The 131461-nt window shown below is 44.7% G+C and overlaps 1 protein-coding gene across 3 annotated transcripts; it reads left to right on the top strand.

Moving 5' to 3' along the window:
- The first annotated feature begins 24382 nt into the window (after positions 1 to 24382).
- On the top strand, positions 24383 to 103316 carry LOC105494402 (zinc finger and BTB domain containing 40). Of its 3 annotated transcripts, none has more exons than XM_071098873.1 (19): positions 24383 to 24541; positions 51234 to 51330; positions 63392 to 64156; positions 64914 to 65047; positions 75316 to 75508; positions 76123 to 76265; positions 80198 to 80390; positions 82140 to 82276; positions 82675 to 82876; positions 83243 to 83376; positions 85319 to 85487; positions 85806 to 86264; positions 87024 to 87230; positions 91392 to 91556; positions 94143 to 94357; positions 95569 to 95731; positions 96465 to 96551; positions 97961 to 98187; positions 99943 to 103316. In XM_071098873.1, the coding sequence occupies exons 3-19, from the start codon at positions 63460 to 63462 to the stop codon at positions 100135 to 100137; spliced, it is 3720 nt and encodes a 1239-aa protein (XP_070954974.1). In that variant the 5' UTR covers positions 24383 to 24541; positions 51234 to 51330; positions 63392 to 63459; the 3' UTR covers positions 100138 to 103316. The 3 variants fall into 3 exon arrangements, with proteins under 3 accessions (XP_070954974.1, XP_011761078.2, XP_070954979.1); XM_071098878.1 differs by lacking the exon at positions 24383 to 24541 and adding an exon at positions 42163 to 42303; XM_011762776.2 differs by lacking the exon at positions 51234 to 51330.
- The last annotated feature ends 28145 nt before the right edge of the window (positions 103317 to 131461 follow it).

The following is a 131461-nucleotide window of genomic DNA, read 5'->3' as shown; positions in this document are numbered from 1 at the left end:
CCTCTGCCTCCCAGGTTCAAGCAATTCTTCTGCCTCAGCCTCCCAAGTAGCTGGGACTACAGGCGTGTGCCACCATGCCTGGCTAATTTCTGTATTTTTAGTAGAGATGGGTTTCATCATACTGGCCAGGAGGCTTTCGAACTCCTGAGCTCGTGATCGCCCAGCCTCGGCCTCCCAAAGTGCTGGGATTACAAGTGTGAGCCACTGCGCCTGGCCTATTTTATTTTTAAATTTAATCTTTTTTCTTTTTATCTTCTATATCCAGTCCCATTCTCCTTGCCTCATAGACACTGTCCCAAGGTTCTCTGTCCATTTTATTTACATTTATAAATGTATTTGCATTTTAAATGCATACATGTGCATTTATATAAACAACGTATGGCATTGTTATATGTGTATGTTTAATGTATATAGTGATACATGGCTAATGGCTCATTCTGCTTCTTTGACATCTATTGATCTTGATTAATATAGATGTAGAATTTTTTTACTGTTGTATTATATTCCATCATTTATACATATTATATTTAATAATTATTTATTGAAGAACATCTAAATTACTTCCAATTGTGTCATTATTTACTGTACCATGCTACAGTAAACATCCCTGAATATATCTCTTTGTGTACTTAAGCAAGAATTTCTCTGGGGTTTATATACAGGACAGGATTTACATTATAAAGTGATATGCACTTTGTCCGTATCACTAAATACCTCCAAGTTGCTCTCCAAAGTGGCTGCATCAATTTTTACTCCCAAGAAGGGAGGGAGGGAGGGTCACAAAGGTTGAAAAATGACCTATAGGATACTGTGTTCACAATCTGGGTGATGGGTTCACTAGAAGCCCAAACCCCAGCATTACCCAATATACCCATATAGCTAACCTGCACATGTACCGAAAAAAATTTTTTTGCTCACCTCCGCAGTGCGTAAGGGTTGCATTTTCCCCAGATCCCCACATCTGTGGCTGTTTGATATTATCCTACATTTTATCATTGGATGTAAAGTAGCATCCATTTCTCACTTTATTTTGCATTTCTCTGATTATTAATAAGATGAAACATCTCTTCTGTTTATTAGCCATTCTGGTCTCCTCGTCTATGAATTGCTTGCTCATATCCTTTCCACATTTTTACATAGAGTTATCTCCCTCGATTTTTGGTTGTTTCTGATTTGCTGTTCATTTCAGATATTACTGTCAGTCATGTATATTGAAAATACATGCTCTCAGTCGAATTGGCATGGACTCCGTCTATGGCATTTCTTTGTTGTGTAGCTACTAGCGAGTTCCAACAACTTCCCTCCCTTTATTTCCTAGTTAAAACAAATACAAACTCTGATTTGTAACTGGATGCAAGGCTTCCTGGCATAAAGACTACATTTCCCAGCACACCTTGCAGATGTTGCCATGTGACTAGGTTCTGGCCAATAGGATATAAGAGAAGATAGGTGGGAAATTTGTAGGCAATATTCTTGAAAAGAAAGAGCTCCCTTCTTTCTTCTTTCCAGTTTCCTCCTTCTTGTAGGTTGGAATATTGGATTGAGAGGTCAGAGCCATGTGCTGAGGTTGGGGAAACATCCCGGATGCCAGCCCTGGACTGCTGGTAAGCCTAAATCTAACTGATACAGGCAAAAGTCTTTCATTTTGAAATAGTCAAATCCAGCTATTTTCCTCTTTAAGGAATTCTTACTGATCGCAAAGTCACAAAGGCATTTGCCTACATTTGTTTCTTCTAATCGTTTTATAACTTTGCTTTTTCACATTAGGTCCTTAATCCAGCTGGAAGTAGGTTGACTTTCTTCCCCACCTTATCATCCAATTCTCCCATCAGCATTATTCAGTAATTCATTTTTCCTCCCTGAATTGTGATGCCACTCTTTATTATATCCCGGGTTCCCAGTACCACATTAAACAGTAGTGGTATTGGAAAGTATACTGGGCTGGTTTCCATATTCATGGGAAATCTATATTTTTTTCCCATTAAATATCATGTTTGCTGGCCAGACGCGGTTGCTCACGTCTATAATCCCAGCACTTTGGGAGGCCCAGGTGGGTGGATCTCCTGAGATTGGGAGTTCGAGACCAGTCTGACCAACATGGTGAAACCCCATCCCTATTAAAAATGCAAAAAATTAGCCAGGTGTGATGGTTCATGCCTGTAATCCCAGCTACTCGGAAAGCTGAGGCAGCAGAATCGCTTGAACCCTAGGAGGTGGAGGTTGCGGTGAGCTGAGATTGTGCCATTGCGCTCCAGCCTGGGCAACAAGAGTGAAACTCCGTCTCAAAAAAAAAAGTATGATGTCTGCTGTAAGTTTTTGATAAAGTACTTTTATCTAAGTATCTTTTGTTTGAGAAAGCTACTATAATCACTAATAAGTGTTTTCTTGTATCTATTAAAATATTGTAATTTTTTTTTAACCTGAAACACCTCAATAGATTTATCTGACTCTAAATCATCTGTACATTCCTAAAATAAATGCTACTTTGGTTTTTTGAGTTGGGAATTTTGCATCTGTAATTATAAGTAAAACTGGCCTATAATAATTTTGTCTCATACTGTCCATATCTGGTTACAATGTCAAGGTTTAGGCCAGGTGTGGTAGCTCACACCTGTAATACCAGCACTTTGGGAGGCTGAGGGGGCAGGTCACTTGGGTTCAGGAGTTGGAGACCAGCTAAGGCAACATAGCAAGACCCTGTCTTTACAAAAAAATTTTAAAACTTAGCTGGGTGTGGTGGCACACACCTGTAGTTACAGCTACACAAGAGGCTGAGGTAGGAGGATTGCTTGAGCCTGGGAGGCCAAGGCTGCAGCAATCACAGCTCATTGCAGCCTCAACCTCCCTGGCTTAGTCAATCCTCACACCTCGGCCTCCCATGTGGCTGGAGCTACAGGTGCATGCCACCACACCCGACTAATTTTTTTTGTATTTTTTGTATAAACGGTGTCTCACTATGTTACCCAGGCTGGTCTTGAACTCTTAGGCTGAAGCAATTCTCCCATCCCAGCCTCCGTGGGTGGCTCACCTGGGCTATGAGCTACCATGCCCAGCCAGTTTTTCTTATTATATATAAATAAGAATATATATATAAATATATATATTTATATATATTTATATATTAAATATTTATATATATATAAATTACCCCATGGGTTATTTAGAGATATAGTTTTTAGTTTTCAGATATATGAGCTTTTTTGTTATTAGTTCCCACTTTTATTGCATTTGATTTAGATAACTAGCCAATATGTTGCCAATTCTTAGTAATTTATTAATAATTCTTTTGTAGCTTAGCATATAATTCATTTGTACATGTTACATATGATTTTGAGAATAATTTGTATTCCGGGTTTGTGGATGAAGTTATATAAATATTAGCTTAAGCTCATTAATTGTTCAAATGTTCTATATCCTTGCTTTTGTTCTCTCTTCTTTATCAGTTTCTGAGAGGGTTATGTTTATATGTCCAACTGCCCTTGTAAATTCACCTGCTTTGCCTTGTAAAGACTTACAGTAAAGTCTTTCAGTAGATTGTAAAGTCTATCAGTAGATTAACATATGTATTTCTAAGTTATTAGAAGCATTTACATATAGTATACATATAGAATATATACTATATATTGACTGTACAGTATATAGTATATATATTGTATATATACTATATATTGTATATATAGTGTGTGTATATATAATAATTGTTATATGTCCTCAGTGTAAATATCTTTTACCGGGTGTGGTGGCCCATATCTGTAATCCCTGCACTTTGGGAGGCCAAGGCGGGTGGATCACCTAAGGTCAGGAGTTCGAAACCAGCCTCACCAATATGGTGAAACCCCTCTACTAAAAGTACAAACACTAGCTGGGCATGGTGGCAGGCACCTGTAAGCCCAGCTACTCGGGAGGCTGAGTAAGGAGAATCGCTTCAACCTGGGAGGCAGAGGTTGCAGTGAGCCGAGATCGTGCCACTACATTCCAGCCTGGGCAACAAGAGCAAAACTCCATCTCAAAAAAAAAAAACACAGATATTTTACTGATAAATGTGGCCCTTTTTCTTTGTATGGATGCTTTGTTGTCTTAGGTTTTTTTAAATTTATATTTGATGGTGTATATTTTTATCTTCTTATTTTTAATTTTTGGGTAAGTATTATATTTACATGATTCAAACTCAAAATAATATGAAATGGTATACAATGAAAAGTTTTGCTCCCACCTGGTTGCCATCTGCTCTGTGCCAGTTTTCAATTTCTTGCTTTTCAGCTCAAAAAAAAAAATATTAACAGACATTTACGATTGCATAGTTCTGGAGTAAATTCACTCTTCTTTATGCTGCTTTGTGACTCTGGGGCTAGACTCTAAACACTTCTCCCATTTTGCAGATGGCAAAATGCTAGACTTTATGTAGAGGGTACTGAGGGAAACTGCAAGAGGAAGGGCTTCTCTTCAAGGTTCTGGGTGCTTTTCTTCTGGCTTGTATAGTGCAGCTACCAATGGATGGCTTCTCTGCAAAACGAGTGTAGGAAATATAGTGATATACACCCTCCAGCATCCTGTGGGCTATAGCCACACACTCCCCAATGAGGTCTGCATCTCAACCTTGGGGTGGGTTGGGGAAGGGACTCTCCTAACCTTGTCCCTTCCTCGGGTACACTCAGCCTTAGAGACAGCAGCTACTCCCAACATCTGCTCTGTCTGCGTTCTTTAGAGCTGCTCTATCTAACCTGGCGACCACTTGCCAAATGTGTCACTTCTATTTAAATATAAGTTAACGTTCAGTAAAATTAAAAATTCAGTTTCTTAGTTGCACTAGCTCCATTTCAAGTGTTTCATAACCATATAGGTACATTGGTTAGTAAAGTTATAGAACATGTCCTTCATTGCAGAAAGTCCTGTTGGAAAGTGTTGCTTTCGAGGTCTCTATTCAGATTCCCTTGTTCAGATTTCCCTGGTTTCTGTCTCCTGACTGATACATACTCCATTTTTCTTATATATTGTTCCAATGTTTTTAAACAAATACAAATGTATATTCTCATATCTGCCCCCCCCATCACCACCATTAGCACAAAAATAGCAACTGTAATTTAAGTGCAGCAGTTTGACAAACTACTTCCAGCAAGACAATCCAGAGCCATTTCTGACCACATTCATTTGTTGAATGTATTGTCTAAGTGCTTTCATGCTACGATGGAAAAGCAAGTCACGTAGTTGCAACAGAGATTATATAGCAGGCAAAGTTGAAAATAGGTACTATCTAGCCCTTTACAGAAAAGGTTTGTTGATCCCTGTTCTATATCTTTGTAAAGTTAACCATGCAGTCAGCCTTCTGTATCCTTGGGTTCCACATCTATGGATTCAACCAACCTCAGATCGAAAATATTTGGGGAAAAAATACAAAAGAACAATACAATCGTAGAAAATGAGACAGCTAAAAATACAGTATAACAACCATTCACCCAGCATTTACATTGTATGAGGTAGTATAAGTAATCTAGAGATGACTTAAAATATACAGGAGGATGTGTGTAGGTTATATGCAAATATTAAGCCATTATAGATATCAGGGACTTGAGCATCCATGGATTTTGATATGCGGGGGTGAGGGGGGTAGTCCTAGAACCAACCCCCCACAGATATGGAGTGATTCTATGTATTGAAGTTATTTCCTATAAAGATGTTTAGAGCTTCTTCACTTATTTAAAACTACATAATACAGCCTGGGTGACAGAGTGAGACTCTGTCTCAAAAAAAAAATAAATTAATTAATTAAACTGCGTAATATACCATTATATGGATGCATCACAATGTATTTAAGCTAGTTTTTTTTTGTTTGAATTTTACTTTTCTCCTATTTCAGGAATCATTTCAGTGAATAACTTTGTATATACATTATTTTGTACACACACAGGCATGTATAAAATCCCAGAAGTGCAATTATTGGGTCACTGGGAAAATGCATTTTAAAATGTTGGTATTATTAATCTGCATAGGGATTGTAGATTGGAGTTCCATTTCAACCAGCAATGGATGGGAATGCCTGTTTACCATCACATTGCCAAACTTCCAGAATTTTTCCCAATGCATAGATGAAGAAAAGATATTTCAGGATAGTTTTCATTTGCATTAATAATACTATGAATTAATCGGGCAACTTTTTGAGTATTTATAAGTCATTTTTGTGCCTTTCGTGTGTATGAACTACTTCTTCGTGTCTCTGCTCATTTTTCTAAGATTTTGAAGATTTTTGGTCTTGTTCTTGTGAATTTCTAGAAGCTCTTCATATATTAGGAAAATGAATCCTTTGTCTGTAAGATGAGTTTCAAATGTATTTTCCCAGGTTGTTATTTGTGTTTAGACTTTATTTATGGATTTTATAAAATGTGATTGAATTTATCAGTCTTTTCTTCTATGGTTTTGGGAATTTCAGTCAATTAGGTCTTTGCCCCCTCAGGGTTATAAAGAAATTGCCCATTTTTTCATAGTACTTTAATGTCTACACTTTCTTATCTTTAAGTCTTTGATCTTTTTATAGTTTATCCTAGCATAAGATGTGATCTATAGATAAAACTTCTTTTTCAAATTATTACCCAGTTATCCCCAACGTTTAATTATAAAGTTTATCTTTACTTCACATCTTTAGCATGAACTAAATTTCTGTATATATTTTGATGTATTTCTGGGCTTTCTTTTTGTTCTATTTGTTTGTCTGTTTATGTGCTAATTATTCACTATTCTAACTGTTGAAGCTTTAAGATATAGTTTAATATCTGGCAGAGCTGGCTCTCCATATTCTTTGTTGCTTATTTTTCCATTTGAACTTGATAATCAGTTTCTCCAGTTTCAGAAAAAAAAAAAAAGTGTTGGTATGTTTGCTGGGAGTTAACATTTTTATGATGTTTACCTTTCTTGCTTCAAGAAATGGTATGTGTTTCCATTTGCTCGAGTTTTTTGTTTTATCCTTCATTAATTTTTTTTTTTTTTTTTTTTTAGACAGTGTCTTACTCTGTCACCCAGGCTGGAGTACAGTGGTGTGATCTCTGCTTACTGCAACCTCTACCTCCCTGATCCTCCCACCTCGGCCTCCTGAATAACTGGGACTACAGGCACCCACCACCATGCCCAGCTAATTTTTGTATTTTTTATAGAGATTGGGTCTCACTACGTTGTCCAGGCTGATTTTGAACTCCTGAGCTCAAGTGATCCTCCCGCCTTGGCCTCCCAAAGTACTGGGATTACAGGCATGAGCCACTGTGCCCAGCTTATCCTTCACTAATATTTTGAAGTATATACATTGGTATTTTATCTTTCCTTGCTATTGTAAATGCAGTCTTTTATTCCATTTTTCTCTTCTAACTGGTTTCTGTATATTTGTTTAATATTCCATCTCCACCTTATCTTAGCACCTTTTACTCCTTTTTCCTTCCCCCACATCTCTCTCTCTCTCTCTCATTCTATTAGGTTCTTCAGCCGATTCTTTAGGCCTTTCTAGTTATATAATCCTGTTATCTCTCATTTTTCTTGGAGTGTACAGAATAATACCTTCAATTTGATGTTAAAGAACAGTAGTGAGAGTGGGCATCCATGTGTTTCTCCTAATTTTAGGAGAAATGCACCAGAGTTTCCAAATGAAGCAGAAATACTGTGACAATAATTTTCTTCCTAAAAGAAAAAAATTGATAAGTTAAATTTCATCACAGTTAAAAACTTCTGCTTTTGAATGATACCTTACAAAGACGAAAATATTTGTAATACAGACTGAAATATTCATAATACATACATATGACAAAGGACTTGAATCCAAAATATATTTTGGATATCACCTGAGGTCAGGAGTTAGAGATCAGCCTGGCCAGTATAGTGAAACCCCATCTTTACTAAAAAAAAAAAAAAAAAAAAAAAAAAAAAAAACTACAAAATTAGCCGGGCGTGGTGGTGGGTGCCTGTAATCCCAGCTACTTGGGAGGCTGAGGCAGAAGAATCATAACTGACAACACCAACTGTTGATGAGGATGTAGAGTAACTGGAACTCTTGCATGTTGATGATGGAAGTATAAATGATACAACCACTTTGGAGAACTGTTTGGTAATTTCTTATAAAAGTGCATAAACACCTCTGCCTCCTGGATTCATATGACCTAGGCTTCACATTCCTAAGTGTTTACACAAGAGAAATGAAAACATATGTTCACACAAAGACTTACACATAAATAAATACTCATGAACTTTATTCATAAACTTTATTCATAATACCTGAAGCTGGAAACACACAAATTCATACATTCACACAGGTGAATGAATACACAAATTGTGGTATATCCATATCAGTGGACCCAATAATTAAAAGAAACAAAACTGATAAATGTAACGATATGAAAACATCTCAACTACATTATGCTGAGTGAAAGAAGCCAGGCACAAAACACTACATATTATATAATTTTGCTGATATGAAATTCAGTAATTTTGCTGATATGAAATTCTAGGATATGTTAGAATTCCATATATATTACATATATAATATGTAGTGTTATATAACATGTAACATATGTTAACATATTCTAAAATTTCATCTCTAGAAATTCTGAATATGGAAATTCTAGCAAGTCATCTCTAGGGACAGAAAGCAAATCAGTGGTTGTTGGGAGATGAGGATTGGAGAGATGGGAAGATGGGCAAGTCCAGAGCGGGAGGGAGTGTGTTGAACTGGGAAAGAGTACAAGGGAACTTTTGCAGGTGATGAAAATGTTCTAGGGTGTCTAGTTTCCAAGCTGTCATGTAAGAAACTTGAAAGTTGCCACTCCATCCTAACAATAAGTAAAAGCCAAACAAACTAAACGTCAAGAACTCCTAGATTTGTAGAGAAGTGAGGTCATAGGGCAAATTACTGCCCCAGAATTGGAGAAACAGACAGGTGGATACAGAAATCATAATTTACCAGAGTGTAATAAACCTCCATGGAAACTAATGCTGGATAAGGAAGCCTGAACTGTGACTGATGAATTGCTGGAGGCTCAATGTACACAAGTTTGAGAGAGAAAAACTCCAGGGACCCAGTCATGTTGGAGGAGTGCACATACCTTTTTTTGTTGTTGTTTCAATTTTTTTATTGTGGCAAAATAAAATACCATAAAACTTATCATCTTTTTTTTTTTTTTTTTTTTTTGAGATGGAGTCTCACTCTGTTGCCCAGGCTGGAGGCTGGAGTGCAGTGGCAAAATCTTAGCTCACTGCAACCTCTGCCTTCCAGGTTCAAGCAATTCTCTAGTCTCAGCCTCCCAAGTAGCTGAACTACAGGCACGTGCCACCACACCTGGCTGATTTTTGTATTTTTAGTAGAAACGGGGTTTCACCCTATTGGTCAGGCTGGTCTCGAACTTCTGACCTCAGGTGATTCGCCCACCTTAGCCTCCCAAAGTGCTGGGATTACAGGTGTGAGCCACTGTGCGTGGCCAAAATTTACCGTCTTAACTACTTTCAAGTGCACAGTTAGTGTTATGAAATACAATCAAAATTTTGTGCAACCATCACCACCATCCATCTCCGTAACTCTTTTCGTCTTGTAAAACCAAAACTCTGGCTGGGTGTGGTGGCTCATGCCTGTAATCCCAGCTACTTGGGAGGCTGAGGCAGGAGAATCGCTTGAACTCAGGAGGCAGAGGTTGTGGTAAGCCGAGATCACAAAGTCTCAAAAAAAAAAAAAAAAAAAAACTCTATCCCCATTAAACAATAACTCCCATATCCCTCTCCCTCCAGCCACTGGCAACCACTATTCTACCTTCTGTCTCTGTAAGTTTGACTATTCTAGGTATTTTATATTAGTAGAATCATATTTGTTTCTTTGTGATTGGCTTATTTCACTTAGCTTAATGTCTTCAAAGTTCATCCCCATTGTAGCATATTGCAGAATTTATTTCCTTTTTAATATTGAATAATATAGTCCATTGTATCTATATATGACATTTTGCTATCTATTCATCAGTCAATGAACACTTAGAGTTGCTTTAATGCTTTATGTATTGTGAATAATGTTGTTATGAACATGGGTGTACAAATATCTCTTTGAGACCCTGCTTTCAATTTTGGAGTATGCACCCAGAAGTGGAATTGCTGGATTGTATGGTAATCCTATTTTTAACTTTTTGAGGAACCACCATACTGTTTTCCACAGCAAGTGTACTGTTTTACACTACCAACAACAGTGCACAAGGATTCCAGTTTCTCCACATCCTTGCCAACACTTACTAGTTTCTGGTTTTTTGTTTTATAGCAGCTGTCCTAATGACTGTTGACAGGGTATCTCATTGAAGTTTTGATTTGCATTTTCCTAATGATTATTAATGTTGAGCATCTTTTCATGTGCTTATTGGCCATTTGTATATCTTCTTTAGAGAAATATTCAAGTCTTTTGCCCATTTTTATTTTATTTTATTTTATTTATTTTTTGAGATGGAGTCTTGCTCTGTCACCCAAGCTGGAGTGCAGTGGCATGATCTCAGCTCACTGCAACCTCCACCTCCCAGGTTCAAGTGCTTCACCTGTCTCAGCCTCCCTAGTAGCTGGGACCACAGGTGTTCACCACCATGTCTGGCTAATTTTTGTATTTTTAGTAGAGACAGACAGGGTTTCACCATATTGGCCAGGCTGGTCTCGAACTCCTGATCTTTTGATCCACCCACCTTGGCCTCCCAAAGTGCTGGGATTACAGGCATGAGCCACCACATCTGGCCTGCATCATTTGCCCATTTTTAAATTGGGACTTCTTTTTGTTGTTGAGTTTTAAGAGTTCTCTATATATTCTAGATATTAATCCTTTATCTGATATATGATTTATAAATGTGTTCTTTCATTCCATGGGTTTCCCTATTACTATTTTTTTCAGGCACAACATTTTTAATTTTTTGTGAAGTCCAATTTGTCTATTTTTTCTTTTATTGTCTGTGCCTTTGCCATCATATTCAAGAAACCAAATCAATGTTGCAAAGCTTTTGCTTCATGTTTTCTTCTAAGAGTTTTATAGTTTAGGTCTTACATTTATGTCTTCAATTCATTTTGAATTAATTTTTGTATATGGTGTTAAACCAGGGTCCAACTTTATTCTTTCGTATGTAGTTTTCCCAGCACCACTTGCTGAAAAGAAACTATTATTTCCTCACTGAATGGCCTTGGTGCCTTGTCAAAAATTATTGGACCATATATGGGGAACATTTATTTCTAAGCTCTTTATTCTACTCCATTAGTCTTTGTGTCTTTCTTTATGCCAGTACCACACTGTTTTGATTACTGTAGCTCTGTAGTAAGTTTTGAAATGAGGAAGCATGAATCCTCCAGCACTGTTCTTTTTTAAGATTGTTTTGGCTATTTGGAGATCATTAATATTCCATATAAATTTTAGAATGTGTTTTTTTTTCTATTTTTGCAAAAAATGTCATTGGTATTTTGATAGGGATTGTATTGAATCCATAGATAGCTTTTGGTAACATTAACATCTTAGCAATACTGTCTTCCAATCCATGAACATGGGATGTGTTTTCATTTATTTACGTCTTCTTTAATTTCTTTCAGTAATGTTTTATAGTATCCATTGTAAAGTCTTTCATCTCCTTGGTTAATTCCAAATTATTTTATTCTTTTTGACACTATCATAAATGGAACTGTTTTTGTAATTTCCTTTTCAGATGTTCATTGTTAACATATAGAAATACAACTGATTTTTGTGTGTTGACTTTGGATCATTCCACTTTGTTAAATTCATTTATTAGCTCTAACAAGTTTTTTTGGTGGAATCTTTACAGTTTTCTACATGTAAGATCATATCACCTGCAAATAGAGATAATTTTACTTCTTCCTTTCCAATTTGAATGCCTTTTATTTTTTCTTCTTGCCTAATTGCTCTGGCTAAAACTTCTAACACTAAGCTGGATGAGGTGGCATGCCTGTAGTCCCAGCTACGTGGGAGGCTGAGGCAAGAGAATTGCTTGAGCCCAGAAGTTTGAGTCCAGCCTGGGAAAAATAGCAAGATCCCAGTCTCCAAAGCAAAAACAAAACAAGTACAACTTCTAATACTATGTTGAACAGAAGTGGTAAAAGTGGAGATCCTTGTCTTGTTCCTGATCCTAAGGAAAAGCTTTCAGTCTTTCACTGCTGAGTATGAGGTTTGCTGTGCATTTTTTATATATGACTTTTATTGTGTTGAGGTAGTTCCTTTCTATTCCTAGCTTGTTGAGTGTTTTTTTAATTCATGAAAGGGTGTTGTGTTTTGTCAAATGCTTTTTTAGATGATCAACTGAGATGATCATGTGGTTTTCTTTCCTTCATTCTGTTAATGTGGTATATTACATGGATCAAGCTTTGTATGTTGAGCTATCCTTGCATTCCAGGAGTAAATCTCACTTGGTCATTGTGTATAATCCTTTTACTATGCTGCTGAATTTGGTTTGCTAGTATTTTAAGAAATATTTTTATATTAATGTTCATAATAGATATTGGTCTATAGTTTTCTTTTTCTTGTAGTGCCCTTGTCTGGCTTTGGTATCAGGGTCATGCTGGTTTCAATGAATGAGTCGGGAAGTGTTTCCTACTCCTCAATTTTCTGGAAAATTTTGAAAAGAATTGGTATTAGTTGTTCTTTTAATGTTTGGTAAATTCACCTGTAAAACCATTTGGTCCAGGGCTTTTCTTTGTCAGGATATTTTTGATTACTGATTCAATATCCTTACTGATTATAGGTGTGTTCAGATTTTCAATTTCTTTGTGATTTCATCTTGGTAGGCTTGGTGTTTCTGGGAATTTACACATGTCATCTAGGTTATCCAATCTGTTGGTATACAATTGTTTGTAGTACTCTCTTATACTCCATTTTATTTCTCTAGAATTAGTAGTAATGTCCCTATCTTCATTTCTGATTTTAGTAATTTGAGTCTCCTCTTTTATTCTTAGTCTGTCTAGCTAAAGATTTGTCACTTTTGTTCTTCTCAAAGAACTAAGTTTTGGGTTTTTTTTCCTATTGTTTTTCTGTTCTCTCTTGTTTATCTCGGCTTTAGTCTTTATTATTTGCTTTCTTTCTTTCTTTTTCTTTCTTTTTTTTTTTGAGACAGAGTCATACTCTTGTTACCCAGGCTGGAGTGCAGTGGTGTGATCTCAGCTCACTGCAACCTCCGCCTCCTGGGTTCAAGTGATTCTCCTGCCTCAGCCTCCCAAGTTGCTAGGATTACAGGCCTAAACCACCACACCCAGCTGATTTTTGTATTTTTGGTAGAGACAGGGTTTCACCATGTTGGTCAGGCTGGTCTCAAACTGCTGACCTCAGATGATCTGCCCACCTCAGCCTCCCAGAATGCTGGGATTACAGACATGAGCCACTGTGCCTGGCCATTATTATTTGCTTTCTTTGCTAGCTTTGAGTTTAGTTTGTTCTTCTTTTTCTAGTTCCTTAAGTTGTGAAGGTAAGTTGTTGATTTTAGATCTTTATTGTTTTTTAATGTAAGCATTTATACCCATAAATTTACCTCTTACAACTGCTTTTGCTATATTACACAAGTTTGGGTATATTGTGTTTTCATTTTTATTCCTTTCTAAGTGTTTTCTAATTTCTCTTCTGATTTTTTCTTTGATTCATTAGTTGTTTAAGAATGTGTTGTTTAATCTCCACAAATTTGTGCATTTTCCACTTTTACTTCTGTTAGTAACTTCTGACTTCATTCCATTATGGTAGGAGAAGATACTTTGTATGATCTCTATCTTTTTAAGTCTATTGAGATTTACTTTTTGGCCTAACATATAATCTATCCTGGAAAATGTCTCATGTGCACATGAGAAGAATGTGTGTGCAGTTGTTGTGTAGACTATTCTATATATTTCTGTTAGATCTGTAAGGTTAGCCAAGAGAAAGGACGAGAGAAAGAGAGAGACCCAAAGTCAGGCAAGAAAGTTTATTAACGTGCTGGGCTGCTCCACCACAGTCAGAGGAGGCAGCCGTGAGCTTACAAAATGAGGGGTTCCTATGGGAGAGAGAGACCCTGGGGTTGTTTGTTGGTTAACTTTACCACATATCATCTTGTGACCTGCTTACAATATAGGAATTTACAAGAGGGTGTAACTTAGGTTTATCCATGTTTCTTGTGACCTCCCCCATGCCACCTGGAGGGCTGTAAGCAAGTCTGGTGACCTTGTTGTAGCACCTAGATAAAGGTCCAGGAATGCAGCTGCAGAGTATTCAGAGTATTCAGGTAAGGGTCAGCTGCATTGGATGGAGGTGGAGGGTCCTGGGGCAGCTTGTCCCTAACAAGATCTAGTTGGTTTATTGTGTTCTTATCTCCTATATGGTTGTTCTACCCATTGTTGAGAGTGGGGTAGTAAAGTCTCCTACTGTATTGAAGAACTATGTCGTTCTCCCTTCAATTCTGTCCATTTTTGCTTTATTATATATTTTGATGGTGTGTAATTGGGTGCATAAATATTTATAATTACTACATCTTCCGGTTTTATTTAATCTGGAGGTTCACACACTTTTGTGAGTTTTTTTTTTTTTTTTGAGACGGAGTCTCGCTGTGTCTCCCAGGCTGGAGTGCAGTGGCGTGATCTCGGCTCACTGCAAGCTCCGCCTCCCGGGTTCACGCCATTCTCCCGCCTCAGCCTCCCAAGTAGCTGAGACTACAGGCGCCCGCCACCACGCCCGGCTAGTTTTTTGTATTTTTAGTAGAGACGGGGTTTCACCATGTTAGCCAGGATAGTCTCGATCTCCTGACCTCGTGATCCACCCGCCTCGGCCTCCCAAAGTGCTGGGATTACAGGCTTGAGCCACCGCGCCCGGCCTTTTGTGAGTTTTATCTCCTGGAGCTCTAGTCAGGTTCTCAGAGCGAATATCTGAGAAAAATCTCCTCATGCTTCCAAAAGGGGAAGGAGAAAAAAGAATCATTTCAAAATACTCCAGAACGTTATGTTCTCTTTCTAACAAAGTCTCAACGAAAATTATTTAAACCGAATCTAACCTGCTGGGGTTTGTTGATGATAAAAGCCAAATACTATAAAATATATAAAGAGATTTATTCTGAGCCAAATATGAGTGACCATGGCCCAGGGTAGTCTCAAAAGGTCCTAAGAACATGTGCCCAAGGTGATTGGATTACAGCTTGGTTTATTCATTTTAGGGAGACAGAAGCCACAGGCAAAGACATAAATCGACATATGTAAGATATACATTCTTTCGGTCCAGAAAGGCGGAACATCTCGAAGCAGGGGCAGGGGCCTTACAGGTGATAGGTGGATTCAAAGAGTTTCTGGTTAGCAATTGGTTGAAAGAGTTAAGCTTTATCTAAAGAGTTGAAGTCAGCAGAAAAAAATGCTTGAGTTAAGATAAGGGTAGTTGTTCTTGTTATGCAGATGAACCCCCTAAGTAGCAGGCTTCAGAGAGAATAGATGGTAAATGTCTCTTTTCGGATCTTAAAAGGTGTCAGACTCTTACTTAAATCTCTCCTGGATCCGGAAAAGACCTAGAAAGAGAAGAAGATTCTCTATAGAATGCAAATTTCCCCCGCAAGAGACAGCTTTGCAAGGCCACTTCAAAATATGTCAAAGAAATATATTTTGGGGTAAAATACTTTGATTTCCTTCAGGGCCTGCTATCTGTCATGTGATGTCAGGTTGGAATTTGGTATTTTATTGCTACAGTCTGTTTTGTCAGTCTTATGATCTCTATTTTAATGTTAATGCTGATCAGTAGTGTATAAACTCCAAAGGTAGGGTGTATAACGAGGCATGTCCAACCTCCCTTCCCGTCATGACTTGAACTAGTTTTTTAGGTTTCTTTGGGATTCCCTTGACCAAGAATGGGAGTCCATTTGTTCCAGTAGGTAGTCAGACATAAGCAGGGCAGGAGAGGGACTCCTCCACCAGGAATGTTAGGTGACCATCAGGTAATGGTCAGGTTGTTGTTACACTGTCTCTCTAAAATAATAATTGGTCGCTGGATATGGTGGCTCATGCCTGTAATCCCAGCACTCTGGGAGGCCATGGCAAGTGGATCACTTGAGGTCAGGAGTTTGAGACCAGCCTGGCAAACATGCGAAAACTCATCTCTACTAAAAAAAATACAAAAAATTAGCCGGGTGTGGTGGTGGGCACCTGTAGTCCCAGCTACTTGGGAGGCTGAGCCAGGAGAATCACTTGATCCCAGGAGTCGGAGGTTACAGTGAGCTGAGATCTTGCCACTCCAGCCTGGGTGACAGAGAGAGATTCTGTCTCAAAATAAAATAAAATAATAATTGGTCAAAGTGTTACCAAGGAAAGGCAGTCTCCCTATAGAAAAAACCTGAAACTGGTGATCAGCAGCTTCCCAATAAGATCTCAGGAGTCTGGTGAGTGGGTTCAAGCATGTGTACTAAGAGGTAAAATTGTGGAGTTTAACTGGTGTTAATAGACGATCTTCTAGGAACACTTGACTGGTAAGGGAAGAATGCCTCAAGTGAGCATGCGTACGACTTCAGTAAACTCACTGTGCATGCTCCCCTCCCAAGTGCTGGCAGGCCACTGCTCATGCAGACAGCCCACCCCAAAGGAAGAATTAGAGGAGAAGAAACACAACTCCCCAGGAGTATGCTGCTCTATAAAAATCCCAAGTCAAAGGTCAAACTACGTATTTGAATCTCTCAAATCACCTGCTTGGTCCACTTCCAATTATACTTTACTTCCTTTCCTTCCTGCTCTAAAACTCTTTGGTAAACTTCCACTCCTGCTCTAAAACTTGCCTTGGTCTCTCACTCTGCCTTATGCCCTTTGGTCAAATTCTTTCTTCTGAGGAGGCAAGAATTGAGGTTGCTGCAGACCCAAACTCACCGCTGCTAACGTCCTTTGGTGCCATGTGATTTAGATACATTCCTTAGTGCTAACATATTTTGGTGCTGTCTGACTTGGATACATTTCCTAGGGCTAACATAGTTGCCCAACATTTCTGGTTGGGGAGACCATCGCCTGCCCTGCTCATGTCTGACTAACTACCTACTATAACACATTCAGCCAATTTTGGGGGTTAGAATTTTATTTTTGATGTACAGGTTTTTCCAAAGACCAGCCTATCTGGGAAGAGGGACGAATCCAACTCTAACCCCCTCTGGCTTTCCATGTGGAAGCCCACTGAGGCCATCCTGCCCTACCTAAGTCAGGGTAAACACTGAGAAGCACTTGTAAAGTTCACAGTCCGGGGGCACAGGCTCACCAAAAGACTGGGCCCTAATCATAGGACTGGAGAACACTTCCCATATCCTCTCACCTTACCACCACATCACTAAAGGCCTATTTACAGAAGATCTTATTTACCCAGTACACTATGTCTGGCTGTCAAGAAAAAAATACAAGGCATACCAAAAGGCAATATACAAAAAACCAGCTGGGCGCGATGGCTCACGCCTGTAATCCCAGCACTTTGGGAGGCCGAGGCGGGCGGGATCATGAGGTCAGGAGTTCAAGACCAGCCTGGCCAACCTGGTGAAACCCCATCCCTACTAAAAATACAAAATTAGCTGGGCATGGTGGTACACACCGGTCGTCCCAGCTACTCGGGAGGCTGAGGCAGGAGAATTGCTTGAACCTGGGAGGTGGAGATTGCGGTGAGCTGAGATCACACCACTGCACTCCAGCCTGGGCAACAGCGCAAGACTCCATCTCAAAAAAAGGGGGAAAAAAATGGAAAACAAAAAACCAAAACAACTACAACACAACAACATATGATTTAAAGAGACAAAGCAAGCATCAGAACCAGCCCCATTGGGTAGGGATGTTGGAATTATCAGACCAGGGATTTTAAGCAACTTTGAATTAACACGCTAAGAGATCTAATAGATAAAGGAGACAGCATGCAAGAACAGGTGGAAATGTAAATAAAGAGATGGAAACTCTAAGAAAGACTCAGTAAGAAACGCTAGAGATAAAAACACTGTGACAGAAATGGAGAATGCCTTTGATACGCTTATTATAATACACTGAACATGGCTGGGGAAAGAATCTCTGAGCTTAAGGATATGTCAGTAGAAGCCTCCAAAACTGAAAAAAAAAAAAAAATGAGAAAAAAAGACTGAGAAAAACAAAACAGAATGTCCTGGAACTGTGAGACAACTGCAAAAGGTGTAACATATGTAATGGGAATGTCAGAAGAAGAAAGAAAGGAACAGAATAAATATTTGAAACAAGAATAACTGATAATTTCCCAAATTAATGTCAGTCATTGAACCACAGATCATTTCCCAAGTGAATTTCAGACGTCGAACCACAGATCACAGAAGCTCAGAGAACACCAGGTATGATAAATGCAAAAGAACAAAAACTCAGGCCGGGCGCGGTGGCTCATGCCTGTAATCCCAGCACTTCGGGAGGCCGAGGTGGGTGGATTACGAGGTCAGGAGATCGAGACCATCCTGGCGAACAAGGTGAAATTCCGTCTCTACTAAAAATACAAAAAATTAGCTGGGCACGGTGGCAGGTGCCTGTAGTCCTAACTACTTGGGAGGCTGAGGCAGGAGAATGGCATGAACCCGGGAGGTGGAGCTTGCAGTAAGCTGAGATAGGACCACTGCACTCCAGCCTGGGTGAAAGAGCGAGACTCCGTCTCAAAAAAAAAAAAAAAAAAAAAAAAAAAAATCTACCTAACCATATCATTTTCAAAGTTTAGAAAAACGAAAGATGAAGAAATCTTGTAAGAAGCCACAGAAAAATAAAACCTTACCTACAGAGGAGCAAAGACAAGAATTACATCTAACTTCTCCATGAAGGTTCTCCAGCAACCATGCAAGCGAGAAGAAAACGAAGAGAAATACTGAAAGCGTTGAGGGAAAACTCCACCAAACTAGGATTGTGTACCCTGTGGAATTACTCTTCAAAAGTAAAGAAAAAATAAAGACTTTTTCAGGCGAACAAAAATTGAGGGTATTTGTTGCCAGGAGACCTGACTTGCAAGAAAGGTGAAAAGAAATTCTTTAGAGAGAAGGAAAATCATATAGGTTAGAGGCTGGTCACGGTGGCTCACGCCTGTAACCCCAGTACTTTGGGAGGCCGAGGCAGGCAGACCCCTTGAGTTCAGGAGTTTGAGACCAGCCTGGGCAACATGGCAAAATCCCATCTCTACCAAAAATACAAAAATTAGCTGGGCATGGTGACATGCACCTGTAGTCCCAGCTACTCAGGGGTATGAGGCAGGAGGATAACTTGTACCCAGGAAGTCGAGGCTGCAGTGAGCCATGATAGTGTCACTGCACTCCAGCCTGGGTGACAGAGCAAGACCTTAATCTCAAAAAAAAAAAAAAACAGTTCTATTTCTTCATCTGGTCGGTAATGGTTACACAGGTGCATATATTTCCCAAAATTCCATTTTTAATGAGTACATTTTTATATGTAAATTATACCATGGTAAAGTTGATTCTAAAGGAAATGAAAGATCATGTTGCCTTGCTTACACGCAGAACATTGTAAAGGATATGAAAAGTGGTTGCAGGGGGAGGGTAGTAGAGCAGTTAAGAGGTAAAGGTCATTTGGACTTTGGCTGTGGACATGGACAGAGTATATCAGAGGTGAAATCAAGACTTGGTGAGTGGTAGGCCGGGTGCGGTGGCTCATGCCTGTAATCCCAACACTTTGGGAGGCCAAGGCAGGTGGATCACAAGGTCAGGAGATCGAGACCATCCTGGCTAACACGGTGAAACCCCGTCTCTACTAAAAAATACACACACAAAAAAATTAGCCCGGCGTGGTGGCGGGCGCCTGTAGTCCCAGCTACTTGGGAGCCTGAGGCAGGAGAATGGCGTGAACACAGGAGGCAGAACTTGCAGTGAGCTGAGATTGCGCCACTGCACTCCAGCCTGGGCAACAGAGCAAGACTCTGTCTCAAAAAAAAAAAAAAAAAAAAGACTTGGTGAGTGGTTGAGGGTTAGAGAGAGAAATGTCTGTGACAATTTCCAGGTGTCCGACCTGAGCAAGTGGGCAGAGAATGGCAGGTGGGCTATCTTCTCGGAGCTAGAAAGCCTGAGGGGAGAAACAGGCTTGGCTGGGAAATCATCACTCCAGTTTTGGATCAGGTAAATACGACGGGCCTGTGAGCCATCTCAGTGGAAATGATTCCATCCTTCTAAATGTGAGTGCCTTTTGCCTTAGGGACAACCAAGGCAAGGGATTCATAGGGTCAGGCCCGCAGAAGTGCTACTGTTGTCTGGGCAGCCCCACTGGAGCAAGGCAGTCTCCCTCCTCCTCAGCATTTGTCATCTGGGATGGATGAGCAGGCAGGCAGTTGACCTTTCTGAGTCATTTGGCAAATTCCAACAGCAGCCTCATCTGAGACTGTCTGGTATCCACTGGGGAAGAGCTGAAGACTGAGCTTCATTTGGACTGGAGAAAAGGTAGTGAAATTCTAACACTTAGAAAGCCAGGAAAGAGAATGCCAAGGCCCAGACACCTACTCGAACAAATAAAAAGCATATGTCGAGCCTCCAGCAAACTTCACTTCCACAAATAACACCACTGCCTTGGGGAACAGCAGAGACATTTGACCGGACAGCAGCTGTGCAGAGGGTGCTATTTAAAGACTTAGCTTTTGCAGCCCAAGGACTCTGGGCATAGGATTTGATTGGAATGTGGAGAGAAGACAGCAAAACTGAGGAAAGAACCAGCTTTGGGGAAAAACATCACCAGGTGGTTGGCTGCTGATGTGAACCCTGAATATGTCAAATGAGTTCATTTTAATAAAATTATGTCGATCTATCTCTCTTGGAATAAATTAAATGTGTTAATTCATGGAAAGCACTTAGAACAATGTCCAGCACACAGTGCTTATTGCATGAAGCTGTCATTATTATCGTGATTATCTCCCTATCAACCCATGTAAATATGCCCAGAGTTGGGAGAAATTCTCATCTATAATGATATGTTGCTGCTCAGTGGTAGGATTTACAGCGATTCTGTTTTACTCTTTCTTTTGTGTTTTTCTGTAATCCTTGAATTCTTTATAATAAACACATTTATTTTGTAAAACCCAAAAGTTATTACCAGAGGTTGAAAAAAAGTGCAGACTCCGGAGTCAGACCTCCTAGGTTTAAACCCTAACTCTACTATTTAGTAGCTGTGTTTCTTTGAGCAAATTATTTACCCCCTGAGTCTGTTTCCTCCTGTATAACATGGGGTAAAAATGTTACCTACTTCATTAGGTGGTTATAAGAATTAAGTGAGATAATTTAATTAAAGGGCTTGGCATGGTACTTGGCAGAAAGAGTGAGATAAATGATTGCTATTATTAGCAGGAGAAGTCGTGGTGGTTGTGTTATTTCTTTTTTTCTTTAAAAAAAATTTTTTTTTTTGAGACAGAGTCTTGCCCCGTCGTCCAGACTGAAGTGCAGTGGCATGATTTCGGCTCACTGCAACCCCCGCCTCTTGAGTTCAAGCAATTCTCTTGCCTCAGCCTCCTGAGTAGCTGGGGTTACAAGCCCGCACCACCATGCCCAACTAATTTTTTTTTGTATTTTTAGTAGAGATGGGGTTTCACCATGTTGGCCAGGCTGGTCTTGAACTCCTGACCTCAAGATCCACCCACCTTGGCCTCCCAAAGTGCTGGGATTACAGGTGTGAGCCACCACGCCCGGCCGGTTGTTATTTCTTACTACAGCCAGGAACATGTTTTGTTGACTTCAGTGTTCTTGGCATATAGTAGTCACTCTGGAAATAACTGGCAGTTTAGTAGAGGCACCTTGGGCATCTTACACAGGGTGGTGGCATGGGAACACTCTTTTCCAAAGTAGAAAAGAGTTGAAAAGTTCTCAACCCTCCCTGTCAAAGTCAAGGTTTGGGTCCTTCCGGTGATTGGGAAGCAGAAGTTATTTCTCCGCAGCTGTCGAAGCTCTGTGAGGAGAGGAGGCCCTTAGAAGGTCTAGAAGGTCTAGCCATTGTCTTCTTATTCTTCCACACCATGACCAGCCAGAAGCCAGAGCCATTGCTCTCCATGACCCTATGTCATTCTTCACGAACTGTAGGCAAGTCAGCCCCATGAGAATTTCTGTTAAAGCAAAACCTTAAGTAAATGGTGATGGGGAAACTGCAGTCATTGATCCATTGACTGTGAGTATGTGTGTGGGGTGTGTTGGGAGATGTCTAAAACAATCCCCCGAGGGAAAGATTCCTTTCCATATTTTCTAAATATTTTATAATAAACATATATTCATTTTTTAAAATTAAAAAAAATTATAGAAAGCCTCTTTTTTGTCACTGCTGTCCCAATAATTGAGTACACTTGGTGACCACTTTTCCTTTGCTCTCTCTGTTTAGTCCCTATAGTATTTGAAGTCTTGTTAAGTGGAACAGGAGGGACAGATGGTGCCTGAAAACTTATTCCTATTGAGACTCCTGAGCTTCAGGGCATCTGCATTCACATACAGCACACTGGCAATGATACTGTTTTTTAAAATCCATTAATTTGATAAATACTTCTCTTTTTTTTTGAGACGAAGTCTTGCTCTTGTTGCCCAGGCTGGAGTACAGTGGCGTGATCTCAGCTCACTCCAACCTCTGCCTCCCGGGTTCAAGCGATTCTTCTGCCTCAGTATCCTGAGTAACTGGGATTACAGGCACCTGCCACCATGCCCAGGTAATTTTTCTATTTTCAGTAGAAACGGGGTTTTGCCATGTTGACCAGGCTGGTCTTGAACTCCTGACCTCAGGTGATCCGCCCAACTCGGCCTCCCAAAATGTTGGGATTACGGGCATGAGCCACTGGGCCCACGACTCACGCCTGTAATCCCATTAACTCGATAAATATTTCTGGAGTACCTACTATATGCCAAGCACCCTTCTAGGTGTTTGTTTGCTAAATCTAGCAATCCTATGTTCCCACTAAAAGAGAATGTGAGGCTGGTGGAAATGAGGGCTTAGGAGACACAACAGCCATAGGCATGGTTGCAGTGACTACAAAAGTGACTGAATATCAGCCACAGTAAATCTGACCCTGAATGTAACAGTGACATGAGTATAATAGTGAAAGTGACTAATTGGGCACAAGGGTATGAGGACAACTGTGTACCCTGAAGGGGCCTGTTAAATACTGGCTTGACTGTGTGGCAGAGAAAGTGGCTGCATGACAATGACAGTGAAAACAACAGAAAGGGCAATAGCTGGGCAAACAGAGTGCTATTTTGAACAGAACCGTTTGAAGTTTATGGTCATTGACAGTAGCTGCATGTCAGACAGTGACAGTAAATATGATCGACCGGGAGACAGCAACTATGCAAGTGACAGTTCTGCCCAGTAGATTGAATTTGTGATGTAAAACGGTGATGGGGTGAGTCAGTCTGCCAGAGACAGCTCTCGGAACGACTGAATATTGACATTGCGAATGGAACAGCTATAACCACAGAGGAAGCTAGACATTGCACTAAGACGGCTGGATTTGGGTGCGTAACTGGCAGGGATAGAAAAAGTGGCTGCATGTCAGTGACAGGGTGACTGTATTCAGTGGGCCAGCGCGGAGGTGACTCAGTATGATACTGCTGGATCTGATTTAAATGTTTGTGTAAGGAAGGTGGCAAGGGGACGCTTCAACGAGGAACGCATAGTGTGTGAGAAGGAAAATGAGCAAAAGAAAAGCTAGGGCTAAATCCCCTAAGCCCCTAAATCCCAAAATTGGGAGGTGCGAGAGGCAGGATCAAGATGCCTCCAGGACACCTTCAGCCCACCGCACCCCACCGGCGCCAAGCCTCTCCCACAAAGAGTGGGACACTGGGGACGCGGCTCAGGTTGCCTCTCCATCTCGCACGTGAATGTGTTGTTTTGGAAAAACGAAGCCTTTTGTGTTCACTTCCTTGCCATCCTTTGAAACAAAATCCTAACCCTAGAGCTGCCCAAGCGAGAGACTGCGGAGCTCCATTACAACTTTCCCTAGGGCCCGGCATGGTGGCTCAAGCCTGTAATCCCAGCACTTTGGGAGGCCGAGGCAGTCGGATCATCTGAGCTCAGGAGTTCGAGACCAGCCTGGCCAACATGGTGACATCCGATCTCTACTAAAATAGCAGAGAAAAAAAATTAGCCGGGCGTGGTGGCGCGCGCCTGTAATCCCAGCTACTGGGGAGGCTAAGGCAGGAGAATCGCTTGAACCTGGGAGGCGGAGGATGCAGTGAGGCGAGATCGCGCCACTACACTGGCCTGGGAAACAAGAAAGAAACTCCCGTCTCAAAAAAAAAAGAAGAAAAAAACTTTCCTTAGGAAGTGTGGGGAGGGAAAGAGGGCGTGGCCAAGATTAGAGGTCAGAGAAGAGCCTAGCAACCGGCCGGCCCCGCGGTCCTAGCATTGGTGGAGAGCGAGCGCGTGACGCATACCCCGCCCCCAGCACGTGACCGCGGCGCGCGGGGCAGGTCGGGCTGCCCCCTCCCCTCTGATACCCATTGCGCGCCGGCCTCAAGATGGCCGCCTTCTGGCGTCTCCGGCGCTGTTGAATGGCGAAAGCTTTATTGTTCCCTTCGGGCAGGAGTGTTCGTGTCCTCTATGGCGCTGTCAATAAAGAACGGCAGTTTGAATCGGTGCTGAACAGGTAACCATAGAAACGGGGCTGGGACTCCGCGTGGAGACCCTTTTTGCAGCGGAGGCCCGGTTGCGCCCTAAGTGAGGGGTGTACACAGACCCTTCCGCGTGGCGAACCCGCGGGACTCTGCCGAGTCACAGCCGCCTCACCTACACCCCGGACGTGCCCCCGCCAGGGGCGGCCTGCATCCCTAGCGCAGGGTCTGCTGTAGAATGCAGAGGAGAGAGACCGCGAGGACCCACTCAGGGCGCCAGGCCGCGCCTGACACCGCCTGGGGCCTGTTGTCGCCCCGCACCTCCCTCTCGGCACGTCCGGAGGCCTCTTGTCGCTGTCTCACTCCCCCTCCCTTCAGGTCCCTTCGCCGGGCGTCAGCAGACTACGGCCTTGGGCCTAATCCATCCCCCTCTTCTCTCTTCCCCTCTCGGTCTTTGTTTACATTTTCAAATGGTTGGGGGGAAGAATATTTCATGTAATTTGAGAAAGTTCTGTGAAATCAAGTCCATAAATGAAGTTTTATTGGAACACGGCCATGTTCATCGTTGATGTATTGTCTATGGCTGCTTTCCTGCCAAGAGGGCAGAGTTGAGTAGTTGCGCAGCCGTTGCTTGGCTTTAATCGGCTGGCTCACAAAGCCAAAACTCTTTCTGGTCCCTTACAGCAAACGTCTGCTGACGCCTGCCCTAAACACAAGTAGATTGGATCAGTGTTGTCATCCAGCTATTCCTCTCGTCCCTTCTCCTGGAGGGGGAAACGAGTTAAAACTTCGAGATGCACCGAGAGCGCTTTAGTTGACAAACACTCTGGCTTCCCTTCTGGTCTTACTATTCAGAGTTTCTCCTGCTTTGAATAGCAGTGATACCATGCAGCTAGTGCTACAATGAACCAGGTGCTTTATTTATATTCATACAAGTGTTGTTGTACTTTATGACCACGCTTTATAAGTAAGTATGGTATTTCCATTTTACAAAAGAGGAAGAAGTTGATTCTGAGTGGTTAAGATATTTATAGGTGTACTAGGTTATAGGGCTGCGAAACTGAGCCCGTCCCTGGGAGCCCCCTGCCTGATGGCGTTGGTCAAACTGTTTGGATTTTATTCTTTCATGTCTTTTCTACCTGGAATTGTTGGCTCTTCCCTGGAATTGTACCCAGATCTTTGTATGGTTAATGGAGATTTAATTACAATCTCAAAGTGCAATTTTTTTTTTTTACTTAGCTAAAGCATCAAACTTCTGCCCCTCCTTTCTAATATAAACACTTTTCTTCTATGTCAGTAGTCCCCAAACTTGGCTATTCATCAGCGATTTAACAAACAGTTTCAGAACACCGCGTGCATGTACGCATGCATTCATTAATCAGTGTTTGTTGAAGACTTACTGTGTACCAGAGACGTTTCAAATTCCTGGAAATACAGTGGTGAACAAGACAAACACGATTTCTGCGCTTCCATGGAATTTAAATTCTGTATGGGGCTTGGACAAGTGGTATACAAGTAGACAAATATAATTTCGAATACAGCTGTAATAGCATCATCATAGTAAAATTAGTAGTTGCTATTTATTGAGTGATTATTTTGTGCCAGGTACCGTGCTAAGTGCTTTATTTATATGGACTATCATTTAATCCTCACACCAATACTATGACATAAGTAGTATTAGTATTACCATTTTACACATAGAGGAAACAAACTCACGGAGAAGAAATGTTCGAGGTTACATAGCTAATGCATTCAGCTGGGAGCTGAAGCTAATTTGATCACACTCGCCACCCTGTATTGTTTCATCTGTTTTTTGTCTTTCCTACTAGTTTAGGAGGTCCTTAAGGGCGGGGACCACACCTTACCTGTTGTATCCTCAGCTGCTAGCCAGTACCTATAACCTGGTGTTTGCAGGTAAATACTAAGTAAACAAATCCAAGTCATTCATTGAACAAGTTTTTCTTTTCTTTTCTTTTCTTTGTTTTTTTGAGATGGAGTCTCACTCTGTTGCCCAGGCTGGAGTGCAGTGGTGCAATCTCGGCTCACTGCAACCTCTGCCTCCCAGGTTCAAGTGATTCTCCTGCCTCAACATCCTGAATAGCTGGGACTACAGGCATATGCCACCATGCCCAGCTAATTTTTTTGTATTTTTAGTAGAGATGGGGTTTCACCATGTTGGTCAGGCTGGTCTTGAACTCTTGACCTCAAATGATCTGCCCGCCTTGGCCTCCCAAAGTGCTGGGATTATAGGCGTGAGCCACCGCGCCCAACCTCAAACAAATATTTTAGTGTCTCCGTGTACCAAGCACCACTGTCTAGGTCCTATGATTACCAGAGTGAGCAAGATGGACCTGGGGCTCTGTTCCCTGGGAGACTCACTTTTTATCTGGGTGATCAGGGAAAACCTGTCTTAAGAAAGGTAGTTTAAGCTGAAACTTGTTGAGTGACAAGGAACTAGGCTAGCAATAAGGGGAAAGGGAGAGACGAAGCTGGGAGGAAGAACTTTTCAGCAGGTTAGGAGACTAAGGTGGGTAACAACTTGAGATGTTGGAGAACTCAAAGGGAGTCACTGTGCTGTGGTTCACTCCTGTGCTCAGTCCCTGGCCCTGAACCAGCTACTACTGAGAGAACTGCATGCCCAAGGGCAAGTTACAGATTAGTTATCTCATCTGGAAAATGTGCATGATGGTGCCTCCTCAAAGGGTTGTGCAGATTAAATAAGAGAAACTGTATTCATAGCTATGGTATTTTCTTTTTATTGTTGTTACACATATTGCTGAATAACCAAATTTAGCTCCAAATGGAAACTTTATAAAGTACTAACTAATAACAAAAGTCCAGAAATACATTACAGACAAAATTAAGAATGGGGGATCCAATTAAAAATAGAAGCCCACTACTTTTTATCTCCGGAAAGAGGGGAGCAGATCTTGTTTTTCTTAGTGTTTCTGCTTGGAGAAGAACTTCTCCAAATGGCATCTAATTTTTTTAAAGCCAAATTGTACAGCTGTCTATGCAGAACACTTTTCAGCATTTTAGTGTTTTAAGTTGGAAACTACTTGTGTTCCTCCATCAAAGGTGTATTTATTCTCTTAAGGCATTCTAAACAAATGTTAGACTTCTTTTAGTTGGTGGCAATTTAAAAATTTGTTTGCAAATGCTTTCAAGTTTCCTCCAAAAGTTTTCAAAATAATGTCACGTACCCTAAAACAGTATGGAATGCTTTGAAGCAAATGGTAGGCTTTTTGAGTAAGTAAAAAATAGGATAATGTTTGGGTTCATAAACATAAGAAATTAGAAGCAATAATAAATCAAGGGAACTGTGTAAGAAGAACAGCATGGCAAGTGTCACTCTAAACTCTCCCCGGTAACCATATTGCACATGTCATCGGAAGACACAGTCCAACCCTGCAAACGTAGCAAAGAACTGGACAGAGAGTGGCATGTTAGTGCAATGTTAAACAACACGCCTGAATTAAATTGCTGTTTTAGGTTTGGGTGGGACCTTTGCATCTAAAGTATTACAGTTTTACTCTGTGATTTGCATCTGTTGGGTTCCAATAAAGAGCAGGTGCTAACGCTAGCTTTGAAGGATAATATGAAACTGCAAGAAGAGCCAGGGCATACCAATTTGTTTTTCAATCTATTTTATTTCAGTTCAAAGCATCATTGCAGACAGGCAGTCTAGGAAAACAAGCCACACTTTGGCAATACTCACCTGCTTTTGGAGATTGAGGAAGACTGAGTGTAACGCAAGTGTGGCTTGTTTTCTTGGACTATCTGTCCGCAATGATGCTTTGAACTGAAATAAAATAGATTGAAAAACAAATTGGTATGCCCTGTTGCCTCATACTGAGTATTTACATTACCCTTCTTGAGTACTGGCTGAACCACCACCCTGGGGGAAGTCAGTGACCCCTCAGCCTCTTTCAACTCTTCAGCAGAGTGAGCTCTTTGATTTTCACAAGGAAATTAAATTGGGATATGTGGTTTTCTGGATCTCCAATAGTCTGCCTTCCAAAGCCATCATCTGGATAATGTGGAGAAAACAAGCTACTAACCGCATAGAGGAAATAATTAAATACTAAGGGCATTGAAATTCAGAGATGAGATTGTCATTTTCTGTAAGTCTTGCAGAGAGTGCAGTATTTCATTTGCAGAGAGCATACAGTTTTGAGACTCTGGCAGCCCTCGAGAGAGGAGGATAAGGAAAGAAAGCCAGCTTTCCTTACATTTCCCTAATGTTGTTATTTAACTCCAAATCCTCAAAATTATGATGCCACGTATTTCATTTCCTCACATAAATGTATTATACTGATCCATGTAAGTCAGAGATTGTTAATTTCAGGGTAAATGGTTGAATTTCAAGAGACCCATGAATCCTTTGAAGTTGCCTGCAAATTTGTGTGAATGTCATTTTTTTCTGGGGAGAGAGCCAGTTACTTTAATCTGATCTCAGAAAGGCCCTTGACCCTTTAAAAGGTACAGAGCCGTTTAAATCACATGTTAACACCATCTAACTGAAGGCATGATGAGAATCTCCCCTGAAACCAGGTGCTGTTTCACTGCTCTGTAACCTCAACCTCAGAGTTTAAGTCTTATCAGTCTTTGTTTTCTGTCTAAAGTGGTCAAGCATAGTTGAATGTTTGTGTAATATAAGTATCTACCCAATGAACTGCTTCATAAATGCCTTAGAGATGGTTGTTAATTTACATGAGACTGGTGAGATGTGGACCTATTGTCTAGGCAACCTCGTTAGCAGATATCATAACATTTCTACTGAGAGAGGAAAGGAAGAGGTAGTGGAATTCCACTATTTTGTTTATAGGCATCGGCTTGTTACAGATGGAGTCAGTTCCTCAGACTCAGGAAAGTTGGGTTAAAAGGGAAAGAAGGCTGGGCACAGTGGCTCACACCTGTAATCCCAGCACTTTGGGAGGCTGAGGCAGGAGGATCACTTATGCGAGCCCAGGAGTTGAGGCTGCAGTGAGCTATGAACAGACCCCTGCATTCCAGTTGAGACCTCTTTTTTTTTTTTTTTTTTTAAAGGAAAGAAGAAGAGAGGAGGGGATAGACTTGAAGAAGCAGAGGAGTAAAGAAAGATAGGCTGTTTCCCTGCATTTGTCCAGAAGAGTCGCCTCCCTTTATATCTGTGAAAAGGAAGAGCTTCTATATTGAGACAAAACCTATCTGAGAACTTAAATAATACTCGGACCTTTGAAAAAGTCAATTCATAAATGTAATTTCTGGTTGTATTAGTACCCAAAGGGAAACAAAAACAAGGAAATATCTTTACCTTAGGTTATTCTGTAAAACTGGTACCTCAATAGAAAACTCTTATAGGCCAGAGTTTGGCTCATATAGTGTTTAAAAAGTAGTTGCTTCCATTTAAACATTAGAGATTGTCTGTCTAACTGACCCCTGGAGGCGTTTGCGTGAGTGACCTCTGCTGCAGGCACTAGCGTGGCTCTGGAGCAGGACCAAACAGTAGAGGATGCTTTATGAAAGAAAGGGGCCAGGAAGGATGAGGAAATTAGAAACAAAGGATTATAACTGTAAATAATAGCTTTTGAGGCTCCAAATATTGATATCTGTTGGTTAATATTCATTAGCTAGTGTTAGCTATAGTGGGGTTATTTTTAGTGTTAAAACAAAGGTGAACAATAGGTGATTCTATGTCTTATTTTGAGAAAATACTGTAAGAGGTAATCTAACCTGCTAATTTCATCCTATTTCTCAGCTTTCTAGGACTGGGGCCTGACCACTGAGTCTTCCTGAGTTTTCCTTCTTGACTCCTTTTGCTCCTTGTCCCCATTAGCTCCAGAAGATGGTTTCCAGGGCATTGGCAGCAGTGAGTTTGCCATCTTTCTTCCACCTGGTACTTCTCCCTGGTTCTTAAGCTCAGTGGATGGCACCACAGAGTTGCCAAAGGCAGAAACCTGGGAATGGTGCCATGATCTTCTCTTTCAGCACATATTTAGTTAGGCTACAAGACTGTTGATTTCTTCTATCCTTTCTCTTCCTTTGGTTAAAGCTGCTGTAATCTCTTGTCCTGGATTATGAAACAGCCTTCTAGTTGGTCAGCGGCTTTCAGCTTCGCTCCTCTCCAATCTATTTGGTACGCTGTTACCAGTGGTCTTTATAAAGCACAGATCAGAATATGTGATTCCCTTGCTTTAAAACTCTTGGATGGCCTGCCTGCCCTTAGGATGGTCCAGCAAGTGCTACCCTCCAACTCTGGCTGTGCCTGTATCTCAAGCCTCATCTCTGAGCAGCCCCTCCTCCCACAACTCACCTTGTATTGAGCACAAGTTGAAATCTCTCAGCGGCCACAGGACTTTATCCTTTCTGGGGCCAGTGGGTCACATTCCAAGGCTTCAAGGCTGCTTCTTCTCCCTGGATTTCCCCGGTGGTGGCATCAACCGGGCCAGTAGCAGTGCCATTATCTACACTGACCTTTATATTACTGAATGCTGTTTGGGTTTTCTGTTACTCCTTTTGTCCTTAGAATATATGCTATTTGAGGTGTGCAGTCAGATACTGTCTTAAAGTCACTTGATGTAATTATCTTCTGTGTAGTTGTATCACCAACTTCATAAACAGGCTCTTTTTCTTGAATACTTTTTAAAAAATTAATTTATTTTGAGACTGGGTTAGGAAAATGGCTAATTTTTATATTTTTTGGTAGAGATGGGGTTTCATCATGTTGCCCAGGCTGGTCTTGAACTCCTGGCCTTAAGCAATCCACCTGCCTCGGCCCCCCACAGTGCTGGGATTACAAGTGTGAGCCACTGCGCCAGGCCGTCATTTTGTTTTAAACTTTAAGGATTGCTATTAAAAATTAAGTTCCTTTTTACCAAGAAGTTTTTATTTCATACCTAAGCCCTTCTTCTCTGTTTCTCCTGTCTTGCTAACAAAGTAGGCTGTTAAAGTTTTGGGGTTTTGCCAATCTGCCAGGTAAGAAATAATATTTCAGTGTAGCTTAAATTTGTTTTTTCTTTTTATGAGATAAAGGATATATCATGTCTGTGATACAAATTGCAAATATATTTTTCCAGTTGTCAAATGCTTGACTTTGTATATATTGTTTTATTGCTATCCAAGTTTTACATCTTTATATAGTCGTATTTATCAGTCTTACCATGTATTGCTTTGGATTTGCAGTCATAGTTAGGAAATTTGCCCCACTCTCAATTTGTGGAGAATCCAGTTGTATTTTCTTCTGGTACATGTATAGCTTATGGTTTCACTTTTCGAAAAACATTTAAGACTCTCTTTTCTTCTAGTACATGTATGGCTTATGGTTCCACTTTTTAAAACACATTTAAGAGTCTGATCCATTTGAAATTTATCTGAGTATTTGGTTTGAGGAAGGATCTGATTTTATCTTTATCTCAATGGCCAGTGAGTTGTCTCAACAGTACTTATTAAAAACTTTTTTCTTCACTGATTTGAGATGCTGTCTTTATTGAATACTAAACCTTTGTATGCATTTAGATTTCTTACTGGATTTTCAGTTTTGTTCCATTGGTTTGATTGCCAATTCATATGCTGTTACAAAATCATCTTAATGTTAAAGGCTTTGTCATTTAACATCTGGAAGGGCCAGTTTTTTTCATATTGCTCTTTTTCAGGGTTTTCCTGGTTGTTTTTGCTTGTTTATTCTGGCATATGAACTTAATAATCAATTTGGTTTCAAGAGGAGATGACTTGATGGTATTTTTATTAGGATTGTGTTACATTTTATAAATGAGCTTAGGGATAACTAACATCTTTACAATATTGACTCTTCAATCCAAGATCATGGTCTGTCTTTTCATTTGCTCAAAGCTACTTTGGTGAGTTTTCAGGAGTGTTACATGTTTTTCCTTACAAAAAATCTGTATGCTTCTTTCAGTTTATTAGACCTTAACATTAAAAAATAATAATTCTGTTTAGAATCCCTCCAGAAGATCCCAGAGAAGTTTTACACACCCACATATTCTAAACATTTTGCATGTGACTTCAGATGGTTCCTAGATACCTCCCCCCTTAAAGCTCATCCTATTATATTGTTCCCTAAATCCCCTTCTTTTGTCCGCCTTCATCTCTTTCTCACTCTCACCTCTTGGCACTGTGTCCTGCCTACAGTTCAGTCAGAACATATTTGCTGAATGGACAAATAAAGTAGTGAGGGGAGAATGAAGGTGGGTGAAAGAGTGAGAGCCTGTCAGACTCTATTTGGAAAGGTCGTCCTTGTTGTATTTCTAAGTCTGCAGTCTGATTCACTGGGTCATAGTACTTGATTTTCCTCTTTCCTCCATTCTAAAAAATTTTTTAAAGTTCTTGTGAACTTTTTAAATTTTCATAATATTAAAATATAGTAACTCATATCTTAACATTATATAACATTTCACATCATGTTGATAATAGTTACCATTTATTGAACACATTCAAAATGCCTGGCAGTGTACTAGGTATTTTACAGTATTGTTTCATGTAACCCTCACAACAACTAAGCAATAGGTATTATTACTGCCTTTTCTAAAAATTATTAAGAAAATTTGCAAATATAAAAGTGAGAGTAGCATTATGAGCTCCCATATACATGTTAACTTCATTTTACACTTGAGAAAACAGGTTTTGAATGGTTAAGTAACTCAAGTTTACAAAGCTAAAGTCAGATTCAGACCCCAACTCTTTATAGCTCCTTATTAAAAATTGTTTTTCAAATTTTAGGCTCTAACTGACCAGGGAAGAGCAGAAGCAAAGGAGAGAGTCAAGAGCCACTCTTCAAACTAGTTTAGTATTGTAGACGACTCTAATAGTAGTCTTCACATCTATAAATTCACACTCAGATACTTCCCTCTCTACTGACTGCAGACAGTAAGCCCTCCCATCTTTCCCCCTTTACTGCTTCTCATGTGCTCTGCTCACTCTGTCTTCTATTTCTCTAGTTGTATTACTACACTCTGATATTGGTGGGTTTTTCAAAGGCTTGCCACTGTTTTGAATACTTACCTCCTAGTATGATGTCATGAACATAGTGGGAACCAATACATTTAAATTAAATAACAGTGAAACTTGCTCTTATTCATTTCGCCTATAAGTTTGGCATGGTACTGTTACTTTTGAATGTTGCTCTGAAGGCCTGGCAGTCATTAAATTTGACCACCCTAGACACAAGCTGGTCATTCAGTTGGTACTCTGCTGTCACCTCTCCTCAGTTGTAGTCAGGTTAAAACCAGAGGGAGACTTGCTAAGGTCAAAGTCCAAGACAGCAGAATAATTGGCCCCTAGAGTTCTGGGGTTTGTTTTTTTTTTTTTTTTTTTTTTTCCTGGGCAGTAAAATGTTGAGGATGAAATTTTCATATATTCCTTTGAACATTTTTGAGCAAATACTATGGAATCCCATAGGCTCTTTCCCAACATTAACAGCAATAGAGAAGTTATCCTCTTTTGCATTTTTTGTTAGCTCCTTAAGTTAACCCTCTTGTCATACTCCCTGGCGATGGAGGGAAATAGAGAGATGAAAATACTTCCCACTTCTTCAAAGACAAAAGAAAAAGCTTATAACACTAGGAGGAGACGAGAAAGGAGTTGATCTGTGAAATGTACACAGAGGGGTACTGAAGGCTGAGTGATCTGAGTAGTGGGATAGGACAGTGTTGCTGGAAGTTGGGGGTCTGTAGTCTCTTCAGTGCTCTGGTGCTTAACTACAAAAGTGTGAGAAAAGAAGGATTTAAGATGAAAGTGGTCTGTTCTTCCTAGCTGTGCCATAAGCTCCTTGAGAGCAGGGATTATGCTGAATTTCTTCTCTGTGTAGTGCCAAGCCTCAGTTAAGGGCATTTGGCTGAGCTCAGTGACAATCTACTGGATTGACAAGCACATTTTGTTCGCTGATAGGGCTAGGACACAGCCTTGGGGCCACACTGGGGCCACATGGACTCCCACATCCTTCGCTGCCCTGTTACCAAGGTGCACGGCCTTGAACAGAGAAATGAGACTCTTCCTGTTACCTGTGGCTTAGATATGTATTCTAATTGGAATGCAAAGAAGATGACATTTTGGAAAAGGGAAGAAGAATGAGTTTGGGAGGTTAACAATAATAGCTAACTTGAACAAGTAGGAAGTGGCAGTGTCTCACATACACACAATAAGTAGGCTCTACATCCCCATTATCTGTTCTTATTTAAAAACCACTACATTTACAGGGTATCCTTGTAATGCCTCTGAACAGAGAAGTTATCAAAAAAGTAGGAGAAAGAGTCTAAGGTTAAGAACGTCACCACTTTTTACATGTTAAAGTTTGGGCAATATCACTCAGTGGTCAAAGTTTCGGCTCTAGAGTCGGACAGCGTGAGTTCACTGACTGACTCTACCACTCATGGGCTTTGTGATTTGGAGCAGGTCATTTAATCTCTCTAGGCCTCCACTTCCTTAGTCAAAAGTGGGGTTAATAATAGTAACTCTCTCACTGGCTTTGCAAAAATTATTTAAGGCCGCCAATATAAAGTGCTTGACACAATACCTGAGATATAATAAATGCTTGATAAATGTTAGCTATTATTGTTAACCTCCCAAACTCATTCTTCTTCCCTTTTCCAAAATGTCGTCTTCTTTGCATTCCACTTAGAATATATATCTAAGCCATGGGTAACAGGAAGAGTCTCATTTCTGTCATTAATGAACTGGAGGATCTTAAAACACTTTACATTTCAAGGCTGTGGTTTCCTCATCTATGAAATGTGGGAATTGGGCCAGGTGATTTCAAAGTCCTTTGCATCTTCTAATTTTTAATGAGTTTAAGGTTTTGTATGAAATCTCTGATTATAGCCCAGCACTCTTGTTATGAGAAGTCGGACTCTCCCCACTTTCTGTCTTTCCTAGCTGAGTCACATTCCAGACCAGCTGTATGAAATGAGCAATGTAGTTGTCTGTAAATTCTTTTCTTTTTAAAAAAATTATGTGACATTTGACATATATAGAAGATACATATGTAACTTGAAAGTGATGAAGCAGAATGATAAAAAGCAAATACTTGGATAGGTGTATTTTTATGCTTCCTTTTCCAAAGGTAATAACACCTAACATTTAGTAACTGTTAACAACGTTACAGGAACTGTCCTTTATGTGTATTGACTCATTTACATATAGTAGCTTATTCATACAACTACCTCGTGAAATAAGCACTAATATTATTCCCATTTTACATAAGAGAAAACTGAGGCCAAGAGAGTTAAGCAACTTGACTAAAATTCAGCTGGTAAGAGGGGCAGAGCTGGGATTCATGCCCCTGGCTGTCTCTAGAGCCTGCGCTCCAAACCTTTACTGTGGAGCACATAGCCGCTGGCATCACAGTGCCTGGTGTGTTATTCTTTAGTTGCCAGGGCCCCTTAATTTTTGCATTAGACGGGTATCTGTGAGCTCTGGAATTTGGTACTGTATTAATGTGTGGCCCAGATTTATTCCCTGATGAAGAAAAGTGTATTATAATCAAGTTGACGAAAACGTAGATATCATCCATGTTTTCAGGGCAGAGCAAAATGCCTATCAGTGCCAGTGACAAAACCAAGGATCTTTTTGATACCTAAAGAGGTTGGATTTGAAAGCATTGGAGTGGTAATTGCTTGTTGAGACTCTTGACTGCAGGATGGAAAAGTTGGCCTTAAATATAATGCAGTCACAATCTCTAGTCACTCATTAGATGCATGTGTCACTCAGGAGATTTTGCAGTTTGGTCTGTAAAGAGTTATCTTGGATGAACTACTGGATCAGAGCAGCATGGCCTGGAAAGACACTTAAATCTCTCAAAGCCTCCTTCTGTTATAACAGCCTTGAAAATCGCTTGTTTCTATGAATTAGTCAGAAGATAAGAGGACATAAGCAGTTTGTTATGTTGAACATTTTGATGTTTTGCCTCATTGTGTTTTGTAGAACACCTCAAAAGAAGTTTCATTAGAAATTGAGAGAATCTAGAAAAATAAATTAATTGAAAAGAATGGTTATTATAGGCACATCAGGAATCAGATGCTACCTACCGGTTTTGAGATTTGGAAAACAACCTTTCCAGTGGTCCTTAATCTTCTCCATGTCTATCGCCTTGAGCATCTGTGAGATGGTAGCGGTGGGGCAATGATCATGATCATGGCAGCTAGCAGCTAATTATTGAGTACTTACTACGACCCTTTCCTATAGTGCCAGTGCTTTAGGTGTAACTCATTTAATCTTCCAGCAGCCCAATGAGAAAGGTACTATTACTATCCCCATTTTGTAGATGAGGAAACTGAGCTCCTAATAGGTTAGGTAATTTGCCCAGGATTACACACTTTGTAATTGAACATTGAAGATTCACACCCAGGTAGTCTGGCTCCAGCTCTGGCCTTTAACCACTAAGCTACATTGCTCATGAAAGTCGGGGCCCTTACCCCCAGAAAGTGTGTAGTTGGACAACATCACATGTGCAGTAATTTGAAGAGCTTCTGGACCCTTTTTCCCCTATCCAGTCCATTGATTTGGGTTCAAACTCCGCCCTAGACTTACGTAAATTCCTTTCAGGCAGAGATTATGTCTTATATCTGTGTTTGGTACATAGTAGGAGCTAAATAAATGTTTAATGAATGAATGGTATGTTGGAAATGACACTCGCTTTAAAGCCAGCCCCACCTGTCTGGGTTTTTATTCTTAAATTTCCTGTTATAAAATTTATACAGGTTTACTATAGAAAATTTTGTAACATAGATGAAGAAGAAAATAAGTCTCCCATAATGACAGTACCTAGGATAACCACTTTTAGCATTTTTCTCTATTTTCTATATTTTCAAATGCAAATGTGTATATGCATGCACACATATTTTTAAACCAAATTGGAATTATACATGTATTCAGTTGCATGCTGGTTGTTTTCTTTTTAGTATATTGAGAGCATTTTCCTGTGCCATTAAAAACCTTCAAGTGCCTTTTTTTCTCCCCCCAAAAATATTTATATGTAATTTACATACCATACAATTTACCATTTTAAAGTGTACAATTCAAATGTCTGTGTAACTGTCATGGGATCTTTAGGGTGTTGATTTTCTTCCTGGAAACCTCTGTTGGCTGTTGGCACCTTCGCCCAACCTCTTGTCCTGCATCCAGGTATGCAGACAAGTGAAGGATGAAGAAAACAAAGAGGAGCTTTATTTAGTGTTAGAACAGCTCAGAGGAGACCTGCGATGGGTAGTTCCCCTCTGTAGGCAGGCAGGTTGTCTGTTGAGTGTTCAGCTCTCAGTAGAGAGGAGGCCCTGGAGAGAGTAACTCCTCTCTGCGGGCTGGTCATTTGGTGGTCTCTGCAGGTCTCTGAAGTTCTCAGCAGAGAGAGTAGCTCCTCTCTGCAGCTGGTCATCCCATGTCTGCTCAGCTCTGGCTGAGTCTGGGGCTTTTATGGGCCTCAGAGGGGAGGAAGTGTGGTATGTGCCAATTGGCCCATGGGTGGCCATGGGCAGACCTGGGAAAAGCACCAGTTCCCACTCTGGTCAGTGGAATTGGCAACCAGGTCCCCAGCCTTCCGGCCCCTCCCTGGCCTGAAGAAGGGACGTTACTGGGACCTGCCCTCTTCTACCTGGGACTCTGTCTGTCTACTGCTGTTCCTGGTGCTCGGGCTCTGCCTAACTTTGCTCCCAGATTGAGATTGGAGTGGGTGCTGATAGCAGGGAGAAACCAAACAGTGGGGAGAGGTGCTTCTGAGCCTGTGAGGGTGGGGCCTTCCCAGACCCCCAGGAATGTGGGGATGCCTGAGTCTGCAGCCATGGTTTGGGGGGTTGCAGCTGCCCCATGTGGGGCGGGGCTCCTGCCTGCTCCTGGTCCCCCGAGAGCACAAGGAGGCTCAGATCTGCAGCCACAACTTGGATGGCACTCTTGCCTGCTCCGTGGAGCATGTAGCCCTAGCCAGGCCCTCTTTGCTTCAGCTGGGATGATGGCAGGCCGACTGGATTGGCTGCCACCATCATAACCATCACCACTTTCCAATTCCAGGATGTTTTTTATCATTCTGAAACCCCCTCTGTACCTGTTAGTAGTCACTCCCCATTTACTCTTCCCCAAAGGGTCTGGTAACCACTAATCCATTTTCTGTCTCTATGGATTTGCTTATTCTGGACATTTCATATGAATGGAATCATATACAGCAATATGTGGTCTTTTATGTCTGGCTAAACTGGCTTTTACTTAGCATAACGTTTTCAAGATTCATCCATGTTGTAGCATGTATCAGTACCTCCTTTTTATGGATGAATAATGTTCCATTGTTTACATATACAATATTTTGTCCATTCATAAGTTGATTGACATTTAGGTTGTTTGCATTTTTTGGCCGTTAGGCTTAATGCTCCAATGAACGTTAATGTACAAGTTTTTGAGTGGATCCATGTTTTGATTTCTCCCAGATGTATACTAGGAGTGGAACTGCTGGGTCATATGGTGTCTCTGTGCTTAGCTCTTTGAGAAACTGCCAGATTGTTTTCCACAGGGTCGGTACCATCTTACGTTCCCACCAGCAATTCCGTGAGGGTTCCAGTTTCTCCATATCCTCAGCAACACTTGTATTTTCTATTTTCTGTTTTATTTTATTATACCCATCCTAGTGTTGTTACCTGAAGTGGTATCTCACTACAGCTTTGATCTGCATTTACTAATGACGGATGATGAACATCTGTTCATGTACTTATTGGCCATTTTGCCTGTCTTTGGAGAGATGTCTATTCAAATCCTTTGCCCATTTTAAAATTGGCTTATTTGTCCTTTTATTGTTGAGTTGTAAGAGTTCTGGATACTAGATTCTGATATGCCATATGTATTCTGAATACTAGACCTTTATCAGATATGTGATTTGGAAGTACTTGTTCCCATTCTGTGCATTGTCCCTTTACTTTCTTTTTTTTTTTTTTTTTTTTTTTGAGACAGAGTCTCGCTGTGTCACCCAGGCTGGAGTGCAGTGGCCGGATCTCAGCTCACTACAAGCTCTGCCTCCCAGGTTTACGCCATTCTCCTGCCTCAGCCTCCCAAATAGCTGGGACTACAGGCGCCCACCACCTCGCCCGGCTAGTTTTTTGTATTTTTAGTAGAGACGGGGTTTCACCGTGTTAGCCAGGCTGGTCTCGATCTCCTGACCTCGTGATCCGCCCGTCTCGGCCTCCCAAAGTGCTGGGATTACAGGCTTGAGCCACCGTGCCCGGCCCATTGTCCCTTTACTTTCATGATCATGTCCTTTGATAAACAGACATTTAAAAATGTGATGAAATTTGATTTATTTATTTATTGGGAGGATTACATGTTCTTTTAGTGTCATATAGAGAGCCCCTTTTATGGCTGCATAATATTCCATACTATGGCTGTATGCCATATTTACTTTAAAACCTCATATATTTAAGTTTGTCTCCAGGTTTTTTTTTTTTTAAACCATTAATACTATTGCTGTGAATATAGTGTACATAAATATTTCATTGGATCTCTAATTAATTATTTCTGATAGATTCCTAGAAGTGATTCTAAAAGGCATAAACATTAACATTTTTTTCCTGCTACTATCATAGATTTCTCATTCCTTTTTTATCTGGAATTATACAACTGGTATATAAAGTAACTCTGGTAAAACATTCAAACAGTGCAAGTAAAGTATACCTTTCCCACCCTGCAAATTCTCATGTCTCTAAGGACATTTTTATAGCTTTAGGTGAGCAGATTACTCCCAGATTATTTACCAGCCTTGTTTCCTAAAAAGTTTTACCAGTTTATACTTCCATCAGCATTGTGTGGGTACCTAGCTCACTGCTCCCTCTCCTGTGTTATTAGTGTAAGTAGTTTTGTTTTTGTTTTTTTGAGACAGAGTCTTGCTCTGTTACCAGGCTGGAGTGCAGTGGCGTGATCTCTGCTCACTGCAATCTCTGCCTCCCTGGTTCAAGCAATTCTCCCACCTCAGTCTCCCGAGTAGCTGGGATCACAGGTGGGCACCACTACGCCTGGCTAATTTTTGTATTTTTAGTAGAGACGGGGTTTCACCATGTTGGCCAAGCTGGTCTTGAACTCTTGACCTCAAGTGATCCTCCCACCTCCGCCTCCCAAAGTGCTAGGATTACATATGTGAGCCACTGTGTCAGGCCTGTTTCCCTCCCCCACCCCCCGCCAATAATAGCAGACTGGGCACAGTAGCTTATGCCTGTAATCCCAGCACCTTGGGAGGTTCAAGCACACTTGAACCCAGGAGTTCGAGAGCAGCCTAGGCAACATAGGGAGACCCTGTCTACAAATCAAAAACTTAGTCAGGTGTAGTGGCCCATGCCTGTAGTCCTAGCTACCTAGGAGGCTGATGTGGGACGATTGCTTCAGCCCAGGTGGTCAAGGCTACAGTGAGCCAAGATCTCACCACTGTACTTCAGCCTGAGTGACAGGGCAAGACCCCACCTCAAAAAAAAAAAAAAAAAGAAAGAAAAGAAGCTAATACTTATTGAGCATTTACTGTTGATAGTCACTTTGCTAAAGCAATTCAAGTGCATTCTCTCATTTCATCTTCACACCAAAACTATTAAAGATGTTAAGGCTCACAATGATTAAAGTGATATGCCCAAGGTCACCGAGTAAGTGTTCAAGTTAGTCTGCCAAATCCGAGTCCATGGTCTAAAACGCTATTTCGCAGTTAAATACTATCACTGAAAAACTTTTCTGATTCCATGTTTTAATATGTGTTTCTTTAATTATTCACCAGGCTGAATTTTTTAATCAGTTTATTGACTTTTTAAGTCAGTTTATTGACTTTTAATTTTTTGTGAATTATGTGTATTTTTCTTTTTAAAATTTAAATGTTAAAGTTTTCTTTTCTTTTTTTTTTTTTTGGAGACACGGTGTCACTCTGTTGCCTATGCTGGAGTGCAGTGACACAATCATGGCTCACTGCAGCTTCGAACTCCTGGGCTCAAGTGATCCTCCTCCCTCAGCCTCCCAACTAGCCTATAGGCATGTGCCACCATGCCTGGCTATTTATTTTTTATTTTTTTATTTTTTGTAGAAATGGGGTCTCGCTCTGTTGCCTAAGCTGATCTTGAACTCCAGGGCTTAAGTAATCCTCCTGCCTTGGCCTCCCAAAATGTTGGGATTATAAGCATGGGCTGCCATGCTTGGCGTTTCCTGATTGATTTGTATAATCTTTCTTTTTTGGTTTGTGTGATAGGGACAGGGTCTTGCTCTGTCACTCAGGCTGGAATACGATGGCATGGTCATAGCTCACTATAGCCTTGACTGCCTAGGCTCAAGCAATCTTCCCACCTCAGCCACCTGAATAGCGAGGACTACAGGTGTGCTCCACCACACTTGGTTAATTTTTTTTTTTTTTTTTTAGAGATGGAGTGTCACTGTGTTGCCCAGGCTCGTCTTGGATTCGTTGCCTCAAGGGATCCTCCTGCCTTGGCCTCCCAAAGTGCTGGGATTACAGGTGTTGGACTACTGTGCCTGGTTGTCACTTACATGCCATGAAGTGTTCACTGGTTTATTATTTATCTTTTAATTTTTTTGATGGTGTTTTGTTTTAAAGCTTACATTTTTATGTAGTCAAATCCTTTGGTCATTTGTGAATTTCTTGTTTCCTTTATGTATAGAAAAGCCTGCTCCAGTTATGTTTTCATTAATGTATTCCTACTTTTTTTTTTTTTTTAAGAGACACAGTCTCACTGTGTTGCCCAGGCTAGGGTGTGGTGTCTGTTCGCAGGTGTGATCAAAGAGCACTACAGCCTTGGCCTCCTGGCCTCAAGCCATTCTCTTGCACCAGCCTCCTAAGGAACTGGGACTACAGGTACATGCCATTGCACCCAGCTATATTATGTTAATAGTCACCTAAATGTTTTTGAGGTCAAGTCACAAATTCACCTGATAGTTCTGTGTGTGTGTGTGTGTGTGTGTGTGTGTGTGTGTGTGAGAGAGAGTGTGTGAGACGGAGTCTTACTCTGTCACCCAGGCTGGAGTGCAGTGGCGCCATCTTGGGTCACTGAAACCTCTGCCTCCTGGCTTCAGGCAATTCTCCTGCTTCAGCCTCCTGAGTAGTAGTGGGGATTACAGGCATCTGCCACCACGCCTGGCTAATTTTTATATTTTTAGTAGAGACAAGGTTTCACCATGTTGGCCAGGCTGGCTTTGAAATCCTGACCTTAAGTGATCCGCCCACTTTGGCCTCCCAAAGTGCTGTTATTACAGGTGTGAGCCACTGAGCCTGTCCCCACCTTACAGTTCTAATGGCAGTGGATTGGGAAATTTGCAATCATATGTTTGCATATATTTTGGGCAGTTTTATGGCTTAAAGATAGTTATTTTCTTGCTGAAAGAGCTATCAGTGGTTGAATTTTAATCAACATTCAAAGAAAAAAATGATAAACAGGCTGTGTAACCAGCCTAGTGCTGGTATGTGAGATGCATGGAAGCCCTCCCCACTGAAGCCCTGTTGTGTGTATTTAGGAGTTTGGTATCTTGGTTCAAATACTGGCTGAAAAGCTCATAAAACCTAGATCCTGGTTCTGGCTCCGCTGTTGCCTATTATAGATTTATGACTTGAGCAGGTCACTTGATTTCTATCAATTCTTTCATCTGTAAAATAGTAGGGCTGAATTACATAATCTCTAAGGATAATTCTAGTTGCATAATTCTGACTGTTATCCTTCTGATAAGGAATCATTTCATGTACGTTTGGTATTGATAAGTTTTTTTATAAAGTTTTAAGTGGATTGAAGGAAGGCAGAGTAGTAACAAGTGAATGAAGTGTGTGGGAGAAAGGAGCGGGTGAGGGAACAGGGAAAGGGAACAAGGAATGAGTCTGCCACAGCCAGTGTATGGCAGATGGCCCAGAAGGAAGCTAGAAGGGGGATACATCTGAAGTGAGTTGGGAGCTTCATTGGGCTTAGGTTTCTTAAAGGAAGAGTAGTTCTGATCTGGTATAGATAGATGTCCTGAGTGTCAAAAGAAAAGCCTATAGTCAGGACCAGTAGAAGGTACTCTGAGAGAAAGAGACTGAAAAATTAGCACATGGTCATCACTATTACATGCCTGCCAAAGGTTATCTCAAAGACAAAGCAATGCGACTATATTAACAGAAACAGGAGCCACAGAAGAGTCTAGGAACCCCATGATGGACGAGACATCACAGAAGGTCAGTTGGCAGTGCCCGTGCGGTGTAGCTGGCCCTCAGGCTCCACCTGCCGGGTTGTGGGGCCAGGCATTTACTTTAATGGTAAAGACAGAGGCACCAGGCTTCCACTAAATGTTGGTTGCATACAACTAACTTCCTTTGCTGTCTTCTGTGATTCTGAAGAGGCTTTCTGATGATATTTGACCTTGCCATTTGAATTTTTTCACAGATAACTGCAAAGAATAGGTATATTTCTCCTTGTGAATTAAATAATTGCCTTTCTGATTTGAGCTTCTTCTGTGTCTAGATAGTGTTATCCAACCTCCTCAAGTTCAGTTAACTTTAAGACTTTGACAGGATAAGGTTTCTGTATCGGCATGGTTGACAACCAAACTAGACTTTTTGGTAAATTAAGTTGAAGCCACCTTGGAAAGTCTTTTGGCTGCCAGCCAGCTGGCCTATTCCAATAGCACTCTTTCCCAGATAACATATCACCATCCATCCTTTAGCAGAGACCAGCAGAAAAAAACAAGGAGCCTCAAATGCAGGCACTCCTGCCAGGCCACCCAGCAGTCCATCTCTGCCTGTGAGAGGGGTTGGGGAATGATGGCAGCGAGCCCAGAAATCCTGTCAGCCAGAGAGATGAAGGTAGTAGTTAAGAACACGGAGCCAGACGCATCTGCATTTGGGCTCTGCTCAAACTTATTAACTGTGTGGTCTTGTGGGTTATATAACCTTGCTGGACATTAGTTTCCTCATCTATAGAATAGGGATATAATGGTATCTGCCTCATTGGGATGTTAGGGGAATTAAATGAGAAAGTGTGTGGAAAGTGCTTAGCACAATGCCAGATATTATTACCATGATAGAGCAGTTGATGACCTTGCCAAAGGCATTCGAGAGCCTCAAGGATATGAAAAAGGACAGAGACCAGTGGATTGGGCAAAAAAGATGTTTTAATCACCTCCTATTCACCCTATCCGAAGAGAGGGGGATTCTCACCGTAGGGTTATGGGGATGCTGAACTCATGACATCTGACAGTGGACAGATGAGCTTGACAGCTGTAGTCACATATACTCGCAGCCTGGAAGCTGGGATACCACACGTCATGTAAGCTCACATGGGAGTTGCACTCGGGAGCAGAGTAAGCCACCGACGAGGGGCTGTGGGAAGCAGCCTTTCTAGTGTCAAGAGCGGATGGTGCCCCCTGCTTCTGGCCAGAGGATATGATTGGCTTGTTTGAATAATTCAAGGGGCTGGCTGGGAACTGTAACCCACTCACTTCTCAAGAATAAGCAAGAGCTATAACTGGTCCCTTTAGTAAGGAGGATTGTTCAGCCAGGGGACCTTATCCATGGAGCACAATGGGGAGGGGTACTTGTGGTAGGCCATTTGAGGCCCTCGAGATTGTACTATATGTCAAGTAAGCATGTAACTGAGCTTTTTTTTTTTTTTTTTTTTTTTAAAGACAGGGTCTTGCTCTGTTGTTGCCGAGTCTAGAGTCTGGAGTACACGGTACAAACATGGCTCACTGAAGCCTTGACCTCCTGGGCTCAAGTGATCCTTCCACCTGAGCCTCCCAAGTAGCTGGGACTGTAGGTGCACGCCACCACACCTGGCTAATTTTTTGTGTTTCTTGTAGAGACGGGGGTCTTGTCATGTTGCCCAGGCTGGTCTTGAACTCCTGGACTCAAGTGATCCTCCTGCTTTGGCCTCCTAAAGTGTTGGGATTACAGGTGTGAGCCACTGTGCCTAGCCTCATATTGAACTTTAATTTTAGACTTTACACCACAAGAGAGAATACTAGCCTTGAAATGCTGTTGAATACAGCTTTCGGGAAATCTGGGTAGGAGGCTATGGAAGAGAAGTTGAGTTGTTTGATTCTGTGGGAGACGACAGATGGCATAGTGGCTAGAAAGGAAATGTCACAGTAGGTCACATATCGTGTCATGAGCCAAGATTTCTTCACTGTGTTCAGTTCAGCATATATTTATTGGCTGACTGTACCACTGTAGGTCCTTTGAGGCTTAACTAGGTCTAGTTGACCACTTCCTAGATCAGGAGCAGTGTGTCCTGGCACAGGATCCTGTAAGGTCTAGTTACTTGGGCAGCAACTGGCCAAAGCCTGGGGCCCTAGAAGATAGGCTGCTGGAATGCATTCCAAAAGAGTTCGGGTTGGTACCAGGAGGTCACAGCGCTATTTGCCTAAGGCCTGGTTGTTTGAATCCTCCATGTCGTATAGATTTATTCCCAGAGCTACTTTGGACATTGTTTTTCTGTCTGGAGCCAAGCGCAGGTGCATAAGAGGAATTTGAGTGTGACTTGTGACTTTCTAGAGGTGGAGTGTTGCTTAAAACATAGTTGATAATAATTAAATGTGATTTGAGACTAGGCATTGTTATATAGCACTTTGCTACTCAGAGATGGTTCCTTGGACCAACAACAGCTGGGTCTCCTGGAGCGTGTTAAAAACAAAGAGTCTGAGGCCCCACTCAGAACTTCTGAATCAGAATCTTTTCATTAGCAAGATCTGCAGGTGATTCTTATGCACATTAAAGTGTGAGAAACTGTTCTAGTGGATAAAGGGCATGAGCTTTCGGGTCAGTCTGACTGGATGAAAATTTCTGTTCCTCTACTGATTTGCTATATGTCCTTGGGTCTGTTACTTAACTTCACTATCAGGGGCTTATTTGTAAATTGGGTTTAACTGTCTTGCTGGCTTGTTAGTATTAAAGGAGGTGATAAGGAGAAAGAGCTTAGAAACGTAGTAAGGCACTTAAATATCAGTAGCTATTAGTGGTTATTTGAGAAATAATATCCTAGTATTATTTAGTAGAATATGAAAAGAGAGTGCAGGATATCATTAGGGCTGACCCAGCCATGAGGTGTGAATTGGAGATTGAGAAAAACATGGTCTCCTGAGTGGATGGGGCAGTGGATGTGTTTGGCTCACTGACCAGTTGCCTCAGGATGAGACTGTAACTGCTCGTTTTAAGTAACCAAGTGTTGACAGCTATACTCTTAATGGCTTGTAAGCTCTTAGGAGGGAGAAATTATCTGCAGAAGTGGTAGCTAAGTCTTAGCATTCAGTGAGGCCTTTGCATTATAGAGGAAAGAACCATGTCTTAGGAATTGAAACCTGAGTTCAAGTATGGATTTTGCCATTTATTAGCTCTGTGGCCCTTAACAAGGCAGTTAACATCTCTGAGCCTTAGTCCTCATCTGTAAAATGAGGATAAGTGGGATTATGAGCTGTAAATCCCAGTATATAAGCAAGTGTTATTAGCATCATCCCTACTTGATATCTATAACAGAGCTCAGCCTCCCAAATCCACAAAGGTGAACTTTATGCCTGATTCACACCCTTTAGAATCTTCAGTGCTGGCATTCTTCAGAGCTGTTCTGGCTGCCTGGATTTCCCAATGACCAGAATAGCACGTACCTTAGGAAGGCGTACAGGCCATTTGAGTATCGCTCCAAATCTTGGGGAGTGGAACCGAAGCACACTAGCATTTGGGAAGGAGTCACGATGACAGTGAAAGCATTTGAAACAATGATAATACATGTGAGAGATACTGTCATGAACCCAGGAGTGTAAAATACAGAAATCTGCATCTCTTACACCCCACATTGTTGCCTTTCAGGCCCTCAGTACAAGAGAACAGACCAAATGACAGCTGCTTTTGAACTTGAGAAATCTGGGCCTACTAAAAGCTACAGTCACCCTTTCCTAACCTTGCCAATCCTCCTTGTATTCTCAGAAATAATTGCTAGGGGTTCTCTTTTAACTTAACTGATTCCTTAGATACCTTACATTTTAAGTCATCTTTTTGTGTGTAGCAAACCCCCCATTCTTGTTTCTGAATGTGTGATCTTTGCTCTAATTATGTTGAGAGTGCCTGTTATTTCACCTGGCTCTGGTTGTTTGTGAGCTACTAAGTAGCCATGAGGTTAAAACAGACTAGGATCAGAGAGCATCTCAGCCTCTCAGGACCTTAGTTTCTTCCTTTAAAAAGGAAGGAGATTGGACTGAGGTCATTTGGTCATGCGACAAGAGTACGTGATAGATAAAGTAATGAACTTCTGTTCGGTGAAAGCAATGAATAGGGCTCTCCAAGGTCCCTTTCAGCTTTCTGGTTCCAGCAGAGCCCAGGCCTCAAAATAGAAGTCAAGATTTTATTCAGAAGATAGGGATTACCAGTACCAACAATAAGAAAAAAAAATACAGGTAAGCTTGCATCAAGCTGGAACACCCAAAAAGATGTCTCAGACCATGGGGTAGGTCTGCCCATAGGAGGGTACAGAACTGTTAGGGGAGACAGAATCGAAGACCTTGATCAAGAGTTAGAATGACTTTTCTCTCTTGGATATTGAAATACGGAAATCCAGGCAGAGATGGGTCTAGCTTTTGCTTCATGAACTTCCAATTGTTTATTGGGAGACAATATATGTAGGAAGCCTGTTACTCCTTCCTAGTGCAATGTCTTTCCCTTGTTAGTCCATTCTGCCAGTCACTGGCAAAGCTCTGCTTTAATTGTGCTGTTCCTAGTTCAGTGTGCCTTTCTCAGAAAGCAGGCGTTTAAAGTTCCTCTGCCATTGTCTGGACTCATGCTCCATACTTCCTCTTACATGGGTGTTTTTGGAGACCTACTTCTGGCCAGCCCAGTGTCCATAACAGCGATAGTAGTTACTTATCAGGTGCCTTTCCAAAGCCAGGTGCAGTGCCAGTTGCCTGCAAGCATATGTTATTTCCAGCATATGTGCCAAGTATGTCTCTTTAGGTCTGGGTTCGTGTTCCTTCCTTTGTCTGCAATTCTTTTTCTTTTCACCTTGTCTGTTGAAATTGAACCTTGAAATTACCAGCCCTAGTCCTTCCCTTGCCACTCACTGGGATCAATCTGTTTTTTCTTCTCTCCTTTTCTTCCTTTCCCTCTTCTTGTCTCTTGCCGTTTGAGTTAAGAGTTCTCTTTTCAGTCATTCCAGTGTTGGATTCAGTATTGGATTACCATCTCCCTGTGGACAAGGATCTTGTTTTACTTACCGTTCCTTTTGCTCCCACACAGCACCTAGCAAGGTACTGAGTAAATGGTGGGCAGTTGACCCACACAGAGTTAATTATTTATGTATGTTACCACTGACTGGTATGAGGACATGTGTGTATTGCTGGCTGAAGACTTACGGGAAAATTAGTACAATAAATTGGAGAATATCAGGTCCATTCCCTGAGGCACAGAAGAGAGCCCCTTACCCTCTAGTAGTGGCAGCAAAGGCTTTTGTCTTGTTAGGAAATTTGCCAGCAATTGTTCAATTGATTACAGAACATCTACTTTATTGATTTAAGCAATGTATATTGAGACTGTAAATATTTAGTATTATTTTCCTCCCTATTCATTAAAGGGATTCCATGTTTTGTACAAACTATGACTTAGTTCTCACTTGTACTTTTTCTGGTTTTTCTCCTGTGTGTGACTGTTGTTTTCTTATAACTTAGAGGATCCTCAAACTTTCTTTTGAGACAGAGTCTTACTCTGTCAGTCTGGAGTGCAATGGCATGATCTCAGCTCACTACAACCTCTGCCTCCCAGGTTCAAGTGATCCTCCCACCTCAGCCTCCCGAGGAGCTGGGACTATAGTAGTCACATGCCACCACACCTGGCTAGTTTTTTTGTGTTCTTTAGAGATGGGGTTTTGCTGTGTTGCCCAAGATCGTCTTAAACTCCTGGGCTCAAGTGATCTGCCCACCACAGCCTCCCAAAGTGCTGGGATTACAGGTGTGAGCCACCACGCCTAGCCCTCAAACTTTCAAATCCTTTTTGGAAGTAGACAGAATAAAAATTTAAATGAATAAATATTCTTTGTGCTCCTTTTAGAATGCTGGCCTAATTTCTACTTTGTGTTGAATTCCCCTTTGTGTTTTGGGTCATTATGCGACACTTGGTTCAGCCAATTAAGTTTCGTCTTTCTAAGTATCTTTATTCTATATCAGTATAGTCTTTTCTTGAGGCTTTAATATTGTTCCTTTGAGGAACATTCATCTTTCTGGTACTCTTCTGTTGCTTAAACGTTCTTCCCATGGGACCTTTGACAATTTTCTCGAGCCTAGCAATTGAGTAAGTACTTAATAACATAATTTAGGCTCCCTCTATATGTGAGTCTACAGGACTTCGAGATTCCAACTTGCAGTGTTCCACTACTGCTTTCTTACCTCTGGAAAGCCTCCTTTCACCACATGACATCTAGTGCTATATTCTGTCTCTTCCATTTACTTCCTTGCGAAGAAAGTTAGGCAGAAACAGTAAAATATGTATTAGAGACTTTTACATTTCAGTTGTGAGATGAGCAAAATATATTTAGCCTCTATAGTGTATTTCCATAGCCCCCAAATCACTAGTGTATCCCTTATAATTACATATATTTATTTAATAACAGAATTGTGTTCCTGAAAGTGGTATGTACAGATTTCTATTTTAATTGTTTATTTACAGATAAATACTTAAGCTATCAAGTCAGATGGCTAGTTTCAAAACTGTTGAATGAGGATGATTTCACAGCCTTTCTCAGTACCCAACAATAAGAGCTAACACATATAGTGCTTACTATATGCTAGGCACTATTTTAAGTGTAAATACACCCACACACTAATAAACAACATAGAGCTGGCTTTTAAGAAATATGGTCTTGGGAGGCCAAGGTGGGCGGATCATGAGGTCAAGAGATTGAGACCACCCTGGCCAACATGGTAAAACCCCGTCTCTACTAAAGATACAAAAAATTACCTGGACATTGTGGCATGCGCTGTAGTCTCAAATACTTGGGAGACTGAGGCAGGAGAATCGCTTGAACCTGGGAAGCGGAGGTTGCAGTGAGCCGAGATTGTGCCACTGCGCTCCAGCCTGACAACAAAGCGAGATTCCGTCTAAAAAAAAAAAAAAAGAAAAAGAATTATAATCAGAGGATCTCTGCCTTTTAACAAGAAACTTTAATATTTATTTATTGTAATGACTAATGTATTTGGACTTATTTATACCATCTTAATTAGCTTGCTTTCTTTTCTTTTCTTTTTTTTTTGAAATGGAGTCTTGCTCTGTTGCCCAGGCTGGAGTGCAGTGGCATGATCTTGGCTCACTGCAACCTCCACCTCCCAGGTTCAAGCGATTCTCCTGCCTCAGCCTCCCAAGTAGCTGGGACTACAGGTGCCTGCCACCACGCCCAACTAATTTTTATATTTTTAGTAGAGATGGGGTTTCACCATGTTGGCCAGGCTAGTCTCAAACTCCTGATCTCAAGTGATCCTCCCGCCTCGGCCTCCCAAAGTGCTGGGATTACAGGCATGAGCCACCACGCCCAGCCATCTTAATTTGTTTTCTGTTTACCGTACTTTTCTTGCCTTCTTTCTTCCCCTTTCCCACCTACTACTGGATTAATCACATTTTCTTTATTCTCTGTTATACCTCTTGTTTGTAAATATTCAGCTTCTATTCCCTTATATCCTTGTACATGAATGTACATACTTTACTTAACAGAGGCTGAAGGTATTATTTTGTCGTCCTTGACTCTTAGAACACCCTAACTCTCACTTTTTGTGTTGTTGATTTTTTAATTTCAGAGAGACAGTGGATTACAGTGTTTAACAGTACAGAACTCTGTGCCAGACTGCCCAGTTTTGAACCCCACTCTGCCACATACTAGCTGTGTGGCCCTGGGTAAGTTATGTGACCTCTCTGTGCCATAATTTTCTTACCTATAAAATGGAGATGATGAGTACCCACTTCATAGGGTTTTTGAAAGGATTAAATGAGCGAATACACACAAAGCATTTAGAACAGTGCCTGGCACATAGTAAGCACTCAATATGTGGTAGCTACTATGATTGTAATTATTCTACTTTGTTTTTAATCTCCCCTTCCCATGCTCATTTTTTTTTTTTTTTTTTTTTTGAGACGGAGTCTCACGCTGTTGCCCAGGCTGGAGTGCAGTGGCGCGATCTCGGCTCACTGCAAGCTCCGCCTCCCGGGTTCCCGCCATTCTCCTGCCTCAGCCTCCTGAGTAGCTGGGACTACAGGCGCCCGCCACCGCGCCCAGCTAATTTTTTGTATTTTTAGTAGAGACGGGGTTTCACTGTGGTCTCGATCTCCTGACCTTGTGATCCGCCCGCCTCGGCCTCCCAAAGTGCTGGGATTACAGGCTTGAGCCACCGCGCCCGCCCCATGCTCATTTTTAAACGTTGGTGCATTTTAGACATATTAACACATTAAGTAATTTTAAAATTGAGATATAATTAATGTACATTATAAGAATCTTAAGTGTTCTATTTGAAGAGTTTTGACAAATATCTACTCTTGTAACCATGACCCAAAATAAGATGTAGAATATTTCCATTCTCCCAGAAAGTTTCTTGGTGTCTCTTTACATTTAATTTTTTTCCTACTCACACCATGTCTAGAACTTACACTGTCTGATTTTTATCATGGTAGATTAGTTTTGCCTATATTTCTACTTTCTATAAATTGGATCATATAGTATGTACTCTTTTGTTTCTGGCTTCTTTGACATAACATATTTTTAAAAATTTATCCATGTTCTTGCATGTATAATAGTTCAGTCTTCATTTTAAGACATTGCCAATCAGTTCTTCAAGTAGGTATACCACTTTACACTTCCACCAACAGTGTATGACAGTTCTGGTCATTCAACATTCTCACCAACATACAGTGTTACCAGTCTTTCTGATTTTAATTATTTTAGTGGAGATGATGTTTAATAATTCTTTTGCTTGTTGCTTTCTATTTTTTTCTTAGCATATTTATCCCTTCTTTCTGGTTCAGTTTCCTTCTTATAGTAATTCTTTCAGTGACAGTCTCTGAGTCTTTTATGTTTGTTTAAAAAGTTAGCCTGACTTGATAGTTTATCATATAGATACTTGGTTGATTGGCTTGATTGGCATTTTCCTTAATATTTGAAAACTGTTGCTCCATTTCCTTTTTACATCTATTATTATTAATGAGAAGTCTGTATCAGCCTCGTTGTCATTCTTTTGTAAGTAATGTGTTTTCTCTTGGTTTGCTTAAATTTCTTTTTCTGTGTTGATATTTTGAAGCTTTTATTCTTAAAACTCATCTTTAATTCTAGAAAATTCCTAGCCATGTCTTCAAATTGCTTCTCCCACATGTTCTCCAGTGTCTCCAGCTGGAACACCTATTAGATGCATGTTTGGCTCTCTCATTTATCTTCTATGTCCCTTAACCTCTTTTTCATATTTTCTTTTTAACTACTACCTTCTAAGCAGTTTTCTCAGACTTTTCTTCCTAATCATACATTTTTTTCTTTCTTCTTCTTCTTTTTTTTCTTTTTGAGACAGAGTCTTACTCTGATGCCCAGGCTGGAGTGCAGTGGTGCGGTTTTGGCTTACTGCAAGCTCTGCCTCCCGGATTCATGCGGTTCTCCTGCCTCAGCCTCCTGAGTAGCTGGGACTACAGGCACCTGCCACCACGCCTGGCCAATTTTTTTTTTTTTTTTTTTTTTGAGACGTAGTCTCGCTCTGTCACCAAGGCTGGAGTACAGTGGCGCGATCTCGGCTCACTGCAAGCTCCACCTCCCAGGTTCACGCCATTCTCCTGCCTCAGCCTCCTGAGTAGCTGGGACTATAGGCGCCCATCACCATGCCCGGCTAATTTTTTGTATTTTTAGTAGAGACAGGGTTTCACCGTGTTAGCCAGGATGGTCTGGATTTCCTGACCTTGTGATCCGCCCACCTCGGCCTCCCAAAGTGCTGGGATTACAGGCGTGAGCCACTGCTCCGGCCCAATTTTTTGTATTTTTAGTGGAGACGGGGTTTCACCGTGTTAGCCAGGATGGTCTCGATCTCCTGACCTCCTGATCCGCCCAATGTGGCCTCCCAAAGTGCTGGAATTACAGACGTGAGCCACCGTGCCTGGCTTAATCACACATTTTTTCTTTAGCTCTGTCTAATCTATTAATCCACTGATGGATTTCAGTGACTTAATTTTGAGGTCCTATAAGTTATTTTCTTTTTTTTTGAGATGGAGTCTCACTCTGTTGCTGCCAAGGCTGGAGTGCAGTAGCACCATGTTGACTCACTGCAACCTCCATCTCCTGGGTTCAAGCAATTCTCCTGCCTCAGCCTCCTGAGTAGCTGGGATTACAGGCTCCCAGCACCACGCCGGCTAGTTTTTATGTTTTTAGTAGAGATGGAGTTTCACCATGTTGGCTAGGCTGGTCTCGAACTCCGGAGCTCAGGTGATCTACCTGCCTTGGCCTCCCAAAGTGCTGGGATTACCCAGCCAGGAATTTCTTATATATTCTGGATATCAATTTCTCGTTGCCTTTAAACTTTGCAAATATCTGCCATTTCTGTCATTTGTCCATCTGTCTCTAGTATCCTTTGACAGAAACCTTTAATACCTATACAGTCAAATTTATTCTCCTTTTTAAGCTTTTGGGGAATTGTTTCAGAAGTCTTTGCCTTACCTGTTTCAAAGGTCCCCTCTGACGTTTTCTACTGTTAGCTTTTATAGATTTACTTTTCACGTCCAGGTCTTCCTCATGTAGTTTGTAATTGTGAGCTTCTTTTCTGTGTGTGTGTGTGTGTGTGTGTGTGTGTGTTTTGTTTTTTTGTTTTTGTTTTTATTCGAGACATAGTCTCGCTCTGTCACTCAGGCTGGAGTGCAGTGGTGCGATCTCGGCTCACTGACCTCCGCCTCCCGGGTTCACACCATTCTCCTGCCTCAGCCTCCCGAGTAGCTGGGACTATGGGCACCTGCCACTACGCCCAGCTAATTTTTTTGTTTTTTGTTTTTTGTTTTTTTTAGTAGAGACAGGGTTTCATCATGTTAGCCAGGATGATCTCGATCTCCTGACCTCGTGATCCGCCCGCCTCGGCCTCCCAAAGTGTTGGGGTTACAGGTGTGAGCCACCGCGCCTGGTCCTTTTCTGTGTTTTTCTTTTTCTCTATGTGAGTCCCTTTGTTTTTTTCTGCTGCATGCTAGAGACCAGTTTTTATGTTAATTTCCTGACTTGAGATTCCTGTATGATACAGAGTATAAATTTGGATGCTATACCTCTGTGTGGCATAGATGTGCATTTTACCTTTTCTCCTGCTGAAGGCCTAGATAATAAGCAACTCTCATTGTTGTTTCCCTGAGCCAGTGAGCAGATTTTTCAGACCGCATATCAAGGAAGGATCGAAGTTTGAGGCTCTGGGCTTTATTCAAGGGTCTCAGTGCTAACTCCCCACCTTCTACCTGCCTGAAGCTACATTTGCAGTCTTCATGTGAGCATTAATGCTTCCTCCTCCCAGCTTAGGGCCTGTACAGGAGTTTGAAACCCCTGTGGGCCACCATGGTCTCAATTCCCACTTACTGTTCTAGCTTTGATTTTGATATTTCTTTCATTTCAGGTACCTAGGGATTTCTTTTCTTTAATTTTTTTTCAAGCCTATGTATTTTAAAAGCATTTTTTATGTTTTATCCAGCATTTCTGTGTGTTTGTAGTGGGAGAAAAAGATGCATTTACTTCAGCTCAGTGTGCCGTTTTGCCAAAAGTCTGTTTTTTAATTACTATTGCATTAATCTCAGTAAATTTTCAGTTTTCGACATTGCCAACTTGGATTCATTATGTAGCCATTGACCACCCTTGAATGTTTTAGGCCTTAACGGTTCCCATTTTCATTTTACTGCTCAAGCTTATAACCATCTTTTTAGTATCTATATATTGGTAAGCTAGATAATTAGGTTCAGTTAGCTTTTTAACCTTGCCCAGTTGCTCATTCTGCTGAAGTTTTTCTTTTTCTCTTCTTATTAAGTTGTTCACAAAAACATTAAATAGCTCTGACCACATAATGCTCGAAATATCTCCCTCTGCATCTTGGGCGAATCTTCTTCTTATTTAATCTGACGTGAGTACCTTCCCCAGAAACTTAAAAGCAACCTTTAAGTTTGAGTCTACCGAAAATATAATCCCAGTCACTTGTTTCTTACTAATAAGAATGTTTAAAAATCTAATGTATGTCCAGGTTGGTCTTTTGGTTTACTGTAATCCATAAGACTTATGTCTTGTTTTACAAAAAAAAAAAAAAAAAAAAATCACATTACATTGGTATAATTTGTTGCTTAGAAAAACCTCATCAGTGCCTGTTTATGGTCTTTTGTTATTTGCAAATTGAGTTCTTGTTCAGATTTTTCTCAAATATTAAATTAATTTAAAATTAAAAAAAATGTTTTCCTAGTTTTAAATCTTACGGAATTTCCCCCCTCTTTCCATAAAACACCAAGAGATAAAAATTCCAGTTCCCCTACTCGAGCTACTTCTTTTAGAGAAAGGCACTTACCTCCTAGGACTGTTTCTTCATTTGTTTAAAAATATATGTGCATTTTTATAATATAGATTAAAACAGACTGTATTCAAAAAGTAGGGGTAGACATTCTTAAAGATTTTCTTTGAGCAAGCTGAAAAAAATCTCATGAATTCATGAATGCCCAACAATATTAGGTACATGGTGTAGAAGGGGCTGGGGTAGTTAGAACTGAAACATTGATACTTATTTTGGCAAATCTTTATTTTAATTAATAAACTATTTTTCAGAGCAATTTGAGGTACATGCAGAATTAAGCAGAAATTACAGAGGGTTTGCAGATCTCTCCCCACTCCCATTCCCCACACATGCACAACCTCTCCCACCATCCACGTCTCACACCATAGTGGTACATTTCTTATAACTGATGAACCTACATTGACACATCATTCTTACCCTGAGTCCATAGTTTACATTAGGGTTCACTGTTGGTGTTATGCATTCTGTGGGTTTTGACAAATGTATAATGACCTATATTTGCCATTGTAGATTCATGAAGAATAATTTCACTGCCCTAAAAATCCTCTGTGCTTTGCTTATTCATCCCTCCCTCTCCTCTGACTCCTGGCAATCACTGGTCTTTTTTACTATCTATTTACCTTTTCTAGACCATCATATATTTAGAATTATAAAGTATGTAGCATTTTCAGATTGACTTCTTTCACTTAGAAATATGCATTTAAGTTTCCTCCCTGTCTTTTCATGAATTTATATCTCATATCTTTTTAGCACTGAATAATAGTCCATTGTCTGGATGTACCGCAGTTTATTCATTGTATCTACTTGGTTGCTTCCAAATTTTGGCAATTATGAATAAAGCTGCTTTATAAGCATTGTGTGCAGGCTTTTGCGTGGCCATAAGTCTTCTACCCCTTTGGGTAATTACCAAGGAATGTGATTACTGGATCATATGGCAAGAGTATGTTTAATTTTGTAAGAAACTGTTAATCTGTAGAATGTCTGTACTATTTTGCATTCCCACCAGCATTGAATGAAAGTTCCTGTTTCTCTGCGTCCTCGTCAGCATTTGGTATTGCCAGTGTTTTGGATTTTGGTCATTCTGATAGGTGTGTGATGGTATCTTGTTGTTTTAATTTGCAATTCTCTAAAGACATTCCATGTACAACATCTTTTCATATGCTTATTTGTCATCTGCATATCTTCGTTGATGAGGTGTCTGTTCAGGTCTTTTGCTATTTTTAATTGGGTTGTTTGTTTTCTTATTGTTGAGTTTTGAGAGTTCTTTATCTGATGTGTCTTTTGCAAATATTTTCCCCCAGTCTGTGGCTTGTCTTTTCATTTTCTTGACATTGTCTTTCATGGAGCAAAATTTATTTCTGTCATGGATTGTGCCTTCGGTGTTGTATCTAAAAAGACTGCCATAACCAAAGTCAACTAAGTTTTCTCCGATGTTAACTTCTAGGAATTATAGTTTTGTATTTTACATCTAGGTCTCTGATGTATTTTAAGTTAATTTTTGTGAAGGGTGTAAGGTCTATGTCTAGATTCATTTTTTTTTTTTTGTATGTGAATGTCCAATTGGTTCCAGCATCACTTGTTGAAAAGATATTCTTTGCTTCATTTTAGTGCCTTTGCTCCTTTGTCAAAGATGAATTGACTGTATTTGTGTGGGCTCTGTTTCTGGGCTTTCTGTTCTGTTTCACTGATCTACTTGTCTGTTCTTTCACGAATATCACGTTGTCTTGATTATTGTAGCTTTAAAATAGTAAATATTGAAGTCAGTGTCAGTCCTCCAACTTTAGTCTTCTCCTTCAATATTGAGTTAGCTATTTTGGTCATGGGGAAGATCTGAGTCTCTGAAAATATTGAATATTTCTATCTAACAACATGGGATATCTCTCCATTTTTTAAGTTCTTTGATATCTTTCATCAGAGTTTTGTTGTTTTCTTCATATAGATCTTGTATATATTTTGTTAGATTTATACCTAAGCATTTGCCTTTTTAGGGTGCTAGTGTAAATGGTAAAGTTTTTAATTTCACATTCTACCTTACTGCTGGTATATAGGAAAACAGTTAACTTTTATATATTAACCTTATGTCTTACAACTTTGCTATAATCTCTTGTTAGTTCCAGGAAGTTTTTTGTCATTTCTCTCTAATTTTCTGTAAAGACAATCATGTAGTCTGCAAACAAAGACAGTTTTAACTTCCTTCCCAATAAAAGGTATACCTTTTATTTCCTTTTCTTGTCTTGTTGCATTAGCTAGGACTTCCAGTACAGTGTTTAAGATCAGTGGTGAACCGGGGTATCCCAGCCTTGTTTATAATCCCAGTGGGAAGACTTTGAGTTTCTCACCATTATGAATGATGTCAACTGTAGGTTTTTTGTAGATGTTCTTTATGAAGTTGAGGAAGTTCCCCTCTATTTATGGTTTGTTAGAGTTTTTATCATGAACGGGCATTGGATTTCTGCCAGATGCTTTTCCTGCATCTTTCTGTTGACATATTCACATGATTTTTCTTCTTTAGCCTGTTGATGCGATGGATTACATTAATTGATTTTGAATGTTGAACCAGCCTTGCATACCTGTGAGAAATCCCATGTGGCCATGATGTATAATTCTCTTTAGGCATTGTTAGAGTCAAATTGCTAATATTTTGTTGAGGATTTTTGCATCTGTCTTCACAAGAGATACTGGTCTGTGGTTTTCTTTTCTTGTAATATCTCTGTGTGGTTTTGGTAGAAGGTTAATGTTGGCCTCAAAGAATGAGTTGGGAAGTGTTCCCTCTGCTTCTGTCTTCTGGAAGAGTTTGTAGAGAATTGGTATAATTTCTTAAATATTGGGTGGAACTCATTAGTGAACACATCTGGGCCTGTTGCTTCCACTTTGATTCACCTTCTTTAATAGATATAGGCCTGTTCAGATAGTCTATTGCTGTGTGTGTGAGTTTTGACAGATTGCATCATTCAAGGAATTGAATCATTTTATTTAGTTTATATTTGTGGACATTCATAAATTACCTTATGTTTTTAATGTATATGGGGTATACAGTGATACTGATATTAATACATTGTATTTTGTTTTTCTTTGTTACCATGACCACCTTTGATTTTCTGACATTTGAAAACTATATGCCTAGGCTTAATGTCCTCTGAGTTTCCTGGATCTGTGATGTGGTGTCTGACATTAATTTGGGGAAATTCCCAGTCATTATTGCATCAAATATTGCTGCTTTTCTCTCTTCCCCTTCTGGTGTCCCCATTTGGCATTAGTTATTTCTTTTCTAGTCTTCCCACTGTTAGATATTCTGTTCTGTTTTTTTCTTCTTTTTTTACTTTGCTTTTTAGTTTTGGATTGTTACATCTTCAAGCTAAGAGATTCTTTCCTCAGTCGTGTTCAGTCTACTAATGAGCTCATCAAAGGCAGTCTTCATTTCTGTTATGGTGTTTTTTATCTCTAGCGTTTCTTTTTGATTATTTCTTAGAATTTCCGTTTCTCTGTTACATTATCCATCTATTCTTACATGTTTTGTACTTTTTCCATTAAAGCCCCTGGATATGTAATCATAGTCTTAAAAAAAAACAAAAACAAAACAGAACAAAAAAACCTGATGTGCTAATTTGGACATTCTTGCTATATCTGAGTGGTTTTGAAGTTTGCTGTGTCTCTCCAAACTGTTTTTTGGTTTTGTTTGTTTGTTTGCCTTTTAGTATGCCTTGTAATTTTTTACTGAAAGGTGGACATGATGTACTACATAAAAGGAACCGCTATAGCTAGGCCTTTATTGATGGGGTAGTAGGGTGTAGGGGAGGAGAAGCTTTCTCTAGTCCTGGGATTCTCACTCTTTTGGTGAGCTTGTGCCCCTGGGCTGTGAACTTCCCAAGTACTCTCAGGCTTTTTTGCTCCTTAGATGGTACAGGATGGCTGGAGGGAGCTGGAGTTCGATATCTGTTTTTCTCCAGGTAGGTTAGACTCTGAGAAAACTGTAGCCAGTTAGGCTCTTGTAAAATGCTTTTCTTGAAGGCGGGCCTTGTTAAAAACAGAGTGCTCTGGCGGATTTCAAAATGGCTCCTTTTCCCTCTCCCGCTGCTGGAAGCAAGAGGGAATTTTTCTTCAGTATTCATTGTGAGGACTTGTTAGAGCTCTAGGAGGTAAAGCTCACAGAAGTATTGGGGGCCCCCCCATGACTGAGTCCCCCCCAGAATTTTTAACTCTCAGAGTTGTGCACACTGAGCCTCCAGCGATTCATTGATTGCAGTTCAGGTTTTCTTAAACTGGCGCTTGTTCCTACAGAGGCTTTTGTTCATATGTTGTTTTTGTTTTGTTTTGTGTTTTGAGACAGAGTCTCCCTCTTTTGCCCAGGCTGGAGTGCAGTAGTGTGATCTGGGCTCACTGCAGCTTCTGCCTTCTAGGTTCAAGTGATTCTCCTGCCTCAGCCTTCTGAGTAGCTGGGATTCCAGGTGCCTGCCACCATGCCTAGCTAATTTGTATATTTTTGGTAGGGACGAGATTTTGCCATGTTGGCCAGGCTGGTCTCAAACTCCTGACCTCAAGTGATCCACCCGCCACAGCCTCCCAAAGTGTTCGGATTACAAGCATGAGCCGCTGCGCCTGGCTTGTGTTTTTTGTTCATTAAGTTGTGATTCTCTGTGTCTACCTGTCTCTAATTTTAGGGACAATGATTTGCCCTGTGACCTTTCTTTGATTAATTAAAGAAGGTTGTTGGTTTTTCAGTTTGTTCAGCTTTGTTTGCTTTTAGGACATGGTGACTTCTAAGCTCCTGACATGCCAGAATGGAAACTGGAACTCTGAAATATTTTTATTTATGTTTTTATCTGTCAATTTCAGTGTCAGTAAATGTAGAAATGGTGGGGTGGAAAGAGAATCATCCATAATCCTCTAACAAAAGCAATTGCTGGTTTTTTGACATGTCTTTCTGCCCTTTTCTTAGTGTACTTGTTTCTTTATACAAGTAAGATTATATAATTTCCTCAAAGATCCACAAAGATAAGATCCTCAAACCCAAAACTGAACTAGATGTCTCTCCCCCTAAACTGTCTGTTCTTGTATTATCAGGATCATCTTATCATCCACCCACTCACCAAGCCAGGAACCTGGGAATTGTTTCTCTCCATCCTTCACATCATTCAGCCCCTAAGTCATGACAGCTATACTTTTGCAATGTGTTTTGGCTCTCTCCTATTACCAGTTCTCCTGCTTGAAGCCCTCATTGATTTTCTCCTGATCTCCTGCAATAATAGAGCCCGTCTCCAGCATTATCCCCCTCAAATTCTGTACACATGTTACTTAAGTGGTATATTTAAAATGCGTATCTGACCACATGACTTTCCTGCTTAAAGCCCTTCAAACACCTCAATGGCTGCTCATTGCTTTTAGGATAAAATCCAAGCTCGTAATCATGGCCTATATATCCCTCTGTGGCCAACACCCCTGCCTGCCTCTCCAGATTCATCTCTTAACACTCCTATTCCCTGCTTTATGTTCCAGCAATAATCTCAGCTCCTAATCCTCCTGCCTGCCACCACGGGATGTTTTCTTATCTGTGTGCCTCATGCAGGCATCCCTGCCAGGATTGCCTTTTCCTCCCATTCTTTTTACCTCATCTGTGTGTCCGTATCTTTTAAGACACAGGTCAGCTGTTATTCCCTCAAAGCTTTACTCTAACTCCTGTACTCCCCTATCCCCCAAACTGTTTCTGTGTACAAATCCATCATTATGTTTCCTTTTAGTTATTTATTCATTCTACCAACTTATCAACAGTATTTGTGTTAAGCAGAATTTTAAGCATTGGGATACAAAAATTAAGTTCGTACCCTAATGGAGCTTATATTCTAGTGAAGGACGATAGATAATAACAAATAAAAATATAGTATGTCAGTAGGCGATAAGTGCTATGATGAAAAACAAAGCAGACGAAGGAGCGGGATGTTCTGAGGTTAGAGGGGAGGTTGCTTGTTGAAAAAACATGGTCAGGGAAGAAGGCCTTACTGCTAACATGGCCTCTGAGCAAAGGGTTGGTAGAAATAAGCCAGCCAGCCACGCACAGATACACTAAGCATGCTCGGCCCTGAGGCAGAGAATATAGAGCATGCTTAGTATATTCCCAGGTCAGCAAGGAAGGCGGAGTTGTCAGAGCAGAACGGGTGAGGGGGAGAGTGAGTGGTAGAAGATGAGGTTAGGAGCCGATGACAGCCAGATCACGATTAAAGGCTTGCTAGGCCATTGTAAGAACTTTGACTTTTACTCCAAGACTGGAAGCCATTTAAGACTTTTTGTGCAAAGAAGCAGCAAGATCTGGCTGTGTGTTGAGTAGGTTGCTCTGCCTACTGGGTCGAAGATAGGATGATAGCAGTAGGGGAGGATGGAGGCTAATTAGGAGGTTGCTGCAGTAATCTAGGTAAGAGATGATGGCAGCTTGGACTGACTAGAGAGGAGCCAGTGAAGGAAATTAGCGGTTGGAGTTTGGATATGTTTTGAAGGTAGAGCCAACAGGATTTATAAAGGATTGGATATAGCATATGAGAAAAAGCAAAAGTCAAGGATGACTTGGTTTTAGTCTGAAGAACGAGAAGGACAGAATTGCTGTGAGGTGGGAAAGTGGCAGGAGAGTTTTGGATATGTTACATTTCAGAAACCAGGTTCCAATTGGAGATGTTGAGTAGGTAGTTGGAGGTCTACATCAGGAGTTCAGAGGAACAGTCTCAGCCAGAGACATAAATCTGAAAGCTGTCAGCATTTAGATGACATTTCAAAGCTATGGAATCAGAAGAGAGGGAAGGTAAGAGGTGGCATGACTGGGTCCTCGAGCACTCCAAGCTTTAAAGGCTGCACTGACACAGAGGACCCAACCAAGGAGTCTGGGAAGGCATGGCTAGTGAGTGAGAAGGAGAACCAAGTGAAAAATGTGTTTTCAGAGGAAGAGAATGATGACCTCGGTCCATTGTTAGGGCTAGACTGAATAAGCCAAGGACATTGTATTATAAGTCTCCATCTACATATTTATCTCCTCTAGGTGGCTGAGAGCTCTTTGGGAGCAGGAATGGTAGTGTAGTTAGAGCTTTGAAGTCAGTGAGATGGCTGTTTTTCCTTAGGGTGATTCTCTGGGTCCTTCAAAGCTCCAATCTCATCTGTAAAATGGGGAGGAAATAATATCTTTTCCACTGAGTCATTGTGAGAATCAAATGAGATCGTCTATACAAAGCATTAAGCGCAGTCTCTTTCATATGTTTAAACACATAATGATCATTATTGATTTAGTATACCTGGCATACTGTCCCTCCCTATTAAGCAACATTTGTTGAATGAATGAGTGAAATGCCTTTCTGTTCATTTAGCATTTCATTCAAGGCCTTTTTTCCCCTATGGTTTTTTGAAGTTTTAACCTGGTATTTTGTGGGTATTTTCTCTAGGGCCTGTCCCCCCGAAGCCGACTCTAGGAGAGGAGAGGAAGAGGAGTTCTTGGGGCAGAGTTGACGCAATGGAGCTCCCCAACTACAGCCGGCAGCTGCTGCAGCAGCTCTACACTCTGTGCAAGGAGCAGCAGTTCTGTGATTGCACCATCTCCATTGGTACCATTTACTTCAGGGCTCACAAGCTTGTCCTGGCTGCTGCCAGCCTCCTGTTCAAAACCCTGCTGGATAACACAGATACCATCTCCATCGATGCATCTGTGGTGAGCCCCGAGGAGTTTGCGCTCTTGTTGGAAATGATGTACACGGGCAAACTACCTGTGGGCAAGCACAACTTCTCCAAAATCATCTCCTTAGCAGACAGTCTACAGATGTTTGATGTGGCTGTTAGCTGCAAAAATCTTCTGACCAGCCTTGTAAACTGCTCTGTTCAGGGTCAGGTGGTAAGGGACGTCTCTGCGCCATCCTCAGAGACATCCACAAAGGAACCAGAGAAGCCTCAGGTAGAAATCCTTTCATCCGAAGGTGCTGGAGAGCCTCATTCTTCCCCAGAGCTTTCTGCCACTCCAGGGGGCCCTGTGAAAGCTGAGACTGAGGAAGCAGTCCTTGCAGTTTCACAAGAGATGAGTGTGAATTCTCCCACGGCCCAGGAGAGCCAGAGGAATGCAGAGACCCCAGTGGAGACTCCTAACACAGCTGAAGATTGTTCCCCCTCCCCTGTTGTGCAAACCTTTAGTGAGGCAAAGGAGACAAGCACAGAACCAGGTAACAGTCATTGTCTTATAATCCATCCTTCTGTTTTTAATGATCTTTATCAGTTTTAATGTTTCATTAATAAATTTATCAAAGACCGCTGTTAGGTAGAAAACCAATATTCAGTGCAATACCATTCTGGGCCATTCTTCTTTTAAAAGTGTCTGTGTTTTTGAACATTGAAAGTCCAAACATGAACTACAGAGCAGAAAAGCAGTATTGGAATAATGATGTACCATTTTGATAATTATCTGTTTTTTTTTATTTTGTTTTGTTTTCTCTTGAGACGGAGTCTTGCTCTGTTGCCCAGGCTGAAGTGCAATGGCATGATCTCAGCTCACTGCAACCTCCGCCTCCCGGGTTCAAGCGATTTTCCTGCTTCATCCTCCCAAGTAGCTGGGATTACAGGCATGCACCACCACGCCTAGCTAATTTTTTGTATTTTTAGTAGAGACGGGATTTCACCATGTTGGCCAGGCTGGTCTCGAACTCCTGACCTCGTGATCCACCCGCCTCAGCCTCCCAAAGTGCTAGGATTATAGGCGTGAGCCACCACACCCTGCTGATTATCTGCTATTTTAATCAGGCTGAGGCCAACACAAAGGAGGAAGCTGTGAGAGATACTGTTGTCTGTTATTCATAACTAATGTGCTAGATAGAGATCAGTTAGGTGCAGTATATGACCTGAAGATGCTCAGACAGCTGAAACTTGTAAAAATTTGTTTCAAGTAATGAATTTCTGATTTGTTTTATTTTGTTCCACATTTAGCATGTGAAAGGAAACATTACCAGCTGAATTTTCTTCTAGAAAATGAAGGTATCTTCTCAGATGCACTCATGGTTACCCAGGATGTTTTAAAAAAGCTAGAAGTGTGTTCAGAAATTAAAGGTCCACAGAAGGAGGTAGGTACCTCGACTTTTGTACTTGTTTGCTAGTTTAGTGTTCTCAGGATACCTTACTAACTTTCCATATGGGGCGGAAATAGCCCAGGGTTTCAATGTTTTGAAACTTTAATTTTTAAAAATTTATTCCCTAAAGGGCAGTCTCGCAAAAGTACTCAGGCAAGATACTTTCAAAATGAAGTTACATTTTGATCACCAGGAGAATCCTAGCTTCTAACCAGTTTTGATCCAGGATACTTAACTGATCATACCATTTCCTCCTGATTAATCACAGATAAATTTAAGAAGGTAGCCATGTATAACCCCAAACCTGAGACTTAAACAATTCAAATTAAAACAAAACAACAGATACTCAAAATATGGACAAAAAGGACTTTATATATATGAATTATTGGTAAAATACATCCAATATTTAGGAATAACAGTGGCCATTTTCAGACATAAAAACAGTAATGATAAACATTTATTGAACGCTTTCTGTATTAAGCTTGGCATATGTGTTATCACATTTAATTTTCACAAAAATCATCAGTGTGGGTATTATTGTTAAGTCCTGTTTTATACATGAGAAAACTGTCTCAAAGAGGTGGTGTAATTTGGAGAAGGTCACAGAGCTCATATGACCCTGAGCCAGAATTGAAACCTCAGCATTCTGACTTTAGCGCTGCTCCCTTACACACTGAGTTATACTGCCTCCCAACAGGGTAAAAATGATGCATATATGTATAAGTGTTTAGGAATCGCCTGACAGAAAACTGCCAAATGGCTATCATGCTTTCTTAGCTGACCTCTTTTTTAAGTAACTCAGTTGAGACGCTTTCCTACCTGTGTGATCTCTCAATACCTGATTCTTCACACCTGACCCTGCAAGATTCGACTCCACAACCAATTTAGAATTCCATTTATTTCCCTTTTCTCCCAGCCCTGCTTCCCCATTCTGAGAGGCCGCTGGCAGAGCGAGAGGCCACTGTCCCAGCAGGCTTGCTCCTCTGATTGGTAGGGGGTATTGTGGGTCGATCCTCCCATGTTGCTGTAGGCAATTTTATATTAATCCAAGTAATACATGCCTTCTAATAATTAAATGTTTTCCTGATTCATAGCAAGTTACTTTTTTAAAAAACAAATTCAAGGTCTAGTATTTATTTTAGCTGTGTTAATTGACAGTTGGCTATACATTGTTTTCTTGGGAGACAAGCTAGTTACAAGGCTGGGCTAACCCTGATGACTCTCTTTGGGAGGTTTCAAGTCATAAATCCTTGGTACTCTTTGTACTGATTATGCTGAAGGACATTATGGTTTTATATTTTTGCACTTGCATGTTCTCTTAACTGTTCAATCCATCATTTTTTGTCATTAGTTTGTTACCTTGATAGCTTCTAGACACACCTCTTCATTTTCTCTTAAGGCTTCCTCTCCACTTAACTTTGGCTACAGAGGAGTAACGTTATTCCTTAGATCAGCAATATTCAAGTTATTAGTGTCACCTTTATACTTAGGTGAACTGTGTCTTATGCATTTTTTTTTTAACATTGGTACCTAAAAGTATGTGGCATATAACAGGTGGTCAAGAAATGTATGTTATACATGCATTCGTTCAACATTTCTTTCTTTTTTTCCATTTCTTGTTCTAATTTTTTGATGGCAATATCATTAATGGTCCTTTAAATGAACACTGATTTGCTATTCGTGATCATTATAGGCTTATATTATTTCTTCCTCAGTTTTAGAGGTCATAGTAGGAGCTCTGCAAATCACTTGGTGGCTGTTTTTAAAGCCTATTCTGTTACAGTCCGTAATAAATCTTTGAACTTCAGAAAGAAAAAGGGAACAGATACTTTAAGAACATAAGATTAAACAGAGTTAGGGAGATGCTGCTTTGTACTTGGGCCTCTACTTCTGTCTCTCTGTCTTATAGTTTGTTTCAGACAGCCTTACTGAGCTATGACTGACATGCAGTAACCTGTACATAGGTATACTGTACAGTGTGATTAGTTTTGGTATATGCCCTGAAACCATCACCACAGTCAAGATGGTAAACATCTCCATCACCCCCAAAAGTTTCTTCGTGTCCGTGTGTACTCCCTCTCTCCTGCCCCTTCCCGTTACCCACGTCCCAGGTAACTGCTGGTCTGCTTTCGGTCACTGTACATAAGTTTGTATTTTCCAGAGTATTGTATAAATGGAATCATATGGTATGTATTTTTTGTCTGGCTTTCATTCAGCGTAAGTATCTTGAGATTCATCCATGGTTTTTTTTTTTTCTTCCCTTTTTTCTTTTTCTGTGAACTCTACAGAGATGCGCCCCTACTGTTGGGTGTTCATTCCTTCTTATTGCTGAGTCATGTGCATTGTGTGGATATACAATTCATTTATCCAGCTCTACTATTTACTAGCATTGTGACTTTAGGCAGCTTCATCTTTATAAGCCTCAGTGTCCTTGTTTGTAAAATGGGGATACTATCACCTACATCATGGTGTCATTGTGAATTATGATTATTTAAATAAAATTCATAGTAAAATGCCAGACACTCGGTAGGAGATCAGTAGGGAACAACTGCTATTGTTTGTTTATACATTAACTCAGTATTTTAGACCTAATAGACCTTGAAACCCCCTTTTCACTGAATGCCTTATAATATCCTGGTGCCATGGCCGTTTACTCTGATACATGAGATGGTTTGCTGTTACTTTTTTTTTTTTTGAGACGGAGTCTCGCTCTGTCACCCAGGCTGGAGTGCAGTGGCGTGATCTCAGCTCACTGCAAGCTCCACCTCCCGGGTTTCCGCCATTCTCCTGCCTCAGCCTCCCAAGTAGCTGGGACTACAGGCGCCGCCATCAGAGACAGGGTTTCACCGTGTTAGCCAGGATGGTCTCGATCTCCTGACCTCGTGATCCGCCTGTCTCGGCCTCCCAACGTGCTGCGATTACAGGCTTGAGCCACCGCGCCCAGCCGGTTTGCTGTTACTTTAAGCTTAATTTGTAAGGCATGCTTTCAGATAGGTACCACCATCCACTTGGAAGTAGCTGCTTAAACTTCAAGGGCAGTGTCTGGTCTGAAGCAATCACTTTCTAGAACAGTCTCTAGAGGAAGTAGCTTCCTGTACTGCAGGGGTAATATCTAGAATGAAGCAATCAGTCTCTAGCAATGTATAGAAAAATCATCTGAGGTGCTTGTTACAAAGCACCTCCAGACCTCATTTCCATAGTGTCTGATTCTTAGGTTGTGGTAGAACTTGGGAATCTACATCTTTAACAGGCTCCCCATGGGTTGCTGTTTTGGAACCTGTAGACTACATTTTGAGAAGCATAGCTGGAGAAGTGAATGGCTTGCACAACTCTTAGTGTGTGATGGCAGATGTCATAATGTCTGTGCTGGCACCTTTCAGTGGCATGAGAGGCCACCGAATACCCATTTTCCTCATTTGCTTACCCTTTGATTTAGCGGATGTTTACTGAGCAACTGATATGTGCCAGACTGAGCCGCTTGCTAGGCAGAGAAACTTCAATAAGACTTGATCCCTGTCCTTAAAGAGTATCTTGACAGCAGAGAAATCCTGCCACATGTGTGGTTATTTTGGGGGAAGTATGCACAAGAGTCGCCAAATTACAGATTTCACCATAAGGCTTCAGCAATGAGCGCATTTAAGAGCTGTTCACTTAGAACAACATTGTTTCACATTTCCGTACAATTTTACAGTTTGTTTAGGGTATTTTGTTTTTCTGTTTGTACATTTTTAGCTCCCCAAGAGCTTTGAGTGGTGTCCTGTGATTGGTCGTTGTTTGGTTAATCATAACTTGAGAATAGCTTAACATTAAAAATAGTCTACTCCTGGATGTGTCATTCCATTTCTGAAACACAGCTGTGAGGTGTGCACCTGGGCAGGATTGAGTTTAGGGAGGACACCATGAACTAGTGTCCCGATTGTTTTATTTCCTGAGATCAATGATGAAAGGTGGCAAAGCCATTCCCTGAGCGGTGATTGCAGCAACATGAGAAGAAGCTGGGCTACTTGAATTGTGAGAAACCAAAGCCAAAACTTATTAAAGAGAAATCTCTTGGGTGCTGGAGTGGGAACATGTCTTCTGCATGTCTTTGTATCAGTGTAATATCCCTTACCCATGAGAAAAGCAGATAGTGACCTAAGAGGACACTTCTGACCTTTGGCTAAGCTGAGTAAAACTTTTATTTAGAGCCAGACTCATACTGTTTTTCAGTTTTTATGCTAGGTTTTTGTTTTTTGTTTTTTGTTTGTTTGTTTATTTGTTTTTGAGACCGAATCTTGCTCTGTTGCCCAGGCTGGAGTGTAGTGGTGCAATCTCAGCTCACTGCAGCCTTGCCCTCCCGGGTTCAAGTGATTCTCCTGCCTCAGCCTCCTGAGTAGCTGGGACTGCAGGCATGCGCCACCATGTCTGGCTAATTTTTGTATTTTTAGTAGAGACAGGGTTGACCATATTGTTCAGGCTGGTCACGAACTCCTGACCTCAGGTGATCCACCCGCCTTAGCCTCCCAAAGTGCTGGGATTACAGGCGTGAGCCACCGTGCCCAGCCTTTTTTTTTTTTTTTTTAATGTTTTAGAAATCATTTATTTAACTCTTCTGGACATTAGCATTAACAAGTTTTGACACTGCCACTTATTTGCTCTGTGGCTTTAGGCAAGTTGTTTTGCCTCTCTGTGCCAGTTTTCATGTGGGTAAAAACAAAGGCAAGGTAGGGGTTGGACAGGGCGCTGGCACTGGCATTTTCCAGTTCTCTCGTCTGTATTTTCTGACATGTGTCTGCCTCCCGACATGCAGGCAGCAGAGATGCTACAGATTGAGAACAGCGTGGAGCTAACAAGACTTGCATACAGTGAGACACAGTGGATGATTTTATGAGTGGCTGGGATACTTTCTGGAGGTTGAAAATTGTTTTTATTTAGCTGGCATCACGTGGCCATTAACGGCACTCAGCATCCCCAGGGATTGAGCGTGGCTTGCACTTCAGTGACAGACAAGCCCCACTGGGACTGTGAGGCTCAGGGAATTTCACTGGGGATTCAGACACCACCCATGGTCCCTGCAGACCAGGCGGTGCTCAGAAGCATGGAGGCATCAGAGATCCCGTTCTCATCCAGGACACCACGTTGCCTGGGAGGCACCACATTGTTACTAAAACAACTAAATTAGGGTAGACAGGAATATCCGAGAGAGTTGTAGGGAGACACTGTAAATACATTCACGTACCGCAGGGAGCACCAGACCAGCTGAATTGGGGACCCTTTCCAGCGCCGGGCTTCTAGGATTCCTTTGAGCGCCTTCTGTGTGCAATCTACTGGTCCAAACTGGCTTACGCAAAAAGTTAACTTGTTGGCTCCTGTGACTTCACAGTGTGAAAGGAGAGATAGCTCTGGCCATGGCTGGGTACAGGTATGGCAACACCATCATCAGGACCTGGGTTCTTTCTCCCCGTCTCAGCAATGCTTCCTCTCTGTGGCCTCCACTTTCAGAAAGGCTTGCCTTCATGGTGACAGAAATGGCAGCAGCTGCTCTAACTTCAGGTGCAATCCAACAGAAAGTGGCCAAAGCCGTGGTAGGTGGCACACAGTCACAAGGTAAAGTCCCACGATAGGCCGTCTGCGCCTTGAGGAGCAAGGAAGCCAGTGGTGGATCAGTCCAAGTCCCAAAACCTTAAAAGTAGGAAAACCGGCAGTGCAGCCTTCAGTCTTTTGCCAGAGGCCGGAGAGCCCTTGGCAAACCACCGGTGTGAGTCCAAGAATCCAAATGCTGAAGAACTTGGAGCCTGATGGTCGAGGGCAGGAAGCATCCAGCATGGGAGAAAGATGAAGGCTGGAATTGTCTTCCTTCTTTATTCCTAGCCATGTCACTGCTTTTAATTAATTGTGTATACAGCAAAATGGGTCTTCAACTAGAATAAGGAGATAGCTTTTTCTACTATTGATTTCTGTGCTGTTTGATCGACTCTTCACCTAGAAATCTAGAAGACTCCCAAAGCTGAAGACCTAGTAGCATTTTTTTCTCCTTCAACTTTATTTCAAAGGCAAACACCTCTCTTCTCCTATGTGAATCTGGTGTTTTCAGCCGTGTCGCTGCTGTGGAGGTTTGTCAAATGCAGATCTGTGTTTGGAGGGCTCTGTTCACTGAAGGGTTGGGTAGCCCTCTTGAGAGTGAGTTAATGAGATTCATTTTACAGGTCTATGAAAGGTGAAAATAAGTTGTTGTTTTTCCAAATCTCCTTTCTGTTAATGATTAAGCCTAAGATGTGCAGCCATGGATAGAAGGGCTAATGGTTTTATGGCAAGGGAATTTTATTTAATTAAACATTTATTGAGCACCTACTATATACCAGTCTATTAATTGAGACCAAGAAAAGTGATACAAATTGTCTACATACTACCCAGTGTTCAAAGCGGTATTGATTCTGGTAAGTCTAATAGAACCCAGTGTAAATAGATTCGATTATGCTTAAATCCGGGAGGTGGAACTAGGTGAAAGGGGTGCCAGCTACTCTCCTTACTAGACCTGTGACCTTAGGCAAGTTACTTAACCACCTTGAAGTTCATCTAAAATAGTAGTAGTAACGTCTCCCAGGCCTGGTGTGAGGAGGAGGAAGGTAGATGGCACGGTGTCCGGGATGATGTGGAGCGATTATAGTCTCTATCATTATTGCCATCACCCAGCCCTCAGCAGTCAACAGAGGCCTGAGTGAACAAGAATATAGTATAACTCAAACAGATCTGAAGGCAGTAGGCAAACAATTGGGGTAAATAAGTCAACTCAGTTAAAAGGCTTGAGTTAAGGGAAAGATTAAATGGTTTTTCACTTATAGAGGAAAAGAAATGGTCTCATCTTGAAATATATTTACCTACATTTCACTCATAGGCAAAGTACTTAGATTACTTCTGTGACCGTGCATTAACATGAATTTATTGAAGTACCTTTACCCCTGAGAATTAAGAGTTAGTTCCAAATGTATGGTTAAAGAACTTAGCCCTTTCAACAGAACTCTGTTTTGGTCAGCTTTTGGAGTTCTGTTACATGATAGTAATTGACGAACCCCTGCCTATCCTAATATCCTAATACCCTTCTGTTTAGGCAGAAAAACTGTTGCAGAAAAGGGCTTGCTTGCTTATTCCACTGTGGAGCCCTAGGCAGCTTTAGGGGGCTGATGGAATAACTGCTGTAGTGTTGGCACGGGTGTAGGTCCCCAGTAGGTTCTGAAAGAAAGAGCAGAGAGAGCAGGGCTGTCCATGCAGCTAACTGCCCTCTCCTGGCCCTTTCATCAGCCCACCCCTGCTTCTCTTCCCAGATGGCCGCCCTAGCATCACTGTTGAGCAATGAAGTGAACAAATGTTTTAATTTCACTGCTGAGTAGTTCTGCAAAGAGGGAGACAGCAGAGAGGATAATGAGAAGCATATCAGATGCCACCATTGATGAAAGCTTCTCTTCCCCACTGGCTCAAATGATAATGCCAGACAAATTGGATACTGAGAGATGTGGATTTGGGATATTCGGAGAGTTTCAGGTGGAAAAAAAAAAGCCTGGCCTAGGCTAGAATGAGATAGCTGTATGCTGTATTAATTGAGATGCACAAAAGGCAGGCAGGAAGGAAAGGGAAAATCAAAAGGAAGAAACATGTTTACTGAGGGTATTAGCAGCAAGTGGCTCTGTATTAGTTATCCAGTGCTGTATCACAAATTGCTCTAAAATCTAGCAGCTTCAAACAACAAACATTTATTACCACAGTTCCCGTGGGTGAGGAATCCAGGTACAGCTCATCTGAATCCTCTGGCTCAGCCGCTCACAGGCTGCAGTCAAGGTGTCAGCCAGGGCTGCATCTCAAGGCTCAGCCCAGGGAGTATCTTTTTCTAAGCCCACTCTCATGGCTGTTGGCAGGATTCAGAAGATCCACTTCCAAGCTTATTCCCTGACTGTTGGCTGGAGACATCAGTTCTTTGCCACCTGGGTGTCTCCATAGGGCAGCTCACAACATGGCAGCTTGCATCTCACAGAGCAAGGGCAGAGAGAGAAAGCACAGGCAAGATGGAAGTCAAACTAGCCTGACCTCAAAAGTAGCATCCTGTAACTTTTACCATATTCTCCTTCTTAGAAGCAAGTCGTGAGGTTCAATCCAACAGCATGAATATCCAGAGTCAGGTATCATTAGGATCCATTTTAGATGCTGCCTGCCTTGGGGTCCCTACTGCTGTCGGTGAGAAGGCGTTTTAAAGAGATTTCAAGCCAACTAACAAAAGCATGAAAAGTTGATTTAATTTAGCCAAAGGGGATTAAGCATTCAACTGACATCTTCATTTCTTGTTTATTATTTTTTAAATACAAGATGAGTTACCTTAGGTTCTCAGAAGTTTCTTACGCTAATGATATGTTGATGTGGATTATTAAACTGTGTTTTCTCTCTGTGTACTTTTGGAGATGACTGAAAAACACAGGAAACTTTTAAAGTTTAATGTAGCTTTTTTATACAGACATCCTGTGATTAGAAAGCAAGCTAAAGCAAAGCCAAGAAACACAAGGTGTAACTCGTTTATAATTTCTACTTGGGAGGAGAGGAGAAAGATAAAATCTCTCTAAATAAAAATCTTAAACATATACTTACTACCAGAATTGATAATAACAGCTGTCTAGCTAAATTTTGCTGTGTTGGTACAGTATTCGTGAGCTCCTTTAGTGTAGTGGGGAGACTGTGTGTACGTAGAAAACTAACCTTTTGCTCTCTAAAGACTCTGGTGAGAAAATTTTTCTGTTTTATAATCTTGACACTAAAAAAAAATCAAAGGTAGATGGTAGCTTTGTGAAGTAGAAATATAAAGACTCTACATATGACTGTACACACGAAATTCAGTTTTGGTTATCAGATTTTTTCAAGTAAATTAATTATTGCTAGAATAGAAATATGAATCCTACCTTCCAATTGACCTTCCTCGTATTTGCATGAGAGATGTTCTGTCAGACCAAAGAAAGGAATACTAATTTTGTTTATTTTGCCACTGAGGTTGTTGATGTCTTAGAAGGGTCTAGAAGAGTCAAGATGATGACTTTGGTTTTATATGCGCCCCTGAGACCTCTGGAGGGAGAATAAGGTGTGTCCAGCAGAAACCATGTGGCAGCTCTGGATTGAAACAGTGCAGGGTTAGAGCTGCTTTTCAGAGTGGTTTGCATAAAGGTGATAGTTAAAGCGATACATGTGAGAGCTTTTCAAAAGGGAGCATATAAAAGGAGAAAAAAAAAATAAAAGATTGAGACCAGTCTTAGGTGCTGTTAATGGTTACGGATTTGGAAGAAGAACCAGTGTGAAAGGCTGAAAAGGAGTGGTCAGGAAGGCAAGTTCTTATCCCACATACTTCAGTGCTGCTGAAATCAGAAGAGAATTGTGATACAGAGGCACTGCCAAATGCCACCGAAAGGTCAAGTGGCACAAAGCCAGAGGCAAGGCCCGTTATGTAAACGTTGGTTAGGGGAAGAAGCTGTGAAGCCCCTTCAGGCTGAAAGCAGTCATTCACACGGCGTAATTAACATGTGAGTCATATGTTCTTACAGCTGGCAACTACAAGCCAACACATTGTTAGCCTTAATTGTTACCGACTATATCTAAAATTAATAAGGCTCATGTCTTTTTAAATAGTCTGTCATTTATAATGTAAATGATTTAAGGTATTCTTTTTTCCTAAATTGTGAGATTTTAATTGCATTCTCAAATAATAAAATGACAGTTCATTAGATTTAAATTCAGACATCCTTGCCCATGAAATACTTAAAATGCCAGATTCAGAAAGGTATAATTAGGTAAGAAGTGCATTAAGTTTATTAAAAATTCACTGAGCCCCTACTGTGTGCCAGGCTATGCTATTTGCTGAAGATACAGAGGATACAGAACAGCATAATTCATGTCTTCAAGAAGTCTAGTAGGAGAAAAAATGTAATAATTATAATATAGTATGACAAATGTCAAATTAAAAGCAGTGAAGAGGAGGTAGGACCTGTGGCCAGGAAAGGCCTCCCAGCAGAGGTAACCCCTGAGCAAGGTTCGAGCATGGAGTCGTGGAATTGGAGTCCTCCAGAAGACAGGGGTAGGAGCTTGGGATCGCGGGTCTTGTTGGAACTGCCACTGGGGAAGAAAGTGCAGTGGATGAGGAGCTGCAGGAGAAGCTGGCAGGAATCAAACTGTTGAGGGCCTTGTTTGCCAAATGCAGGGAGTGGATGGTTCTTGTGGTTCACTAATCTATCTTTCTGGGTACTTTTGTTCCATAGACTGTAGTGAAGTGTCTCGAGGGTGAAGGAGGACATTCAGCATTCCAGAGAATCCTGAGTAAAGTAAGAGAGGGGAGCCTGGATGTTCAGACTGTTGTATCCCTGTTGAGGCTGTACCAAGATTCTAATCCTGCAGTAAAAACAGCACTGTTAGCCAGGAAGCCAGAAGATGTAGACACAGTGCAGCCAAAAGGTAGGAGAAGATCCTATGGATTGGAATGGCAGGGTTTTATTTTGGGATGATGCTATAAAGTTTGTTCCAGTGATACGTTTCTTTGGTGGCTTAGTTATTAAGTGGTTTTCACATAAGTTTCACATGTAAATTCCAGAAGCTGCATGTTAAATATACACCAACTAAATTTGAGTCTCCATTTCTATCCCACAGTTAACTAGTCTGACACCTTGAAGTTGGAGAATATCATCAATGTTCTCCTGCCCTTCAAAAAGCCACACATTCAAATCAATGACTTGAGTACCCAGGGTGGACTGGTTCGCTGACAGCACTTTAAGGCTGAAGCTTCTCTCATTTGGGTTAGGTACAAAGCAGTGGCCTTGCCAACCAGAAGTTAACCTCTGGCTGGCTCTGCAGCTTTGTGTTTCGACAGATAAATGAAACATTTTTCCTTTCATAGAGTTTAAACAGAATAATAAAGTATTTTCCTCTGTAAAAGAGAATCTGCATTCAGGTGCTCAGAATAAGCTGAAAATCACTTTACTATTCTGTTAGATCTCTCTTGACAAACCGTGCTGTCATTTTCTTCAAATTGACTAGCTTCTCTTGTGTGTTTCTAACTCTTTCTCCCCCAGGGAGCACAGAGGAGGGAAAGACCTTGTCTGTTCTGTTACTAGAACACAAAGAGGACCTGATACAGTGTGTAACACAGCTGAGACCTATTATGGAGTTCCTGGAAACAGCCAAGGAGGAATTCCTGACTGGCACTGAAAAAAGGGTAACTGTGTCAAGTGTCTCCTCCCTCCTCCTGAATTCATATAGCACTTAAAAAAAATTCTTTTGTGGCACATAGCATTTTATACTTTGCAGTATTTTAATACATACTGCATAGTAAGCACCTTGAAGTTGAGGTGCTTGTTTCGTATCCTGTCGCTTTCCTCACAGTAGCTTGCTGAAGGCCTTGCACATTGAGCCATAAGGAAAATGGATAGGTGGGTGGGTGGGTGGGTGGATGGATGGATGGACAGGTGGACAGGTGGACAGATGGACAGATGGATATATGCTATTCTTGCTCTGACTCTATCAATTTTTACTGTAAACAACTGTATCGAGTTAAAATGTTAAGGAAATTCTGTAATTATTATGACACCTTTCCTCTTTATAGAAATGTACTGTACATTTGGAATATGTAGAAAATTGGGAAAGCAATCAAAAAGAAAAAAATTCACATTTCACCACTCAGAGATGACACTGCTAACTGCTGAAGCATGTGTTCCCCTCTTTTTTTTTTTTTCTGAGGCGGAGTCTCGCTCTGTCTCCCAGGCTGGAGTGCGGTGGCACAATCTTGGCTCACTGCAAGCTCCGCCTCCCGGGTTCATGCCATTCTCCTGCCTCAGCCTCCCAAGTAACTGGGACTACAGGCGCCCACCACAACGCCCAGCTATTTTTTTGTATTTTTAGTAGAGACGGGGTTTCACCGTGTTAGCTAGGATGGTCTCCATCTCTTGACCTCGTGATCCGCCCGCCTCGGCCTCCCAAAGTGCTGGGATTATAGCCGTGAGCCACCGCATCCGGCCGTGTTCCCCTCTTTCTTATTTGAGTCATCCCAAGATGGCGTTATACAGAACATATGGTTTTCTAACTTGACTTTTTACCTAATATCTTAATACATGTCTATGCCTATAATATGGATTTTGTAGCCTATCTAATAGACATTCCATAATTCATTAATTCTTTATCATTGGGCATTAGTGTCCTTTTTTTTTTTTTTGCTATTATAAGTGATGTTGTGAAAAACATTCTTGCACATAAATCTTTCCATACCTCTGAAATTATTCCCTTACTATACTTTCTAAGAAGTGGAATTTTGGAATCGAGAGTATAAAAATTTTCAAGTGTTTGATACATATTGCCAAATTGCCCTTCAGGAAGGTTGTACCAATTTACTCTCCCACCAGCTAGCTACTAAAATCCTCATAAAACTGCTGGCATGACTTCTCAAGGCAACTAGATAACTATGTTTGTTGGTGTTATTGATTTCAACTTTGTGCTAAAAATACTTTTATATCTGGGAAGAAGGAATAGGGATAGAGTACTTTTGTGGCATCAATTCCTAAAACTGTGGGAAGTGACTTAAGTTGTCAGGAGAGAAAATGTTTAGAAGCCACTGGTATAATGGCTAAGCCCTGAATTTACAGTGACAACTAGATCCTCAATTTTTCTCAGTGATCTTATGTTGCACATGTGTGCATGCACACACACACACACACACACACACACACAAAGGGAACAACCTTTAATCTCAGAATTACATTTTGTGATTTGTTTTTAAAATTTTAAGTCCTTTGAACTTCTTAGAGAAATAAAATATACAAAGATTAAACTTCTATCTTTTCTCCTTAGTCTTCCAATTAAGTGTGATTTCAGACACTCGATTTAAGTAAGTTGCTTATAGCTCTAGAAGTTCCTGATTCCCTCTTTAGCGATTTCATTGGATTACTCATTCAAACCTTTTTCTTATTAGCTAGATTGAATGTGTCCTTTGAACTGTTTCATTATCTTGGTAAAACAGCATTTATAGATAGAGTCCAAACTCAGCCTCATTCTCTGCAGCAAGATAGACCACACTGTCATTTTCTTCTGTCACTTTCAGTTTACTTGAAAGAGAAAGCTGAAGCAGAAGTGCTTAAATTAGTTATAAATCACAAAAACACTTCTTAAGATTGGGGTTCCACCAGACCTTCGTTAAGTGATTCCTTCTCATGAAAGCTGAAGCATACTATAAAGTGGGAGTGGAGAGGTGAATGTTGATTGAATAGCCACAGTATTTTGACATCGTGTGGAATGTGTACCCAGGCCTTTTCCAACTTTTTTTCTGGTTAGAAACCATGCTAATAATGGATGCCATGGCCTTTATAAATATGTTGGGTTTTGTAAGAAGCAGTAACCAGGAACATATTTACATAAGGACTGGAAACAGAAAAAAAAAGGTAATTACTATAGCTGTCATTTATTTATTGCTTATTGTGTGCCAGGCAATGTGCTGAGGACTTTTTAAACATTACTGAGTTTTGCCCTCATAGCAACTTTATGACATCATGGATATTACCCTTATTTTAAAGATGAAGAAACAGAACACAGGGAGGTGAAGCAGCTCACCCAAGGACACAGCTGTTTGGGGCTGGTAATAAGAACTAGACTTCTAATCAAAACATACTCTCTTAACCCCTATGAGTACTTCTCCCTAATCGTATCAATAACATAGTCATTTCTTAAAGATCACATATGTCCTAGGAGTTAGGCAAAGCCATACAAACAGCACCTTCATTTTACAGTAACAACTGTGCAAGAGTTGGTATTATCTTCTTTTTCAAGTGAGGAAGATAAGGCTTGAACAATTAAATAACTTGCCCAAGGTCACACAGGCAATAAATACTAGAACTGCAATTTGAACTAGGTCTGTCTGGATTTAAAGCCTGTGCTTACTCTTACCGGTGTCTGGCTGCCTCTTTATGTATCAGATTATTGCTTAGGAACCAAGATTTAGCTCTGAAATCAGTATGATGTTTAGATACAAGCCCTTAATTTTTAAATTATGATTTATTTAGTAGAAATCTATATATTAGAACTGAAAGAGGATGACTATATTCTGCACTGACAAAGAATATGACAGCTTGATTTATTATGTATATATTCCTTTCATATATATAAAACCAATTTGGTTTTAAAACTAAATTCATTATTTTAAAATGGAAGTTAATTTGATAATGGCAGCCTCTGGCATACTACCATGACTAGGAGCTGACATTTTCCCAAAGGAAAGCTCAAAATTCAGTCCCTGTGAATCTGTAGATTACATGTATTGAAATAATCCCCTGCTTTATCAGTTCCATAAGAGCTAAGCTATGCATATTATGCCGTAGTCCATTAAGAAATAGTTCTATTGTAATATAAAAATATCTGTAAAATATCTGTCACGTATTTTATTTTCATCCTTTTGCTAGAGTTCTGTGCCCTTTTGACTCAAAATCCTCTAGCACACCAAGGAAGGACAAAGGAGTGGAATTGCTGAATTATGACTGGAGCTGATGTATGTGGCTCTTGAGAATGAGAGGAATGGATAATGAGGAATCCACAAGAAAAATAATCCAGAAAGACACTTTAAATCTAATATTTTGGAGTCCACAGACTAATGTACAGATTATCTGAGTATTCAGATTACTATGCAAGTAAAGTAAAACAATGGAATTATAACCTATGAAATTATAACTTATGCTAATATTATGAACTTTACTGAAAAAAGACCAAAAAACATTAAACCATGTTAATTGTCAATCTGTGTTTCTCAATCTTAGTGTCCAAACAAGCCACATCTAAAGAACCAGGTTAGAGGCAGGCTACTTGCTGTATCATGTAGACCTAGTTTAGGAATGTTTCCACAAAATGCAAGCTGTTGGAGGCAGAGCATATACACAGACCTGCAATTGAGAAAGGAAGATTTTTACAGGTATTTGTTTGGAAAATATTTTAGATTTTTATTGAAACAAAATAAGGAAGAAACTATGGAAAAAAAATAATGCTGGAGACCAACAGAGGAGGACTTGGAGATCGGGCATCTTGTGATGCTGTCTTGCTAGGTTTTCCAGTGGTGTGTCAGATAAATGTTGAATTGCCAGTAACCGGTGTCTGGTTGATTGCTTGGCACTGCAGGTGATTCTGAATTGCTGTGAGGGCAGAACACCCAAGGAGACAATAGAAAATTTGTTGCACAGAATGACTGAAGAGAAGACCCTGACTGCTGAGAGTTTGGTAAAACTCCTCCAGGCTGTGAAGATGACTTTCCCAAACCTGGGCCTTCTGCTAGAGAAGTTGCAGAAATTAGCCACTTTGCCAGGCGCCACAGGTATTAGTTAATTGTTGACTCTCTGGACTGGAACAACTCTTCCAGAAAATTATAGCTTGAAACACCCTTTTGGCTCCATGCTGGTGAGATAAGATAATGTTAAGAAATGTCATTGCAGTATAGAAACTAGCTGTCATACATCAGTAATTCTTGATCTCTCTGGAGTTAAGATCTGAAATCTGAGAGTGACTCTTCTCGGTTAAGCTCCCTCATGGTGTTCCTGTGGCTCAGGACTTATTAACATGTGGCTTTCCCAGGGCTGTCCAGGATCACCTGTGAGAGCCACAGGAGCAAATGTGCTCATAAGGCTCAGCACGCTGTCAACCATATTCACAAATAGGAGCAGCAAAGCCTCGAATCTCGATCGCCCCTTTTCTGCTAGAGTGCTGTCTGCTTCCAGCAGTCCCCAGAACTCACTGCTCTGGTGTCTGTTCAGCTTGGGGAAATGAGTCCATATCCTATGCCTTAGAAAGACAATCCAATTTAAGCCAACTCTTCCCTGTCCCAGAGCATTTAGGACTCAGATGGTTTTCAGAAAAAGGATATTTGTCCCTAGCCTATAAAAGTAGTATGTACTTATACAAACTTGGACAATTCCAAATATAAGGTAGCAAACCATTTAAAATTCTACCACTCAAGCATGCCTATATTAACACCTTGACATATTTTATCTATCATTTTTATAATATTAAGATACTATCATATTGTATAATTTTATGGTTCCCCCATGTAACATTACAGCGGTATTCTTTTCCACAGTTCAGAAAAACTCCCCACAATCCTAGCTGTTGAAGGCTGTGTAGTTTTCCATCATAAGGACGTGTATGGTGTATTATTCATGCCCTTATTTCAGAGCACATGTAGCGTAATGGTTAGGACTGTAGGCGTTAGTGTCAAGACTATCTGGGACTACAGCCTCACCTCACCATTCTGTGGCTGTAATACCCTGAGCAAGTGACTTAACCTTTCTGAATCTCATTTGCTGTGTGAAATGGGGTAAGAGTGGTACCTATCACATTCGTTTTTGTGTGGCTAGTATAATACATGTTAAACATTTAGCAGTGCCCGGTACACGGGCACTCAGTAAATATTAGTTGTTATCTTCACTGTCATCATCAGCACAGATTATGCTTTGACAGTTGCCTTTGTACATAGACAAAGACCTTCAGATAATTTCTTAAGGTTGGATTTCCAGAAGTGGAGTTACTGAGCTAAAGAAGAGAGTACATTTTTAAATATCTGCAAAGCTAAGAGAAATGCCTGATCATTTCAATGTTTCTTAACTTTCAAGTAAATATGACCTCTTAGAGAACCTAACAAATTGGCCCAAAGGGCACCTAAGTAGAAAAACCACGGGTCAGCTTCACACACACAGCCTTGATTCGTGCTTATCTTTAGGATCGCCACACGGATCCTCTACCTCAGGCTTGACAAGCACCCCCCGTTGAATCTGCGCATCTGAGTCTCTTACAAGTACAGCCTTCTAATTACCCCCCTGGTGAGCAATTGCTAGCTCCTACCACCAGGCACTGACTTTCAAAGTGTTAATGGCTTTATGACCCTGAAGCACCAAGCGATTAAGGGTAGGCAGAGGAGCTCTGAACATATGAGGCCCCAAGCCAGGGCTCTGCAGAGGACACTGAGCTGTTGTGCTGATTGCTGTCTTCGTCTCTCATTGGTAGTATCCTGGAGTCTTCTGTAGAAGGTTTTGTTGCATCAAACATTATTGTTTTGCTAATATCCTTACAGTCCAACCAAGCCCTGATGATTATGGGACTGAGCTATTGAGACGCTATCACGAAAACCTCTCTGAGATTTTCACAGACAACCAGATTTTATTAAAGATGATCTCACACATGACAAGTTTAGCCCCTGGAGAAAGAGAGGTAAGAGAGGGAGAGAAACAGAGGGAGGGGAGGGTAAAATGAGAAGGAAGGAAAAAATATGAACACCCACACATACATTTATATTTTCTGTAAATATTACATATGTAGCCATGTTGAGAATTTGCTAAGTGGAGAAGAAATAGAAGGTAACTCAGTTTCTAAGGTGGAGTAACAAATAGAATAGTTCTAATTTCTGTGGTAGTAAGGAAAGGCTTTCAAAAGGACAAATGAAGAACCTTGACATGTATAAGAAATCTCTCAGATTGAGAGAGGTGAGGATGTTGAAAAACTCCTTCCCCAAACATGTTCACTGTAACCCAATACCTAGACTTGCAGCTCTGCAGCTGGGCCAGTGGCTGGAGAGTCTCTTACGTGAGCATTTGTGTTACATCTTGAAGGTCATGGAGAAGCTTGTGAAACGTGACTCTGGTTCAGGTGGTTTCAATTCCCTGATATCAGCAGTTCTAGAAAAGCAGACTCTCTCTGCCACAGCCGTTTGGCAACTACTGCTGGTGGTTCAGGAGACAAAGACCTGCCCATTAGACCTGCTCATGGAGGAAATACGAAGGGAGCCTGGTGCCGACGCTTTCTTCCGGGCAGGTAAGTTACCTGACCTCTGGAGGGGTTTTGCCCCCACTAGAGATGGCTGTCAGGCTTCCTAGAAAATAGGAAGAGCTCTCTTAGAGTAGTCACCCACATCCCTACTATTAGAAGTAAGGACTGGCATTTTCGTTCAAGGACACAAGAGTTTGTAAACCTTTTAAAAAATAGATGCAGTAATTATCTTAAACTTACATTCATTATTATACTCTGATTACAGTGCTGTTTGCCATTTTCCCCGCTGCCAGCCTCAGACAGGAGATAGGGGAAATGTGTTTTCATTATGAAGAATTGAGTGGAGGAAGGGTGAAGGAAAAACGGTGCTCACTGTTTGACTAATGAGTTTTTGATCCCCCTTTTTTTCAGTGACCACCCCAGAACGTGCCACTTTAGAAACAGTCCTGAAGCATAACCACTTGATCTTGGAGGCCATCCAACAGAAGACTGAGTGCAAGCTCTTTACCTCGGAGGAGGAGCACCGGGCAGAGACTGTGAAAGAGGTGTGGTGGGAATAAAAAGCAAAATGCTGGAGAGTTTTACAGTTGTTGCCTGGGACTGTCTTCATTCCTAAGGGAGGAACCAATATCTGGTTGGGTTGTTTTCCTTCTTTTTTTTTTCTTTTTCGCTTTTGAGACAGAGTCTCGCTCTGTCACCCAGGCTGCAGTGCAGTGGCACGATCTTGGCTCATGGCAACCTCTGCCTTCCGGGTTCAAGCAATTCTCCTGCCTCAGCCTCCCAAGTAGCTGAGATTACAGGTGTGCATCACCATGTCCTGCTAATTTTTTGTATTTTTAGTGGAGACAGGGTTTCGCCATGTTGGCCAGGCTGGTCTCGAACTCCTGGCCTCAAGTAATTCATCCACTTCAGCTTCCCCAAAGTGCTGGGATTACAGGCGTGAGCCACCATGCCTGGCTGGAACCAATATCTGTACCCCATGCTAGGCTAATGCTTCCTAACACGTTTGCTCTTTTAATCCTTCCAGCTCTACATGGCAGGTGATGTTACCACATTTTATAGACAGGGGTTCTCAGGCCCCAAGGGGTTAAGTTACCTGTCTAAAATGCTCCGGCAGGGAGGAGATGATGTCAGGATTTGAACCCGGGTTCCTATGACTCAAACCAATTTATTCCATTTGTCTAAACCTGGTATCCCCTGGAGCCATGATACTGTTCTCTTACCTGTTCTAAGAAGCAGCTTGTCTCAGATGAAGGAAAGTAAAACTGGTCTTATTACATGTTTTATTCTGGCTTCTATAAAGAGCCAAGATAAACATAGATAGAACAAAGCTTTTGCCCATATGGGGTAGCAAAAAATGCCAGCTCATTTTCTGTAAGGCCTCACACAATGTGGCCAGCATCCCAGGAATACCAGGTGGGGACTGGGGGAACTCATGGGTGTCCAGCCCAGGATCATGTGCATCTTGAGTGGGGAAGAACAAGAAAGGAACATGACGTTAAACTACAGATTCAAATGTAGTGCCCTGTTGATTCCGGTAGGTGTGGAAGGTGTGCAGAAGGGCGGGTTTCTGACTCTCTCTGTGCAGGTGACAGCCACATGTTGGTCTGACTCAGCTGGGAAGAAGATGGCACACATTTCTGTAGGGCTTCAGAGGAAAGATTCCTCTGTTAGACTCTCTCCAGCATGCCACAACTTCAGAAATGGGGTTTCTGCAGTTGATCAGTTTTAGCCTCACTAATTAGTCTCATGCCTGCCTCCAGGGACATCAGGTTTATTTAGATAGACTTGAAAAGAGCAGAAATAAAATATCTTCCAAAATGAAAATTCCATTTGGCCATCTGTGGATGGTTTAGCTTTATTTTCTCAGTGTACCGACTCTTTCTGCTGATAGCTCTAACATTCTGAAAGAGGACGACGGCTTTGAAATAATATTCTTGGCCTCTTTAAAGCTTCTATTTGAACCTTCTTTAAAACGCTGAGTTTCTTTGTGAAAGAAAATGACGTTTAAATGGGTATATCTAAGTATCTAAAAATATGAAGCCACTGATCATGCAGAATTACTTCCAGACATTGAGACAAGTATATATTATGAAAACTTACTCTGATTTTCAAGACAGACACACCGATGACCAAATCCTATAGCTTTTCAAACTTTTAGTATTAAAATCCAGAAAAGGTCTTTGGGAGACTCCTACTTCCGATAAGCTATTTCTTATAGAAAATGCTTTATGCTTCCCTGCATATATCTTCTTTGTATTTGCATATTTATCTGGATACATGCTTCTTTTTTTGTTTTGTTTTGTTAGTTTTCCTGTTCTTTGGCAAACAGAGCTGTCCACTACATTTATCACAAGGCGATGTATAAACTGCTTATAAATAGAGCAGTGCCTTCCTGGGATTAGCTTTTTTTTTTTTTAAGTTGAAAACCATGGAGAAAATCTGCTGAGATTAACCCCCCACCTTTGTCTCCTGGTATTCATTTAGATTCTGAGCATTTCCTCTGAGACAGCCAGCCCTGAAGCTTCCCTGAGAGCAGTGCTGAGTAGAGCCGTGGAAAAATCAGTCTCGGCCATTGAAATATGCCACCTCCTCTGCAGTGTCCACAAATCTTTTCCAGGCCTGCAGCCTGTCATGCACGAGTTAGCATACCTTGGTAAGGAACGGGCCGGGTGGGAAGGGGGTTCCTGTCAGCACCCCTGATTGTTTCCTGAAGAAAGAGGCAGCAGTTCATATCAGAGTTTATCACAACCTTAAGTTACGTATTCATTTTATATGCTCTCAATACCTAAAAAAGTCGTGAGACATAGAGGGAAAATGTTCTTTGTGTTTATTGGAAAGTAAAGAGGACAATGATATTACTTCAGAGTGTTTTGAGGATCTCAAGTAGTCTCTAGTCTCCTTTGTGTTAGAAATGTTATAAAGCAAAATAGAAACAGAGTTTGCAGAGCCACAAGCTGTCTGTCTTTTGCAGGTGTCCTTACTAAGGAAGATGGAGAGAAGGAAACGTGGAGGGTGAGTAATAAATTTCACCTTGAAGCCAACAACAAAGAAGATGAAAAGGCAGCCAAAGAAGACAGCCAGCCTGGGGAACAGAACGATCAAGGAGAGACTGGTTCCTTGCCAGGACGGCAAGAGAAAGAGGTTTCTGCCTCCCCAGACCCTGCCAAGAAGAGCTTCGTCTGTAAGGCCTGCGACAAAAGCTTCCATTTCTACTGCCGCCTGAAGGTGCACATGAAGCGCTGCCGGGTGGCCAAGAGCAAACAGGTGCAGTGTAAGGAGTGCAGGGAGACCAAGGATTCCAAGAAAGAGCTGGACAAACATCAGCTGGAGGCCCATGGTGCAGGTGGAGAGCCCGACGCACCCAAGAAGAAGAAGAAGAGGCTTCCAGTGACATGTGACCTCTGTGGGAGAGAATTTGCCCATGCCTCAGGTACGTTCAAGAAGGCAAAGGAACAGAGGATGATAACTGTGGGTTTTATAGTTTGGATTTCAGGCCTTGCCCTTTGTTGTGTGCAGTGAGGGCTGTGGGTGGGCTTAGAAAATAGAGCAGGTTCCTACAGATGCAGGGTAATATTTTGAGAAGAGCATGGGCTTTGGAATCAGCCCCCTTAGCTTTGATTTCCCCAAATCTATTAAAGCAGCACCCTGATGCCGCTAACTTTGTTGGATTGTTATGAAGGCTTAAGGTAACAGAGCTAAACACCAGTGCACTGCCTGTAATAGAGCGAGCACACAGTAACTTGTAGCTCTTACTGTTTACAGTGATAACCAGCTGCTTAATACCTGGCTCATGTTTCCATGTGCCACTTGTTTCTTGGTAACAAACAAGAGTCATGGAAATCATGGGATGTATAGTCAGAATGGTTTTCCCTTGTCTTAGAATTTGTATAAACCTAGTGAAATATAAAAGCAAGTTGAGTTTCCCTAGTTCTGGGTGTCAGGGTCCTATTTAAGAGAGAGAAGGGATTCCATCCAGGAATGAGGCCAGGTGACTTTGGGGATGCCAGTTGGTGGGCAGAGAGCAGCGTGGCTGTGTGCAGGGAGCACAAGCGTGGCCTGGCGCCCTGGACTTCGTGCTGTGCTTCCTCCGGAGGCCTGGCCTGAGACAGTGCTCTTGGCATCCTGTGCGAGATTCCTAACACTGATTAGTAGCATCTCTTTTGGTCTCTGGTATGCGTGGCTTCCCTAGGCATGCAGTACCACAAGCTGACAGAGCACTTCGATGAGAAGCCTTTCTCCTGTGAAGAGTGTGGGGCGAAGTTTGCAGCCAATTCCACCCTGAAGAACCACCTTCGCCTTCACACCGGGGACCGCCCATTCATGTGCAAGCACTGCCTCATGACCTTCACCCAGGCCTCCGCCCTGGCCTATCACACCAAAAAGAAGCACTCGGAAGGTAAGGCCGGGCGCAGTTCATTTCTCCTGCAGACTTCACTATAAACTGCCTAAACCCCATTTGGATTAGGTGTGATATAGATCTCAAAAACAAAACAATTTGATAGCACAACAGGGTGACTATAGTCAATAATAACTTAATTGTACATTTTAAGTAAAGAATGTGATTTGGATTATGTATTACACAGAGGGTAAATGCTGGAGGGGATGGATCTCGCATTCTCCATGATGCAGTTATTTCATATTGCTTGCCTGTATCACAACATCACATGTACCTCATGAATATATACACCTACTGTGTACCCACGAAAGTTAAGTATCAAAAAAAATAAGACCGAGGCGGGCAGATCACGAGGTCAGGAGATCGAGACCATCCTAGCTAACACAGTGAAACCCCATTTCTACTAAAAAATACAAAAAATTAGCCTGGCGTGGTGGTGGGCACCTGTAGTCCCAGCTACTCGGGAGGCTGAGGCAGGAGAATGGCGTGAACCTGGGAGGCGGAGCTTGCAGTGAGCCAAGATTGCACTACTGCACTCCAGCCTGGTGACAGAGCAAGACTCCATCTCAAAAAATAAATAAAATAAAATAAAATAACAATGCACAACCTCTAGGCAAACAGACGACTGGGAATAGCTCTGTGCATAGGCATGTAAACTGCTTACTGGGAGAGCTTCTGAAAGAGGCTGGCTAACCTCCTATGACTTTGTATTAGGTTTGTGGAAAAGTCATTGCGGTTTTTTGCCATTAAAAGTTAGAGAGAATTTACATAAAATTCTTTTAGCTTTGAGGTCGAATTCAAGCATGACAAGGACCCTGACTGAGCACCTACTGTGGATCAGGCAGTGGCAGATGCCGAGTAGCTGAGCTGGGGTTCCTGTGTGCCCATAGCTTGTGGCCTGAAGGGGGCAGGGGGAGGAGAGTGTGGTGCCCGTTACAATGCAGATTCTCAGCTGTATGATGTGGAATAACACCAGCATGATGAGGAAGGATGGAGAAGGGGTCTCTAGTCCAGTTGGAGGGGAAGAGGAAGTGCATTGTCAAGGAAGGCTTCTTGGAGGAGTCTACGTATTGTTTAGAGCACTTACGTGTAAATTATAATGCAACCATTGTTTGACCTGGACTGTCACAGTAGCCTCAAAGCTGGTCTTGCTCTCACCATTTCTCTTGATACTTAAAAAGTAAATAAACCCTATCAGGTCACTTCTCTGCTCCAAACTCTTCAATGGCTTTTTGTCCCAGTCAGTTGTGAAATGCAGAGTCCTTGAGATAGCCTCTCAGGCCCTCCATGATTAAGGTTCCTGATTCCTCTCTGACTTCATCTCTTAGGCCTGTACATTTTAACTTTCTGGCCAGCCTTCAGGCCTGCAGGCACCTGCTCCAGGACCTTTATTCTTACCCTTCCTTTTGCTGGGAACACTTCCCGTCAGACACCTCATGCTTTTCTTCATCACCTCCTTTGAGACCTTACTCACACTTAGCTTCTCGGTGAGTCCCTTCCTGGCCACCCTCTGTAAGGTCTCAGCACCCCACCCCTGGTTTCCATGCAGTATTTTTCTCCCATAGTGCTTCTCATATGATATAGTATCTACTTTAGTAATTTACTTTATTTCTGCTTTGTCTTCCCTGTTAGAATGCAAGAGTCATGAGGGGCAAGCTGTTAGTTTTTCTTTTCCCACTGCTGCATCCATGGGACTTAGACTAGTACTTGGCAAAAGTAGGCCCTCAACCGGTATTTGCTGAGTGAATGAATTTCGTAAGTACTCTTTTCAGGCATGGGGTATTGTAAATATACGCACCCCTGTCATGGGACTTACATCCCACTCAGTAAAACTGACAATAAACAAGTAAATATATAGTATAAATTTAGATAGCAGTTATTGCTATGAAGAAGCATAAAGCAGGGTACACAGTGAGGGGACAGGGCTTGGGGAACACTATTTGTATCATGAGAGAAGGCCTCTGCGAGATGGCATTTGTGGAGAAACCTAAACAAAGTGAGAAATGGAGCCAGTGGAAGACCTAGAAGGACAGCATCCCAAGTGCAGAGCACCTCCCCAGTGGAAATGAGCTTTACCCGCACGACAGACCAGAGAGAGCTAGAAGGGGCTAAAGCAGAGTCAAAGAAGAAGAGCATTAAGCAATAAGGCCAGAGATGCTAGCAAAGGCTGGACCTTGGAGGGTCTTACAAGCCAGGGTGAGGACTTTCGGTTTTTATGTGAAGTGTGTGAGTTTATCCTGCTGTTGTAACAAATTACCACAAATACTGGCCTAAAACAACCCAAATATGTTCTTTTACCATTCTGGAAGATAGCAATCCAGGATGGATCTCGTGAGCCTAAATTCAAGCTTTCAGCAGAGTTCCTCCTGGAGGCTCTAGGGGAGATCTCATTCCTTGCCTTTCCAGACCCTAGAGGTTGCCTGCATTCCTTGGCTCTTGGCCACATCACCCCAACCTCTGCCTCCATCGCCATGCCTCCTTTTCTGCTCCTCTTCCTCCCTCTTATGAGGACCCCTGCGATTACATTGGGCCCACCTGGATAATCCAAGACAACCCCCCATCACAAGATCCTTAATCCAGTCACATTCACAAAGTCCTTTTGCCATGTATGGTAACATACACACAGGTTTCAGGAATTAGGACATGGACATCTTCGGGGCCCATTATCCCACTTACCACATGAAGCCATAGAAGGATTTTGAGCAGAGAATGAGTGGTAGGATCTAATTTACATTTTCAGAAGTTAATCCTGGCCACTCCAGACAATAAGCTATAGTAGGGCAAGAGGGAAACAGAAAGCTATTAGAGCCATCCAGTGTAGAGATGATATAGTTTTCAACTAGAGTTGTGTTAGTGGGGGTTGTAAAGAACGTTCAAGTTTTAGGATATGTTTTTGAAAATGGAGGTAACAAGACTCATGGTGGATTGAATGTGGGATGTGAAGGAAAGAAAGGAAGTAAAGGAACTGAAGGCTTTGGGGCTTTGCCATGAGCAACTGAGTGATGCTGCCATTGACTGAGATGGGGGAGTATGTGGGTGGTGGCTGTGGGGAGGGTGGGGATAGAGCATTGGGAGCTCTGTTTTGGGTTCCCAAAACAGATGAGGACTTTTGGTTTTTCTGTGAAGTGTGTTAGTTTATCCTGCTGCTGTAACAAATTACCACAAATAGTGGCCTCTCTGATGCATTGGAGATACCTACTAGACATCCAGGTGGAGAGCAGGGCAGTGGGGAGTTGGACATACGGATCTGGAGTTCTGGGGAAAGATGCAAGCTGGAGCTATACTACAGGAGGCATCCATTACAGATGGTGTATGAGGCACTGAGAGATCATCTAGAAACTGAGGATTGAGAACGTCAAGGACTATGCCCCAGGCTCCTCAATAATTTCACCTCTCCATTCAAGGAACCCTTTTTTCCCTAACAAAATCTTATTTTGCAGCCCAATACATAAACACTGAAAATGAGGCTGCTTGCCCTAGTTGTGGTAGACCTGGGATCCGGGGTTCTGGAGCCTTGCCTCACCGATTGCCCTGTTTGCTCTCTTGGCCCATAAGGGAGCTTGGAGGTTCAATTGGTCTAGCATTTCTCACAAATGCCAGTTCTCCGGATTTGTTCCTTACCCACATTTTCTAACAATCTTTGGCAGTCTGGTCATTATTTCCTCATTATGTGCATGTGAAAACAGAGAAACCGAGGGATACATAATAACTTTATAGCAAGCGACTGAAAGAAGGCTTTCATTCTTCTCTGTATCCACGTCTCTCACCTTTGTGTGCAGTTGCAAATCCATACGGTATATGTTGCAAGGGGATCCAAACCCACTAATTTCTGGGCACAGGGATGTATCTGGTTGCGGGAATAGAGTACGCTCTTTCATACTTGCGGTGACTGATGAACAGATGGCTTGTCTTGTGCAGCGAGAACTCCGTCCTTACTCCTTTGTCCAACCACACTCGCACCTTCTGTGTGATCGGCTGTGTTTGTGAGGTGCCATGTGACGAGACAGCTCAGATCTCACCCAGCGTATTGCAGACTGCCTGATGTTTTAATGTCATCCACCAGATGATATTTCCCTGATACGTGCTGTAGAATTAGATTTTGTTTGTAGCCATGCCATAAATGTTTAGTGCTGACTCTAATAAGCTCCTGTGTATTTGCAGGGAAAATGTATGCGTGCCAGTACTGTGATGCTGTGTTTGCCCAGTCCATTGAGCTGTCCCGCCACGTGAGGACCCACACTGGGGACAAGCCCTATGTCTGCAGGGACTGTGGCAAGGGCTTCCGGCAAGCCAATGGCCTCTCCATCCATCTGCATACCTTTCACAGTATGTACTGAGGCTGTGGATCTCAAGCCCTCGATGCCAGCCTGGCACTGGGAAAGCATGTCACAATTGCAGCAGAGGTGTCAATCCATCAGACCCAAGCTCCATTCAGTGTCTTCCCCTTACCTGTTCCCCTGCAAAACCCAGAGTCCCTCCTTCCTAGTTCAGGAAGAATCTCATTTTAAGGTTTCTCATATGACGCTTATTTCTCTCTGGCCAGGCTGCTTCCCTGTCTTCCTTTTTAGCCTACCCGGCACCATTTGTCCAACAGAGGCAAATTCTGTTTGAAGGGAAAAGCCTCTATAACTGATTGGCTCACAGAGCACTGGAATATTTCCATGAGTCCATCTTCCATCTGCCTTTTCCCATAGGAGCAGTCCAGACACTTTCTGAGTTAATGTCTACCATCGTGAGTGGGCCTTGGTTATGTTCCCTTCAAAACCTCCTGCCCAGCATTCTCTTCCAAGTGCCGTTGTATTTCACACAGTTGGTGGGGTCTGCCCCTGTCTTTCTCCCCTTCTGTGAGAACTGACACAGACAAAAACACACTTGTATTCGGCATGCATGTGTGCATGGGCACACACACACACATATATACACACACACAGAGGAAGGAAGGACAAAGAAATTCTGTGATTCCTCATTACACCATCGGGAAATCACCAGCATGGCATTTGGCTGGCCACATCACATTTTCTTCAGCCTCTCTTGTTGAAGCAGGAGTGTAATCAGCACAGCACAGCAGGGGAGTTAAGAGCTTGGAGTCTGGAATCACACAGGCTCGGACTTGAATCTTGACCCTGACGCTTACTTTCCTTGAGGCCTTAAACAAATTTATTTACCATTCTAAGCCTCTTATGCCCCTTCTGTAAACTAGAGCAAATAATAATGCCACCACCTTGGATTGTAATTAGAATTGAATGAGATCACATGTAAAGCATGACACTCCACGCCTGACACATAGAAAATGCTCAGTAATGCCAGTTATTATTATTATTGGTGACAGGGGCAACCCTCTCAGATGCCATTTGTCACCATCAAAGCTTGTCTTTTTTGCATGCCACGCATCTCACATACTCTTCTTCCCTCCCCACCCCTCTTCCCACACACCAGTTTCTAGCTGTTGGCAGATACAGTGTCTCACAAGTGCGCTTTATGTAAACACATCCAAGTCTGTCGTCAGCCAGCCAGCAAGGACTTTGCCAAAGCTCCTATGTGCCCAGCATGTGGCTAGACCCTGGGTGATGCAGGGGAAATAAAGTGTGGCTCTTTCCCTCCAAGGAGTTTACAAGGCTGTCCAGAAAAATCCAGTTACAGTAGGCTTCCAGATGAGAGATTTGGCTTGGATCCAGCGCCACAATTTTGATGTCCTCTTGACCTCTTTAATGACATTCTGCTTTAGTCTTCCTTTCCCAGTAGCAATACATGGGCATCAGGAAAGGGGAAGACATTATTAACTTTCAGAAGGGAGAAGACCGAGAATACTTTGCCATACCCTAAACTATATCATCCGTGGCAGGCCTAGCATCCAGGCCCCCCTTTCCCATTTCTTGCCTGTTTCATAGAACCACATTGTTCCTTATAGAAAGCTTCATCAAAGTGTCTTAGAAGATGGTGTAAAACTGAGATTTCAAGAGCTCATGTCCACAGGGAAACTAGTTAGTGATGCTGCTGCATGTCAGAATTCCTGAATTAATCTGAATCAATGCACATAAAAGATTGGCTTGTGAGCAAAAGATTTTATTAAAACATTTTGATTTCTGTTGCTCTAAGAAAAATACCAAAGTTTCCTGCCATAGGATGGCAAATGTATTCTTCATCACTACTAGTTTTTATTTTGGGGGTCTCACTGAAGAGTTGGCATATCCAATTAAGCATGTAGCTCTCAGAGCATGGATTTGGGAGTGAGAGATGGGATTGTTACTCAGTTCAGCCATTTCTTAATAGTGCCCATGGGCAAGATACTGCCTTACTACTCTAAACCTTGATTTTCCTAATCTGTAAAATAGGGATGATAATAGAACCTACTCATAGAGTTATTGGAAGGATTAAGTGAATTAATTTACATAAAGCGCTTAGAATATGCCTGTCATAGAGCACTCATTATGCTAATGTTTTTATTGTTGAATCTAAAGTGGGGAGAAAGGAAGCATCCCTCCACTTGTGCTGTTGATGACAAAGGAATTAGTGATGCTCTGGGGAATGTGCTGGAAATCCTCTACAGAGAATTAGAAAACTCCAGAATGCCCGCTGCAAACAGGATGAGCCAGGGTGAAACTCCCTGGAAAGTGGTAAAGTGTAATTTAACTTGTAAGATGTAAAATGAGGAATGGAGATGAACTACATGATGCTGCAGAGATAGTTAATCTCAAAACCCTGGAGGAAGCCCACCTCCTGGGATGAAGGTAGGGATAGTCAGGTGACTCCTACACCGATTTCTGATCCTTGGAGTCTGTGACCCTGCCTGTTGTCTAAGCAGAGTCTTCACATTTGTTGCTGTACACAACAACCAGTGTTTCACTGATGGCTGCCTGTGGTGTTTTCATTTCCCCTCCACCTCTTCCTCTCGTGGATGTCCCATGAAACCAGACATAGAAGATCCTTATGACTGCAAGAAGTGCAGGATGAGTTTCCCCACTCTTCAGGATCACCGGAAGCACATCCATGAGGTGCACTCCAAAGAGTACCACCCCTGCCCCACGTGTGGGAAGATCTTCAGTGCCCCGTCCATGCTGGAGCGGCACATGGTCACCCACGTTGGAGGGAAGCCCTTCAGCTGCGGGATCTGCAACAAGGCCTACCAGGTGACCTCAGGTGCCACTGGGAGCTCTTCCCCTAACCCCTGACCTACTCTCCATTTGATCTGCCCTGATGCCTGGGTTGCTGGCTTGCAGATCATATCTTGTATCCAGGATGTGACAATTGGCTGATTCTCATGAAGGATGCAGCTTGTGATCCAGATTCTCTAAGGAGATCTGGTCAGAGTGCTGCAGTTGGGGAGCTCATTATTGGAGCAAGAGTTCGTACGCTTCTTCTCTTAGCCAGCAGACTTGTGGTGAACTGAATGCTGCTTTTCCCCTTGGATGCTCACCTTCCATAGAACCCATCACTCCCATGTGTCGGGCATGAGAGCGGCAATGGGGAGTGGAACACTACCTGGAATTACCTTGTTTGGCACAATTAGTGTTTGTTTGTTTAACTTCCAGGGCAGGGCTCAGCCTTTTTACCTTAGGATTTGATATGTAATTGAAGTGAAGCCCCGTATAGAACTAAAAAGAAACTATATCTATCAGAAGCTTTAAAACTACAGAGAAAAGAATGGTCCTTTTGGCATCTATAAGATTTGGGTATAGACAAAGAAGCATAACTGCTAATTTTAGCTCAGCGAAAATTGAGAGCTAACTTTGTGCCAAGGCTCATGTTGTGACATTAGCGTTCCGGAATGGAGACCTGGGCTTGAGCCCTAGGATGGCGTGGAATTGTAGGGAAAGTATTCCCAGTGCTGCTCTGGAACCCGGGAAGGAGAGGGACTCTTGCTTACGGGACAAGGGCAGTGTGCACTCTTCCAGCAGCTTGCTCTGCTGCGCCCCAGCTTCCTGGGAAGCCGTGAGATGCAGCTCAGTGGTAAAGCACACAGGTGTTTCAGTTGGAAGGCCCGGGCCTGAGTCCTGGTCCTGCTATCTCCTGATGTTATGATTAGTCATTTAGCCCCTCAGTGCCTCCGCTTCCAGCTCACTAGGAAGACTCTTAACGCCTCCGTCATAGCCTTATTGTAAGGAATGAGCCTGTGAAGGACTCCCGGGAGCCCTGCCCTGTAGTGGCTTCCCAATGAATATGTCGTTGCCTTATTCTCACAAACACCAGCCTCTCCTCACATCAGCACCCAGTGTGATAGGTAAGAGTGTGTGATACTAGAAACATCAGCTTACCCAGAAGTGTGTGTGTTTTCGAGCCTCGTGAACTCTCCAGCTTGCTGGAACTTTCTAAGACCTAACACTTGCCAAATTCCTTGCAGCAATTATCTGGTTTGTGGTACCACAATCGGACCCACCACCCTGATGTATTTGCTGCTCAGAACCACCGATCTTCCAAGTTCTCATCACTCCAGTGCAGCTCCTGTGACAAAACCTTCCCCAACACCATTGAGCACAAGAAGCACATCAAAGCAGAGCATGCAGGTGACGTTTGGGTACCGCCGGCAGAGAGTGAGAGGGGCTTGATGGTGTAGCCTCCTGGGTGCCACCAGAAATCCTCACTTCTAATAGTCTAGTGTGGTGTGCGGTGGTCATTGCCTTTTTCTGCGCCAGCGCACATGAAGGCTGCCACACCAGTCCATAGCAGCAGCAGTCAGTAGCAGCAGCTTGAGTGGCAGTGGTTCTCAAACCTGGAAGCGTAGAGCAGTGTAAGCTCCCACCACTCGTGAGTGAGAACTTATCGCAGCACCTAGGAAGGGTGTCAGCCTCGGTGGTAGGCAGGCCTGAGTGGAAATCCTGATTCCAGCACTTATCAGCTGCATGACCTTGGCAAGTGACTTCTCTTTTCTGAGCCTGTTTTCTTCTCTCCAGAATGGCAGTTATTAAAACCTACTTTGCAGGTAAATTTGGTGATAATCACAGCAGCTGTCAGTTACAGAGTGTTTCCTAGGTGCAAGACACCATGCTAAGCACCTCGTGTATATTTTCTCATTTCATTCTCACAACATCCCTCTGAGCATCCAGGCAGTCTGGATCCAGATCTCCTGCTCTTTACCACTAGATTGTGCAAATATACCATAGGTTATAAGATTCCTGGCACTTGGTAGATGCTTGCTAAGTATTGGCCATCGCCCCAACTCCAGCCCTGTTACTCTTTAGCCTTGGAAAGCCAACCATTTGTTCTTCCCCAGCATGTCTTTCCTTATGCACTTCACAGATATGAAGTTCCATGAATGTGACCAGTGTAAGGAGCTCTTCCCCACGCCAGCCTTGCTGCAGGTTCACGTCAAGTGCCAGCATTCAGGTCAGTACCCCGTCAGCATGCTTCTAGGCTAGACTGCCGGGGCCTGAGTCTCCTCCCCACCACTTGCAGCTTTGCAACCCAGGCTAAATTGCTTAACAAACTTGTGCCTCAGTTTCTTCATCTATAAAATGGGAACAGTTGTAGCACCTGCCTCACAGAGTAGTGTGAAAAACTGAAGGCCTTGGCATCAATAAGCATCCCTTAAGCGGTAACTGTGATTGTCATTGTTATTGCTATATTTCATCAAATCTAAAGTGCCAGTTAAAAATAAATAAATACAATTCCAGTTATAAGATATACCATTTTTATTTATTTATTTTGTCACCCAGCCTGGAGTGCAGTGGTGCAATCTTGGCTCACTCCTTCCATCTCCTGGGTTCAAGCAATTCTCCCTGCCTCAGCCTCCCAAGTAGCTGGGATTACAGGTGCCTGCCACCACGTTCGACTAAATAAGATGTACCATTTTTAATGAACTATTAAGAAAGAAAAACTACTGTCAGTTAAACTGTGCTTTCTTATCACTTAGAATATCTACGTTATTCTAAGTGCTGTTTTGGACTTAAGTTGACATAGATTTTTATCATGTCACTCACTGTAGTGTGCATACATAAAAAGGAAAACATAAAAAATAAACTGATTAAGGGAAGAATCCAGCTTCTCAGAGTAACATTCAATTCAGATTGTCAACAAGCATGTTTTTCCACACAGTGTTTACTCTGCCATCAAGAACATTGATGATGGAATACGTAATATAAGATTCCATCAAAGAATTGAAGGCCATTGGTTTTGGTCTCTTGAGCATTATGTAAAACTAGTCTACTTTTGATTCCTGCTTTGGGAATATACCTAACCTTTCATCACTTACCTCCTCCCTTCTAAACCATTTGGTTTCCATGCGTTAAAAACATGCACCATTCCTGTCTTAGGGAGTTTCTTCCAAGCCGTGGACGCCCATTCTGTAAGTCTTGATGCTGCCACTTTTGATGTTCGTGTGCACATTGACAATTGCACCTGACTGCCTTAGCCCACAGAAGTCGTAAGGTGCCATCGATCCTATTTCAGAGATGTTAAAATGTATTTCTTAGAATTGATGAAATATAGTATGGTCAGCATGATTATCTGCAGTTGAATGAATAATGGGCTTCTACAGAGACAGATTTAGCCTGAATCTAATACTAATGAAACTGTCGTCGCAGGGCCCCTCACTTGCATGGGACCTTCCAATGCTCTGTCTTTGTCATTTTGTATTATTTTTCTTAAGGCTCCCCAGATTGAACAACCTTCAGGTCCCACAAAATCTGGATCTGCCTCCAAGCCTCGATCCCCATTGCTCCTTCCTCTCATGTCTTCCTGCCCTCGTTTCTCTCATTTTTCCCACAGCCCTCCTCTTCTGTCTCCCTCTCCTCCAGGGTCCCAGCCATTCCGGTGCTTGTACTGTGCTGCTACTTTCCGTTTTCCTGGAGCATTGCAACACCATGTCACCACAGAGCACTTCAAGCAGTCAGAGACCACCTTCCCATGTGAGCTCTGTGGGGAACTCTTCACCTCCCAGGCCCAGCTTGACAGTCACCTGGAATCTGAGCACCCGAAGGTGATGAGCACGGAAACCCAGGCAGCAGCCTCACAGATGGTGCAGGTGATTCTGGGGCCATCAGCTACACAGAATGCTAACACAGGGTTCCTAAGGCTTCTCTAGAGGTGGCTCTGTCATAGTACCAAGCGATACTCTTTGGGGATCTTGTAGAGAGTCTCTCTGGACTTCTTACAAAGCAGGACAGAAAATTCTAGTCTCCTGGTGGCCACATGGGAAGTGGCCCTTAGGTAGAGCGAGCCTGGAACAAGAATTTCCAAAAGAGGAACAGCTTGGTCCCTCCCCCCAGTGCATACGTCCCTGCCTCCTGAGAAACACCGTGGGGTGTGGTGAGAACTGCAGGAAACCTCAGAGACAGAGGAGCTCTTTGTTGGGCAGGGACCAGCCTGCAGTTGAAGCGCTTGGAGAGCGCCTCTGGGCTGGACACAGTACACACTTGCACACACCTGGGCCTCTCCTCTTTACCTGGGTGAAAAAAACGCCTCTTCTTGATATTTCAGGACTAAGCTTGATCCAGCTTCTCTTTGCTTCCCTGATCCTCATTTACTCTTCTCCCCGTCTTCTCCAGAGAGGGTGGGCAGAAAAGGAAGATAAACTCAGGTCCATCCATCACCAGTAATTTGTGGGTGGGTTGGAGAGGAACCATAAACTGGTTGAGGTTTTGGTCTGTTAGACTGTCGCGCTGTCCAGTTCCATAGATCAGTCATTTATAAACCAGGTTCTTGCAGGCCTCTGGGGAACAGAGGGGAAGTTGGGTAGGCAGGACTCCCATCAACACTCTGCTGTCATATCAACCAAAGGTGCTCTGCTTTTATCTTTTTTGTATATTATGGTTCTTGATAATATGACCTTTGGGGAAAAGGTGGGGCTGGGGGGTCCATTTCAAAAAGAAAAAGAAAGCAAAGCAGTTTGAAAACTACTTTCCTAGATCATTGTTGATTGAACATCACAGTAGATCTCTTCTCTCCTGTAGCACAGAGAAGTAGCTGGGCTTGGCTTCCTCACTCGTTCCTGCTTTCTGCTCTTCGCTGATTCTCAAGAGCAAGGTGGCTGTGGCCTCTGCTTTAAAAATATCAAGGGCATCTAGCTCTTCTGGCGTCTATGGTTCAGAAACACCAACTTGGAGGCTTAGGCAGGAATTGGAAATGCCTGACCACAGACTCATTCTCTCTGAGTTGGAAAGGTTGTCTCTAACAGATTATGCAGATTTGGAAGGGACATAGGTGGGCTGTGGAGAAGAGAAGGGGGCACTGGCCGCCAGGTTGGTGAGCTGAATGAATGCATGGAGTCACAGTTCATCCAGTCTTCCTCCTAAGCTCAATCACTGTGTGGCCTCCTGGGAAGGCTGTGGGCCTGTGAGAGGTCCAGAGATGCTGCCCCAGGCCCGCCTGGGCCTGTGGTGGATCAATCCCGTTCCCGTGTTCCAGGCATGAGACCAGCTGGCTTCAGTGGCATTCCTCTCACATGGCACTCACCTCTGCACTGTCATCCCAAGACAGGAAAACCCAGTGTGAAAAACTGAGCCCGTGTGCGCTGGTGTGTAATCATAGAGTCCGGGCACCCCGAGATGGCGTACTGAGCGAAATTATAGCAATTTAGTGCAGTTATTTAAATGGTTTGCTGGCCTTCTCTTTTGCGTCGCCGGTGGGTTAGACTTGCCTCTTCCCATTAGGCACACGTAATTGCTCTCCTCAGGTGAAAACATAAATATCATCATTACAGCATGAGATGAAAACCATGTAAATCAGGGAGCCAACTGCGAACACTGCCCAGAGCAGCCTCATGGTCTTTCTCTTTCAGGTGATCCAAACCCCAGAGCCGGTGGCCCCGACAGAGCAGGTGATCACTTTGGAGGAGACCCAGCTTGCCGGGTCACAGGTGTTTGTGACGTTGCCAGATTCTCAGGCATCTCAGGCCAGCTCTGAGCTCGTGGCAGTGACTGTGGAGGATTTGCTGGATGGCACAGTGACGCTGATCTGTGGTGAGGCCAAATGAGCAGCCGTTCATCCGGCAGAGCCTTCCTGTGTTTGCAGCTGAGAGGAGGCCCCACAGCTTGCCCTTCGCCCTCCATCCCTGGCTGTCCTGAGTGGTGAGCATCTTAGCTTAGCACCAACCAACACAGTCTCACCTAGAAAACAGACGGCAGCTTCATTGTTCTCATAGAACCAACAGCATCCGAGCCCTCAATACCAACTGCACCATCCTCTGTAGGAGACAGGCCTCCTTCCCCACAGGCCCGCTGCTGCGGCCTCTGTGACACTGTCCATCCCCAAGTGACATGTAGCTTCAGAAGTAGAGTCTGAAAGAGCAGTGGCATGGGAGCTGGTGACCAGGGTACCCCAGGAGGCGCGATGTGCCGACACCCTTCAGTGGGCAGAATGGCAGTTAGATATGGGGCTTGGCCCACAGTGGGGCTGCAAATGCTGCCAGTGCCTCTGGCCATTTAAAGTGAGAGGGGCACCAACAGACAATTCAGGGACCTCAGGTGTGAGCACACTTGGCCCCTTCTTCAGTCCTATCATCCTGCCCTCCGCTGGGGTTCCCCCTGCACCCAGTGGCCATGCCCAGCACCCTGCTGATGGCTATAGGACACGTAGCCCTCATTTCCATGCCTGGTAACGCCTTGTCAGTTGTCAGCCCTTCCCAAAACAAAGCTTTGGAGTTTCTGCTGGACGTGTTGAATATGAGGCATCAGCTGCTAGCCAGTCTCTGCCTTTCCAGGACATTCTTCTTGGTATTCCTTACCTGAAGGCTGGTTCCCACAGCTCTTCCGTGTCATCTTCATCCCCTTCCTTTAATCAAAGGCTGAAATCTGCCTGACCTGGCAGCCTCGCTCCCTCTGGGTCACGTGGTGCAGACCGTGACCAGCACCAGGCAGGCAGTCCTGTCTGCGTGTGGAGGAGCAGCCGTGACTGCCCGTGGCTCTGCTGCCATGCACTCCCTGCCTTGGGAGTGGCCTGCTGCCTCACCTCCCCAAGGCCGCCACACTTATTGCAGGTCAGCGATCCTTTGGAGTCCGAATTTCACAAAGCTTTTTTATCTTCAGTTCCGAAAATATAATCTGATAATTAATGGTTTGTGGAATCCATTATGAAGTGCAATTAGATAGATGTAGGTTCCTGCCGTTGGAAAGAATGACTAGCATTTATCTTCTTTTCCTTCCACGCCAAAGGTTGGAGTCTGCTGGTGTGGTGCTTACACACCAGGCAGGGCTCTCTGCCACCGTGTGTGGCTTGACCCCCTGTGGAGGGGAGTGCCTGGTTGGATCCCACATTGGCAGAGATGGGGCCACCTCTTCCTTCCAGGCACATCTCACATTGCCATGTACAGAGGCAGGGGTCACTTTTGGTCACCATGGAAGCTTTTATTGCTCCCACATGGTCAGGTCTTACCCTGCTTGAAGCACAGAAGGCACAGCCTTACTGACCAGCACACCCACTGACTGGCATCTGCTGGCTTTGTGCAGCCAGCCCCGACAGTTTCCACAGCGAGCGCCAGCTCCGGCCAGCCTGGGACAGCTCATCCCAGCCAACTACACCTGCCTCTGGTCCTGTCCACATTCTGATATGTAGGTCACTTGAGCTTGTCAATTAGGGTTCTGCCATTCTGAAATAAATGAAGTTTCTAAAGGAGAGTCGGCCTCAGAAGCCAAAAACTGACCAGAAGATGGTGCTCAAACCTTTAAGACTTCATCTCCATGTGAAGGGCTCACTGTTTCTACCAAGGCTGTCCCTGTGTTAAGGCTTTTCCGTCCTGGGAACGTCAGACTGGGAGAGCTCTTGATCTGCAGGTGGCAAAATGGCACTGAATATCCCCTTGGCACCAGAGAAAACCCACTGAAAGATGGTAGAGTGGCACATGCTTACAGGGCATTGGTGCCAAGCCCAGTGGATGAGAATACAGCCCCTCACAAGCTGTGGGATGGGGCTTGGGAGCCGCAGTGAATGTCACTAAAATTTCTTCCAAAACAAAACAAGAAATAATTGCTGAGAGCTTATAGGGAAGTAATTAAAAAAAAAAAACAAAAACTCTTCGGAATCAAGAGGGCTGTAAGTTTTGAATTCAAGTGTCAGATCCTTTCAAGCACTGAGAAATTCTTTCTCAGGTTTCTGTTTTTGGGGGAGACAGGGTCTGGAATACAGTGACACGATCTTGGCTCACGGCAACCTCTGCGGGCTCAAGCGATCCTCCCCCCACAGCTTCCCAAGTAGCTGGGACCACAGACATGAGCCACCACTGCTGGCCAGTTTGTTTTGTTTTGTTTTTGTAGAGACGGGGTCTGGCCATGTTGCCCAGGCTGGTTTCAAACTCCTGAGCTCAAGCCGTTATCCCACCTGGGCCTCCCAAAGTGCTGGGATTACAGACATGAGCCACGACGCCTGGCCAGGTTTCTGCTAGAGACCCAGATTGTGACAAGAAATTTGTTTTCTTTGGAATCACCAGATTTGCAGCTTACTGTGCCGAGAGTGGACTGGCTACTGGGGCCCATCGGATGCCCTCTGGCCCGTGGCACACACAGCAGAAGGCACAAACCCAGTGCTGGTTCTCATCAAGAAAGAGGGGAAGGCCCCTCCCGAGTTCACGGTCTGCTCTGAGCAGGCTCCGCACTGGCTGACTGATTTTATGGTCTTGCTCTCTAGAGAAGCCCAGATGGATCTTATTATAGGAAAACTTTCTGACTCTGTTTGGCCATTTTATCCTTTTCTCCTGCTTCTACCCAAGAGACCTGAATTGCCGCCACAGAGGACAGTGTTCGTGTGGTCTCCTGAGTCCACATCACTCGCTTCTGTGGGGTCCCGGTGCTGTATTTGCCTCGTGCCCCATAGGGTGCTGCCCTTATGGCCTCTGGACTGAACTCTGGGGCCTTTGGGGTGGTGTGAAGGAGTCCGTGGGCTTCTTAGAACACATGGATCTGTTCGGTGGGTCCCCAGACCTCTGCTCCCAGAGCTCATGTCCCAGCTGGTGAGGAGAGAAAGGCAGTCAGATTCCAGGCCGGAGTGTGATTCTGTGGGAATACTGGGGTCAGTTAGGGAACAGGACTTACCCATTGTAGGTAAGTGAGACAGCAAATAGATGATTCAAGAGCAAGGATTACTGCAGGAAGGTGAGACTCCTGTCGACGCACATTAGCAGAACCTGGAACCAGAGGGCAGGGACCAGGGGTCTTTACTCATTTCTTTTATGGGTAAAGAGACATGAAGAGACAGCCTGTCTCAGAAGCTCTGTGTTTGGGAAGCTTTGAGCCCAGTGAGTAGCAGGGTCTGCAGTATGAATACCTTTCCCTGGCGATCCGGGTCTCCTCTAAGGAAGTCTTCTGACTTCCCACTGACCACAGGAGGCACGCCAGCTTCATCCCTCGGGCTAGAGTTCTGATAATCGGGGCTGAGGGGTAAAATAAAATCCAGTCAGACAGACAGTGGGGAGACAGGTCCCTGCTCTTTATTTGCAGGATCAATCAGGGACTCCCAGAAAGGAAGGAGAATGGTGAGGGGGCCCTAAGCTGGTGACGTGGTCACTACAAGCTGAAGACAGGCTGATGGGGTGGCGGATGTGCCTTTAAACCTCACGTGCCTGGAAGCTGCGCATTGACCAAAGGAGGGAGGGAATTGCCAACCATGCACAGAGTGGGCAGGCGGTTCCAGGAGACAAGCGGCATGTTATTAAATTGGGCCTAGGCAGTTGGACGATAATGGAGAAAATGCAGGGATGCTATAATGAGTCCTCCCCAAGGGCGAGTTCAGCACCTGAGCCCTGTTCTGCTTGTATCCCAGTGACACTTGGGAGGTAGAAGAAACTGGGAGTAAGAGGACAGTTTGGGGCTGAAGGGAGTGTCAGAGGCAAGTCGATCCTTGTTTTGTTGTCACGGAAACTTTGAGGCTGGTGGGACTTAGGCCAAAAGCTCAGAAGCACAGCCAAAATGTAGAAGCTTGCTACTCCTACGACTCGGGCTATAAAGAAGAGAGAAGCTGTCTGTACTTTGGGAACTACATTGTTGAAGGGAAAAAAATCACTCCCTGCCTAATTAAGTTGCTTCCAAATTGGGGGAATGTGTGTCATTTCCTTTACCAAGGCCAATCAGCCCTGCTTCCACCATGGTCAGGACAGCCAGCTCCTACGTGATGCCGTATAAATTGGATTACAAACCATATTCATGTTCAACTTGCACTAATCTATATAAATAAAATATGTACTTTGAAAAAAATTAGGCTACGTGAGTTTCAAATGGACTGTGATGTTATAGACCTGCTTCCTCTTTGGTTCTGGGCCAGTGTCAGACGGGGACCGGCGTGATGGGCCTGGTGTCCTAGGGACCATTTGTGTACCTTGTGGCCGTGTTAACATGGCTAGGGGAAAGAAAGCTCTCCCGTCATGTGGAGTCTCATTCCTAAACCCTCCTTCCCAGGGAGCGAGTGTAGGGCAGAGTTTCAGAGCACAGGCTTTGGTGTCCAGCCTGGGTACATCCAGCTGTCCTGCTGTCTAACTGTGACATTGTGTGAGATGCTTACCCTCTCTGAGCTCCCTCCTCCTGGCCCCCAACTTTATTATAAAATGGAGAAATGATTGTGCTTACTCTACAGAATTGTAGTATGATTTAAAAGTCTGGAATTAATGTATTTAATGTAGAAAATTTTAACTTTTATTAATAAAAATTTTTTGCATGCAAGTCAACTATTCCCTGCATTCTCTGGCACTAAAGAGAATGTTCATTCCTGTATCTTTATGTAGTCTTTCTTTTTCCTCTGAATCCTTCGGGGATCCTTATAACACCCACTTTTCACTTATCTCTTGAATCTCAACTGCTCCCAAAGTACAAAGTGCTGAGCAGATAGCTGTAAAATAAACTAAACCTTTCTCGGTGAACAGCTGGAAATGTCACATTGCTGGCAGCCAACAAGGAAATAAGAACAGGAGACCCGGATGGGATGTACCTGCTTTCTGCAGGAAGCAGCCAGTGTTTAAGGCGAGGGGAGGTGCATTAGATCCCGCAGCCCTGCTGCTGCAGAGAGCAGGGGAGTTGGGGAGGTTCTGTGCTCACGCCTCCTGGGACAGTTCTGGAGGAGCACAGATGGACCCTTGTTCAGAGCTCGCAAGTGAGTTGAGGAAGGAATGCTCCCCTGCCTAAATGCTGTCTTTGGAGAGCAGGGCTGGAGCCGCCCGTGTCATATTTTGGGCAGTAGTCCCAAGAGTGTCCCAGCCAGCTGCAGTGGGTAATTGTAACATGCAGTTGGACCCCAGCCACAAAGTTGAAGGTATGCAGAGGTGAAGTGCTGCTGCAGGTTGGGTGGGATGGAGCAGAGGTAGGAAGTGGGCTGAGGGGTTCCCTCGGTGATCTTCTGGGCCAGGGTGGCTGGCTGGAAGGACTCAGCAGCACAGTGGAAAAGACACGGGCTTGGGAGCTTCCAGCTCCACGTCTTACTAGACAGATGACCTTGGGCGAGTTTTTCCTGACAGTGACTGTGAGAAGAAAGTTAACATTTGTAAAATATCTGACAGAATATAGACGCTTCGTAGATGATGGCTGTTCATGTTTATAATATTTTAGAAGGGCCTGGAGGAAGAGCCAGGGCAGAGGAGAACTGGAAAGGAGGTGCCTAATGTATCCTAGATACAGGGTCTGGAACCCAGTGCAGGGGTCTCCAAAACCAAGATAAGAGGAAGCATAAATCCAGAGACCTCAGCCCAGACCAGAGTGAACAGTGATCTGAGGGGAGCAGGATCTCCCCAGGTTGGTACAGGGACTCTCAGCTGTTGGGCACTACAGCAGAGGGGTCACATCTGAGTAAAGGCAGAAACCTGGGCATGTTGGGTGGGGACACATCCAGTGAGAGCAAAGGAAATGGAAAAACTAAGTCCGCAGTGATTTTTGGCCTCTCTGCCTCTTTAGTGTTTACTGTCTGTCCTTTTCTCCATAGGCTTATGCTCAGGATATGTTTGGAATGAAAGGGAAAAGGGGCTTGTGGCGCCATGCAGACGTGCCCTAGACCAGGACCTTTGCTCTTCATTAAGAGATGAAGAGGTTATAAGGATGTGGACATAGAAACCAAGTTCATGTTCTCGAGAATGTTCTGCAGGCTTTTCTTCATGCATCTGTCCTGCCTTTTGGCCTTTCACCCAGGGCAGGTGTAGGTCCCATGCCCACCAAGACGTCTGTATCTCCTCCGCGTACTCAGACTGGACAGTACTCAGTGGACGCTTAGCAGATGCTGCCGACTGCTGGAGACGGGGACTCTGACCTTGGACTCGCTCTTCCGAGGGTAGAGGAGCTGCTTCCTATTCTGCAGCTCTGCACCACATGTTCAGTGTGAGCTGTTTTCTAGCCAGTCGTGGAATACGCTATTATTCCATCTACTCTCCATCCACCTCATGTCTGCAACCTTGTGAGGCAGAGAGAGCCAGCACTTGGCGGGGTTGCGTGTGCTGCTAGAATCCTGAGCTCCATCGTGGAGAAAGAACTTCCCCAGCTTTCCCTGTCGCTCCCTAAATCTGTATTCTGCAATGTCCCAAATTCATCTACTACACAATGGAAACCCTCGGTATGCAGTTGTGTATTTTTGCCTTAATCCTCACACAGCTTCATCTCATTTGAGATTCTAACCAGTATGAGGACAGGGACCACATCCTATTTACTGCCTTGGTTTCTCTGAGAGTTAGGGGTGTGGGTTGGGCACACAGAGGCTCTGCCAGAACCAAGCGGTACCCCTCTTGCTTACCTTCATTTCTCGGCTCTGGGAGAACCCAACTTCCATATTTTATTCTGGTCAGTGAGGCTATACCCCAAGTTACCCGTGGGCTGGTCTGTCAGAACATCCTCCTCTCTTTGTCCTCTGAGAAGAGATTAGCAGAAGGCCAAGAGCAGCCAGCCGGCCCTACCACTCCAGCTGCTCTGATCAAACACCATTCCTGCCGCTTCTTCTAGCTCTGGCTCCCCCAGCGCAGGCCAGAAACAGCTGATCAAACACATCAGGACAAGGTCAGTCCAGGGACCCACGATCCCCTCCAGGGGAGATTTCACAGCCCTGCCATCAGGAGGGTCTGATAAAAATGGGCAGGGGGTGGGGAAGGGTGCCTATGGGGCTGGCACGGGAGCGAACAGCTTTTCATGTTGTTTAAGGTTGAAACACCTGTGCTCCATGCAGGGTCCACACCAAGCCAGCATTTCCAGAAAGGCAGGGCTGGAGCTGAGGAGACGGGAGCTGTGTGTGCACGTATGAGTATGTGGGGGTGACAGAGATGTCAAGTAAGAGCGCATGTGGGTTTGGGAGCATGGGATTATTAGATTGTCACAGGATGACTTAAGATCCTCCCTCGCTAAACTGTGACCCCTTCAAGGGCACGGACTGTGCATTATCCTCGTTCTCTGTCTTACATGCACACGTGTGTACCCAGCAGTTAGCCTGGCACATCAGGTGCCTGAGTGCACAGATGTGTTAGACCTGAAGTTCTGGGACTCGGTAAGGTCCTGTTACCAGGCTAAAATGGTGCCTGGCTCCTGCTCCTACAGGACTCATCAGCCAGGTAAGGATTATATATGAGAAACAGGTACCAAAAACACCCATGCCCGTCCAGACTCAAGACCCAAAGATCCCAGCACCTACAAATTCTGTGGGGGTTTTGGTTGGTTGGTTGGTTGGTTGGTCTTTTTCATGGGTATGGGAAGGAAGAAGAAGATTAATATTTTTTAGAAATAGGCCAGGCGTGGTGGCTCACGCCTGTAATCCCAGCACTTTGGGAAGCCGAGGTGGGCGGATCATCTGAGGTCAGGAGTTCGAGACCATCCTGGCCAACATGGTGAAACCCCATCTCTACTAAAAATACAAAATTAGCCAGGCATGGTGGCGCATACCTGTAGTCCTAGCTACTTGGGAGGCTGAGTCAGGAGAATCACTTGAACCCAGGAGGTGGAGGCTGCAGTGAGCTATTGCACCACTGCACTCCAGCCTGGAGAAGACAGAGCGAGACTCCATCTCAAAAAAAAAAAAAAAAAAAAAAAAAAAAGAAATATTATCCTAATTAATGATTGGTGTTATTACGTGCTTACATTAGACACTGGATGAAGAACTTTTTGTAATTTTTTTTTTTTTTTGAGACAAAGTCTTATTCTGTTGCCCAGGCTGGAGCGTGGTGGTGTAATCTCGGCTCACTGCAACCTCCACCTCCCAGATTCAAGCCATTCTCCTGCCTAAGCTTCTGAAGTAGCTGGGATTACAGGCGTGCACCACCACACCTGGCTAATGTTTGTATTTTTAGTAGAAACGGTGTTTCACCATGGTGGCCAGGCTGGTCTTGAACTCCTGACTTCAGGCGATCCACTCACTTCGGACCCGCGAAGTGTTGGGATTACAGGCATGAGCCACCATGCCTGGCTCAGTAATTCTTATTTCTCAGAATTCTAGCACCAGCTCCACAACGTAGGTGCTGTTATCATCCCTGTATTACAGATGGGGAAACCAACACCAGAGAGGTGAAGTTGCTATGTAGTGAGAGAGCAGCAGCGTAGCTGGGATCCGAACCCAGCTGTCTGACTCCAGAGTCTGCTCTTAAATCCCTTGCTCTTTTTAAGCATTTCTTGTTTAATACCTAATCAGCCAGAAAATGTGGCTTATCCCCACTTCCCATGCCTTCAGCAGCCTTGCTGTCATACCTGGACTGTCGTCATACATCCACCTGCTCTCTCTCCTTTCCCGTCCCCCGGTCCATCCTGTCTGAGACAGCCAGGCAGGCCTAAAACTCTGCTTTTATCAGCCAGAAATGTGTCCAGGAGCAAAGGGTCATGTCCTTTGCCTTGTGTGGGATCAGTGGCCTGGGTCCTGTCACTTTTTTGAACCCCTATGTTCTTCAGTTTCACCAGTCCTCAGTTGACACTTGACAGCTCACTTGGGGCTCTTCCTTGAGATGCAGGACAGCCAGAGATCCTGGCACTCAGGAGACGCGTCTTGTATAAGCAGGTAAGCAGCAGAATCGGGAGCAGGGCCGGGCTCTGCGGAGGCCTGAGACCTGCGCTTCTCCCACTGCTGTAGTGGCACTGTGGAGCCTGCCTGGAACAAGCCCCTCCAGCCCAGGGGGCGCATCGTCAATGCAGGGGGCTTCCTGGACCTCACGCTCCCCGGCGGCTTGGGCCATGTGGCCCCAGTGGAGTTCGTGTCTTGTTCTGGCGTCAGCAAAAAGGGTTGTCTTTTTTGTTTTTTAACTTTTAAGTTCAGGGATACAAGTGTAGGTTTGTTATACAGTTAAACTCATGTCACAGGAGTTGGTTGTACAGATTATATCATCACCCAGGCATTAAGCCTAGTACCTACGAGTTATTTTTCCTGATCCTCTCCCTCCTCCCGCCCTACCCTCCAAAAGGCCTCAGTGTGTGTTGTACCCACTATGTGTCCACGTGCCCTCATCATTTAGCTCCCACTAACAAGTGAGAATATGTGGTATTTATTTGGTTTTCTGTTCCTGTGTTAGTTTGCTAAGGATAATGGTCTCCAGCTCCATCCATGTCCCTGCAAACGACATGATATCATTCTTTTTTATGGCTGAAGCGGGGTCGTCTTACCCATATGGTGTCCCCATTTCTGTCCCAAGCAGTGGTCAGTTAACTTGGAGCAGCGGAGGCCTCACCTGGTAGGAGCAGGGCTGTGGGGCAGGTGGAGCACAGAAAGAGAGGAGGTGGCTAATGCGTGACCCCCCGGCCTGCCCTCCCTTTTGCATGGATAATGGTAGTCCCATAACGCCTTATTCTGGAATCACTCTCTGCTATTTTTAGATACTTTCATATACATTATTTCTTTTGATCCTTACAGTCACATGAAAGTTTAGAGTAGGTATCTTTATTGTTACCTCTTTTTACAGGAAAGGGATTCAGACAGTACAAGACCTCAGCCTGAGACGCAAGGCTTCTCCGCTAGTGAGAGGTGGAATTGGAGTCCAGGTTTTTGACACCAAACGCAGGCTTTTCTCCACCTCGCTGTGCTGCCTGTTACACTTCCCTGCATTTCACAGCACTTTCAGTCATTTACACGCTTGGTTCTGGCAGCAGTGCTCTGAGGCTGGAGGGGCGTGGATGATTATTTTGCAGATGAAGAAATCGAGGTTTCAGGACAGTTGGTTGTTCCGTCACATGGCGAGTCAGTAGCAGAACTGCAGTGAGAACAGCTGGACCCAGCATTACATCCACTTGGCAAGGAGAAGTGCCTCTTAGGCCATGCAAGTGAGGAGACTCTGGCACAGCCCAAGTCCTAGCAGCAAGGGTGGGTGAGAGCTGCCATTTGTTGACCTCTGCCCTGGGCCAGAGCGCGTGTATACCTCATCCCCAACACAGGTTGCACACCCACAGTCACTGGCTGGTAGGACTCTGTGATGGCGACAGTGGTCCATTCTACACTGTCCACTGTGGGAGCCACTAGTCGTGTGTGACTGTTGGGCACTTCAGATGTGGCTAGTGCACCTGAGGAACCATAGTTTTAATTTAAGTAGTCCCATGTAGCTTCGTAGCTGCTGTTATTGGACAGCGTAGAACTAGATGAAGGCTCAGAGGGTTGAGGGTCACACAGGAAGTAGCTGAGTCCAGATTCAAGTCTGGGTCTGTGAGATTGCAAAGCCTGTAGCATTTCCACTGGTGCCCTGTGTTGGGAGGGCGATGTGCGCGAGTGGTGGACATTGGCTGCGAGGTTCAGAAGGCTTCATTTCATTTCGTGAAGGCTGCCCCTCGCTCCCTGGCTATGCGCTCGGACAGCCACGTCACCGCTGTACCCTCCTGCGTCTTCATCCTCATCGGTGCTGATGCCGTTGTATTGACCACCTGTACCCCCATTTCACGGAGTCAACAGAGGCTCAAAAAGATTGAGAAACTTGCCCAAGGTCACCAGCTTTTACTGGAAGGGTCACATTGGCATAAATACAAAATACCCTATTTTTGCTCCTGTTTCTCACCAGCTCCAGACCAGAGCTAAAGCAAAATGAGAAAGCGCCACAGAGGTAGCCAGGAAGCCCTCCCACTCCCCAACACACACCTCGCTGGCCCCTATCTTTGAGAAGACAGCATTGTACTGAGCATGCTGTCTGAGCACAGTCACTGCTCCCAGAGAATGGACAGAGGGCCAGGCACGCCACTCCTGGGGGGCAGCCTCGCCTGTGTATTTGCAGCTTTCTCACAACCATTCTAGAAAGCACTTGCTTTAAGCAAACATTTTTTTAAAAAGCATACATAATCTTAACTACGATTTTTGTTTCATTATGGAACAAGATGTGTTAGTTCCAGCACACTTACTCTGCAAGTCATGAGAAGACGCAATTCATTATCACTCGTGAGCTGTGTGACCTTGGTCGAGTCTCTTCAGCCCCACCCCCGCAGGTGGATTAGATAACCTCCACGAGCCCTCCTCCAACGTTTCTGATTCCTTGGGTAGCATGGGAAGTAGAGAAACCAGGGTTCTGGCTCGGACTGCCACTTTCACGGTGTGTGACTTACCTCTGAGCCTTGGGCTCCTCATCCGTAAGGATGCCATTCCCGTGGAGTGGGAGCACCGAGCAAAATCTGGCACAAGAAGAGCCTGGCGTGGGGCCGCCATGGGGCACATGCTCAGTGAAGGTCCTGATAATGCTCTTGTGCTGCATGCACAAGACCCAGCAATACCCCATAGCCGCATCTCAAGGAATAAGGAAAAGATGTTGGAAGAAGTCTCTGTCCTCAACTGGGAGGAGAAACATGTCCTCTTCGGGCCAAGATGGCGGCAGCAGTGCTGAGAACGGCACCAAAGAGCCTCCTGTGGCAGCTTTCACTGCAGGGCAGCCTTGCCCCCTCACCTTAGTGGGTGTGGGCTTTGGGGGCTGTGCCCACCACTGGCACAGCTGGGAGGATCTGGTAGGGACACGTAACAAAAGCATTTAGTCCTGGAAAAGGGAGATTTCCCTGAGCTGAGGGGAGGGCATGGCTCAAGAGAGGCGCAGGGCACGAGGATAGCGGCTCAGCCATCCCTGCCAGCCCTGGTCTGAAGCAAGCCTAGAGTCCAGGTTAGCCCCCAGGCTGACAGTCGGGGATATGGAGTCAGATGGTCAAATGTCAACACTGTTGCTGCCGGGCGCTGTGATTTTCAGCACGCTCTTGATGCTCTGTGAGCCTTATTTTTCTCATCTGTGAAATGGGGAGGGTAGGGCGTAGAATGTAATACCCACGAAGGCCCTTGTGTGATGCCAGGCCAGGGCAGGCTCAGTGGTGGTTATTCACTTCCTGGGGCCTCACCCAGCTGTTAGAGGAGAAGGCTGTGCTTGATGCTCTGGCCTCTGGTGTCCATGAGGCAGCAGAGAGGAGTGAGTCTGCTAGGAGCCCCACTGCTGATCTCGGGAAGGCTGTGACCTTGGCGCCAACTGGGAGAGCCAGGGCCTGAGGTCTGGGGCTGCTGGCGTCCAAGTCTCTTGGGTTAGGCCTGGCTGGCTGGGTGATCAAGACCAGAACCCCAGGTTTGGGGAGGGCTTCCTCATCTGACCACTCAGGAGCCCTGAGGATAGGATCTCCTGGACACCGTGGGTCACCCCCATCTTCTGGTCAGAACCTTTCTCACAGGCCTTCCTGGGGGCTCGGACCTAGACTGCCAAGGGGACAGGGGTCACAGAGCTTCAAGGTTCCCAACCTGGAACTGTGCGTACCCCCAGCCAAGCACACACACTCAGGGCCATCCTACTTCCCATCCACCAACCCACACCCTCTGCCAGCCTTTCCCACCCAGCTTCCCCTCTTCCTCCAAGCCCAGCCCAAATGTCTCCCACTGCAGAAAGTGACCTCTATGACCTCAGCCAGGGACGCCTTCCCTGGGCTCCTCCATACTTTGTACAACCCATAGTATTGAGCATGTGGTCACGTGTGTTCATGTCTTTTTATTACTTTTTTTTTGATAAAATAACGTAACATAAAATCTACCTTTTTAACCATTTTTAAGTGTCATGTTTAGTAGCATTACGTACATTCTCGCTGGTGCGACCGCCATTACTACCTGTCTCCAGAACTTTTTCATCATTTCATACTGAAGCTCTGTATCCATCAAACATTCTCATTGCCCCAGAAGGAAGCTTTGTATCTGTTATCAGTCACTTCCTGTTCTCTCCCCGAACCACCCCAACCCCGACCCCACCATGGCAACCAACATTCTACCTCCTGTCTCTGGGAAATTGAGTGGTCTAGGTGTATCATAGAAGTAGAATCATACAGTATTTGTCTGTGTTCGTGTCTTTTTTTCTTTTTTATTTTTTGAGACAAGGTCTCTGTCGCCCATGCTGGAGTGCAGCGGTGCCATCGTGGCTCACTGCAGCCCCCGTCTCCCAGGCTCCAGTGATCCTCATGCCTCAGCTTCCTGTGTAGCTGGGACCACAGGTGAAGCCACCACTCTCAGCTAATTTTTTTTTTAATTATTATTTTTAGTAGAGACGCGGTCACACCATGTTGCCCAGGCTGGTCTCGAACTGAGCTCAAGTGATCCGCCTGCCTTGGTCTCCCAAAATGCTGGGATTACAGATGTGAGCCACTGCACCCAGCCTGTGTTCATGTCTTAATCCTCCACAGGGCCTTGTGACTAGTGACTGAGCAAAAAGAGCAAATGAAGAGGCAAAGAATGCTACCGCCATGCCTGAGACTTCCTGAGACAGGCACAGTCCCCTGCCTCACCCAGCTCCTAAAGTCCTAGAATTCATGCATTCCCTTATGATGGCCAGACAGCATTGTAGATTTGGAGACCCCACAGTGAACAGAACAGACTGCAGTCCCTGCCTTTATGGAGCTCACAGTTGAGTCGAGACAGTAAAAACATGTATAGTCTGCTAGACAATGGTGAGCCCCAGGGAGAAAAATTAAATTGGGGGGCAGGGCGCAGACAGGAAGTACCAGGCAATGTTGCAGTTCTAGGGAAATTCTAGCCAGGAAAGGCCTCACTGATTCAATGACTTGAGCAAAGACCTGCTGGTTTTGAGGGAGTGGCCATGTGAATGTCTAGGGGAGGATGTTCCTGGCAGAGGGACAGCCACTGCAAAGGCCTGGAGGCAGGAACATGCACAGCCTGCTTGAGGATGCCTGGGAGGCCAGGGTGGCTGGAGCAGAGTGGGCATAGGAGAGGGTAGTAAGAGATAAAGTGAGAAAGTTGTCAGGGCCCAGAGTATGCAGGGCCTTCTAGGTCGTTTTAAGGCTGTGGCCAGTGAAGGGTTTTGAGCAGAGGTGCTGCAGCTGCTGTGCAGAGAATGAAGATAAGGTGGGGAGCGGGGGGTGGTGCTGGAAGGTTACTTAAGGGGCCATTGCAATATCTCATCGCAGCAGAATTTCATAAAAATGAAAATGAAGCCACAGCCAGAAAATATTTCTGAGTGGCTCGTTTGTTAGCCAAGCAAGGAAAATGATGGCGTGGACACGGATGACAGTGAGGAGTGATCAAGTGATGCCCACCGGGTCCGCAGATGGACTAGATGTGGGATTTAAGAAAAAAGAGGTTCAAGGATAATTCCCGATATTTTTGGTCTGAAAGTGGAAGCATGAAGTTGCCAGGTGCTTTGCTTAGGACAACCTCAAGAAGGCAGGGAAGACAGAGCACACGGGGCATGTGGGCTGAACTCGAGAGCCTACTGCATGTCCAGGTAGAGAGGTGCGAGTCTGGACTCAGGTGGTAAGGTCACCCTGTCCACTGTTCCTTCATTTTCTGGGATCTGGGCTAGCACCTGGCATCACCAGAGCTGCAGCTCAGACTCTCTCCCTCCTCGACGTGGGGCAGAGACCAGGTGTCACGATGTGCCCCTTCTCCATCCATCCATCCATCCATCCATCCATCCATCCATCCATCCATCCAATGCGCCCTGCTCATCTCACCTATGTCGGGCACAGTACCAAATACAGGAATGAGTATGATGTGGCCTCTCCCCTCCACAGGCCCACAGTCTGGTTACAAATTCTCTACCCTCCTCCTCCGGCTTCTGCCCCTCATTCCTCCCTTGGCCTCAGTCTGTCCATCGGTAAAGCGTCTTTGGATCAGACAGTCTTTAAGTGCCCCACCAACTTGGCCCTGCCATAACCTCAACTTGCCCATCCCCGCCCTCCTCTGGGCCAGGCCCCCACAGCCTGGGCAGAGCTGGGGGATGGATCTGTGTTGGCTTCCTGCTCCCAGAACAACCATCTGACCAACAAATGTGCCCTGACAACAGTTTTGCTGTCTTCATCTTCCACCGAGAGGTGGTGAACTGTGGTGAAGCAATTAAGTCAACCTAGCAAATGAGGTTTGCAGTGCACAGGACTCACAAGTAAGTGACTGGGGTCAAGGCATGCACTCCCAAGGGGGCTGGCTATTGGGGGAAGAAAAATCTTGCTGTTTTTATTTACAAAGTAGACACATAGTACATACACAGATACATTGTATGTCTGTAGTATTAAAATGTTTAGGGAAGGCCGGGCATGGTGGCTCACTCCTGTAATCCCAGCACTTTGGGAGGCCGAGGCAGGTGGATCACTTGAGGTCAGGAGTTTGAGACCAGCCTGGGCAACGTGGTGAAACCCCATCTCTACTAAAAATACAAAAATTAGCCAGGCATGGTGGTGCCTGCCTGTAATCCTAGCTGCTTGGGAGGCTGAGGCAGGAGAATCACTTGAACCTGGGAGGTGGAGACTGCAGTGAGCCGAGATTGCACCACTGCACTCCAGCCTGGGCAACAGAGTGAGACTCTGTCTCAAAAAATAATAATAATAAATAAAATTAAAAATAAAAATGTTTAGGGGAGAAAATGTCCTAAAAGGATCCCTGGGAAATAATACTGGGAAAAAATGGTGAGTAACACCACGTTAAGGGAAGGAGGGGAGGGTCAGGGCTGAGAGCCACACTCATTTGGCCACAGTCCTGGTACTAGGGACAGAGGGGTGATCAAACTCAGAGACACTGCCCTTAAGAAGCTCACAATCTAGTGAGTGAGAGGCAATAAAGCAGGCAATCATTATACCCAATGATGAGAGCCATGCCAGAGCCGGGGCAGGGAGGGAAGTGGAGTAGGGGAGGGGCTTCACATCAGGGAGGCTCCTGAGACTGGGCCAGGCAAGGTTGCAGCAGGTGAATTTAGATAGCTCGGGGAATGCCAGCCCATTGACCCCAGCTCCTTGTCTAGACGCAGTCCACAGATGCCTCCATAGACTGATCCCCCCATAGACTGATCCCCTTGGGCAGGGTGGGGCACAGACGGGGTTGAAGGGAAGCCTTCAAGTTCAGCTCAGTATAACTTCTCGCCAGTGTCTGGAAGATGCTGGAATCCCCCCGTTAGAGCCTTGTCCCTCAACCTGAGAGATGTATCTTAATGGCAACCTGATAGAATGGAAAGAATTCTAGACCAGGTGCCAAAATAACAGAGTCTTGGTCCCAGCTATGCCCCTGATGTCTAGAGTATCCTGGGAGAGGCCAGCTCTCTCTCAGTCTCGACTCCCTACCTCTAAAATCCCTTCCCCCACCCACTTCACATGGGGGTCGGGCAGGAGAGGCCCACAGACACCATCAGCCACAGCCTGTAGATCTGTGAGCTCACTCACTCATGCCTGCGATGAGCAGGCGAGGAGACTGAGGCATGGAGAAGTGAGTCACTTGCCCAAGGTCACACCTATTGTAAGAGGGAGCCAGGATCGTATCCCAGTGGCACTGATGGGGTGAGCGGGGAGAGGCGGAGGTGGTTCAGGGGAGGCGGATGCGCTGGCCCTACAGGCCCTCTGCTCAGCTCTCCCATGGGTGGCCCTGGGCTATCCGTCCGAGAGCCACGATCCCTCACTCTTCCAGAGGCTGTTTATAAGCAGAGCACGTGCTGAGGAGATGGGCTCAGTGGCAGCTGGGGGCCCTGGAGACCCTGAGCTGGGAAAGGGAAGGCCCATGGGGCCCTGGAGCTGTCTTCACAGGCCTTCAACTGTCAGAGGGATCTATTTAGGACACAGATCTGACCACACCGTGGCCCATCCTCACCCCCCACAGTTCCTGAGATGAAACCCTGGCAGCTTAGCCAGACAGTGCCCTCCGAGACCCGACCTCTTCAGCCTCGTCACTCACTCTCCCCTGCCTCGGACTTCACTCTCAGGTCGGCAGACTACCAGCAGCCTCCATCTTCCCACCAGCTCTGCCCGGCCCCATTTCTGGGGCAAGAAGGAAGTGCGGCCCTTCCTTCACTGAGCCTCTGCATGTGCTGTCCCCGTGCCAGAGGGCCCTTCCTTGGCCTTTTCCTGACCAACACCTGCTGACACTTTGAGCCGTGACTCAGATGTCACCTCCTCCAGGAAGTCCTCCTGTGTGCTGCTTCTGCACCCCATCCTTCTCCTGATCCTTGAACTTAGGCTCTACTGCAGTCATCTGTGTCTGTCTCAGCAACACAGGCCGGGTCAGAGTCGGCATCTAGGTGTGGACTGCTCACATGGCTGCCCTCATAGGAAGGCCAGAGCAGCCAAGGCAAGTGCTGTTTTCCCCATTCAACAAGTGAAGAGAGGGAGTCTTGGGAGAGTAACTGGCCCAAGGTCATACAGGTATTAGGAGGTGGAGCAGGGGTTGAAGCCCTGAGTCTGGCATCAGAGCACTCATGGGGCAAGGTGAGTCTGAGGTCTGCAGTCTTTAGAGACCTTCACTGACACTGGGGTTCTCAGACATCACCTTCTCCAACAGTGAGGACAGAGCCCTCACTGTCCACACTCCCCACAACAGTCCTATGCCACTCCCCCTCCTCCCACCATCTTAGTCTTTTATAGAGCACTTAGCAGGATCGAAAGTTTTATAGGCCGGGTACGGTGGCTCACGCCTGTAATCCCAGCACTTTGCGAGGCTGAGGCAGGTGGATCACTTGAAGTCAGGAGTTCGAGACCAGCATGGCCAACATGGCAAGACCCCATCTCTCCTAAAAATGCAAAAATTAGCCAGATATGATGGCATGTGTCTGTAATCCCAGCAACTTGGGAGGCTGAGGCACGAGAATCACTTGAACCCGAGAGGCGGAAGTTGCAGTGAGCCAAGATTGAGCCGGGCAACAGGGACAGACTCTGTCTCAGAAAAAATAAAGTTTTATAAATGTCTTTACTCGTTGGCCTGTCTGTGAGAGCCCCACAGGGGCAGGGACCCGGCCCGCCTTGTTCCCTGTTCACTGTTGGGTTCCCAGTGCCTAGGCCAGTGCAGTGCTCAATACACGTTTGCTGCACGAACGAGCATTGAGCACGTGCCTGGCAATGGCGAAGCACGGTGTGTCATCCTCTTGGTCGCCCCAGCCACTCGTGAGCCAGGCGTTCTGCACATTTTTCGGATGAGGAAGTGGAGCCCCAGAGAAGTTAAGGGCCTGGCTCAGGGTCACTGAGAAGTGGCTTGGTGGTCAGGTTTGTCTGATTCCAAAGCTCCCACCCTTAGACTCTGGGCCACTAATAAGGGTGCTACACCTGGCAAGGCTCACAGACTGGCCCGAAGTCACCCAGCCAGCTTCTGCTCAAGTCGGTGGCTTCCTTCTTCACACAGCTTTCTGCTGGGTCCCCCGAGGGCTTAGGCGTGGAGCAGGTCATATTTTCAGTACTTTCATTCTGCCTTTTATTAAGCCATGTAAGGGCTCTGCAGACTTCATAATTGTCCACAGTTCAGCTTCGCCTTTTTTCCCCTTTGCAGTTTTTAAAATGAACACACTCCTTCAGCAGCTGCAGCGTCATTAATTCTCTGGCCCCATCCTTGATGAGGCCTCAGGCCCGAGGTCGGGCTCCTCTGATGGCCCTGGCAGGAGCCTTTTCAAGCTCCTAATCCACTTGGCAGTTGTTTGAACTCTCAGAAATTATGCCTTCTCATCTCGTCCTAATGAACTCGTAAGCCCGGTGAATGCCTTAGGAGATAGTGCTTGTTCTTCCCGACTCTGTCCCTGAAAGAGAAACTCAAGCCTTCCAAACACTCCTTTCGCTTTCCCTTCCGGGCCTCAGTCTCCCCGCCTGTGCAGTGGAGGCTCAGAGTCTCTGGCATGGAAGCGCTCTTCCAGCTTAGACATTCCAGAACAGGGACAGTGCCATTCCCTAGAAATAGAAGGTGAGCCACACGTGTCATTTTAAATTGCCTAATAGCCATATTAAAAGGGTAAAAGGAAGCAAGAGAAATTAATTTCAATAATGTATTTTATCTAGACTACCTATATTTCAAGCGCTCAGTGGCCACATGTGGCTGGTGGCTACCGTACTGGAGAATGCTGTTCTAGAATTATTGTCTTGTTCTGCTCCCAGCCTTTCCTCTCACCCTTCCTGGGGCTGTGGGCTGCCCTCGTTCTCCCAGTCCCTACCCCCCTGACTGAGTGCCAGCCTGGATGGCAGTTACAAAGCCGTGACACCAAGAGCTGGGCTCTGAGGGTGAGGGGTCCTGCTTGGCCGTGAAGGTACACGCAGCCTCCAGAAGGCTTCTCACCCTGCCCCGCGTGGGAGGAGGAGATGGAAGGGGAGAAGGGCACTGCCTCCCTCTTCGAAACCCCAGGAAAGGCAACATCATGGGGAAAACAGATCTCAGAACGTGAGTTCCATTTTGGGGGAGGAGGTGTCCCTTCAGCTCAGAATCCATCAAACCAGGTGCTGGGCTAAGCCCCTGGCACGAATCATCTCATTTTATGCTCCCAAGGGTCCTGTGAAATGGGTCATATTCGAGGCTGAGCACAGTGGTTCACACTTGTGGTCCTAGCTACTCAGGAGGCTGAGTCGGGAGGATCACTTGGGCCCAGGAGTTCGAGGCTGCAGTGAGCTGTGACTTTGCTGCTGCACTCCAGCCTGGGCAACAGAGTAAGACCCTGTCTCAAAAAAAAAAAAAAAATTCCAATTTGGGAGGCAGGGGGGGAGAGAAAATAATAAATAAATAAATATGTGCGCTATTCAGATCCTGATTTTTACAGAGGAGGAAACTGAGGCTCAGAAAAAGGAGTGGCTCTTTTCCTTGTTCCTAGATCCCTCTTTCATTCAGTCACTCCCTTTCCTTCCTTCTTCCCAGCTGTGTGTGTGTGTGTGTGTGTGTGTGTGTGTGTGTGTGTGTGTAGGGCATAGCGGGAGGGCTTTGTGGGAAATAAACTCCCTTCCCACATGCAGCCTTGGTTTCGGGCATTAGAGCTCCTGCCTGCAAACTGCCTGATGCTGGGGGGTCAGGGTGGCAGGGAGACCCATGCTGAGCAGGACTCTGCAACAGCTGAAGTGGGAGTGGGGCTGTGGGAGGGAACAGGGGCTGGAAGGTGGAACTTTCTTCTCCCACTGGATGCCCGGAGCCCAGGCCCCCTCACAGCCCTCTGGATCTTGCCGGTCTGGTTCCTGCTGGGATCCCAGGTCCCGCGCTCAAGGGACTGGCACTGAGCAGGTGCTCCTGCCGTCCTCATCCTGCCTCTCTGCCTCCCTCCCCTCCTGGCTCTTCTGCTCCCCACGGACTTCCTCAAATCCCAGTCTCCGCCTCTGCCCTCCAGCTCCTTGCGGGTCCCTCTATCTGTCTGGGTCTCTCTTGCCCTCTCCCTCAGTCCAGCTTGACTGGTCAGTATCTTCTGGCCTCTCTCTGGCTGCCTGTCTCTCTTTCTTTCTCTCCACACTTCTCTTGCCTTTTCTCCTCTGACTCTTCTTCTCTTCCCATCTCCTGTCTCTGTTGCTGTGTCTCCCCAAGGCCCCCATCCTCACCCTCATCCTCTGACTCTTTCCTGGCCTTCTCCTCTCTCTTCATCTCTCTCTCTTGCTCTCTCTCTCTCTCTCCATCTCTTTCTCTCTTTCCATCTCTCCATCTCTCTCTCTCCCCATCTCTCCCTCTTTCCTCCTCTCTCTCCATCTCTCTCTCCCCCATCTCTCTCTCTCTCCCTCTATATCCCTCTATCTCCATCTCTCTCTCCCCCGTCCCTCTCCATCTCTCTCCCCTACCTCCATCTATCTCTCCCCCTCTCCATCTCTCTCCTTCTGTCTCCCTCTATCTCCATCTCTGTCTCCCCCCTTCCTCTCCATCTCTCTCCCCTGCCTCCATCTCTCTGTCCCCTTCATCTCTCTCTCCATCTCTCTCTTTCTGTCCCTCTGCATCTTCTCCCATGTCCCTCTCTTTCTCCATCTCTCTCCATCTCTCTGTCTCTCCCTCTCTCCCTTCCTTTCTCTCCTCTCTCACTCCATCTCTCTCTTTCTCCCCTCTCTCCCTTCCCCCTCCCTCTCTCTCCCTGTCTCTCTCCCTCTCTCTCTCCATGCCTCTCTCTTTCTCTCCCTCTCTCCCCACTCCATCTCTTCTCTCTCCCCCATCTCTCTCTCCCTCTCTCCCTCCGTCTCTCTCTCTCTCTGTCTTTCTCTCTCCCTCTCTCTCTCCCTCTCTCCTCCTCTCTCCGTCTCTTTCTCATCCCTCTCTTTTTCTCTCTCTCCCCTGCTCTCTCTCCATCTCTCTCTCTCCATCCCTCTTTCTCTCTCCCTCTCTTCCCCTGCCCTCTCTCCCTCTCTCTCCATCTCTCTCTCCATCCCTCTTTCTCTCTCCCTCTCTCTCTCCCTCTCTTCCCCTGCTCTGTCTCCCTCTCTCTCCATCTCTCTCTCCCTCTTTCTTGTCCCTCTGCATCTGTTCCCATGTCCCTCTCCCTTCCACACCCCTCTCTCCCTGTCACTTGTTTGTGCCTCTCCTCCCCAGCTTCAGTGGCGCCCCGCTCCTCGCTCCTCTCGGCCTCCCGCCTTTCCTCCTTGGGAAGGCAGGCGCCGCAGCAGCCAGCAAGAAGCCCCACTGGATGACAGCCGAGCCCAAGCGTCCCTCGGAGCTGTCACCGAGGAAATCACACACCAGCTCCTGAAATTCAAATTAGAGTTTTGCTGAAGCTGCTAAAACTCATCAAATACTATCTTTGAAGTCCGCTAGCAAGCTGGTCATTGCTCTTAAAAGAATCCCTGTTGGAAATGAGATGGTAGAAGGAGGGTTCAGGCAGGGCCTCTATCCGGGGGCCTGGGAGTGGGGGCCCCTCCTCCCAACCACCCTCCCAGACATGCCCAGCACTGATGGTTACTGTCTGGGGGCTCCCTCAATGCAGGCTCTCTGGGTCGGCCCCCAGCCTCGCCAGGCCAAGATCCCACTGCCACACAGAGAAAGGAGCTCTGGGGTAGCAGTCTGACTGTGAGCTCTGGGGTCAGACACCAGCATCCAGGTCCCCATCCCTCTGCTGCTGCCTAGCCTTGTGACCCAGGGCAACTGACCTCATCTTTCTAGGCCTCCTCTGCAAACTGGGATATGAGTATTTAGCCCTAGGGTGTAGTAAGGTGTTGCATGAAAAGCACCCAGCATCCTTGCTGCTCAATAAATGACCATTGTTTGTATCATAGTAACAGTTTCAACAACACATGCAGTCATTAATAATAACAGGCACAGCAAATACGTGTCAGGCATTGTTTTAGTTTGTTGTTTGTTTGTTTTGTGACAGAGTTTGGTCTGTCGCCCAGGCTGGAGTGCAGTGGTATGATCTTGGCTGACTGCAAACTCCGCCTCCCAGATTCAAGTGATTCTCCACCTCAGCCTCCCAAGTAGCTGGGATTACAGGCGCACATCACCACGCCTGGCTAATTTTTGTATTTTTTGGTAGAGACAGGCTTTCACCATGTTGGCCAGGCTGGTCTCGAGCTCCTGACCTCAAGTGATCTGCCTGCCTCAGCCTCCCAAAGTGCTGGGATTATAGGTGTGAGCCACCATGCCCGGCCAGGCATTGTTTTAAGAGCTGTATTTATATGAACTCATTCCATTCTCAGAACAACCCTATGAGGAAGCTACTCTTTAATTTTTGTAGAGATGAGGTTTTGCTGTGTTGGCCCGGCTGGTCTTGAACTTCTGGCCTCAAGTGATCCACCTCCCTCAGCCTCCCAAAGTGCTAGGATTGCAGGCATGAGCCACCATGCCCAGCTGGAAGCTACTCTTACTATTCCCATTTTATAGATGAGAAAAATGGAGCCCGAGAAGGTAAGAAACTGGCTCATGGTTCCTCACCCACCTACCGTCTCCCCAGCCTCTTTTCCTCCTCTCGGGTTCCCAACCCCAGGCCTGGAGGTCTGTCCTGAGCCTGCCCTTTGCCAATTGCCTGCACTTAAATATTTTCTGGTCACCTCTGCCTGCCCCTTCCAGGACCCCTAACCCTATAGTTAGTCCCTTCCAAGGGGGCAGCCTGCCAGATGGGGCTGTCACCACATGGCCAGCCTGCCTGGAGTCTCTGTCCCTTCCAGCCGGGCCTGCCTGCTTTTCCCCCATCACCCGTCGCCCACCCTAGTCTGACCTTTTCCATCACAGATCATCCACTGGGGGTTTGGTGTTATTACAGGCTACCACTGGGCAGGGACAGGCAGCTTTCTACTCAGTAACTTAAACATAAAAGTCCTCGACACCCTGCCTCCTGTTCTCTATGACTGATGACTCTCGGAAAGGGCAAAGTGAACCCACACTGAGATGGAAGGATTGAGCCCTGCGGCCCTCGGGGACATGAGGGGAAGGCCCGCTGTGTGTGGAAAAGGCACCCAGGAGGGATTGGCCGGCATGGGTCCCGCCCGACCCCATGCCTGGCATCTTAGAAGGATGGTCCCGGAGCAAGCACGCCTGTGGCACAGTCGGTGGAGCACACCGTGAGAGCAGCTGCCCCACAGAGCGGCCTCAGCCCTAGAAATGAGCACACGTGTCAGGCCTCAGGTGGCTGCAGAGCCAGCGGGAAACCCCCCAGCCACCACTCAGTTTCAGCCAGCTGTCCGCAGGACGCTGCTATGACCAGAGCCTGTGCCAGAGCCTGCCAACTTTGAGCTGCCCTGGCGTCTTTCATTCACTCAGCAAGCCTGTGTGGATCCCCACCATGTGCCAGGCCAAGCCTTGGGGAAGTCACCACCCAGCCCCCTTCACGTCCCCAGGGCCTGGAGAAGAGACACCACCCAGCATGGCTGTGCCACTGTCATGAGTTCTGTGATGTGGACATTCAGGAGGCTGAGGCAGCTCTAAGGACACCTGACCCAGATGGGGGAAGCAGGGAAGGCTGTGGAGACCTGAAGTTGGGGTCATTTGAAGTGGAGTTCACAGGCAAAGGGCCAGGGTGAGCAGGAGAGGAGTGTGCCAGCTGGGGCAGCAGCTGAGGGGAGCAGAGAGGCCTTGGTGGACAGGAGTGGGAAGTTCAGAGTGGTTCTTCCGTGGAGCTGGGGAGGCAGGAGTGGTGAGACCCTCAGCTGGAGAGAGTAGCAAGAACTAGGCCACGGGACTCTCTTGGCGGGGAATGGCCCAGAAGGGATTCCGGAATGTTTCCTGAAGATTTACTCTAAAAGGATTTGGTGGCTAAGTTCAGGCCTAAGAAACCTTCCCTGAGTCTCTACCACGTGCCTCGAACCTAGCGCTGTCTGAGCAAAAACGATTGCCCACAGAGGCAGCAGCCCGCCCCCACAGGGCCTCCTCAACCCCGAGTGCACCGCAGGCTCTGGGGTCCCACAGCTGCCAGGCCACCATCTCTGCCCAGGCTGCAGGGACCACAGGCAGCCCACACCCACCCACCACTCGGTTCCAGCCAGCCATCCGCAGGATGTTTCTATGACCAGGGCAGGACAGGAAACTTTTCAGATAAGGAAACCGAGGCCCAAAGACAGGGAGGCCTTGGTCACACAGCAGTTAGCAGCAAGGCCAGGACCTGGAGCCTGGGCTTCCCATCTAGGGCTTTTTTTTTTTTTCTGAGACAGAGTTTTGCTCTTGTTGCCCAGGCTACAGTGCAATGGCACCATCTCGGCTCACTGCAACTCCGCCTCGTGGGTTCAAGCAATTCTCCTGCCTCAGCCTCCTGAGCAGCTGGGCTTACAGGCCACCATACCCAGCTAATTTTGTATTTTTAGTAGAGACAGGGTTTCTCCATGTTGGTCAGGGTGATCTCAAACTCCCAACCTCAGGTTGAGACCCGCCCGCCTCGGGCTCCCAAAGTGCTGGGATTACAGGCGTGAGCCACCGCGCCCAGCCATCCAGGGCTTTCAACACAACCTTGTGGAACTCAAATGAAGCCTGAGGGTCTTGTTTAGGCAATTTCACTGATGGCCAAGGCAACAGGATGTACCATGGCAGCAAGCCCATGGCCCCTTGCCTGCTGTGTGCCAGGTGCGTGCTGTGTCCTCGGGGGCTATGCCAAGGAACAAGAGGAGAGCGGATATTAAATAGCATCCGACCAACATCAAAACCTTTTTGTAAGGATGCAGGGAATGAGCGAGTGCTATGCAAATATAAAGTGTAACGTGGAAGCGGGGAGGCCACGAGGGAAGGAGGTCTGCTGTCCGCCCCCAGTATCCCGTCCCTAAGCCAAGGGGGCTGCAGCACCACTTCCCGGGCTTTCCCATCCTACCCTCTGTGCCGCTCACTGAGCCTGTGTAGGCACGCGCGCGTGTGCACGGCCCGCGTGTGCACGTGTGATGAGCAGGAGCCGCTGACAAGTGCCCCAGGTGTATTTTGGGGGCCGTTAAAGCTCCGTGTTTAATGGCTGGAGCCACAGTGGTCACGGCTGTCACCAAGGATTTCACGGGCTCCTTTACATCTTTAGCTTCCTTCTTCCTAGACGACTTTATCATCCCCAGCGCCCCCAGCCCCTAGGCAGTGATGGGGAGAGGAGGTGGGGCCAGAGCGCTGAGCTCCCGCACGTTGGGGTTCACAAGCTCTGGTAGAGGGTCAGGCGCACAGAACAAGCCCAGGTGCAGACTGAGGGCAGGGTGGGGCCTCAGGCAGGGTCCAAGGTCAGAAACCCTTCTCTGAAACCACTCCACAGAGCCAGCGAGCTGGAGGCCGGTGGGCCAAGAGGCTGGTTCCAAAGCGTGGATGGCAATCCAGGACCAGCAGGAGGTGGCATCTGAAAGCCAGGAGGTCATGAGTGGGGAAGGCCAGGAACTTTAGGGGCCGGCAGAGGGACTCGGAAGTGGAGGGGGGAGAACCAGAGAGGAGAGGGCTGTGAATCCTGGCTGCATTCCCTAGGAAGCCGCTCAGATCTGGGGCCTGGAGCAGTTGCTGGTGAGGGCTGGTCTCAGGCTAAAATCTGAACAGAGCTGGCATCCCCAGAACCTGCGAACAGTCCCCAGGAAGCCAAGATATCCAGGGTGGGATGTGGGGGTGGGGTGCTGGCTAAGTCGGGATCCTTGAACTCAGCCACAGCAGCCACTTGCCTGCCTTTGAGCTCATCCCTCACCCACTCACTCCTTCATTAAGGGGTGATCATGAGGCACTCCCACTTCGGTGGGTGAGATGAACAATCACATTTTCCACACTGAGGTCAGTGCCAGGATGGAATTAGGCAGTGTGGGCAAAACGCCTGGCACAGCCCACTCCCCCTGAGAGTCTTATTGCAGTGAGCCGTTATGATGGTGGGATGACCAAGGGGTGAGGGCCAGGGGGTCTGGGGGGGCACCCATCCAGACTTCAGGGGTTCAGTTCAGGGAAGGCTTCAAGGAGGAGGTGATGTCCAAGCTGAGATCTGCAAAAGACGTAGAAATTAGGCCCTGTGGGAAGTGGTGGGGTGAGGGGAGGGTGCCAGGCAGAAGGAGTAGCCCACGCCAAGCCCAGAGCAGAGAGGAGAGGACAGGAGTCCAAGATGCTGCGAGGAGTGAAGCAGAGGCCAGACCACTCAGGGCTTCGTTTCTCAGGCCACGGAGCCAGGGCTTCCTCCTAAGGCAGTGGGATCGCTGCAGGTGATGCCAAGGGAAATGTCTTGCTTTGGGAAGATGGCCCTGGCTGTGGTTGGAGGCAAAATTGGAGGTGGGGCACCTGGAGGCAGGAAGACCCCCCGTACAGAGGCAGTGACCAGGAGAGAGGGAAGTGATGGAGTTAACGAGGGGACAGATTCAACAGATGGGCTCGAGCTAGAACAAGGTTGGTCCCTGGGCGATTTCTGGGGTTTATTGGGAGGAGGCATCAGAGAGGCTGGGCCCCTGCCTGTGAGGCCACAGGGGTGGCAGACCGAGCCTAGGCGTGGGGCCAGACTGTCTCCACCTCAGCAGCAGTCCCTCCACAGCCCGAGGCGGGGGCCTGTCACCAGCAGCCCCAGGAAACATCCCCATGGAGATATGTCTGATGGACCTGCCACCACAGTGCCATCCCACCCGGCCGGCCGCCTTACCAGATAATCTGTTTTCACCAGAAACGTCCTTCAGCCTCGCCCCAACTCCCAGCTCAGAGCCAGGGAGGGCGGGACATGCTGGACTGAGAAGCTGCCTTTCTTCCCAGAACAAATGACCTTGGGCTAGGGCCGGCAACAGCTCGGCTGGGATCCAGACAGCCTGGGTCCCCAGAGCAACCCTGGGTGCTGCAGTGGGGACGGAAATGGGCTCTCACTCCCTCTTGCACTCACATCCGAGGGAGTAACCCTGCATTTAGGACAAATCCAAATGAAACTAGACTCCCGAGAACTGCTCCTAGGTGGCCCTTGAATCACATGGGTCTCCAGTGTCCAAGTGACCCTCTGTCTCCCTCCCAACAAACCTGCCCCAGGGAGTTCTCTAGCCAACGGGACATATGCGGGCTGGAGAGTTCACATCTTAGTTCGGCTGCTTCCTGGCTGGGTGACCTTGGACAGGTTGCTCCCCTGCTCTGAGACTCTGGGGAGCCTAATGATGTGATGGCCCAGCAGCCTTGGTGAGAGGTGAGTCGGGGAGGGGAATTGCAAAGCACCCAGCTCATGTTGGGTACTGCATAGATCACAGCCCCTTCCGGCTGCTGCTTTCCACCCGCCCTGCTGGGGATCAGCACACAGACTCCCCTTCCCTCCTCCCGCCAAGGCTGACAGGTGAACAAACCCACAGCCTAGCTCCTTCTCCATGGTCTGCTTGCTCCATGGTGAGATGGCCCAAGGTAGCGGCCAGAGCCCCGGATAAGGAGCCAGGAGATTGGGTTCTGGTCCCAGATTTGCTGCTGGCTGTGCAACCTGGGAGACGTCACCTTCCCTCTCTGGACCTGGCAATCACTCCCTTTGTCCTTCCATACACACCACGCCCACACCACTGTTCAGCTCTCCCTCCTTTGGAGCCTACAGTAGCTTGTTCATTGCCAGGAAATGGTCTACATTAGTCTGTCTGAACCGTCAGATTAGGAGTGTCCGCAGGGCAGGTGATGTGTCACCAGTACCTAGCACCCAGCACAGGTCCCCCGCGCTGTCAGGCCTCAGAAAATGTGGGTGGATGGAATGGGATGGCGGTGGGACAACGGTCTTCTTTGCCCATGTGACAGATGAGCACATGGGCCCAGGAGGCAGAGGAGGGGGACTTCCGAACGCAGAGGACTGGCAGTGGGCTGGCATTCCCTCCGTTCATTTGCAGCATTGGGGACTGAGGCCCAGATGTCCAGCAACCGAGATGGCCTAACACAGGGGCCAGAGCATCCCTTGTGTGGTACTGGCTGTGGTGATGACAATGGTGGCAGTGGCTGGGAAGGCGGCCGCCGTGGTGTGGGTGTGGGTGTGGGTGACTCTGGTGCTGGCCATGACCCTGGCTCTGGCTCCTGAAATCAGACCTTCGCTGCAGTGATGGAGGCATTGCCCCTCCCATCACGCCCTCTGCCTCAGCAGCTTGAATGAAAATCAGACACAGATCTTTAGAGCTGCTCAGCATCTCAATACATTCGGTATTGGATATTACCAAGTCACTCTCCTTAAACCATTCCCCTGCTCGAGAGAGGTGCCCTCACCACCACCCACCCACTCACACCCACGCAACCGCCGCCCCCACACACAAGTCACTGTCACCCAGGCACTGGCTTGCTCTGTTTCTCTCGCTCATCTCTCTCATACACACACACACACACACACACACACACACACACACACACACACACACACACGCTGTCTACCCCTCCTTGTTCTGTCTGTCTCTCTAGAAAACGGTGGCATGCACGGAGTTCCTCCCATATGTGAGAATGCCAATGCACTGTCCCCCTAACAAGGCAGAGTGGTGATACGGTTGTGTTTGAATATCAGGCACATTTACGCTCTTCTCTCTGATATCGAGCTGAGGCTTTCTCCCTCCTGCTCCCTGGGGACGGCCTTGGGGCTGGGCAGGGAGAGGCAGGCAAAGGGCCTGTGAAGCCCAAGGACCTACTCTGTGCCAGGCATCCTTTTAATCTTCACAACCCTGAAGGACAGGGGGTGGTGGCCCCATTTTACAGATCCGGACTGAGGCTCAGAGAGGTAGAGTGAGCTCCCAAAGCCACACAGCACACAGGCAGGATCAGGCCTGGGGTTTTTATTAAACCATGTCTACTCCAGAGCTCTTTGCTGCCTCCTAACAGTCTAGAGACTTTCCTCAGCCGCTTCCTGGGAGCCCTGTCACCCTGGCTGTCCCCAGGGAGGGCCTCTGCACCGCCCTGTGCTCACGCTTAGAAGTCAAGCCCAGCTTTGACCAGTGGACTTGGCAGAACCTCCCTGCTCCACCCACTGAGATTTTGGCCTCTCCTCGGGGGCGTGAGCTCCTTGACCTTCCCCACAGAAGTCTGAGGGGCCAGGGAAGGGTCAACCAACCCACCTGGTAACCCCCAAATCAATAACCCAGCACCCATGTGGCGCCAGCTCCATTCTCACTGCCCACCTGGCCCCTTGCCCAGGACTTCTCCACGTTCGGAGTCCTCACCCTGCTGCCTGGCCCCAGCTGTCTCTTGACTATGTGCTTGGGCTTCTCTACCACTTAATAGCGGTGTGTGATCTCAGTGTGAATCCTGACTCTACCACTTAATAGTGGTGGCATCTTGGACACATCACATTCCCCCCCTTCCGCCTGATCCCCATTTACATAGAGACAATGTCGATAATAACGGAACTCGCTTCAAATGATTGTTATTAAGATTAATAAGAATAGTGACTCTTCCGTCAGATTATCCTAGATGCAGAGAGCCCTTGGAGGCCCTGCCCCAGGCTGAGCAGCACCCCAGAGGGGTAACGTGATTTGCCTAAAGTCACACAGGCAGGCAGTGGCAAAGACAATCCAGCCTCAGTTCCAGGACTGGGCCAGGCCTCAAGGAGGAGCCAGGGCCTCCCTTGTGGAGGGCAACCTGCCGGCCAGGCACTGACACGCTGGTGTCCAGTGAGAGCAGAGGGGCCCCTGCTCCCCAGGAGGGTGGTGAGAATCAAGGAACCACTGAGGAATCCAGGTAGGATTCCAGCCCCAGACAAGAGTGCCGCTGATGAGACGGAAAAGGCTCTGGGACAGAGCTGACTTGGGCCGGGGGGTGGAGGGGGGGCGGGGACGGGCGGGGTCGGTGGTTTTCCTGAGGACCCACGGCCTGAACCAAGCTGAAGGAGGAGCGAGGGGTGGTGGGGAGGAGAGGCTGAAGGAGCGAGCAGCAGAGACAAAGGCCGTGTGTGAGGAGGGGCACAGTGCCTTCCAGAAAGCTTGGGGAGGGGGAGGCAGGGACTGGAGAGGTGGTAGGGGCCAGACCCCAGACCCCGCCCCTCCCTCCCTGCACGTGCAGGTGTGATGAAGATTTGGGTCTTTATCCAGAGAGAACGATGGAAAGCTCTGGAAAAGCTCTAATCAGGTCAGAGGAGGGGAGGGCAGGGGCAGGGCTGACCATGACCTTGTGCACTGAATGGCTTCCTGGCTGCAGTGTGGCGAACAGCTGGAAGGGGCCAGAGGGTGTGCACAGAGGCCAGGGATGCGGCCACCAGGGATTTGGCCACTGTAGCTGTCCCCGTGAGAGGTGAGGGGGCTCAGAGCAGGCTGATGGCAGTGGAGATGGAGATCAGGCTGGAAGCATGGACACACTCCAGACATGTCCAGGTGATATCAGCAACAGGACTTGGGCTATCCTGGCCACGTGGCTGGTGGAGAAGGAGGCACAGGGACAAAGCGCAGTTTCCTGACTTGTACAACTGGGCAGCCCGTGGTGCTGGAAGAAGCCCAGGGCGTCATCTAGGGTAGGGGCAGGTGGTGTTTGAAGCGCTGTGGAGGTGACAATGGGCTGAGCAGGGACAGTGACGGAGGTGATCTTGGGCTGTGCAGGGACAGGGAGATGAGCAGAGTGGAGGGGAGACTGGGAGAGAAGGAAATGGGGAGGCCGTGAGAACAGCAGTTTGCTGGAAGAGGAGGAGAGAGGGAGAAGCAGGGGAGCGAGGGAGGCTTTCGTTCTGGTTTGTCAGGACAGGACAGACTTGAACGTGAAGGATGGAGCAGCCCAGACCTCTGAGGCCCCTCCTCATCCAGTCATCTTTCCACTCCACTCTGCCGCTTGCTTAGTGGTTCCAAACTGTGGACGTGATTGATTATGTGTAAACAGCAGGAAGCAATTAGTCTGTGCATGCCTGGCCATTAATAAGCCTCTTATGTATTTAGAACAACACCTCCCTTACCCTTCAACCCGAGAACAAATGTCTGGAAAACCGCCAGGAATAAGCAGACGAGACCTCTGGG

This window comes from Macaca nemestrina, chromosome 1, assembly GCF_043159975.1.
Source record: "Macaca nemestrina isolate mMacNem1 chromosome 1, mMacNem.hap1, whole genome shotgun sequence".
NCBI classification, from domain to species: domain Eukaryota; kingdom Metazoa; phylum Chordata; class Mammalia; order Primates; family Cercopithecidae; genus Macaca; species Macaca nemestrina.
The sequence above is the reverse complement of the archived record's forward strand: the minus strand, read 5'-3'. Positions and strand labels throughout refer to the sequence as shown.

Bases quoted from the DNA above. Each gene is read 5' to 3' on its own strand.
- LOC105494402 (XM_011762776.2), top strand. From the start codon at position 63,460: ATGGAGCTCCCCAACTACAGCCGGCAGCTGCTGCAGCAGCTCTACACT. The intron at 64,157-64,913 runs GTAACAGTCATT...TTCCACATTTAG, and splicing joins GGAGACAAGCACAGAACCAG to CATGTGAAAGGAAACATTAC. The intron at 98,188-99,942 runs GTGATTCTGGGG...TTTCTCTTTCAG, and splicing joins CAGCCTCACAGATGGTGCAG to GTGATCCAAACCCCAGAGCC.